Genomic DNA, 144,179 nt, shown 5'->3' on the forward strand with positions numbered 1-144,179 from the left:
TTGATAAATGATATGAGACAGAGTAAAGGGATAGTCTGTCTGCATAAGACGTGTCTTATTCTTTGTAGTTTTTGGTGAAAACTCTCTGGGGCTGTTCCGGTTTGTGTTAAGTGCCTGGTTAGGTGCATACAGAAGGGAACATTGTACTCCATTAGGTGCCAAGCACAATGTCTCTATGACTTCCTTTGGTCTTGATGCCATGCCTTTACTTATAAGTTGAGCCACACAGAAGGATTTCCTCACTATTATAGCTACCTGGTGGTCAAAGTTTAGGTTACTGTCTATCTGTGATGCTAGGTCCCTCACCACTGGGTGTACTTTTTAGGAGTGTGCTATCAATTTTATAATTTGCAGGGATATACGATTTACCAAAGGGTATGATTACACATTTTCTAGCATTTAGTCTCTGGCCTAAAAATGACAAATGACTGGTGCCAAAACCATGGTGTGTTTGTAGGTTGTCAGCATTGTTTGAGGATTCAGTGATTGCTCCAAGCTTACAGTTGTCAGAGAAACTGTGGTTCGTGTCCTGTCAGTGAGCCAATTTGCTATCCATCTGACATTGTAGAGGTTTATGCCTAACTCAGTAAAGTTTATCTATGATCCCTGAGTGGGGGATTGTGTCAAAAGCCTTGGCCAGGTCTAGATAAACAATGTGTACCTTCTTACCCTCATCCATGGCCCTGGTGACCATCTCAAAGAATTCCACCAGACTGAGCAGCAAAACCTTCCTTTGACAAAACCATATTGGGTCTAGTCCAGTGTTTGGAGAGTTCCTATGTCAGTATTGATCAAGTCCATGTTAATTCTCTTCATGGCCTTGCAGATAAGACTGGTCAAGCTTAAGGGTCTGTAGTTCCCTGAGTTAGATGATGCCCCCCTTGTGCAGTGGGTTGACTGTTGCAGTCCTCCATTCCTCTGGAACAAAGCCTGTCTGGAGGCTGTGGTTTAAAGAGGGTTTCTAGTAGCCCTGATAAATTCTGTTTTAAGCTATTTAAGAAGCATCCTGGAATGTTGTCCAGAGCAATGTAGGCCGTGTTTTTGGCATTAGCAAGCAGAGTAAGGAGCTATTCTCTCGTAATGACCAGTAAGGGGATGGTTGCAGATATTTCTTTGGGTATGGGAGGTGATGGGGGGGGGGGTTTGAACTGAACTTGCTGGCCAGCAGGTTTGCTGTAGTTTCAGACCGGGTGTAAGTGCTGCCATTCATAATTAAGTCAGTGTTTCGCCTGAGGTTAAGAGAATAATTAAAAAAAAGCCTTATGGTTATCTTTCACCTGGGAGTCTATATCTTCCTCATAGTTTACTTTGGCAGATTTGAACAGTCCTCTAATTTGTTTGTTTAGACAGGTGAGTGTATTTTTGCACTGTTTTGCCTGTTTCTTCTTGGCTGTGAGCAGGATTTTTTTTCCTTTGGTTAAATAGCCATTTTATTATAAGAGGCCACCAGGGTGGTTTATTATTATCAGTAATCATAAGTTTGACTCAGATTGGTACTGCCTCTTCTATGCAGCTATGAATGTGATTGTGCTGTGCTTTTGTGTAGAGCTCAGATTAGGCCTGAGTGTCATCTGGGTTCGGAGGGGCTTGGAAGTTTAATAAGCTGTCACTTTTCTAAGGCCAATTACCTCAAACTAAGTTTTTACCAGGTTTGGAGTTTGCTGAGCTTCTAGGTTAATTTTAATACTAAAGGAGATTATTTTGTGGTCAGATCTTGCCAGGGAAGAGTTAATGCATGAGAGGTAGAAGTACCCCCCCCCCCCCCCCCCATGTTCATCAGTACTAGGTCTAGTATATTTGTACCGCTAGTTTGGGAGGTAACTAGTTGCTCCAGGATGTTTGCGTTGACAAAGTCCAAAAACCTCTGAGCAAGTGAATTATGGGCCATACAAATCTCCCAGTTTATGGAGGGGTAGTTAGGGTTCCCCATAACTATGGTGTTAGGCTGAGTGTTGAGAGATTCCAGTAGATTTAGGTAGGAGGTGTGATTTTCCAGACCGTGTTAGTGGATCTGTATCTAGCAAGCATAGGATAGGGGGCCGCACCTGTGGTTAGTTGGACATGGAGCAGTTCAAGCGAGTCATTTTGTTAGACCAGTCTAGCAGTGTACTTGGCCTTTATGAATACTGAGACACCTTCACCCTTTGTTTTATCCTGAGCTGAAGGGGATCGAAATGAATGAAAGGCAGTGTATCCATTGATAGCCAGGGTGCTTTCCAAAGGGAATATCCTTTGTTTTGTTCAGAGACTCCTTTTTGTTTTATTATATCTGATATAAAATATCTCATATACTTGTGAAAGTATCATTGTGTAATTTGTCTCACAAGTACTTTCCAAGCCTCTATTGAGTCCCTAGTGTCCATTGTCTCTGCTTTTTATAATTGCAGTTGTTTACACTTGAGTAACCTGCCCTCCACTGATTAGAGAACTGCCCTCTATTGATTAGAGAATTCTTCACTATGCTGCTCTGTAATATTCTTTTAAATCGGGTGTCCCTTAACTCCCTTGGTGAGTTGGAAGCATTAATCTGTACCATTTTACTCTACTTTTTGTCCCTTACCAGGTAAATAATTCTTCTTTATTAAACTTTCTTTAAGGCTCTTCTTGTAGTTGATAACAGTAGGCCTGCCCCATATACAAGACTAAAGGTACTAAGAACACTTTAACTGCTTGTATTTTGCTAAGTCCAGCTATATAATCTTCCTTTTCCTTATTTTAGTTATCTTCCAATTAGCTATTTATTACCATGTTTCAGTTGCTGCTTTGTTAACCTTATGTTTTAACCCAACTCTCAAAGACAAAACCCGACAAACTAGATAAAAGACACTGTTGGAAACAGAGGCACTGAAAGTTCCGAAGGTACAGGGTGAATACGTAATGCTGCAAACATTTTGCTTTCTTTGTCTGAAGAAGTCTGGCTATGTAGCCAGAAAAAAAGCTTTACATTATTGTTTGGTTTTATTTGTTTTGTATTAAAGAGTTTTTCGATTTTGGTTCTAAAGTGTTCAGTGCCTCTGTTTCCAGCAGTGTCTTTTACCTTATGTTTTAACCAGATTCCCAAGTATTTTATCCTATCATGTCCTCATTTGTTTGGGAAAGCCTACACGACTTCCACTGTGGCTGTGTAGTGCATGGGTATAGCTTTTTATTTTATTTTTTCATTTTATTTATCTTCTAGCCCAGTTATCTGTTATGTCCTTGCAGTTTTTTACAGACATAGACTTTCCCAGGCCCTTTTCTGGGCCTCTAACATAAATATATGTCATCTGTATCCACAGTCGTAACGCATTACTTACAAGTCTTGAATATTTATTGCCAGTGGCTCCAAGTATATCACAAATAAAAGGGGCAAAAGTAGGCATCTCAGCCATGTTCCCCAAGACCCCCCCCCCCCCACAAACACATGCGTGCATACACACTCTTTATCCAAGCCGCTGTTCCATTCTAAATCCTGACTAACAATGTGATGCAATCTTGAGGGATATTAAGAGAGTTCCAGGAATTTTCAGACTGCCCCTTTCAGGTGCTTTTCTGCATCTATACCTAACTTGGCCAAAACAGGAAGGTGGAACCTGAGACCAATGCACCTACAGTGAGTCAGTCTGTTTTCAGAGTGTGCTTATTGAAAGAAACAAATATCTCCTGTTTCTATTTCTTTCAGCAGGGCAGATTCAACCTCTTATGTTCTTCGTCAACTTGGAATGTTAATGTTTTATTCATATTGCCAAATGTTTGTCTCTTTGCTACAAAACCTCATTTTTCAAGTTTTTAGGCAATATTTCTGCTAGTCTGTTTGCCATTATTGTCAAGAGCACCTTATAATCATGGTTTAAATTTGAAATAGGGCCTGTAGGAGCCTGGGTATGACTTGTCTTTCCCTTAATTGGTATAACTAAATTTCTTGCCTCATACCAAGTCTTTGTCATTTCTCCACCTCTCATAATCTCATCAAACATTTTACCCCATACCTCAATTAAATGACGTCTTGCCCCAGCATTTTCCCTGCTTTTTGGTGTCTAATCACTTGTTTAATCTCCTCACTTGAGATTTATTTCATAAGGGCCCATCCCTGTTCCAGCAGTAAGTCAGAAGTTCTTATGTTCTTAAGTAGGATTCCATACCCTGTGCGTTTGATTCTACTTCAGAATCATTACTGTATAATACAGTATAGTTATCTGCCACTATTTCTAGTACTTCATTAGGGTCATGTTCCAGTCTGCCTTTTCTCAATGCCCTTAGTTTAATTGTTAGTGTTTAAATGTAAATCATTGTTACAGGAGCCTAGGCTATATGGGTCCTACCCCCACTGGTATTGTCTGGCTTCACAAAGCCAAGTGCAACCTTTCATGCCCTGCAACATGTAGAGCTGCACAGAAGGACAGATGCAGCTACAAAAGCTTCAGAGGTTTTTTGCTGTCGAAGAAGGCGGTCCTTCAGTGGGCCCCATATAACTGTTGGTTGGCTAGTGAACTTCAAGAACTGGGCAGATAAGTCCCTGTTAAGGGTAAGCCTTGCACTGTATTTCTTTATGCAGAAACTTGTGTTTTTCTATCACAGTGATGAGTTTTAGCCAGGAAACCAAAATTATGGGTACTATCATTTGATTTATAAAGGACTTATTATGTTTATGATTGAGTGAACTGTTGTGAAGAAACATTTTTCTTCTGACAAAAATTTTAAGTAAATTTGCATATTTTCTGTTTTTGGAGCAGACTGCTGTGCATGTGTGTAACTGTCCATGGTTTACTTACTTCACAACCACTTGTTCTCTACCTTACACATTTGACAACTAGTCCAGGCTCTGTACCCCACTTTTGACATCTCTAACATGACTTACATGTTGTGCAACCTCTGGTCTCTGCAGTAGAACTTTCCCGGCATGCAAAAAAAAAAAAAAAAAAAAGAAGATTGTAAAGGTATTTTTGGGTGTCAGGCTGGCTGCTGTTTAGCCTCAGCCTCTGGTGGGTGACACTGATGTGGCCACTTGTTGTTCCTAAGACTGTCCACCTTCCTCCTCAGACTTTTTGATGTAGCTTTTTCAGCCACCAAAGATTAGGGAATAAACCACATCCTCTGCTGCTGCATGGATGCTCTTAATTGCAAGGGAGAGCCATTTTTTTTCGGTGTCAGAGGAAGGGGTAGGTGAATGGCCTTCACTTGGCCAAAACAGGAAGGTGGAACCTGAGACCAATGCGCTTACAATGAATCAGTCTGTTTTCAGAATGTGTGCTTAATGAAAAAAAAACAAATATCTCTTGTTTCTATTTCTTTCAGCAGGGCAGATTTACTGAAATTTTCTAAGGAATGTAGTAATACTTTTTCTTTGCTTTCTGAGTCTTTAGGCAAGAAGAGGAAAAAGTTCCTTCTCATTCAGAAGAGCAGACATTGCAGGGGGAAGGTTGTACTTCAGGAATGTCTTCTCAATTGCAGCATTCTGATTCTGAGTGAAGAATTTTCATCAGATGACCCTGCTGAAGAGATTTCTTTTTCTGACACTTTGTCTAAGACCAAAGAAGTTTATTCAGAAGAATCAGAATGAGGATCCTGTGACATAAAATGATTATGAACAGATGCCTAAAACTGCAGCTATCCCTCCTGTCTTGCATCTCTTAGAGAATGTGTTTTCACTTTTTCTGTTTTATGTGGTGGTTAGTCACTAGTTCCCAATAAGTCTGATAGAGTTATACAAGGAACCTCAGACAGACAGACAATCTAATCCTAAAGCAGTTATACTTCTATCCAAATCTGCTTCTGCTAACCCCATTCCTCCTGACGAGGGTGGGAAAGCAATGGATAAGTTGGGGAAGAAAATGAAATGGTTCTTCTAGCACTTTAACTTTCAGAGTTTTAAACTGTCAAGGTCACATGCTAAAGTTTTTGTTGTTATCCTTTGAGAACATGCAAAAATTAATGGTGACTATTCCTTCTTCTGAGGTAAAAAATTCACTTAATGCTCTTGCAACACCTGTTACTTGTGTGAATGTGCATATCTTAATGTGTGATTATGATGTTGCTGATTCTTCTTCCTGAGCTGCTGCTTTTGGATCAGTTCTGAAGAGATTTGCTTGATGTCATTCTCAAAATCTTTCTGATAGTGTTAAAGATCTAATATTTTAAATTCTTCTTTAACTAAAGAAATTCTGTTTGCCCCTTATACAGCTAAGGTGATTACAAGGTGTGATGAAAGACGAAAACCACTTTAAGGAGAGTCTCCAATTTTTCAGCCCTCATTTTTCAAAACAAATAGTAATTTCCCCTTCTTTTCAGTTCCCTTGTCCAGTAGCAAGGAGCCAGCAAACAGTGTTTTAAAAAGCAACAGAAAGGAGTCTCTAAAAAGAAAGGAAAAGCTTCTAAAAATCAAGGGCAGTCCTGTCAGTCAACATGACTGTTGGTTTGTTCTGGCTTTTACCCCTCCCATCATGGCGACCCTGCCATGTCTGACACTTCACCTTCCCTTCTGTTATCAGATTGTTTCAAATGGCTGGATCCTGAAGGTAATCCAGTAGGACTACACTTGGCCATTAGATTCCCTCTTGTCCAAAGAACCAGATCTCTCTATTTACTCCCATTCTGTAACACTTAAAATTACTGACATTTGATTACCAGAAAATTCCGACTGGGTAGGTGCCAATTTTCAGCGGAGGCCCAGGGAGAACAATAATTTTGCAGTCTTAAAAAAATAATATAAAAATATCTACAATTTAAATGATTATACCAAATTAGACATAATCTGAAAACATTAGTTAAGAATAAATATAACTTACTTGACAATGATTTAATATTTAAATTAATTAATTTTTAGGCAGTAGAGAAATTAAAGCTAAGTTAATGTAATACAAACGGGAATTGCAGTATGAAGTGAGAGAAGCATGGTTGTGGCATATTTAGAAAAGAGAGTCAGGGGAGAGAAATCTATTGAAGTAAGGATGTGAGGGAAGAAGGTAAAGTAAGGAGGTGTAAGGTGTGAATAGGTACTTGCTCATATTTAGGGATATAGTTTATCCTGGTGTTAATCAAGAACTGAGCCAGATTTTGGCTAGGAAGTCTTTTAGAGTGGTTTTACAGGACTAGAGGGAGGGTATTGACCTGATGATTAAGGTAAATAGTTCCAGGCCTTAGCAGCATGATATGAGTACAAACCATGCCCAGCAGACTTGATAGATTTGTGTACAGAGAGGGGTTTTTGGTCATTGGATTGTAATGACTGATTGGGAACAAAGTTGTGTCGAATAATCAGCATCCATCTGCTTGTCTAGCACTAATTTTTACAGATAGTAAGAACTTGATGTCTCTGGGAGTCATACAGCATGTGAACCCCCATCCTGCTATCTCCTATGAGATATTTATATTCAATAATTTTTCTAGTTTTCAAACCAGAGAGATCCTGGAGGCCTGTATTGAATCATTCTTTTAAAAATCTATTTGTCAAGATTCTGATGTTATCTTTTCAGTCTCTTATACTTCTGATATCCCCATAGCTTTCATGGTAAAGCTGGATCTAAAGGATGCCTATCATCATACCCCCATTGTAGAGCATTTCAGGCATTTCTTAAGGTTTGTTGTATCTGGCTTACATTATCAGTTCTCCATGTTACCCTTTGGATTCTCCAGTGCACCAAGGGTATTCACAGAATGCCTAGCTATGGCCATTGCTTACTGCAGATTTCAAGGCATTCACATTTTTTCCATATTTGGACGATTGTCTTATCTTTGTAGGCTGTCTTCTATAGTCAAAAGTCTTTACCAACTCTTCAGGAACCTCTACTCAATCTGGGTTTTCAAATAAAAGTTTAGATGTTTTCTCTCATTCCTTCTCACAGAATGATTTTCTTAGGATGTTTGTTAGACTCTGCCTTGGGAAAAGAGCCTTTCTTTATCCCAATAAAGTAGACGTATTTAAACATTTTTTTCCAGAGTTTAGCTAGTCAACACTATGTATCTGAAAGGAAGTTTCTGTGGTACATGGCACTGATGAGCCTCATTGCTTTCCCTGGCAAGAATGCACATGAGGAAAATGAAATAGTATCTCAGATCGTTGTCGACTCAGTATCTACACCTTTTTCCTTTCAAATCCCAGTTCTGGAAATTGTAAAGAGGTGATGGTGGGTGGACCAGATAGCTTTTAATTCAAGTCTTCCATTCTCCCTTTCATCTCCCCTCCCCCCAGCCAGTCACTGTAGATGCTTCAGACCTGGCAAAGCGATTTGTTTCAGAAGATGTAAAAGTACAAGCTCTGTCGGATCCTGTAGATAGATGCAAGCAGATAACAAAGAAATGTTGACAGTTATCAAGGTTGTGAAGACCTTGAATCGCCACTGTTCCTTATGACCTCTGCAGGTGTACACAGACAACTCCTCAGTCATGTGGTACATGAACAAACAGCAGGATAACATTTACCCTTTTTTGCAGACTTTCAGTGATAGCCTGGGAGGCAGCAACTCAGCTCAATTTGAAGTTTCAGGCTTCATACACTCCCTCAGAGCAAAACTTCATTACAGATGAGCAGGCCAGGACAGACTCCCACAAATGGAAAAGTCATTCTGAGATATTCCAAGAATTGATCCAAGTGTGGGGAACACCTCAAGTTGATCTGTTTACCTCCCTTCAGATCAGGCAGCTAAAGAAATTCTGCTCTAAGACTTACAAACAAGCCTGGAAGACATAACCTTTCTCATTTTCATGAAAAGAAAATTTCCTTTATGTTTTTCTACCCTTTCTATTGATATCCAGGGTTCTTCTAAAGACTCAGAAAGACTATAAAAATTGTGGTGTTGATTGCCATTTGGCCAAGGCAACACCTCTACCTTATTTTCGGTTTTGTCAAGGGCAATTACCACAAGCTTCCCCACATACTGGATTTAGTCACACAAGACAGGGGGAGTCTGACATACCCCAGTACAGAAACTCTTCGTCTACCTGCCTAGATAATAGAATTTTGATATCTTTTGGGTACCTTTTTACGATGAAGTGCAGCAAGTACTAAAGGAGGTGAGAAAACCTGCTTCTAGAAAATCATAAGTGCAAGTGGAAAAGATTTCTAGTTGGTTCCAGTCAAAGAACCAGGATTCTCTTCAGGCCTGGCTGCCTCTAGTTATTGATTAGTTCTGTGAGTTACTGTCTAGTGGCTTTTCTTTTTTTTCCTGTCAAAATACATTTATCTGCCCTTTTTGCTCATCTGCCTTAAATCCTCCTGCTTTCTAACCATCCCCAAATGAAGTGATTTTTGTAAGGAGTGTTGCATACTCGGCACCTAGGGAATAGGTGGCTCTGAACTTGGGGCTTAAGAACCGTACATTGTCTCTTATTTCAATTAGCTCATGAGGCTGAACTGAGGTTCTTAAGTATCTGAGTTACAAGCTCTTATGGTGAGTCAACCCTACCTTATCTTACATAGAGAAGGTTTTGTTTTTTTTTTTTTTTTTTTTTTTGAGAAGAGATCTTACCTTTATGCCTAAAGTGGAACTGGAGTTTACTTTAAGCCAAACTATTAATCTCCTAATTATTTTTCTGAACCTAAGAAATGGGGAGAAAGGACAACCAGTGTCAGAACAGTCCATTTCCAGATGGTTGTCTCATACTGTTGCATTTTGTTACACATGATTATAAGACACTTTCTGACAGGGTTACAGCCATTCCACAAGGGCTTTGGCTTCTTCTGTGGTTTTCCAAAAAGAGGCAGACCCCAAACGTATTCTAAAGGCAGCAACAAAGTCCTGTATATATACACTTTAATAAAGCACTACAAGCTGGATTCCTTTTCCAGGTCCAGAACTGGCTTTGCTAGGACCATTCTTAAGGTACCCCTGGAGTCTTAGTAACATTACAGTTGTGTAAGTAAAACTTTATATACTAGCAGATGTTCTTTTAGATCATTAGTAGCCAACCCTTCCTCCATCCTCGCTTTTTTCTTGCTTGTATTTTTTTGGTGTTGCAAGGGCATGGATTTGTCCTAGGCACACTGGAGCGATTTGGCTCTATGTTCATTTAAGCTGCTTCTGAATATACCTCTGCATTTCTTTTATTTGCTGGGAATATCTATTTGTGGTGTTCTCATCTGACAATATTGCATTTCTTTCAGCTTAGTTATTGCCTCCCTATTCTTTTCATCCCAAATATTTCTTTTTAGGCTAGCTTTGGTACATATCGTACTATGAAATCATCCTTTTTCTGGTCTCATACATTTCCTAGGGCAGTTTGCAGGGAAATTTATTTAACAATCTCTCTCTCACTCAGTTTTGGAACAGTTTGCGTCTGATGCAGGTGGGTGACTCTGCTGTGGCCATTTGTTGTACCTCATACCACTCATCTTTTACCCTGAATCCCTCTGGTGTAGCACCTACAGCCACTATGGACTAGCAGTTAGCCACATCCTCTGCAGCTGTTGGGGTCCCCTCAGTGGCAAGGTAGACCCAGTCTTGTTGGTCCTGGGATAGGGAACAGGGAGGGCTTTCTTTTTTTCTCAGAATGTTGTGCCCATCCCTAGGGAAACTGCTGCTTCCACTAATAAGACCTTTGACCTTATTTTTTCTGTCAAAAAGAAGTAGAAAACTAAGCATGTATCTACTCCTCAGTTGCTTATAAAGTAGTTTACTGGGTCTAGCTCAGGGTTTAATATAGGATTTAGACCATCCTTATAAGTTAGTTTGTGGTAAAAGAATGAGGGATACCTCCTTTCCTGAAGAGATTCAGGATTCTGAATCTGGACAATAGTATGAAGGGACAAGTACAGGGTTTTCTCCTCAGATTTCGGATTCATACTCAGAAGAGATCTCAGTTTCTGATTCTCCCTGTGGGGGTTTCTCTTCAGATGAGACTATTTCTAGAATGTGCCAGTGTTTTAAGTAAAAGGTTTCTCAGTCCCTCAGAAAATGAGTTATTGCAGAAGGAATTTCCAGAACCTGTACCCATTCCTCCAGTTCTGACAGCTTTGGAGGATGTGCATGTTTCTGCCTGCAATTTTACTGATGGTTAGATAGCTTCCCTAAAAAGGCAAATAGGATGTATAAAGTTACTCAGTTTTTAAAATTTTTATACTGTCTTCGAAACATAAGCTAGCAGCTATAGCTTTACTCAATTCCATGGGCACCAGAACCATAGAGCCAGGGGGAGGGGGAGCCCTCCCCATACTTTTACAGCTGCAAGACCTGTCGGGAAAAAATTAATGAAGTGGAGTTTTCACTTTACTGTGGATTCATGCACAGAAGTTAAACTAACTAAACAAGCTGTTCTTGTTCTCTTATTGCTCTGTGTTGCAGGAGATATGTTGCTGCTGTTCTGTTGGTGCTGCTGGAGCCACAGTCATGCGGTAAGGAGTGTTTTGTTCTTTTATTTGCAGGAGGTGTGTGTGTGTGTGTGTGTGTGTGTGTGTGTGTGTGTGTGTGTGTGTGTACGTTCCAGGCAGGTATACCTGGTGGTGAGTATTACACAGGCTCAAACAAGAGCCTGAATTCTCTACTCACACCACCACTTGTGATTCAGGGAGTTGTCATGGCTCTCAGCTGTCCAGAATCTCACAGAATATTTGGCTCATACCTTTGGACTGTTCCTCTTAATATTTGTGGTTTTCTGGCAAATCAGTAATAACTAATGATAGCTCTTTAAGGTTCTATCTTCCTATCTTTCAGGAACACTTTATTTCAGCAACTTTCTAAGATTGTACAAGCGATATTTAAAATGTGTCCATGGTTTTGAGACACCCCCCCCCCCCCCAAAATATATTTTGCAATTTTCCAGATTTCTTGTACTGCAAAGTTGAGAGATTTAGTTGAGTGTCAAGTGGATTTTACGAGGAATTGAGAGCTTCAGGGAAAAATATACGAGGACTAGCAGCGCAGGTTGATGTGCATGCTAATAAGGCATACGATACAGTGGCAAAGAAACAGAAGAATGGTTGTACTGTTTATCAAGAAGAAGGTGAAATTGTGGTACAAACACAGAAAGAAGATCCTATGACTGAGGTAGGAGAAACAACAATGCCTTCAATTTCTGATAAAATGACTGGAACAATCCCTAAAAAAGTATCAACACATGTACCCCTCATGCAACAACTTCCTTTTTTATTACAGACAAAAACATTCCGGAGCCCAAGATCGGCAAGCAGAGAGAGAGGAAAAAAAGTGAATTAGATAACCATAAAGTCTCACTCATTGTAAATATTTCTGGGTTACTGCTAAGTGAGGAGCAATTAAGTGTACTTGAGAAAGGTCTGAGTTTCATACCCTCTATATAATCAAGACTACATGAAATAGTAACAGACTTGAAGTGTTTTGGTCGAAATGTTACTTTGAAGCATATATTTGGTAGTAAAGATGGTGATGAAGATGTCAAGACAAGTATATATAAAACAATGAGTAGCTTTGTTCCTGCTATTCATCCTTAGTGGAAATGTTCATTCGACTTTGTGAACAAGAGATATATGAAAACAGGCAAGGGAATAACTCTAAGCAATATCGTAACTTGACCCAAAAGGAGTTCCAAGAGTTAAATGAACTGAGGCAGCGAACAGATTTTGTGATAAGACCAGCAGATAAAAGTGGAGCTATTGTGATGATGAGCTCCAATAACTACACAACTAAAATGGAAGATCTGCTCAGCAAAAAAGAAACATACTTAGTGCTAAGCAAAAAATATCTAAATGTATTGATAAATAATGTAAAAGATAGCCTATATGAGATGCTAATGAACAGGATGATAACTAAGGAGCTATATTACTTTTCTGAAGTTTCTCACCCAATTGTACCAGCAATTAGTGGACTGCCTAAAATACACAAAGACTGCCTTGAACCACTGATGCGTCCGATAGTAGCAGGAAGAGGCTGGGTCACAGAGCCACTATCTATCCTTCTGGAGAATGAAATAAAGAAGCTATTGAGCAGAGCAAACACTGTTATAAAAGACTCAGCAGACTTCTTGCAAAATCTACATGGAAGTATGGAAAATAGATGCTCGTCTGAAGACTTGCTTTTGGTAACTTTGGATGTAAATAATTTATTTAAGTGCATACCAAATGAGTTTGGCATAGAAGTCATTCGGAAATTTGCTAGTCCATTTCTATCTAATACCCCATTAATTTGCAGTTTACTAGAATTGGTACTGGAAAACAATGTGTTTACTTATTGCAATACTTATTACTGGCAAAAATGGGGGGGTAGCAGTGGGGACCCCCTGAGCTAATAGCTATGCCAATCTGGTACTTGCCCAATGGGAAAAGGAATGGTTGGATGACACCAGAAATACTTGGACCAACAAACTACTATTGTATAGTAGATTTGTGGATGATATCTTTATTGCATGAGAAGGAAGCAAAACTTCACTCAACAATTTAATTGAATTTTTGAGTATGACAACTACCTTCCTGAAATTCCAGGTTAAAAGCTCACGTCATGAAATAGAATTTCTGGATGTGAAATTGAGTTTAGATCCTGTAAAAGGTATTGAAACAATGATATACAGAAAACCTATGTGGCGTAATCATATACCACACTACTCAAGTATATATCCCAGACATATTTTCCACAATATAGTGGACAATCAAGCAGTACGAGTATCGAAACTTTGTACAAACTAAGACGTTTATTTGATGGAACTGTTGAATAACGTCATGGAAAGAGGGTATAAAGAAAAAAAGATTACTAAAGGCAAAGAGCAAATATTGGGAATACGTGAACATAAAGGTAGACCTCATTATTCTAAGAGGAGTGAACAAGAGATGAAGCAGAATAAAGAAAGCTGCTCCAAAGAACACAAAATAAGGTGCACTATCACATATAGCACAGACAATGCAGCTATATGTGGCACTATTAGAAAATATTGGCCAATTTTAACTTCAGATATTAGAATTAGAGTTGGTAGAAAAAAAACCCAGCTTTGCATTTAAGAACAAAAAGAATCTAAAGAGGCTTTTATGCCAAAAAGATGGAAAAGAGATGAGAAATGATATCACTCAGGCTGCCCCTACAAGGCCTAACAGAGGTATACGTAAATGTAGTTTCTGTAAAGCATGTGCTTTGATTAACACACAAGATACATTTATACATCCTGTAACAAGTAAGATATATACTTTCCAAGGGCTAGCGAATTGCAATAGCAGGAACCTAGTATATGTTGCAACCTGTAGTATCTGCACAGCTTATTATATAGGCAAAATGAACAGTAAATTCAAGGAACGTATTCTTCACCACATATGTGATATAAGAAATAATGTAGAAACTAATTCTCTCTACCAACATATCTCTAGATTTGAGAAGCACTCTTTTAGATTTATGGCTTTATCGAACATAAAAGAAAGTATACGAGGTGGTGACCTAATGAATAAAATGGAAGCTGAAGAAGCAAGGTGGATTATGGATCTGAGAGCAGATGATCCCCCAGGACTGAATGGGGTAGTACCCCTAAAACCTATATTAAAAGAGCGAGGCCTGAGAAATAAAACGTAAATACAATCTAAGCTTTCACTTTAAGGAATGATGTCTTCAGAATGGTAGTGGCAACTGCTGTGGATATAAAAAGGAAGTTTTTCTTATTTCTAACAGGATCTGAACAAGGTTAAGCATAACCGAAAACACTTATCCTGTATTTTACTGTTTGTTGTACTGTTTGTTTTATATAATAAAGAGTTTTAAACAGTCGAATTAGAACTGGGAAGCTCCTACTTAGATCGCTGTTTGTATCGAGTGCTTTAGCTGTTTTTAACAGTTCAACAGTTCCTGTAAGAGCTAGCAAGCTTCAACTTAAACTGCTGTTTATATTGAGTGCTTCAGCTGTTTCTTACCAGCCCAACAGTTCTTGTAAGAGCCAGCAAACTTCCACTCTAACTGCTATTTGTATGAAGAGTGTTTCAGCTGCTAACAGCTCAACAGTTTTAGCGAGCTTCAATTTAAACTGCTGTTTGTAACAGCTCAACAGTTCTTGTAAGAGCTACCAAGCTTCCGCCTAAACTGCTCTTTGTACTGAGAGTGTTTCAGTTATCTACATATTTGAGTGCAAGAGGTGGCATGTTCATTCTTTTTTCTTATACTCTTACTGTATCCTTTGGGACGTCATCTTCTCCAGGGAACTGCCAAATTGACAATGCCCACTGAGAACTGACCCAGTTGTTTGGCATTTGGAAACTTGTGTATGCAGTGACCTAACTTTTGACCAACATGTGCCCAGAGTCAGAAGAAAGTATTTCTATATTGCACAGCTTATAAACAAATTGATTGTGGCTAGATCTAGAGATGTCATTGTCCCCCTTTACAAACCCCTCATTAGGTCAATCATTTTGTATAATGCCCACTTTTGCATGTATCTGTCCAGACCCATGCAACAATTGGAATACCCACAGAGATAACTTAATAAAAGGATACAAGTCCTAAACAATAGATCTTGCATGGACCACCTCAAAGATTTATCACTATACTCAGTATCCTACAGAGTGCTTAGAGGTGATGTGTCTGGCAAGGCATCCTCCGACCTAATACAAATGGACCTACTGAACATCAGCAAGTCAAATGGCTTCAAAAATACAGTCCAGGTATCTAAGCTAAATGTTGTGGAGAGATGGATATATATCATAGAGGCTACCACTTTTCCCGAACAGACTATCCAATCAAGTTAAACAAAGCTCATCCCTATCCATATTCAAATGCAACTAGGATCTAAGGATGGGTAACAGAAAATGTACTCCAGGATTGTCCCTCATGCCACTAATGGATAGAGGCAGTTCCTAAATACTGCATCCCTTACATGGATCCCCTCAAATTATCTATAGTATGATCACATTTATCCTCACTAGGGCTAATATACAGTTACCAACAGTGAGATAGGTAAGACCAAACAGGAAATGTTAATTCAAGCACCAAAAGGGAAACTGGCTAAGCTTAAAATGTCCTCCAAGTGAACTTATGTTGTGGTTGTAAATAGTTTTAAAAATTGCCCTTTTTAGATCAGTAAGTGCCCCTCTCACCCTCTGCCCCCCCCCCCCCCAGTCCTCAACAGCTTCCAGCTCCTCTGCTCAATTCTTCAGCTAAACATTTAATTCCAGTTCTACTATTTCTGATAAGATAGGGAGGAATACTGATGTGTATGGAAAAAGTGTATGCTTCTGCAGCTGTGATTTTTAGATTTTTAAATAGGCTTATATATTAAGGCTTGTCCTCAATAATTGGGAACGTATGAGGAATGTTTTGTCTGCAGTTTCTTCTTGTTCAAGTTGCTACTCGTTGTTTACGGTATGGTGTGTGTATAACTCAGTTGATATCTTTTCTAGGGATATGGCCTCTGGTACTGCTTAGAGGAGGCTTGCATGGCTGTGTTCTCAGAATGATGTTAAGAAAGAGATTTTAAATTCTCCTTTGCATACAGATTTCATTTTTGGCCACTGTGCTGCAGAGGTGATCAAAAATGTAATGAAAGGAGTAAGCTGACAGTGGGTATCTCAATTTTTCAACCCCCTCCACATTTTCCAAGGGATTCTCTAATTCCGGATCTAATTTTGGTAAGAAACAAAATAAACCGTCTCAACAGAATGCAGGTAAACAGATGTTTAAGAAGCTATGTCAAGGGTTTCCAAGAAGAATTCTGGAAACTCACAAAACCAAGGACTGTCTAAAAAAGTCAGAATGACTTTTTTCTCTTTGGCAATATATAGTTTCAGACAAATGGTTTTCTGAAGATCATTCATCAAGGTTGCAGATGGCAATGGAAGGAAATTCATCCTTTCCAGGGGTAATTCCTCATCCTGCAGACCAGACTCATTTCCACCTGTCCATCACACACTGTCCCAGGGAGTGATAGAACCTGTTCCCCATTCCTAGGTGGGAAAGGGGTTTTATTCAAGGATGTTTTTTAGTGCCAAAGAAAGAAAACACTTGGAGACCAGTTTTGGATCTTTCTTTCCTAAAGCTGTTTGTGGTGGTGCCCAAACTCAAAATGTCACTTCACAACCTGTTACATCTTCCTCATTCAAGTTTCCTGGTAGCACAAGATTTAAAAGATGCTTGTTGTCACATTCAAATTCATCCAGATTTCAGGCATTTCCTAAGGTTTTGTGTGTGTTTGGCAAACAATATCAGTTCTCTGCCTTATCCTTTGGACTATACGTGCACCAAGAGTGTTTACAGAGTATCTAGCTCCAGTTACAGCTCATTGCAGGCTACAGAGTATCCAGATTTTCCATATTTAGAAGACTTGCTTAACTTTGCAGAGTATTTTTCAAAGTGTCAGTAATTTCTCTCTTGGGTAAGGGATCTCATACACAAGTTGAGATTTCAAGTAAACATTGAAAAGTCTTTTTTGACTCTATCTCCCAGGATTGTATTTCTGGGATGTCAACTAGATACCACAGTTCAAAAAGCATTTCTTCCACAGGAAAAAGTAGGTCTGTATTTAGATGTATTTCAAGTTTTTTTCACTCATATTTTGGTCACTGTGATGGAATACTTCAGGATTTTGGGTCTCATGGCTTCTATGATTCTCCTGATACCCCTGGCAAGTCCACACATGAGAAGGATACAGTGATATCTGAAGACTGTTTAATCCCAGCACCAACATCCTTTGTCTTTTTGAATCCCAGTGCTGGGGTTTGTCAGAAGAGAAATCACTTACTGGAGACAACAGATATCCATAAGCCAAGTCACCCCTTCTCCATCCCTGTTCCAAAGCAGTCATTCACCACAGACGTCTCAGATCTTGCTTGGGGAGCAGTTTCAAGAGGGATAAAAGTGCATCATGTCTGGGGCACCAAGGACAGATGCAAGCACATATGTATAAAAAAGAAGCGTTCTCTAAATCATCTTTGGTCCCCAGGACTTTTTCAAGTTGTTACAGATAATACCACAGTCATGTGGTACATAAAGCAAGGGGGAGCCAGGTTGTGCCCCCTTTGTAGGCTAGCAATAGTAGTATGGAATATAGCTTCACTGCAAAATCTCAATTTACAGGCATCCCATATTCCTTCAGAGCAAAACAGTGGCAGACAAGCTTAGCAGGACAAGGGCAGATCCTTATGAATGGAAACTAGATCAAGGGGTCTTGTAAGATTTGATCTATGTGTGGGAAGGTCTTCAAGTAGACCTATTTGCCTTCTCTCTGAACAATCAGCTGTTAAGATTGTGCTGCAGGACTCCATGCAAGAAGGCCTGGAAGACAAATGCCCTTTCTTTACATTGGACAAGAATATTCCTGCATGCTTTTCCATCCTTTCCACTAATATCCAGGGTATTTCTGATGATTCAGAAGGAATCCCCCACAGTCATTGTGCTGACTCTCTTCTGGCCCAGGCAACCTCTTTTGGAAATGGGTAGGGGCAATTATCACAAGCTTCCTCACAGACTGAATCTACTCACACAAGAACAGGGGTGTTTGATGCACCCCAACAGCAATAATCAACTCCAATTGACTTCCTGGATAATAGGGTCCTAATGTCTTCTGGGCACTTCTTTTCTGAGGATGTGCAGCAGGTACTAATGGAGGCTAGAAAGTGTGCTACTAGAAACTCATATATTACTAAATGGAAATTTTTTTTTTGGTTGGTGCCAGTGACATAGCCAGCACCCTTTCAGGGCCATTTGTTCTCTTGTTTTATGATATTTTTGTTCATACGTTCATAGGTTGGCACTAGGCTATCAGCCCTAGGGTCTATACAAGCCTAGCCATAACAATTCCCTGGATATTTCTTCCCACACTATTTACTTCCCTGGATCCCTGTCTAGCAGGGTGACTGACGTGATCCCTGGGGTGAATTTCCTTTCTCCCTTCCAATCATCAAGGTTCCTTTTGAAGAGGGCCAAAGAGGTGCTCTGCTTGACATGTATCGGCAGTCTATTCCAGAGTCTGGGGAGTCTCTGGGTCAAGAATCTATCCCTCCAGCATGTTTTGTTTATTGTGACGACAAGGTTTAGATCCCTGGAGCATGTGGCTCTGAGGGATTGGGATTTCTTTAAGTGTAGCATGTCCAACAGCTCTGAGTTTGACATGGTCTTGTATGTTAAGCAGAGATCACCTCGGAGTAGACAATATGCGACAGAGTATAGCTGGAGTTTTTTAAGGAGGTCAGCATAGGGCATCTGCTTTAGGCCTGTGATTTTTTTTAGTGAGGTATTTCTGTGGCCTTTCCAGTTGTTGCAGATGTCTTGAGAAGTACATACCAAATGGGACGTTTTATTCTATAATGGGTCTAATGGGGATGAGTACAGTGGGACAATGACCTCCTTTTTTCTGCATGAAAAGCCCTTAGTGATGAGGTGTGCCACATAGAAGGATTTCCTGACTGTTGTGGTGATGTGGTTTTTGAAGGTGAGACCACTGTCCACCTGTGTCCCTAAGTCTCTTATCACACTTTCGGTGTTTAGTGTACTGCCACCTATGTGGTAATTCACAGGTACATGTTTTTTCCCAAACGAGATAAATATACATTTCTTGGCATTGAGCTTGAGCCCATGGCTCTGGCACCAAGCATCTGTTTCTGTAAGGCCCTTTTGTAGAGTATCAACATCATTTGGGGATTCAATAATGGCTCCCAGTTTGTAGTCATCTGCGAACTTTGTTAGCCACAGTCCTTTAGTGTTGGCCTGTACTTCAGAGAAGTAGATGCCAAACAAGAGAGGTCCCAGGACTGAACCCTGAGGTACTCCACTTGTCTGGAGCTGGATTTGGAGTGAGCTACTTTTACAGTGTGGGTTTTGTCAGTAAGCCAGTTGGCAACACATTAAGTGACGTAGGGATTAATGCCCAGCTTAGTAAGTTTATCTGTGATTCCAGAGTGGGGGATGGTATCAAAAGCCTTGGCGAGGTCCAGATAGGCTGTGTGGACTGCCTTACCCTCGTCCACAGTTCTGGAAACTGATTTGAAGAAGTCAATCAGGTTCAGGAGACAAGATCGGCCCTTCACGAACCCAAACTGGGTGGGGTCCTGTGTTTTAAGGTTGCCAGTGTCTTTCTTTATAAGTTCCATGGCCTTGCAGATCAGGCTCGTCAGACTGATGGGACGGTAGTTCCCGGGATCCGAGGTGGATCCCCCCTTGTGGAGTGGGATAACTGTAGCTGTGTGCCACTCAGTGGGCATGAAGCCTGAGGTGAGGGTATGATTAAACATGACACTTAGGTGAGGTGCCAGTTCATTTTGTAGTTCATGTAGTACACAGCCCGGGATGTCATCTGGTCCCATGGATACTGTCTTTTTAACATTGGAGAGTGCGTTTTTTACCTGTGTGGCCATTATAACCGGAATTTGGCAATCTTCCGGTATTGAGATGGGCCCTTTAAGGGGTGAGAGGGGGTGAAGTTGGCACTGAATCAATCGGCCAGGATATTGGCAATATCCTTGGGATCAGTATATTTAATGCCATTCTGTTGTAGCTCAGAGCAGATCTGAGCATTGCCATTTAGATTCTTGACATAATTATAGAATGCCTTGTGGTTGTCTTTGGAATCTTTGGCAATTTTATTTTTGTAACTAGCTTTGGATGATTTTATGAGGGATCTCAGCTTCTTACTGTGGCTGGTAAGGGAGTTGTTTTGCATCCTGGGATTTTCCTCTTTTCTGCAACAGTTTCTTCCTTTAGTTGTAAAGTTTGTTTATGGCAGGGGGCCACCAGATTGGCTTCCTTTTTTTGGAGGAGAGCATCTTGGTTCTATTTGCGATGGCACGATTCATGCATGAGTGGATGTGCTCGTACAGTGCCTTAATGTAGGACTCAGCAGTCAAACTTTCAGTTCCCGTCTGCATGGGTGTCATGAAGTTTGTAACTTCTGACTTGAGTAGCATGAAGTTGGCTTTAGAGAAGTTTTTTATGGAGGTTTCCTTACTGGGGGGTGGGAGTGGGATGTGGATGTTGAGTGATTAGCTTATGGTCTGACCTGACCAACAAGGGGGTGACCATAGGTGTGGAGCATCGATTTCCCATGTTGGTAATGACCAGGTCTAGGATACTGGAGCCCCTGGTGGGACTATGGATTAGTTGATCCAGGGCATTGGAACTTATGAATTCCAAGAATCGTTAGGCAAAGGTGTTGGTACATGAGTAGTTTTCCCAGTTAATGGCAGAGTAGTTGAAATCACCCAGTATGAGGGTGTTTGGTTGTATATTAATAGTTTTCAGTATGTTTAGGAAGGTGTAGTGAGAATTTTGGGGCATGGTGGGCTACTATCCTGTGGCCTTTCTTACTCCTACCAAAGTTTATTTATTGGCCATTTCAGAACATTTGCCCATGGATTCTACTCTTTCAATGCAGTCTCATGTCAACATATTTTGAAAGGGGTTTTGCATATGAAGCATCCAAGAAAACCAGTGTCCCCTCTTTGGGATCCTAATTTTGTGTTAGAGAAGCTAGCTCTTGCTCCATTTGAACCCGCTAACCTGGCTGACTTGAGGTTCTTAATATGGAAAACACTTTTACATATTGATCTGACACCTGCAAGAGTATCTGAGTTGCAAGCTTATATGATGAATCAGCAGTACCTCATTTTCCACAGGGGCAAAAGTGGTATCTTTGTTTACTTTAAGCCAAACTATCCATATCCCTGTTATCTTTCCTGAACCCAAAAATGAAGGAGAAGGGATATTCTATACATACCATGCATTTCCACAGAGAACGTACAGTCATGTAAAATCTTACCTTAACAGTAGATGTCCTTCTCTTCACTGTTGCAGTATCCATTAAGGGATCTCCTGCCAAGGGCAGCCCAATGCTTGGCCAGTATACAAAAGCCTAATGATCTTGTAAGCAATGTGTGTCACCCCTATGCTCCCTGCACAGAATGTAGGGCATAAATGGGACATATGGATGCAACTACCCAAAACTGAATTTCCCAAGAAGAGAATGGTCTCCAAAGGACAAAGGAGTCCATGCACATCCAGGAGGAAAATTGCAGAAGAAAGAGGGGAAACCCTCAGCCAGAAGGGAATCTAAAACAAAAAAAAAAAAAAACAAACAAGAGGGGGTTGTACGGAGGGAGCAAGCACTGCAACAGTGAAGAGAAGCACATCTACTGTCATGGTAAAATTTTACACAACTGTACTGTGTCCTTCTGTATCACTGTTGCACTATCCGAAATAGAAGGGAGAGTGAAAAGCTTAAGAAACAGAATGGGAGCTGGAAGGCTCAGAAAAGCCCTAAGCAAACTCACATCAAATAGTTTCAGCAAAACCTGATCTGGCCCTAGAAATCATATCCAACTTATAATGCATATTAAAGGTATGCACTGAAGACCAAGTAGCAACTTCAAGGATGGAATGGTGTCCATATCCTTGAAGAAGGCACCAGAAGAGGCAACAACCCTAGTAGAATGAGCTCTAACAAATCTAGACAGAGAAGATATCCAGGTGGAGATGGTTTGCTTAGATACAGCCAAACCCAATGTCCTGGGATGAAAGGAAACAAAAAGCTGATCAGACTTATGAAATGGCCTTAGTTTTATTCAAACAGTACCTCAGCTGACTGTACAGATCCAATGTATACAGGACCTTCTCATTAGCAGACTGAGTGAAAGGGAAAAAGGAAGGGAGTTGTATCAACCAATTCAATGAAAACTCATTTACTACTTTGGGCATAAAAGAAGGATTAGTACAAAGGGACACCATGTTCCTGTGAGCAACCAAAAAAGGAGGAATGGCCATAAAGGCCTGGAGCTCAGAAACTCTCTGAGCAGAAGTAAGAGCCAGCAACAAACAGTCTTCCAGGTACAATGTTGCAAAGAAGCAGAATCTGCAGGCTCAAAAGGAGCTTGAGTCAATTTTTCCAAAACAAAGTTAAGGTCCTAAGGAGGAGGAGGAATAGAGTTCCTTGGAGGCCTAATATGCAGGACACATTTAAGAAATTGTTTTACCTTAAAACAAGAAGCCAAAGGAGGATTCAAGGGCAGACAAACAGAAATGGCTAACAAATGGCCCTTCACAGAAGAATAGGCCAAGTCAGACTGGAGCAACTCACAAATAAGAGAAGACCAGAGAGACCCCCGCTCAAAAAAGGTCCTGGTTATGAGCATGGCACTAGACAGAAAATCTTTGCCATTTGGACATGTAAAATTTCCTGGTTGAGGGTTTCCTTGCCTCCTGTAAAACCCTGAGCACATTCTCAGAAAAGAGGTGCCTGTAATGATCAAAACCCTATCACACACAGTGTCAGTTGAAGAGTGGACAAGTGAGGATGGATGAGAAATGCACTGTCCTGTGTGAGGAGGTCCAACCAGTGAAGTAACTTCCAGTGATTACCCTGGCCACATGCATTAAGAGGGGGAACCAGTGCTGTCTTGGCCAAAAGGGAGTCGCTAGCAAGATTTTTGGGGAGTGCAACTAAATCTTCTGCAGAACTGTTAGAAGAGGAAGAGGAGGAAAGCACAAAGAAACATCCCCTTCCAAGGAAAAGAAAGGGTGTCTATCTTCCACACCAGATAGCATGGCACACTGGAACAGAAGACAAAAAGCTGCCTGTGTAGAGAAGAGGCAAAAATATCTACGTGAGGAATACCCCACTGATGGGCAATGTCCAGAAACACATCTCTGTGAAGCATCCATTTGTGAGCCTGTGTCTTGGACCTGCTCAGACAGCCTGTACTAGATTGTGCTCTGAAGGGATGTATACAGCCTAAAGAGTTAACTGACAACTGAGAGCCACCTCCCAAGCCTAAGGAACCATCCTGCAGAGGAGGTAAGATTTTTGTGCCTCCCTGCTTGTTGACATACGATACCACTGTAGTGTTGTCTGTGTACACCTTCAAGGGGCCTGAAGAGAACATGGGGTGAAAAGCTTGAAGTGCCAGAATCAGAACCTTCATCTCTTGGATGTTGTTATGATCTGACTTCTGATGGGGAGGCCAGAGACCCTGAACTTTCAGGTGACCAAAAGAAGCCCCCCACCCCGTGTCTGAGGTATTGGTGAATAGTTCTTGAGAAAGGACTGGAGGCTGAGAGGGGTGGCTTGGGTTGAGAGCAAACTGTTGAATTCACCACTCAAATTTCTTTCTTAGACAAGGAAAGAGAGGTACACTGAAATCCAGAGGGTGACAGTGCTGCAGTCAAACTGACATGAGGTACCACTGAAGCTTCCGCATATGCAGTCTGGCAAGAGGAATCACTGGAATAGAAGAGGCCATGAATCCCAGGGCCCAAAGAAATTAATTGACTGGCATGGCAGTCAGAGGAAGAAGAGACTGAAAGAAGGTTGTCAGTGACAAAACTTTTGGAGGTGGAAGAGAGGCCAACATTGGCATTATTTGAATCCTATATCTCAGGTACACATGATCCTGAGAGGGACTCAGGATGGACTTTTAGAAGTTTATAGTGAACCCCAGACTTTGAAGAACAGAGACACTGAACTCCAGATCCTGTAACAAGTGGAAGAAAGTGCCTGAAGCAACATGTCATCTAGATAAGGAAAAATCTGAATACCTTGGAGCCTGCAGAAAGCAATCACAGGAGCTAGGCATTTTGTGAATACCCTTAGGACAGTAGAGAGGCCAAAGGGCAAAGCAGAGAACTAAACTGGCAGCAGAAAATTTCTCGGTAGCTGCATCCGTGTTTTCCTTTTATGCCCTACATTCTTTGTGGGGAGCATAGGGAGCATACAAGATCATTAGGCTTTTGTATACTGGCCAAGCATCAGGCTGCCCTGGGTAGGAAATATCTTCCATTTAGGATACTGCAACAGTGATACAGAAGGACATATTGGGTACTGTGATGACAGAACTAAATCTTTCAGATCTTCAGATCAGTTTTTCATTTCTTGTTAAGGTAAGAAGGGACAACCTGTGTCAAAACAGAATATTTTGAATTAATTGTATAAGGCTATTACCTTTTGTTGTACTTGGGTCTAAATCATATCATCAAAGGTTCAGCTCTGCAAACCTCTGTTTGTTGAACCAAAAACAATGAATGTTGACATCAGCAAATGTTTTAAACAGGGAATGGAATTAGTTGACCAACATTGTGGTCATCACATACACTGCAGTATGTCAAACAAACCCAGGTGGGGGGCTACACCCCCCACAACCCCTCCACCTATATATACCAACTCCGAGATCGCACTACAGTAGGGAAAAAGGCAAATTTCCTAAAGTTGCCCAACTAATTCCATTCCCTGTTTAAAACATTTGCTGATGTGAAAGTTCGCTGTTTTCAGTTCGATGAATGGAGGTTCACGGAGTTAAACCTTCAATGATATGATATAGACCTGTTGTACTCACCACAACAAAACTATTCCAGGCAAGGTCACATCCCACTCTACAAGGGCCTTGGCTTTCTCTATGGCTTTTTGGAAAGGGTGGAATTCTAGAAGTATTCTAGATGCAGAAATTTGGTCCTCCATGCATACTTTTACAAAGCACTATAAGCCTGATTCCTTCTCTAGGTCTAGAGCAGGCTGTGCAAGGACCATTCTTCAGGGGCTTCTGGAGTCTTCTTTTTTCACCTCCCAAATTTAGTAAGCTCTGGTAATCCATCCATATAGCTAAGGCTACTGCAGCAGTGATTAATATGAAGAGCATAGTGAAGTTGTGCAAGTAAACAACCATAGCAGCAGATGTTCGAATGATCACTGCTGCAGTAGCCACTACCTCCCCCCATCCCCCTTGTTTTTTGCTATAGTACTAATGCCAGCGTGTGATTATTTATTTTTGATGTTCCTAACATTGCCCACCTTTCACTGTTGGCAGGAAAACTCTGAAGGATTTGTCACCCAGACATGCTTTTAGTCAGATCATCTCAAGCTGACTGAAAATTTGGGCATGTGGAAGGAGCCCTGAAACTTTGGAAGGTGGCTGGCTACTATATCCATGGCAGGATATAACTCATGTAGTTTAAGTTACTGCAGCAGTGATCATTTGAACATCTGCGGTTATGGTAAGTTTACTTACATAGCTGTACTTTCTTGCCCCCCAACTCAACACAACTTTTGGTTACTTTTAAGTTCCAATCACCCTTGGTCATTGTTGGTCCCTGTCAGAAAGCTAGTATATCTGCCATTATTCTTATATCTTGAGTTGATGATCTGAAGGGCAAGTACACCGACTGAAATACCAGTTGTATTCAGTGCCACACTCCCTTGATGGCAATATCCCTCCTACTGCTCACCTTCATTTGTTCTTCAATTTTTAGCCCCTTTCCAGGTGATGTGAAGAAATACACACCCTCCTCCTTCTGTCTTTTAATTTTGCATGGTATCCCTCCCTCCTACTCATCTTAATAAATTCTTCTTGATTTTGTCATGTGAGATGGATCTCTTGTGGCAATAGAATTTGTGCTGTAGTTTTCTCAGTATCTCCAAGAATTTGCTCTTGTTTCTTATCATCTACCAAGATGTTTACATTCTGTGTCAATGAAGTCAACTCGGTCATGCTCCTCAAGTATTCTGGTGTTCTTATGTGATTGTTTATCCCTTGTATCATTTCTACATTGTATGTGCTTATACGTCTTGTACATCTGAAAGCATTTGTTAGGATCCTGTTTTTCTATTTTACTTTAATAGTGTTGCTGGTTCTTTATTTACAATTTTTGCACCCCCCCCCCCCATATATACCTATATTTCTATCTTTTTATGTGTGTGTGTGTGTGTGTGTGTGTGTGTGTGTGTGTGCACATTTTTATATATGTATATGTGTGTGTGTATATACATACATATATATATATATATATATATATATATATATATATATATATATATGTATGTGTGTGTGTGTGTGTGTGTGTACAAGATGGTCAGAATTAGCTCTGCAGTGTGGTACTACTGAAAACTTCATTATAGGTCCCTCCTTTCCCAGGAGAAATCTGAACATCTTCAGTTTTCTACACTTAAACCACCTACAGCTGGTCCCAAAAGTGATATCACTTTAGGCCTGTACAAACTTTTTCAGGCCTGTGTTTGTCAGTGGCCTTCCTCTGGGCTCCCCAGTACATGACAGTGTAAAAAGGTTCAACCTCTGATGAAGTATTTAGGGTTTTCTCTGCTGATTTACCCCCAGTCACCTATTATCAGGGCAATTTCCTTAAGCTTGCTCTACATTCTTCATTTGAATTTCTTTCTCCAAAACTGTAGCTCATTCCCTTTAAGTGTTCAGACTCATTTCTATTGTTTTTTTATTTGACACCAATTTCTTGTCCAAGTTTTCTCCTAACTCTAATTGTGTTCTCAGCCCATTTTACATTATGTATCAAGATCTAAGGCTTAAAACAAGCAGACCAAATTTTAAAAGTTTTTTTTTCTAGGACTAGCAGTTGAAGGGCTTGCATTGAATTTGTATAGTGTTTATCAGCTGTAAAAGGAGCCATGAGTCAGTCTCTCCAGTGAAATCAAGCTTCTTTGTTACAAGGGTGTATTCTCAAATATAGGTTCATAGGTTGGTACTAGGCTATCGGCCCTAGAGCCTATACAAGCCTAGCCATAACAATTCCCTGGATATTTCTTCCCACAATATTTACTTCCCTGGACCCCTGTCTAGCAGGGCGACTGACATGATCCCTGGGGTGAATTTCCTATCTCCCGTCCAATTGTCAAGGTTCCTTTTGAAGAAGGCCAAGGAGGCACTCTGCTTGACATGTATGGGCAGCTTATTCCAGAGTCTTGGGAGTCTATGGGTCAGGAGCCTATCCCTCCAGCATGTTTTGTTCATTGTGATGACAAGGTTTAGATCTCTGGAGCGTGTGGCTCTGAGGGATTGGGATTTCTTTAATTGGAGCATGTCCAACATCTCAGGGTTTGACATGGCCTTGTATGTTAAGTAGAGATCGCCTCTGAGTAGATGATAGGCTACAGTGTATAGCTGGAGTTTTTTAGACAGTCAGCATAGGGCATCTGCTTTAGGCCTGTGATCCTTTTAGTGAGGTATTTCTGTGGCTTTTCCATCTGTTGCAGATGTCTTGTTAGGTACATACCAAATGGGGCGTTGTACTCTATAATGGGTCTAATGAGGGATGAGTACAGTCGGACAATGACCTCCTTTTTTTCTAGATGAAAAGCCCTTAGTGATGAGGTGTGCCACATAGAAGGATTTCCTGACTGTTGTGGTGATGTGGTTATCGAAGGTGAGACCACTGTCCACCTGTGTCCCTAAGTCTGTCTTCACACTTTCGGTGTTTAGTGTACTGCCACCTATGTGGTAATTCATGGTTGCATGTTTTTTTCCCAAAGGGGATAACTGTACATTTCTTGGCATTAAGCTTGAGCCCTTGGCTCTAGCACCAAGCATCTGTTTCTGTAAGGCCCTTTTGTAGAATATCTACATCATTTGGGGATTCAATAATGGCTCCCAGTTTGCAGTTATCTGCGAACTTTGTTAGCCACAGTCCCTTAGTGTTGGCCTGTACTTCACAGAAGTAGATGTCAAACAAGAGCGGTCCCAGGACTGAACCCTGAGGTACTCTGCTTGTCACTTGTCTGGAGCTGGATTTGGAGTTGCTACTTTTACAGTCTGGGTTCTATCAGTAAGCCAGTTGGCAACCCATTGAGTGACATAGGGATTTATGCCCAACTTAGTATGTTTATCTATGATTCCAGAGTGGGGGGATGGTGTTGAAGGCATTGGCGAGGTCCAGATAGGCTGTGTGGACCACCTTACCCTTGTCCACAGCTCTGGAGACTAATTCGAAGAAGTCAATCAGGTTCAGGAGACAAGATCGTCCCTTCATGAACCCAAACTGGGTGGGGTCCAGTGTTCGAAGGTTGCCAATGTCTTTGTTTATAAGTTCCATGATAATGCGTTCCATGCCCTTGCAGATCAGGCTCATCAGACTGATGGGATGGTAGTTCCCGGGATCCAAGGTGGATCCCCCCTTGTGGAGTGGGATAACTGTAGCTCTGTGCCACTCAGTGGGCACAAAGCCTGAGGTGAGGCTAAGATTAAACATGACACTTAGGTGAGGTGCCAGTTCATTTTGTAGTTCATGTAATACACAGTCCGGGATGTCATCCGGTCCCATGGATGCTGTATTCTTAGCTTTGGAGAGTGCGGTTTCTACCTGTGTGGCCGAGATTACCAGAATTTGGCAAACTTTTGGTATTGAGATGGACCCTTTAGGGAGTGAGAGGGGGGTGAAGTTGGCACTAAATCGATCTGCCAGGATATTGGCAATATCCTTGGGATCAGTATATTTAATGCCATTCTGTTATAGCTCAGAGCATATCTAAGCATTGTATTTAGATTTTTGACATAACTATAGAATGCCTTGTGGTTGTCTGGAATCTTTGGCAATTTTATTTTCGTAACTAGCTTTGGAGGATTTTATGAGGGATCTCAGCTTCTTACTGAGGCTGGTGAGGGAGTTTTTTGCATCCTGGGATTTTCTTCTTTTCTGCAACAGTTTCTTTCTTCTGTTGTACAGTTTGTTTATGACAGGGGACCACCAGATTGGCTTTCTTTTTTTGGAGGAGAGCATCTTGGTTCTATTTGGGATGGCATGATTCATGCACGAGTGGATGTGCTCATACAGTGCCTTAGTGTAGGATTCAGCAGTCAAACTTTCAGCTCCCATCTGTATGGGTGTCATGAAGTTTGTTACTTCTGACTTGAGTAGCATGAAGTTGTCTTTGGATAAGTTTTTTATGGAGGTTTCCTTACGGGGGGTGGGAATGGGATGTGGATGTCAAGGTGATTTGCTTATGGTCAGACCTGTCCAGTGAGGGGGTGACCACTGATTTAGAGCATCTATCTCCCATGTTGGTAATGACCAGGTCTAGGATATTGGAGCCCCTGGTGGGACAATTGATAAGATGATCCAGGGCACTTGAATTCCAATAACTGTTGGGAAAAGGTGTTGGTACCCGAGTAGTTTTCCCAGTTAATGGCAGGGTAGTTGAAACAATCCAGTATTAGGGCATTTGGTTGTATCTTAATATTTTCCAGTATGTTTAGAAAGGTGTAGTGAGAATATTGGGGCATGGTGGGGGATGTGTAGCAAGCTACAGTTTGGATTGCAGTCTTACCTAGTGTTAGTTGCACCTGGAGAATTTCAGATGTATTGTGTTGGGCAACTAGCCTGGAGGTGTGAATATCCTTGGTGAATATGGACACTCCTCCACCTTTAGTGTTTTGGTCTTGGTTTGGTGGCCAAAAAGTGTGGTAAGAGTTGTATACTGGTATTGCAGAGGTGCTCTCTGGAGCCTTGAACCAGGTCTCAGTTACTGCACAGATATTGATGTTCTTGATTTTTAGGAGTGCCTCGAGAGAGTGCATTTTGAAGTTTAGGCTTCTAGCATTGAGAAGCATTACCTTCAGCTTTTGCATGCTTGTATATGTTACGGTGGTGGTTTTGACCTTTGAACCTTGCCTAAAAAAGGCACTATAGGGGTGGCAAGAGCTTTAGCCAGTAACCTGAATCCCAGGGGTGACAGGTGCAGACCATCTCTGGCAAAGCATCGTGGTTTGTCGATCATGTCGTCCAAGGCAGACAGATAATGGATCACCTTTGAATGACACCAGAAGCTTAGCCAATTGCTGAAGTCAATAATTTTGTCCTTATACTGTGGTATCATTCTGGGCGAAGGCAGAATGCTACTCAGGGCTAGGGCCGTACCTGCCTGGGCCAAATGATCAGAGAGCTCTTCCATGTCTCTTTCCATGTAGTCCAGGGAGGTACGTCTCAAGTCATTCACTCCAACATGGACAATGACAGAGTCATATTTGTACTTGTTGTGGAGTGACTTGAGTGCATGCATTATGTGGTGGATCCTGGCACCTGACAGGCAGCTGACTGTAATTTTTCCCTTGTTCAGCCTGGTGAGTGGGACATCAGTGTGCCTTACTATAGAGTCACCTATGAGTAAAGTGTTCCCCTGGCTCAAGCAGTCCTTCTGAAGAACCATAGTAAGGTATTAGTCTGGCCTTAACTTTGGATTTAGTTTTTCCAGTTGAAGTTAGTCACCCTCCAGCTCTTAATTTATTGCCACCATATCCTGCGATATCTTTGGTAAACTGCCTTATCTGTTTCTGTTTTTCCAACGTATTCTGTTGGAATATTAGAAATGATTTAATAGTGACTCTGATGACATGCCTGTCTTTCCTTGGTTCCCAGTCTGCTGCATGAGACTCTGCTTCCACTCTCCTCAAAGTGCCTTGTGCCATTTGGGTCTGCTGCTTGTCATCAAGGGCAGCTTCTGCTTTCCAGTAAGCCATTTTTCTCGGTGCAAAACAGGTTTTAAGGATTGGTGGGTATAGGAGCCAAAACTAGATCTTCATTTGCAATTTCTAATTTCTTGCAGAAAATCGATTTCTCCATAAGCACATAACTGCTGAATAGTCCTTTTCAACATGTACTACAGTTTGTCCTGTTTTTAGGTTAATTCCCACTTTCCATACTTAAGGCAAGACCAACTCATTTGAGTAATTCATTTACCTGCAGCCAGTCCATTTACTGATTGTGTGCACTACAAATTGTGTGCAGTTTTTGCTTTCTACTATTTTGGTACTACCATAAAATGCAAAGCCTCCCTTCTAGACCTATCCTCCATTTCAGTAAGGTTTACCTTTATTTCATCTTGTATAGTCTCTTAGTCTGCACTATTTTCATGAAGCTTGGAAGAAATCTTTTGGAGGCATGTCATTTAATTTGAGTGTCAACTGACAGCTTCCTCCATTTCTTCCATTTTCCTTTCATTAAGTTGTATATAGTCTTCCAGGGTATTGCTTATCTTAAACTTTTAAACATTAAGTTGATTTTTTTTTCTCTAATGGGGGCATGAGAGCTCCTTAAACCATGCCAGTCAACTGCTGTTGCTGGTGCCACTGCTGTAGTAAAGGCTGCGCCATGCAGTCTGGATGATCTGAGGTAGAAACCAGTTCCGTGCTCTTTTTGAGTCTTCCCTTTAGTTACCTTTAGGCCTTTTCTTCATTGATACTGACATGCAGCCTGCAATTACTTTTCCTATAATTTATAAATGATTTAGAATTCTCTGTTATTGTTTTTTTTTTCTCTCTGCGAGCAGGAAGACCAGTTCTAGGTTGCTAATTACTTTGTCATCATAGCAGAAGTGTGGCTTCCATGATTCCCCTAGAAAGACTTCACATGAGAAAAATTCAAAGGTTCTTCATGTCAGTCTGGATTCGGCACCGTCACCTTTTATCTTTTCAGTTCTGTATCTTGGGATTTCTAATTAGGGAGGTTCTGTGGTGGATAGACCAGTTCTCTCAGAATCCAGGTCTCCTATTCTCTTTTGTGCCTTCTGTTCACTGTATTACAAGAGCTGCTTCACACCCAGCTTAGAAAGTGGTTTCTAAAGGAGAGAAAATAGAAGGTATGTGGAACAAACAAGACAGAGAAAAACACACAACTGTCAGAGAGGTTGGCTTAATTAAATGCTTTGAAAGCCCCAAATAATTTCTGGTTTCCAGGGCTTTTACAAGTTTTCAGTTAGCACCACAGTGATGTGGTTCATAAACATGGGCTACCAGATCTTTCCCCCTTTCCAGACTTGCTGTGGTGCCCTGGAAGATAACAATTTAGCTCAGTTTGACTCTTTAGGCTACTTTCATTCCATCAGAGCAAAATACTGTAGCAGACAAGCTAAGCAGGAACAAGACATTCCCTCATGAATGGAAATTTCATACCGGGGTCTTCGAAGACTTGATCCAACTCTGGGGAACACCCGAAGAAGGTCTCCTCTCATAATAGGCTAAAGAAATTCTGCTCCAGGATTCTTGCAAGCTGGCCTGGAAGAGAGATGCCTTCTCATTTCCATGGATGGGAATGTTCCAGTATGCCTTTCCTCCCTTCCATCTGATATTCAAGGTTCTTCAGAAAATACAGAAAGATTACCCAAAGATTGTGGTGGTGACCCTCTTCTGGTTCAGGCAACAGTTAATGTCTATCATATTGATCACTGCTTCAGAAGCCTTAGCTATACGAGTTATAGCCTGCCGAGGATGTAACAGCTGGACAGCTTCTAGACATTTAGGGCACCAACACATGCTCAATCCATTAAGCAACTTGAGCTGAGCTACTTAAAAAGACAGGTTTGACTGCCAAGCCCTTCATAGCTTTCCTGCCACCGAAAACAGCTCTTCTCTGCAGGCTTTTGAGAATCAAAAGTCTGCTTGTATTGTTCTGTTGCTTGGCACATAACTTCCCTTTGGGGAAAACTTCTAAATGTAAAAGTTTATTGTTTGTGAACTTTATTGGTTAGGAAAATTATTTTTCTTTATGCGTTTGTGTTTTAAAGGACAGTTACAAGACTTAACTGTACTTTTAAATAGGAGCACACTTTTTAGCAGTTAGTTTAAAAGTGCTTAAAATAGATTAAAACCATTTTTTATTGGAAAATTGTGTTTATCTTACTTGTTGAGGCTAAGAAAGTGTATTAAAGTGCTTTATTGCTGTGTTTTTATTGTAAAAAGTGACTTTTTAGCACTTTTAAATGTTTACTGGCTTGTGTTTGTTTTCCCATTTTTGGCTTGACCATTGAACAAATCACTGGTACCACTGTAAGTCCTTCTCATTATCTTCTTTCAGCTGTTCCCGTTAGGGGTCGCCACAGCAGATCACCTGTTTCCATTTCTTCCTGTCCTCTGCATCTTGCTCTGTCACACCAACCACCTGCATGTCCTCTCTCACTACATCCATAAACCTTATCTTAGGCCTTTCTTTTTTCCTGTTACCTGGTAGCTTCATCCTTAGCATCTTTTTCCCAATATACTCCACATCCCTTCTCAGCACATGTCTAAACCAATGTAATCTTGCCTCTCTGGCTTTGTCTCCAAACCTTCCAACCTGGGCTGACCCTCTAATATACTTATTCCTAATCCTGTCCACCCTTGTCACACCCAATGCAAATCTTAACATCTTTAACTCTGCCACATCCAGCTCAAACTCTTGCCTTTTTGTCAATGCCACTGTCTCCAACCCATATAACATAGCTGGTCTCACTACCCTCTTGTAGACCTTCCCTTTCACTCTTACAGGTACTCGTCTGTCACAAATCACTCCTGACACTCTTCTCCACCCACTCCATCCTGCCTGTACTCTCTTCTTCACCTCTCTTCCACACTGACCGTTACTCTGAACTATTGACCCCAAGTATTTAAACTCATCCACCTTCACCGCCTATACTCCTTGCATCCTTACCATTCCTCTATCTTCCCTCTCATTCACACACATATATTCTGTCTTAGTCCTACTGACCTTCATTCCTCTTCTCTCTAGAGCATATCTCCATATCTCCAAGGTCTCCTCCACCTGTTCCCTACTCTCACTACAGATCACAATGTCATCTGCAAACATCATAGTCCATGGGGACTCCTATCTGATCTCGTCTGTCAACCTGTCCATCACCATTGCAAATAAGAAAGAGCTCAGAGCTGATCCTTGATGTAACCCCACCTCCACCTTAAACGCATCTGTCACTCCCACCGCAGACCTCACCGCTGTCACACTACCTTCGTACATATCCTGTACCACTCTTACATACTTCTCTGACACTCCTGACTTCCTCATACAATACCACAACTCCTCTCTAGGTGCCCTGTCATATGCTTTCTCCAAGTCTACAAAAACACAATGCAACTCCTTCTGACATTCTCTGTACTTCTCCATCAACACTCTCAGAGCAAACATCGCATCTGTAGTGCTCTTTCCCAGCATGAAACCATACTGCTGTTCACTAATCATCACATCCCTTCTTAACCTAGCTTCCACTACTCTTTCCCATAAATTCATGCTGTGACTGATCAATTTAATCCCTCTGTAGTTAGTACAGCTCTGCACATCACCTTTATTCTTAAAAATCTGTACCAAAACACTTTTTCTCCATTCCTCAGGCATCCTCTCACTTTCCAAGATTTCATTAAACAATCTGGTTAAAAACTCCACTGCCATTTCACCTAAACACCTCCATGCTTCCACAGGTATGTCATCTGGGCCAACAGCCTTTCCATTCTTCATTCTCTTCATAGCTATCCTTACTTCCTCCTTGCTAATTCATTGTACTTCATGATTCACTATCCCTACATCATCCAACCTTCTCTCCCTCTCATTTTCTTCATTCATCAACCCCCTCAAAGTACTCTTTCAGTCTCCCCAACACACTCTCCTCGCTTGTGAGTATGTTTCCCTCATTATCCTTTATCACCTTTACCTGCTGCACATCTTTCCTAGCTTGGTCCCTCTGTCTAGCCAATCGATACAGGTCCTTTTCTCCCTCCTTAGTGTTCAAACTTTCATACAACTCGTCATATGCCTTATCCTTAGCCTTCACCACCTCTCTCTTTGCCATGCACCTCATCTCCTTATACTCCTGTCTACTTTATTCCTCTCTCTGACAATCTCACTTCTTCTTTGCCAACCTCTTTGCCTGTATACTCTTCTGTACTTCCTCATTCCACCACCATGTCTCCTTGCCGTCCTTCCTCTGTCCAGATGTGATAACAAACACCTTTCTAGCCGTCTCCCTTACTAGCTCTGCTGTAGTTACCCAGCTATTTGGTAATTCTTCACTGCCATCCAGTGCCTGTCTTAACTCATCCCTGAACACAACCTCACAATTACCCTTTTTCAATTTCCACCATTTGATCCTTGGTGCTGCCCTCACACTCCTTCTCTTCTTCAATGTCGTCCTACAAACCACCATCCTATGCTGCCTAACTACACTTCCTCCGGCCACCACTTTACAGTCTCCAATCTCCTTCAAACTGGCGCTCCTACATAAGATATAATCCACCTGTGTGCATCTTCCTCCACTCTTGTATGTCACCCTATGCTCCTCCCTCTTGTTAAAATACGTATTCACCACAGCCATATCCATCCTTTTCGCAAAATCCACTTCCATCTGACCTTCTGCATTCCTTTGTTTAACACCATACCTACCCATAACGTCCTCATCCCCACTGTTCCCTTCATCAACATGCCCATTTAAATCTGCTCCAATTACCACTCTCTCACCCTTGGGTAAGTCATCACCACTTCATCCAATTCACTCCAAAATTTTTTTTTCTCATCCATTGCACACCCAACTTGTGGAGCATATGCACTAACAACATTAATCATTACACCATCAATTTCCAGCTTCATAAACATCACTCTATCAGACACCCTTTTCACCTCCAAAACACTCTTCGCATACTGTTCCTTCAGAATAACTCCTACGCCATTTCTCCTCCCATCCACACCATGATAAAACAATTTGAACCCACCTCCGATGCACCTAGCCTTATTCCCCTTCCATCTGGTCTCTTGCACACACACTATACCAACCTTCCTTCTGTCCATCATATCAGCTAGCTCTCTCCCTATACCAGTCATACTGCCAACATTCAAAGTTCCGACCCTCACTACCACAGTCATAGCCTTTCTCCTCTCTTCCTGCCTTCGGCCATGCCTTCCACCTCTTCTCCTCCTTTGGCCAACAGTAGCCCAATTTCCGCCAGCACCCTGTTGGCTAGCAGTACTGGTGGCGGTCATTGTTAACCCGGGCCTCGACCGATCCGGCCTTCTGCCAGTCACAAAACAAAGAAGTTAAACAGCCTTTGCCATGACTGCAGGCTAACATTTTGCCTCAGCCATGGGTGTGTGACTCTAATGTGGCCAAAGCTGGTTCCTCAGACCACTCATCTTTTACTCCAGATCCTTCTGTTGTAATATCTAGAGCTACTATGGACTGAGGGGTAGCCACATCCTCTGTGACTGTTGGGATCCCCTCAGAAGGCTAGGGAGAGACACTGTTGTTGGTCCTTAAAGATAGAGGAGGAAGTCTTCCCTGTTTAGTCAGAATGTTATGCGGATCCCCAGAGAAGTTACTGCTGCCATTAACAACCCTGTTGGCCCCATTTTTCATGTCAAAAAGAAACAGAAAACTAAACATGTATCTGCCCCTGCTGAAATTTCTCTGGAAAGTAGTTGGTTATTAAGAATGGGTTGAGGTCTAAATTAAGATGTTGATTCTTCTTATAAGGTGATTTCTGGTAGAAGAATAAGGGATGCCTCTTTTCCTAAAGAGATTCAAGTTTCTGAATCTGGACAGGAAGATCAGGGGACAGATGCAGTGTTTTCTCCCCAGATTTCTGATTTAGATTCAGAGAAGCGTGTGGTATCTGATTATCTCTGTAAAAATTTCTCTTTCTCTGAGACTGTTTCCAGAATGTGCCAGTTTTTTTTCATTGGGAGAACATTGAGGTTTCTCAGTTTCTCAGAAAATACTATGACTTATTACAAATGGAATTGTCAGATCCTTCCCCCAGCCCTCCTGTGCTATCAGCTTTGGTGTATGTGTGTGTTACTGCCCAAAATTCCCCTAATAGTCAGCCTGCTGCATCTAAAAAGGCAGATTATGTAAAGTGTGTCAGTCTTTTAAGTTTTTATGAACTCAACCCATATCTAACCCAGCAGCTATAGCTTTAGTTAATTCTGCAGGTGATAAACATTAATTCCAACACTTCACTTTCTGACAATGACGGTAAAATAATTGATAAGTATGGGAAAAGATATATGCGTCTGCAACAGTGATTTTCAAAATTTTGAATTGTCAGACTTTTATGTTAAAGTTTATTCTGACTAATAGCAAAATAGTGAGAAATGTTTTGTTTGCAGTTTCTTCTTGTGAAGAAAAATCTGCTTTAAATGGTGTAGTTCCTTCCATTTCACAAGTCACAACTCAGTTGTTTAAAGTGTGTGATATTTCTTCTAGGGCTATGGTTGTTAGTATTATTTTAAGGAGTTAGGCCTGGCTTTATCAGAACTTTCCAGAAAATGTTAAACATGAGGTTTTAAATTGTCCTTCGAACAGAAAGTTAGTTTTTGGACCCTCTGCTGCAGAGATTATCAAAAATGTGATGAGGGCGGTGAACTGATTCAGGAAATCTTTCAGATTTTTCAGCCATCCTTTTTCAAAGTTTATAAGGGATCGTCTACCCCCTTGTCCAGTTTTGGCAAGAAACAAAATAAACAGTCTCATCCGAATGCTGGTAAACATACGTTTAAAAAGCAATAACAGGGGGTTCCAAAAAGGCAGGAATCCTCCAAAACAAATGGCAGTCTAACAAATCAGAATGACTATTTAAGGGACCATATCCCCTCATTCCCACCATGGCAGTCCCTTTTCCCTTCCAGAAAGTCTGAATCTCCACTTCTCTCTTTAGCAACTGATAGTATCAGACATATGGGTTCTGAAGGTTATTCTTCAAGGTTACAGATGGCAGCGAAAGGAAATCCCTTCCTTTCAGGGCATAACTCCTCATCCACCAGACCAGACCCCTCTGTTTCCGACTGGATTTAACATGTGTGGTCTCAGGAAGTAATAGAGCCAGTTCTTTCTTCCCAGTGCAGGAAAGGAATTTTATTCAGTGATGACTTAATGCCAAAGAAAGAAAATGCCTGGAGACCAGTTCTGGACCTTTCTTTTGTAAACCAGTCTGTGATGGTGCCCAAGTTCAAAATGCATCACTTCACAAGCTATTAATATCTTCTTCCTCATTTAAGTTTCTTGGTAACACGAGATTTAAAAGATGTTTATCACATTCCTATTCATCGCGATTTCAGGCATTTCTTAAGGTTTCATGTGTATGGATCACATTATTGGTTTCCTGCCTCACTCTTTGGACTCTACACTGCACCATGAGTGTTTCCAAAGTATGTAGCTCCATTTATAGGTCATTGCAGGCTACAGGGTATCCACAGTTTTCCAGATTAGATGAGATATGCTTATATATGCAGAGTCTTTTTCAGAGTGCCAGGAGTCTGTTGGGTGGGAGATCTCTTACATGAGCTGGGATTTCTAGAGAACATTCAACATTCTTTTTTTGACTGCATCACACAGGATTGAGTTCCTGGGGTGTCTCCAAGACACCTCTGTTCATACAGCTTTTCTTCCATGGGAAAAAAAAACAGATGCATATCTTGATCTATTTCTAAGTTTTCTGCTCAGACTTCAGTCTCTGCAAGGGAATACCTCAAGATTTTGGGTCTTAGGGCATGCACAATTCTCATGATCCCCCTAACAAGGCTACACATGAGAAAGATACATTGGTATCTGAAATGATTTTGGTCCCAGCACCAACACCCCTTGTGTTTTCAAATTCCAGTGCTAGTGTTGATCAGAAGAAAAATCACTTGGAGGTAACAGCAAGTATCCCTAAATCCAGCTCTCCCCTGCTCCTCCTTGCTGCAAAGTAGTTAGTCAGCACAGACACTCCGGACTTTGCTTGGGGAGCAGTATCAGGAGTGATAAATGTAAGGTGTCTGGGACACCAAGGACAGATGTAAGCACATCATTGTAAAAGAAATGCCTGCTCTAATCAAGACACTCAACTCTCTGAATCATCTTTGGTCCTTTAGAACTCTTCAAGTGGTTACAGACAATACCATAGTCATATGGTACATCAACAACCAAGGGAAACCAGATTAGCCATGTTAGCTTGGGATATAAGTTTACAGCATTATCTCACTTTACAGGCATCTTTCATTCCATCAGAGCAAAACTCTGTATATCAGCCAAGTTGAGCAAGAAAAAGGCAGACCCTTATGAATGGGAACTAGATCTGGGGTCTTCCAAGATTTGATCCATCTGTGGGTAGTTCCTCAAGGAGACTTATTTTCCTACTCTTTCAACAATCAGCTGACAATATCTTGTTCCAGGACTCCATGCAAGAAGGCCTGGAAGACAGATGCCATTTCCTTTCCTTTGACAGGAATTTTTCTGCACACTTTTCCACCATTTCCACTGATATCCAGGGTGTTTCTGAGATTCAGAAGGAATCCCCCAAGATGTCCTTCATGGATGCATCTGCAGTCATAACAAGTGGGTTGTCCTGTCGTCAGGCAGCCCTGCAGTCGGACGGATTCCAAAGTCTGGGTCCGGCTTCGGCTGATGTCGCACTCCACCCGACGTCATCTCTGTTGGTCTTCGGGTATAAAAGCATCAGCCGACGCCATTTTCCTCAGTCTTTCTTGCGGCATACCAAGCAGAAGCTGTTCGCAAGTGCCGGTCGGTCGGATCCAGAGATTACTCTACCGAATACTACTTCGAAGACTTCTAAAGCTAAGTACCCCGTTGGGGACTCTTTCTTGCCTCAGCCGATGTCAGAAAAAGTTAACAATTGTTTAACCTGTGGGAAACAAATACCTCATAAAGATTTCCACTCTTACTGTCTGCCTTGTTTAGGCCCAGCCCACACGTAGCAGCCTGTTCGGCCTGTGCCTCTTTCAACCGATTTAACGCTTAGGCCGGGTCGGAGTTTGCAGAACAGTTTTTCGGTTCTGATTTTGCGTACATTATGCCGCCGGATCCTCCAACTACCCAATCTACCAAAAACGAAAGATAAAGACCGACACTCGGTCCACGGTTTCGCCGAAACCACGGTAAAGCAAATCATGAGTGTCTCGGTTTCGCCGAAACCGAGAAAACTGATCAAAGTACAGCTGAACCTATTCTTACAACTGAGGCCCTGCTACAACTCTTGAATCGACCTCAGAAATTTTACCCACTACGGTGGTTGACTTATCAGACACCATCCTTGGATGTCTCTACCCCAGCACGTGGTGCTGCTAGGCCTCCAGCAGCCATGTCCATTAAGGCCTTCGCCAGGGCTAAAGCAGCCAAGTCTGCTAAAACAGTGCCTGTTAAACCCCCACATCCAGGCCCTCTTCTAGTTCTCAAATGCTTTCTTTGGCAGAAGATTTAATTTCTTTAATTAGAGGATCTCAATCTCACCCAGACAGGACCTCTCAGCCCCAGAGAAGAGACCTAGGGCAGAGCCCCTGAGCCAGTGTCTTCTGATGATTCTGCTGATGAATCAGACATAACTGACCAGCCAGAGGCTCCTTCTCCAATTTTGAAGATTCTGATGCTGAAGAATCCATTCCAGCTGCTTCCCCACCAGAAGAATTCTCCTTTGGGGAAACCTTGCATGCCATGCGAGAACAGTTCCAATGGCAGCAACAGGATTTTTCAGACTCCAGAAAAAGACTTAGGACCTTTCTGCACCTCCCACAGCACAGGCCCTTAGCTATACCTCCTGTTCTCTCTGTGGTGGATGATGCTTTCAATGATGTTTGCTCCGCTCCAGATTCTTTACCCCCAGCCCCTGCCAAACCAGATAGATATTACAGGGTGCCAGATACTCATCACCACCTTTACAAGGCCCCACTTGCAGACCCAGAAACTATATCCCAGGGTCCCAAGGCAGTAGCCGCGACCACAGCTAAAAACCCTATTCCTTCTGAAAGGGAAGCAAGGTCATTAGACAGATGGGGTAAAAAGGTCTACACTTCAGCTACTCTCTCAGCTAGAGCTTTAAACTGTCAGTTTCACATGATACAATACCAAGAGTTTATGCTTGATCAGTTAACTAAAAAACTAACCACTGATGAATCTCTTGATAAGAAATATGTATTAGAGATGGTAAATAACATACAACAGGTTAGCAACCATTCTTTAAAATGTGGCTATGATGCACTGGAGGCTTCATTTAGATCAGCCATGACAGGCACAGTGATAAGAAGGCATGCATGGCTAAAGGAACAAGCTTTACCGGATCATGTTAAAGCTAAGTTGCTAGATGCTCCTATGGACAAGACAAGTTTGTTTGGTACACCTGCCCAGCAGGTTATGAAGAAAATGGAAGAAAAGGCAAAATCTGTTCAAACTGTTAAAGATTTCTTGCAGGTTCAACCCCAAGGTTTAGCAGGAACTGGCCTGCCAAAATTGGTCCTTTCCTGACTCCACAAAATTTCAAAGGGGCAGGAATAGACGTTCCAGAGGCAGAAACCAATCCAGAGGAGGTGCCTACAGAGGACGACAGTGGCAAGGTAACAACAGAGGCACAGACACAGCCACTGCCACTACATCAGCACAACCACAGTGACTTAATCCTAACCGCCTACCAGGGAACAAATAGCAGCTCCTCTAGGCGGAAAGTTAACCTTATTTTCAAAGAACTGGCACTACATAACAAAAGACAAGTGGATTTTACAAACCATAGATCAAGGTTACCGGTTTCACTTCCACACTTTACCAGTCAAAAGAGGAATCCCAAATCTACCTCCAAATCAAAAAACAGAGGCTCGACGCCAGATAATGGAGTTAGCAAACATGAGAGCTGTGGAAAGAGTGCCAACAGCAGAACAAGGAAAGGGGTTCTATTCCAGACTATTCCTAGTTCCAAGAAAGGAAAAAGTTGGAGACCAATTCTCGACCTGTCCACCTTAAATACATACATCATTGTCCCAAAATTCAAAATGCTGACCCTACAGCAACTTCTTCCCATGCTGGGCAAGGAGTCTTGGCTGGTAACTCTAGATCTCAAGGAGGCATACCTGCACGCCCCATTCGACCAATCTGCAGAAGATACCTCAGATTTCTTGCAGGATCAGAGCACTATCAATTCTCAGCATTGCCCTTTGGCTTATCTACTGCGCCCAGAGTATTCACAAAATGCCTGGCATCAGTAATCGCCCATTGCAGACTACAGGGAATTCAAATTTACCCATACCTGGACGACTGCCTGCTACAAGGGGACAACAAAAGCAAGCTGACAACAGATTTACAAAGGGTCATTTACTTGCTACAAGGACTGGGATACACAGTCAATTTACAAAAGTCAAGGCTGATACCATCCCAAACAAGGACATTCTTGGGCGCTGAATTGGACACAGTACAACAAATGGCATTCCTGACTACAGAAAACAAAAGAACTTCCTCTTTACTTCTTGGCACTAACAAAACTGAACAAGTTAACAGCAAGAAAAGTTCTGCAGGCCTTGGGCTTCATGGCATCATGCATAATCTTGGTCCCATTTGCCAGACTACATATGAGGAAACTACAGTGGTACCTAAAGAATTTATGGTCCCAACACAGACACAGTCTAGAAACAGAAATCCCACTAATTCCATGCTTAAAACAGGAGTTCCTATGGTGGGCTCAGGCATGCCAGTCAAACCCAGGCCTACCCTTTCGCAGATGTCAACCAAGCCAGACCATCACAACAGACGCTTCAGACCTAGGATGGGGGCCCACATGCTGGACAAATGCGTGCAAGGATTGTGGACACAGGATCAACTTCACCTGCACATCAATCTAAAAGAAATGCTGGCAGTAAAACTGGCAATCCAAAAGTTCAAACCATTTCTCAAAGAGGGCCAGTTGATGATAAGGACAGACAACACCACAGTCATGTGGTACATCAACAAACAGGGAGGCACTCATTCATACACCCTATGCAGAATGACCTTGGTGCTGTGGTCCCTGGCACTCAGCTACAACATTCAGTTACAGGCAATATTTGTACCGGGGAAAGACAATACTCTAGCAGACATATTAAGCAGAACCACTTCGGATGCCCACGAATGGAAGCTGCACCCGGACATCTTCAAGACCATCTCAAAGAAATGGGGAATGCCACAGATAGACCTATTCGCATCACCTCTCAATCACCAGCTCAAAAAATTCTGCACAAGGACATTCCACCCACTAGCATGGAAAGTGGACTCACTCTCCTTCGACTGGAAAGGCCTAACAGCATATGCATTCCCACCTCTTCCTTTGATACACAAGGTACTAGTAAAAATCAAGGAAGAACATCCAAGGATAATCCTGATAGCTCCAAACTGGCCAAGACAACACTGGTACCCACTACTGAAGAGCATGTCTCGAACAATATGTGGCCAATACCCTGATGCCTTTGATGTTAACTCAGAACAACTACAGCATCATACATCCAAACCTAAAAACGCTGCAACTGACTGCATGGAACATCACATAGCAGCAGCTAATCCAGAACTTTCCCAAAGAGTTAAAGACATTATTCTTGAAGCACGCAGACCTTCAACAAGAAGGAACTATGCTGGAAAATGGAAAAGGTTTGTCATTTGGAGTAATGGAAAGAGGAAAAGATGTGTCAAACATAGATATACCTAACATTCTGGAGTATCTGGCGAACTTCTTCATTCAGGCCTGTCCTACTCCTCCATCAAGATACATGCATCAGCTATTTCAGCAGAATACAGCTTTGATCCACCTGTTTTTTCGCACCCTTTGCTCAGGCAGTTCCTCAGAGGAATCAAGAATGTAAAACCTCCAAGGAAACCACCATTACCAGCTTGGGATTTAAACTTTGTGCTAGAAAAGTTGACACTCTCACCCTTTGAACCAGCAGCAACAGCAGACCTACAACACCTGTCATGGAAAACTGCTTTCCTACTGGCAATTACTTCAGCAAGGAGGGTTTCAGAACTACAGGCCTTAATGGCAGTGCAACCCTTCCTAATCTTCCACCAAGATAGAGTGTCCATGAGGACTAATCCTACATTTATGCCCAAGGTGGTATCCAGAGTGTCTTTAAACCAGGCAATCCACCTACCTACCTTCTTTCCCAACCCACAAAACAGAGGGAAAGAATACTGCATACCTTGGATGTACATAGACAGCTACGCTACTACTTGGACAGAACAAAAAACAGCAGAAAGACTGACCAACTTTTTGTAGCCTATGCAACAGGAAGGGAAGGAAAAGCTATTTCCAAACAGACAATCTCCAAATGGATAGGAAATTGCATACGATACTGTTACTCCTTCCATGGAAAACCAATTCCACAGAACATAAGACCTCATTCTACAAGGGCAACAGCCACTACCACAGCCTTCTTACGAGGAGTGGCAACCAAAGACATTATTGAGGCGGCTACTTGGACCTCCGTGCATACATTTGCCAACACCAAACTACTTGGAGTAACTATTGATCACAAGTTGAAATTTGATATACACATCACCAATTCCATTAAGACAGTGAACAAAAAACTTGGTTCCATGTATCGTATTAAGAATTTTCTCACCCCTCATGCCAAGCTAACCATTGCCCGCACTCATCTCCTCTCTACCCTCCTGTATGCTTCCCCTATCCTATCTTTCCTCAATAAGCGTGAACTAAACCTGCTCTCCGTTGCCTACAATCACATAGCCCGATTTATCACAGGTACACCTTACTGCACTCCACCACTGCCTTAACCTAAAGAAACTTGGCTGGTTGGAACTGCCTAATCTTCTCAAATTCACCCAACTCACGGAAGCATTCAAAATAATCAACCAACCTGATAGAACCACTCCCCTGAGCAAAATACTAACTCCCTACACTAACCTTAACTGCCTCCGATCAGCAAATAGCATTCAAATACAAACCATTAAATCCTAAGAATGGGCGATGCTCTATGCCAATTCCATAGGGAAACCCTGGAATTCCCTTCCAAATCACCTTAGACAAGTAACTTCACTTAACCAATTCAAAAACAATCTCAAAGAATTCCTAAAATCACACTGGTTATGTCCTTGTTCAAAACCAGACTAAACCCACCCAATCAACCGCAACCCTAGTCTCGTCACCCCCTTATAGACCTTGCTCCTCCTCACCAAGGCTTCTATACTTCAATCAACCTCCTTCTCATATGAATGATTACTTAGTTACATGAATTTGACTTCTGTACTTGTTTATGCATATGTTATTGTTAATTTTTTCTCTGTATGTTTATATACTGTTTGTCTTCTCACTATGTTTGGAGCTTTTCTCCCCGGGCCTCTACTGAAAAAGGACATGAATCCAGTTAGACCAGCCCGGTCAACAAATGTAAAATAAAATAATAAAATAATAATTTGCCTCTATATTCCAGATCCCGAGCAGGGTTTGCCACTGCTGTACTGCAAGGGATCCTAAACACACCATAATCTACCTTTATCCTCCTCCCCTAGTTGGCTATGGTATTCTACCCACTTGTTATGACTGCAGATGCATCCATGAAGGACATAGTACAGTTTTGTACCTACCATAAATGTAGATGTCCGAACTGGATAGCATCTGCAGTCAGGATTACCCTCCCTCCTTCCCCTCTGTGGTACTCCTAGGGTGTTTACCCTCCTAATAGCTAACTGTTGGGGGGGAGTCTTTTATGGTGTATTTGTTTGTATATATGTACATATATGCTTATTGTTGTGTTTACCTCTATCTATTTGGAAACATTGGCATCTATCCAAATTTTAGCCTGCAAGAGGGCTACTGGCATCTGGGGCAAGAAACACTGAGGAAAATGGCGCATTTGATGCTTTTATACCAAGACCAACAGAGATGACGTCGGGTGGAGTGCGACATCAGCCGGACCCAGACTTTGGAATCCGGCCGACTGCAGGGCTGCCTGACGACAGGACAACCCACTTGTTATGACTGCAGATGCTATCCAGTTCGGACATCTACATTTATGGTAGGTACAAAACTGTACTATCATTGTGGTGACTCCCTCCTTGCCCAGGCAACAGTGCTTTTTCCTTCTTTTGGAAATATCCAGGGGCAGTTACCACAAGTTTCCTCACACGAAGGATCTACTCACAGAAGATCAAGGGTGTTTGATACACCATGACCCCATTCAAATTCAGATGACTGCCTCGATGATACGGTCTTAATTCCTTTTTGGCAAATATTTACTGAGGATGTGCAGCAGGTACTAATGGAGGGAAGAACATCTGCTATTAGAAAATCATATATTAACAAATGGAAAAGGCTTTCTAGTTTGTGCCAAGAAGATAATCTGCACCCATTCAGGGCTAGTGTTTCTCTGGTTTTACAATATTTGTGTCAGTTTCTATCCTTTGGCATTTCTCAGTCCTCAACCAAGGTTCATTTGTCATCCATTGCAGCATGTCTGCTTATGGACTCCCCTCTTTCAATGCATTCTCATGTGAAAATATTTTTAAAAATGGGTTTACATGAGAGATGTCTTACAAAACTAATGGCTCCTCCTTGGGATCTTAATTTTGTGTTACAAGGTAACACTTGCTCAATTTCAACCAGCTCACCAGGCTGAATTGAGGTTCTTAACATGAAAGACCATTTTACTCATTGCTCTGACTTCAGCTATGAGAATATTTGAGTATCAAACTGTTATAGTAAGCCAACCATACCTTGTTTTCCACAAGGACAGGATTTCTTTGATAACTAGCCCCTTTTTATTCCTAAAGTGTATTCATTTTCCTGTCTTTTTTTCTTGATCCCAAAAATAAGGGTGAAAAATTCTTCCACCACTGGAAACTAGTATCACAAAGCATTAACGTCAACTAAAAAACAATCCAAATGATAATGTAGAGGTACAGATGTAAGTACAAATCCGACCCAGAATATGCTAAAATAAATTTTATTGTTAAAGGTAAATAAAATATCAAACATCCCTTGTACTCTTGATTCCCACATGCAGCTCAGATGCTAGCTGTACAAAACTCAGTCTTTCAAAAAAGTTAGTCAGTTTGTCTCCTGTGAACGAAAAAGGAAAGGATAACCAGTGTCAAAGCAGATTTCATGAGGGTTTCCTATAATACTATTTATTTTTATTATCTTCATCTTAATAAGCCACTTCTAGGCAGGGTTAGGGCCCATTCTGCCAAGGTTTTGGCTTCTTTATTGGCTTTCTGGAAAAGGGTAGATTCTAGAATTATTCTAGAGGCAACAACTTGGTCCTTTGTACGTACCTTTACGGAGTAGTTTAAACTGGATTACTTTTCTGTGTCCAGAATAATCTTTGCTAGGAACATTTTCATGAGCTCCTGAATTCTTAGTTTATTAATTTCTCTTCCTTTGTTACTTGTTAAGGTATGGTAATCCACCCAAATCTAATTTTGATAATAGTACAGTTGTGCAAGTAAACATACCATAATAGATGTTCTTAGAGTTCACTGTTGCATTAGCCATATCTTCCTTCCAATCCTATTTGTTGCTGCTTATTGCGTTGCCAATGTGTATATAGTTTCCCGTTATGGTTCTCTTTTCTAGAATTTTTCATTTCATGGCTATTGTCTCCCTTTTTGGAGGAAGAAAGCTCTCAGCGTTTTATGCTCTAGCTGTCTTTCACATGGTGCTGTTCTCAAACTCGTGACAGTACTTGGAGCGCACACCTTTTAGCTTTGCAAAACTGACCAATAGCAGGGGTTAGGACTCACAATGCTTAGGCTACTGCAGCAGTGACCTATTAGAACATCTTCTTTTATAATAACTTTACTTTCACAACTGCATTTTCCTTACTACAGTGTTCTGAGTGCTTAGAATTAATCCTTTCTTGAACTTTCACATCTTGTGTATGTCAAACTGATGTCATTCTACTGTGCCTTTCAGGTGAGGAGAGTGTCCAGAGCCAGCTGTCCAACTCCATGTGTCAGAGCAGCATTGATACCTGTTTTAATGATGAGTATGCAATGATCGGGTGTATAATCCGTACTTGTATTGCAAGTTAAGGTTCAGTGTTTTATTAGCTCTAGCTTTAAGACCTTTTCTTAGTGAATGTTGACAGAGAGAATGCATTTGCAAACTGTTACTCCATATCCTTTGGACACCTGGGACTCTTCAAATCTTGTCAGACAGTACTACAGTTAAGTGGTATATAAACAAGTAAGGTGGAAGAAGTCTGGCCACCTTTGCACATTTGAGACAATAGATCTGGTTATTGTTATTCACCTCATTCTTTTTCTCCAAGCTGTGTGCATCCCATCAGGACTAAATCCATTGGTAGACTACTTGAGATCCAACACAGACCCTCATAAATGGGCAATGAACATAAAGGTCCATCTTCAAATTGCCCGACACTGGGGAACTCCCCAAATCTGTGTCTGCTCTGAAGAGTTAGTTCAGACCTTTTCTGCATCAGAGAGAAAAGCCTGCAAAATGGTTGCTGCCTCCTTTCCATCTTATGTGCTTTTCCTCCCTGTCTTCTAATTTCAAAGGTACTTCTGAGGATTCACGAAGACAAACTGAAAATTTTATTGATGACCCCCTTTTGGCCAAGACAACACTAGTTCTTCCTTCTTTTTCACCTAGCTAAGGACAATGACCACAAGTATTACATGGATGTACTTGCTAACACAGCAAAAAAGCTGTGTAATTCTTCTAAACCTGGAGACACTGAATCTTACAGTCTGGATGATAGACTTCTGCAACAGTAACAACAAAAAAATAATATATTTCTAAATGGAAGATATTTTCTGAATGCTGCTGTAGCAGAGGACATGATGCTTAAAAAGCAGGGTTCCCTTTCTTTCTCAAATACATGTACAAGCTGCGCAGCTCAGGTCTAGCATACACCTATATTAAGGTGAACTTATCAGCCATTTCAGCTTGCCTACCAATTGATCATCCTTTTCTTCTTACGTGATCAAACTGTTTTTAAATGTCATCCTACATATCATCCCTCCCAGAAAATCCTTTCCTCCTTCTTGTGACCTGAATTATATTCATAAAAATCTGACACTACCGTCATTTGTACCTGCTGCTTCTACATCTTGGACAGCAGTCTTATAAGTGGATTTAACATCAGCCAAAACAGTTTGAGTTATAAGCTGTTATGTCTACTGCCCCTTTTCTGGTTTTTTTTTTTTCCCACAGAGATAAAGTGACCCTTAGGACTATCCTTTCCTTTCTGCCTATAGTCGTTACTGAAATGTCTCTTAACCAGTTTGTCTCTCTCCCTACATTTTCCCAATGCTGAAAATAGGGAGAAAGAATTCTTAATTTAATAGATGGATAAATAAAATAAATGTCTACAGACAACCAAGAGTCTGCTTCAGAAGGAGGAAAGACAATTCCTTTTGAAGAGATAAAAGGAAGGTCTTCCAGTCTTTAGTCATCATCAACCTACTTTTTCCAATTTTCTTCATGGGGTCAGGGTGTCATGTCAACTGTTACCATCTCTCTTGATTCAGTGCCACTCTCCTACTTTCTTCAACAATCATGCCCTACTTTTGTTTGTCTTTTCTCATACAATCCAATCATCTCTTTTCTGAATGACCTTGTTTCCTCTCATCTTTTTCCTGTTGTCCTAAATCATCTTCACCAGACTGTCTTCTGCCTTCCTGCAGGTGTTCATAAAAACCTTAATCTGTTCTCTTTGACCTTCTCTGCAGTTGGACCTGTTTGGGCTTCTCCTTCTCTGTCCCACATTGTGCATCCTACCACCCATCTGAAGCACTTTATCACCATCACCTCTACCTTCCTCAACCACTCTTCCTTCATTGCCCAGCTTTTTGTTCCATACAGTAGTACTAGCCATACCACTGTTATGTGCAACGTATTATGCAGCTTATTTGGCATTCTTCTGCCACATACTTCCCCTGACACTCTGGGCCAGTTGGCTGCAGCTCCTCTGATTCTAGCTTTGACCTCTTCTTTCAGACTTCCCCTCTCCTCAATCACCCCTCCCAGATACTTGAAGCTGTTAACCTGTTTCACGAGTTTGCCTTTTATCTCAGCTCCTTCTGTTTCCCCCATTTGCTGCCATTGCAACTGTATTATCTGCCCTCATCCCACGTGCCTTCAGTTTTGCATTTTATTCCCCTATCATTTGCTGAAGTTCTTGTCCAGATTCTGCCTGTAAAGCCATATTGTCTGCATACAGCAGCTTTGTTGCTCTCTCCACCTGTTTGCTAATGGTGTCCACCAGTGTGAACAACAGTGGGTTCAGAGCTGAATCCTGATGCACACTCAGTGTTTTTGCTTGTGTCATTGGTTCCATGTATATTGCCTATACTAATTCTACCAGTGTTTCCAGGACATTGAACCATAGCAGGACTGTCGAAATCAGCTTTCTTGGGACCTTGTCATATGCTTTCTCCAAGTCTAGGAATGCCATTTGGAATCATTCCTCATCTCAAGTTTCTTCTCAGTTTTCTGTCTCACTACAAACATCTGGCCAGTTGTGGTGCATCCTGATCTGAACCCAAAGTAGTCATCTCCCATCTTACTTCCTACTATTTGTTTTTATCTGTCATATCTGTCATGACCTAATCTGAGCCTACTGCTTTCCCAGACTTCATTTTCCTTAGTGCTGTTCTTACTTCTGCTAGGGAGGGCTCCTCCTTCTTTCATCGTAGACTGTGTCTGGGGCAGTACAGCTTCTGTGGGGTTTTCTTCATTTAGAAGCTGCTGGAAGTACTCCTATGTGCCTTTGATGTTCTGTGGACTGGTGAGCAGGTTGTTGCTGGCATCCCTTATGAAGGGATGACTTCTTTATCTTTCTGTTTTTGCCTTGCAACCTGATAGTTTCTTTGTGCCGTCTGCTGATTCACTTTCTAGAAGCTGATAGAGTGCCTCTGATGCCTTGTTCTTTACAATTACAACTGCTGTCTTAGCCTCTTGGTTAGCCAACCAGTTTTCTTTCATAGCCTTGTCTGTCTGTTCTTTTACCCACTTTTTCCTGCAATCATTCTTTTTGATGACTTTCTGGACTTCTGCATTTCACCACTATCTTTCATTGTGTAGCTTATGTCTATAGCTGGCTTGGCCAAATATCTCTTCTGTAGTCCTCACACATGCTGTTTTATGGCACTGCCTTTCTTTTTCAACTCCACCTATTTCCTCTTTTTCCTGAGGTACTAGAACCCTGAGTATTTCCTTGAACTGTTGTACTTTCCAGTTAATTTCCAGGTCTTCAACCTTAGTGTGTGTTGACCTTAAACAGCCTACTCTGACCACTGCTTGCAGCTTATTGTGGCAAAAAGTGGCTTATGCAGTGGGACAACTGTTTCACTGGGAGATGATTTCAACCACTGATTCTTGCAGAATGCCTATCCTTACTTGGATGAAGTCTAATGGAGTTGCATGTCAGCTATTATTGTATGTGATCTTGTGACTTTCTTTTGCTGAACAATGTGCTGGCAACCATCAAGTTATTTGCCAGAGAGGAGACTAGAATATCATGTCCTTCTGTAATCCTTTTGCCCCATCCATGTTGGACCTAGGAGGTCCTCATATCCTTTTCTGTCTGTCCTGATATGTGCATCCAGGTCCTTCATTATCAACATTAGTTCATGTTGTCCAGGTCTATCTAATAGGTCTTGCAGCTGCTGTCTAAATGTACTCTTTTCTTCAGTATCATAATATCACTGTGGGGCATAGGCTGACCTTATGTATACTGCCCTGTCCATACACTGGAGTCTGATTGCAATCAGTCTGTCACTAATTCTGATGACATCCTTTACTATCTTCTGAATCCTATCCTTCACCATGATTCCCTCACCATTTCTCATCTGTCCTACCCTTGAGTAGCAGACACTGGTTCCCAATCCAAGTGGCTTTGCTGAACTGCCCTTCCATCTTGTTTCATGGATGCAAATATCCAGCCCCCTTCTTATCATATCATCTACTTTCAAACTGCATCCTGTCAGTGAACCTGTACTGAGTGTAGCAATCCTTAGTTCATGTTTGGCAGATTGTTTGCTTTTATATCCAGGTTTCAAGCAACAGTGTTATTCCAGATAATCCAGCCTGACAACTGGACAACCATTATTGACCCAAAGCTTCTGAGCTTTATGTTGGGTACATGCACTCTGCCCAGAAGACCCCCCCCTTATGGTTAGCATGGATCCCCAGAATAGGTTGGAGTAGGCCAAGTTCTCAACTCACTTAGCTGCAGCAGCAGCAGCAGCAAATACCCAATGTCCATTTTTGGTGATGTGAGTATGACCAAATCACCTAGAGACAATTTTTACACCATTGGTTGCCACATCATTACTAGCTACTCAATCTATGATCTGTGCTCTCATCTGTCTAGAATATACCCAAAGCATTTGGTCTGCACAGCTCCTCCCCAGAGACACACCATCTGGAGTCAGTGCTGTTGCTCACAAATCCATTCTCTGGTGTGTTTGAAGTGGAAAGAGCATGTGTTTTTGGGAGGGGGACCCATGGAACACATAAAAATGTGCATTGGCTGGAGGTCAAGATAGATCCTTGTACTTTGTGCATGGAAGGCAAAGACATTAAACATAATGCAAATTGTGTCTTGCAGTTTCTAAACAAGATGGACTGCTCTGCATTTTGATGTACATATGCTCACCATAGTGCAGCCTTGCAGGGGTGTCTAATGCCATCATATGTTCTTATTGGCCCCTGACATGTAGACAGCACTCACAGTCAGTCAGTAGATGTGATGAAGTATTCCCCATTCACAATATGCTAGTACCCTTTTCAACATAAAACTGACTGCTTGTGTTGCATGAAATTTGTAAGGCTGCCACCCAGCACTGACAGCAGCTCCTTGTGGACATGAAGTCCAAGAATAATGCCATGGTTGATCTTTTAAGGTCTGTGGTGGCATACAGTGTTTACATTTCCACCCAGTGTGGAGGACTGCCAGTGTGACCATTACTGCTCAGACTGGTAGTGTTCTGTGATCAGGGTAGGGTACATACTGAGGGGGTCACTGCCTGCATCAGGTCATGTACAGCATTTTGCCACCCCTTCTTCATGAGAGCAACTTATACCCAGTCTTTAGTGGCATGACAGCTTGACAGTAGACTTCTGCCTGGTTATAGCCACATACCATCCATGCTACTGGGGACCCTGAATCCTTCTGCATCAAGCCAGCAGTGCCCACAGGTCACAGTCACCTGCTGCCACCCCAGCTTCAGCACGTAAAGATGTCCCTGATGCAGTGTACACTATGCCTCTGTGAGGCCCCTCTCATTGCCTCCTTTATGTTGCTCGTCACACTCATTGCATGTAGACAGCAGTGTGTTGTTGTGTCTGTTATCACTGTTGCACATGATGACTGTGACCCCTCCTCCATCCATCCATTTCTTGTGTGTGGAGGATGTATTGTTGTGTGATGCACAGTGTGACCGACCATGCACTGACCTGCATAGCCTGTTATTAATACTGCATACATCAACTTTCTTTTTCACAGTTTCATTGTGTGATCCCTGGACTAGATGCCACTGCTTCATCTATACTGCCATGTAGTGTGCCCATCACTGTCTGGCAGGGTGTTGTTCAGTAGCTGCTGCTATTCTTGTTCTATCTCACTGTTTTGAGAAGATGTTATTGCTTCACCTTCCCTGACAGATGTGTGTGCGTTATCCTACTTTATGCATACCAGAACTCAGACCTTCTTGTCTTAAGATAATACCATGTATCAGCATATACTAGAAACATTTAAAAGGCTGTGACAGCATTATATTGTATTACCCCAAGGTATATCAAGGCAGATAATGCCGGCTTTGAGTTGTCCAAACCCACTCTTGCTGATATTTGGGATCTTGAGTTGTGCCATGTTGTGCTCAAGTCCATCATTGCTGTATGGGTTCAGTGCTAGTGTCACTGGTGAGAGCTGTAGCAGGTATCTGGCATCTGCAGCATAGTGGTAGCATATGTTGGGAAGATGCTTTCTATAGCAATACTGACTTCACACAGTCACAGTGCCTGCATTTACTAAATAACTGGTCCTGTGGAATGTCAACTCACAGGAAGCAGTGATACAGCTGACGTATATGCCATATATGTGGATTGTGGGAATAACCTCAGACCATTTGGCAATCAAAAACACACACACACACACATATATATATATATATATATATATATATATATATATATATATATATTATATATATATATACACACACACACACACACATGTACACTTTGCATGTAAAAATCATATTCTACTTTCATAACCTGTTGTTAATAAAGATCGCTTTAGTCTTTCTAGACTTCTTCAGGTCTGTGTACAAGAACCCTAAAAACTATCTACAAAAGTACTATTAACAATAGTTTATGAAAATAGAATATGATTTTTGCAATGGATTTTTTACATGCAGAAAGTATATGTATATATTTTTATATATATGTCTTTCTTTTTTGATTGCCAAATGGTCTAAAGTTTATATATTTCCAGCCATGTAGTATATTGTCTTGGATAAAATCACAGGCTTAATAATCTACTTAATAATCTGGTTAAATATGAGTTACCACATCATTATTAACTTTATTTAAAGTACATAAGGGTTATATTATTATGACAGCTACTAAGTAGAGCAGGACCAGCTCGAATGTCACACTGATGGGGGAAGGGATGCGAATTTAACATTTATACCAATAACACTTTGATGTTATGTAGTCCTATCTCACCTACATTCTTACCCATGGGACTCGGCCAAACTTTTCTAGCTCGAAGTCTTCTATTCGCTGGGCAAAGCAGGTATCCCATGGTGCACTGCTCCATATCCCCAGATCTCGTTTGCTACTCGTGTAGCTCAGATGTGGTCTCGCTCTTGGCTGTGGCTAAGTACCTTTTTTCCTTGTCTTGAGAAAATTTATTGCTCTGAAACAAAAAGCTATTTTCATAGCTATTGTCCTTAGTGTTGTTTAGCATTTTGGTAGTGTTCATGGTATCCCTATAACTGTTTCCTCGAGCTAGGCCCGTTTCAGTTAGAGGACCTAGTCCTTTCCTTCTGTCTGTCAAACTGTTTAAATTAGAGGTTTGATTGTCAGTTTTCCAACCCTTGTAGTCATTAACCGTTTTAGTTAGAGGTTTTTGGCATAGTTGGTTTCAGTGTGTGTCTCTAGAGTGCGTGTACGTTTTCAACCTTGTCTGATTTCCACGTTTCTTTGTGGTGTTGAGTGTCTGTGAGTTTTCCTGTCAGATTTTCTCTTAGGTCATGTTGTTGGTTTTTGTCTGGTGATTGTCTAAAGACTCCAAAGAGCACAAACCTTCCGGTTTCAAAATATGCTCAAAATGTGGGTACAAAATGTCCTTCACCGATGGGCATTCTATTTGCATCTATTGCCTGGGAGCCATTCATCTGCAGGAATCCTGCAGTTTTTGCCATGCATTCATTCCCAGCGTGCTCCAAGAGAGAAAGAATAAGCTGATCCTAAAGGGACTTTTGAAACCCTCTTTCGAGGAGGTCTTAGAGTCTTCTCCCAACGCTAAATCTAAATCATCTATGTCTAAAAAGAGATCTCCGGCTCCATCAGTTTCATCGGAGCCTCCGGAGAAAGTCTCAAAAATTGCATCGAACTCCTCGGCTCCAATGTTTTCGGGGCCGCAGGAAGTGTCTGTGGTGATGGAACCGGCGTCTGCTCCGGATATATTGGAACCTCTTCGGAGCCGATCGCCCAGTCTCAGACCAGCTTCTCCTGAGAGGAGATCTCGATCTCCCTCCCTGTCCTCCAAATCCTCCAGAACCCTTTCAGATATGGATGTTGATAGGGTGGTCCAGATGCTCCTCCAGTCACCGGTTTTGGCAAAATTGTTTTCGGCTACGGCCCAGTCAGCTCCAGAGCCCATCCCGACCCCTACTTTGACCATTCCTCCTCCGAGCACATCTCTGTCATCGGAGCCAGAGTGTTCCGTGCCATGTGATGTTGCTAGTCCAGTTCCGATGGCCCCTCCAGCTCCATCGGTGCCGACATCGGCTCCGACCCTGTCGGCTCTGTCCTCGGGACTCGGGATTCTTCAGTTGGGACTGAGGGGGACATCTCTGGACATATTTCGGTTCTGAGCCTCCCTCTCGGTGCATCGGCTTGTGGAATTCTGACTCCTGTCGTGGTTTCGGAGGCTGGCCGGTCCTCGGACTTGGGGGACCAGCCTTTGAGGCCATACGAACTGTGCTGGCCAGATCATCAGCTACATCAAGTGGATCAGTCACTCTGTCCCCTACCACTCCGGTGAGAGCCTCTGACCATCACCTATCCAGGGACAGCAGAGTACCAAGGCCTATGGATACCCCCACGAGTGGTCCCCAACTTTCTGTGGGTCCTTCAGAGTTCATGCCTGAGGAGCCCCCTAGAAAGAAGATGTGCAAGAGAAAGCACATAGACTCCAAGGATGAGTCCCTCACTTCTGATACTGACCTCGAGGAATCGGAGGGGTCTCCCAAGTCATCCTCTGATGATGTTACCTTCTCCGACATCCTGGAGATACTGAAGCAAAGAGGTAACTGGCCATCCAAAACCCCTTCCGAGGAGGAGTCTGTCTTCCTTAAGGCCTTTGGTGCTCAGCCCTCCACCTCCTGGGTGTCCCCACCCTTCGATGAGCTCCTTGATTTAATTTGTCGAAGGGTGTGGGAAAACCCTGATTCTGTGGAGCCCATACCCAGGCACCCCAACAAGTTTCTTTCTGCTCCCCAGGGTAAGGAGTTCTTGTCCAAAGGAGTCCCTGTAGATGCCATGGTGGTGGCAGTGGCCACTCAGAAGGAAGTAGCAGAGACCTCTTCCTCTGTCCATCCTCCAAATAAGGAGTCTAGGACCATGGACCAGTACAGGAAGCGTACCCTCTCATCACCAACCTTTATCTTATGGTCGCTAAATTATCTGTCTCATTTCACTCGGCTCCAGAGAGATCTCCTCAAAGAGTTAGGAGATACTCTTGCGGGTAACGTCCCTGAGGCGGTGGCCCAGACGGTTAACGCCCAGGTGTCTACCCTCAACTCCATTGTCAACTCCTCCATGTGGCTCATTTCGTATGCAGCCAAGGGAGCAAGTAGGGCAGCAAGCTCAGGAGTCGCCCTTAGGAGACAAGCCTGGCTCCACCTGTGTCACTTTGCAGAGGCCTTCAAGTCTTCCTTCACTGACGCCCCCCTTGACGGTTCTTCCTTGTTCGGAACCAAAGTGAAAGACACCCTCACTAGGTGTGAGCAAGAGGGAAAGACCCTGTCTGCCATAGGGGTCCATTTTTCCCTTCCTTCTAGGCCTTACCCCAAGGCCCAGTGGGGTGGGAAGATGTGGTTCAAGAAATCACAGAAGTTTTTTCCTGCTACACAAGGTGAGTCCCCCTCTAGACGCAGAGGAGGGAGAGGTTATTCAGGGAGACACCACCCTAGAGGCAGAGGGGGCCCCCACAATTCTGGAGACCGCGATTCCTTTCGCGGCTCTCCCTACTCTCGTTCCTGAGGGAATGCCCAGCTGTGCTTATCTGGAGCCAGTCGGGGGTCGAATTTCAATATATCCGGAAGCCTGGAAAAGCGTCACCCAGGACCGATGGGTATTCCGAATAATTTCCGGAGGTTACCTCATTCCATTCATATCAGACCCCCCATCAATCAGAAATATCCCAGATGTTCCACCCAGTCAAAGGGATCAAGCAGCCTTAGAGGTTTCAAAGCTGCTAGGAAAAGGAACCATCCATTGACCTCAAGGATGCTTACTACCATGTAAAGATGGACAGGGCATCCAGGAGTCACCTACGCTTCTGGCTGGGAGCCAGTCATTTCCAATTTCGAGCACTGCCCTTTGGTCTCACCACAGCCCCCAGGGTGTTCACCAAGTGTATGGCAGTGGTGACGGCTCACTTGAGACGTCAAGGATTCCAGGTGTTTCCGTATCTGGATGACTGGCTCCTTACCGCCCCCACCAGGCATCAGCTAATCCAAACCAGGAACGCTACCATCACTCTTTGTCAACAGTTGGGCATAACACTAAATTGGGAAATATCTGCCTTGTTGCCCTTGCAGCGTGTCACCTTTATAGGCGCAGAGTTAGACACCATTCAAATGCGAGCATTTTTACCGCAGGAGAGGATCAGAATCTTACAACAACAAATACACACCCTGATGCCCATGAGGAAAGTAAAGGCGACATGGGTTCTCCAACTTCTGGGGACCATGGCAGCAACAATCATGTTGGTCCCTCTAGCAAGATTGCATATGAGACTTCTCCAATGGCTTCTCTTTGTTCAATGGTCTTTCCAAAAATGTCCACTTTCTCACCCCATTTTACTCATGGACAGATGCAAACAGAACTTCAGTTGGTGGCTTTGCACCAACAATTTGGACGGGGGAAGACCATTTGTCCCACCCATTCCGGTTGCCACAGTGACCACGAACGCCTCCCAGAGGGGGTGGGGGCCAGTATCTTGGCAGGACAGTCCAAGGCATGTGGCAAGATCACGAGATACATCCTGCATATCAACGTCCTAGAGATGAGAGCGGTGTTACTTGAGTTTCAGGCACTTCAGAGTTTTCTACCTCTAGGGACGATTGCAATACACTCAGACAACATGTCGGTAGTGTGGTATCTAAACAAGCAAGGGGGAACCAGGTCTTACCCCCTATGCAGAGAGGCCATGCGAGTGTGGCAGTGGGCGGTAACTTCCCAATGTTTTCTGGTGGCAACGCACATTCCGGGGAAGTCCAACATGATTGCGGACAGGCTAAGCAGAGCTATTCTGATGCCTTACGAGTGGTCCCTGAATCGTCTAGTTGCAGAACAAATCTTCAGCAAATGGGGTCAGCCTTGCTGCGACCTTTTTTCCAGCCCCCTCAATGTCAAATGCAGCAACTACTTCACGCTGATCCCCCCACAGGGGGAGTCACCCAGGGACGCTCTGGTCCACAATTGGCCCGGTCTGCTTTATGTTTTCCCTCCGTTTCCCTTGCTGTCAAGTGTAATTCAGAAAGTGCAATCCTTGGGAAGCAGAATAATTCTGATTGCTCCACACTGGCCTCGTCAAGTCTGGTTCCCTTTTCTTCAACCATACATTGTGGACATTCCTTGGATTCTGGACCCTCAACCAGATTTACTGACACACATGTTGGGAGAGTTCCCACCCCTCTCTGATGACTCTCCGGCTGACAGCTTGGCTGCACCTCTTCCGTCGGTAGTCAGGCTTCATGAATTTTCACCGGAAGTGGTGCACATCTTATCTTCCTCTCATAAGCCATCTACTAGGAAGATTTATTCCAGCAAATGGAAGAGGTTTTCTATTTCGGGGCATACCCAAGGCATTGATCTGTACACAGCTCCAATTGCTTCATCCCTGGAGTTTTTGTCTATGCTCTTCCATCAGGGTTCCGCATCAGCTACCATCAAAGTTCAATTGGCTGCGATCTCTAATTTTCATGTGGCTAATGAGCCTAGTCTTATGGCTCATAGACTCTGCAAGGCTTTCCTGAAGGGTACTCTGTTATTCTGTCCCCCAGTCTCCAAACCTGTCATGCCCTGGGATCTCAATTTTGTCCTACAAGTCCTTACTTCACCACCATTTGAGCCTGTATCTACCTGTGAATTGAAGTTCTTGACATGGAAAACAGCCTTCTTAATAGCAATCACCTCAGCAAGGCGAGTTTCGGAAATTCAAGCCCTCTCTATTAAACCCCCATACTTAATCTTCCATAAGGACAGGGTTTCTCTTAGACCAAACCCTTCCTTTCTTCCTAAAGTGGCTTCCATGTCTAATCTTAATCAGTTCACTGAGTTGCCTGTATTCTTTCCGCAATTTTCAAACAAGGCAGAATTTAAATTCCATCAATTGGATGTACATAGACAGTTACACTTCTGTCTGCACCGAACAAAAGATATCCGGAAGTCAGATCAACTATTTGTCTCCTTTGCGGACAACAAACTTGGGTCCCCGGTTTCCAAGGTCACCATATCCAGATGGATATCTAATTGCATCTCACTCGCCTACCAAGCGAGAGGAAAATCTCTGCCATTTCCAATCAAGGCTCACTCTACTTGGGCTGTTTCTACATCTACAGCCTATCAGGCCAGGTTGTCAATGGATGATATATGTGCTGCAGCTACTTGGGCTTCTCCTCATACATTTGTTTCTCATTACAAATTGGACGTGGTTTCTAGGGGCAGGTCTTCCTTCGGCTCCACAGTACTCAGGAGTATTTTCTGATGAGCCACCCAGGGTGTAGGTGCTAGGGATGCTGTCCCACGGGTAAGAATGTAGGTGAGATAGGACTACATAACATCAGGAAGTTATTTACTCACCATAACGTTCGATGTATGTAGTCCATCTCGCCTCACATTCTTACTTACCCTCCCGCCTTCCCCCTTCCTGGAGGATCTGGGGGTTAAGGGATGTTCTTCGTTTTCCATTGCTGCAGTCCTTACTATTGGGTATAGTCCGCGTCCAGTCGGCCCGAATACCAGAGTATAAGGCTGACGTCGGTCAGGGCGCATTAGACTGACGTCAGCGTCAGGGTACTAATGCGCATGACGGCGTCATATCCTCAGTCTTTGCCGCATGGTCGGAGGCAGAAGCAGTTTTGCGAGTGCAGGTTGGCGTTCTGAAATATTGCCGAAACCGGAGTTTCAGACGGAAACAGAGTTGGCTAAGTAGCCGTTAGGGAACATTTTGGTTTTTCTTGCCTCAGTATTTTACCGGATGTCAGAAAAAGTGAATAACTGTATTTCTTGTGGGAAACAGATACCTCATAGAGATTACCATACCTTGTGTATACCTTGTTTAGGGCCTGAGCACGACGTTGTTGGTTGCCGCTCTTGTGCTAGGTTTAACAAACGCACTATTAAGAGGAGGTTAGACTGTGCCAGGTTAGTGTTTGGGAAGCGTTGCAATTATATACAGTTCCCTTTACTTCAGCTTATTCTTTTTATCTGGATGGTGTGTATGCATGGGGTATGTATGAGTTTCACAGCAAACTAAATCTGGGGATATGGAGCAGTGCACCATGGGATACCTGCTTAGCCCAGCCAATAGAAGACTTCGAGCTCGAAAGGTTTGGCCGAGTCGGAGCCGATATTCGGCTCCGAACCCACGGGTAAGAATGTGAGGCAAGATGGACTACATACATCGAACGTTATGGTGAGTACATAACTTCCTGTTTTACAACACAATAAACCACTCCCTTGACGGATAAAAAGTATATATATATATATATATATATATATATATATATATATATATATATATATATATATATATATGGTTAGTAAGCTTATGAGGAAAGTGTTGCTCTGTTATTATTTTTGATTTACTTGGATCGCTTGTCTGTGTACTTAATAAAGGATTTTCAACTGGAAACTGACTGCCTACCCTGCTTGGATTACTTTCAAATACTTAGCAATTCTGTACAGTATTTCAAATTATATATTGTTTATTATTTTTTTTAATTAGGATGAGTTTAAGTTCGCTACTACTATTATCTGATCTGAATAATATACAGTTATTAACTAGATATTTATGGTTTGAAAATCTTCCACACAGAGAAGTTCATAGGTTGGTACTAGGCTATCAGCTCTAGGCCCTATACAAGCCTAACCATAACAATTCCCTGGCTATTTCTTCCCACACTATTTACTTCCCTGGACCCCTGTCTAGCAGGGCAAAAAATTAACCGTTTGGTGCATATTTAGGTTCATAGGTTAGTACTAAGCTAACTGCCCTTGCAAGCAATTTTAAGCATAGCCAATTATCTCTTTTGAGACTCAAACCCTGCACCTTATGTTTGTAAGGCAAACACCTTAACCATTAGGCCACCCTCCTAACTCTTCTTACATTGCTTTGTTTTTGTACCCACTATGCTTGCTTAGTGGGTTGTTTGAGACTTCATGGATACCACGGAGATTACTTGTAAATTATTTTGTACAAGACTTGTTGCTCCTACTATTGCTGGAACCGTTTTATCCTTCTTCTACATTGCCCTCATTTCTGCCTGCAAACCGTGGTATTTTATGACTTTGTGTTTCTCTTTCTGTACATAAGATGCTGTAGTTACTAGGTATAGCAGTTTCAATGATCAATGCTATTTTTGTCGTCTTTTCATGGACTACTATATCTGGTTTTCTGACAACTTAATTGGTGATCTCCCATGTGATATAAACGTCATCATTTTCAGTACTGCTTTGTGGCTCATGTTTCCAGTGTTTTTCATCTACTTCAGTATTATGTTTGCACAATCCCCAGTGCAACAGCCTTACCATGATGTCCTTCAAGGATGCATCTGCAGTCATAACATATGGGTTGTCCTGCCTCAGGCAGCCCTTTGGTTGGCCGGATTCCAAAGTCTGGGTCTGGCCTTGGCTGACGTCGCACTTTCCCCGACGTCATAGCTTCTGGGGTATAAAGGCATCAGCCGACGCCATTTTCCTCAGTCTTTCTTGCGCGCAGTGCCGAAGCAGAAGCTGTTAAGTGCCGGTCGGTCAGATCCAGAGATTTCAGCTACGAAGACTTGAAAAGCTAAGTACCCCGTTGGGGACTCTTTCTTGCCTCAGCCGATGTCAGACAAAGTAAATAATTGTTTAACTTGTGGGAAACAAATACCTCATAAGGATTTCCATTCTTGCTTAAACTCCTAGATGCTCCAATGGAGAAACAAAGTTTATTTGGCTCCCCTGCACAGGAGATTCTAAAGAAAGTGGAAGAAAAAGCAAAATTTGTGCAAACAGTAAAGGAATTTCTGCAGGTCCAACCACTGAGGTTCAGCAGAAACTGGCCTTCAAAGAATTGGTCCTTTCCAGACACCTCCAGAGCACAGAGGGGCAGGAATAGACGCCCTAGAGGCAGAGGTCAATCAAAGGGTGCCTACAGGGGCCGTCAGTGGCAGCCTGCCTACCAGAGGAGTACTGCCACAGCTGCAACTGCAACCACTACCACAGGACAGACACAATGACTTGACTCTGATTCCGCCTACCAGGGAACAACTGGAAGCTCCCTTGGGCGGAAAGCTGGCTTTATTCTCAAAAAACTGGCATTGCATTACAAAGGACATATGGACATTGCAAACAATAGACAAAGGATACAGGTTTCACTTCCACACTTTACCAAAAAGGAGCGGAATGCCAAACCTTCCACCAAACCAGAAGCCAGAGGCTTTAAGACAAATCAACAATTTACTTCAGATGAAAGCGATAGAAAGGGTACCATCTATGGAACAAGGCCAAGGATTTTACTCCAGACTATTCCTTGTACCAAGAAAAGAAAACCAATGGAGGCCTATTCTCGACAGTCAACATCCAAAAGTCAAGACTAGTGCCATCCCAAAGGATAACCTTTTTGGGTGCGGATCTGGACACAATAACTCAGATGGCTTTTCTCACAGAAGAAAAACAAAAACAACTTCCAGATTACTTCATGACCTTGACAAAACAAGCACAGCTTACTGCAAGGAAAGTCCTGCAGGCCCTGGGTTACATGGCATCCTGCATAATCTTGATCCCACATGCCAGAGTGCATATGAGAAAATTACAATGGTACCTAAGGAATGTATGGTTTCAACACAGGCACAGTCTAGAAACCATGATACCAATCATTCCATGCCTTCAAAAGGAATTCCTGTGGTGGGCTCAGGCCTGCCAGTCCAACAGAGGGTTGCCTTTCAACAAACCAAAACCAAGGCAGACCATCACCACGGACGCCTCAGACCTAGGATGGGGAGCACACATGGAGGACAAATGTATCCAAGGTCTATGGTCTCAAGGCCAGCTAAACTTACACATAAACCAAAAGGAGATGCTGGCAGTGAAGCATGCAATCGAGGCATTCAAACCATTCCTCCAGCAAGGACATCTGCTGATAAGGACAGACAACACTACGGTCATGTGGTACATAAACAAGCAGGGAGGCACGCATTCCTACCCTCTATGCCGAATGGCAATGGATCTGTGGAACCTAGGCCTGAATCTCAATATCCAGCTGCAGGCCAAATTCGTACCAGGAAAAGAGAATTCACTAGCAGACAGCTTAAGCAGAACTACCACGGATGCCCACGAATGGATGCTGCATCCAGACATCTTCAAACTCATAACAAAGAAATGGGGAATGCCAGAGATAGATCTGTTCGCCTCCCCACTCAACCACCAACTGAAGAAATTCTGCTCAAGGACATACCACCCACTAGCCTGGAGGGTGGACTCTCTCTCTTTCAGCTGGAATGCCCTAACAGTGTATGCATTTCCACCTCTCCCATTGATGTACAAGGTTCTACTGAAGATCAGGGAGGAGCAGCCAAAGGTGATACTAATAGCTCGGACTGGCCAAGACAGCACTGGTATCCGCTACTGAGAAGCATGTCTCAGGCGAACTCATGGCCTCTACCCTATGGGCCTCTTCTTCTAGCAGAACAATTTCAAGACCCTGCATCCAAACTTGAAAACACTGCAACTAACTGCCTGGAAAATTGCTTAAAACCAAACCAAACTGTCTTATCTCAGAGGGTCAAGGACATTATCCTGGAGGCTCGCAGACCCTCCACAAGGAAGACATACTCAGCTAAATGGAAGAGATTCCTCATTTGGAGCACATCAAAAGGCACAGATGTCACAGTGGCAAACCTAGCACACATCCTAGAATACTTAGCAGAATTGTTCCACAATGGCCTGTCCTACTCTTCCATTAAGATTCATGCTTCAGCAATTTCAGCAGAATACAATATGGATCCTCCTATCTTTTCTCACCCTCTTCTCAGACAATTTTTGAGAGGGATCAAAAATGTTAAACCTCCAAGAAGACCCCCTCTGCCTGCATGGGATCTCAATTTTGTGCTGGAAAAATTAACACTACCTCCTTTTGAACCAGCAGCATCAGCAGACTTACAGTTTTTATCTTGGAAAACTGCTTTCCTTCTGGCAATCACTTCAGCAAGAAGAGTATCCGAGTTACAGGCATTAATGGCAGTGCAGCCTTTCCTTATTTTTCACCAGGATAGAGTGTCTCTGAGAACCAATCCTACTTTCATGCCAAAGGTGGTATCCAGGGTATCCTTGAACCAAGCTATTCATTTGCCTACGTTCTTCCCTAACCCACAGAACAAAGGAGAAAAACTTTTGCACACCTTGGATATACACAGACAACTACACTACTATCTGGACAGAACTAAAACCAGCAGAAAAACTGACCAACTATTTGTAGCATATGCAACTGGGGTGCAAGGAAAAGCAATTTCCAAACAGACAATTTCAAAATGGATAGGAAATTGCATTCGCTTTGCTACTCTTTTCATGGAAAGACAGCTCCTGAAAATATCAGGCCTCATTCCACAAGGGCCACAGCCACCACTACAGCTTTCCTACGAGGGGTGGCTACCAAGGACATTTTAGAAGCTGCTACTTGGAGCTCCGTGCATACATTTGCCAAGCATTACAATCTACCTTTATACTCCAGATCCCGAGCAGGCTTTGCAACTGCAGTTTTACAGGGGATCTTAACTACACCATCCTTATCTTAGTACCTCCTCCCCCAGTTTGGCTATGGTATTCTACCCATATGTTATGACTGCAGATGCATCCTTGAAGGACATAGTACAGTTTTGTACCTACCATAAATGTAGATGTCCGATAGGTATGCATCTGCAGTCAGGATTACCACCCTTCCCCTCTGTGGTATTCCTAGGGTGCTTACCCCTCTTTCAGCTAGCTGGGGGAATCTATTATGGTGTATTTGTTTGTTTGTATATATGTATATATATATATATATATATATATGTATATATTTATATATATTTTGCTACTGTTTAGAACATTCAACATTTATCCAAATTTAGCCTTCCTAGAGGGCACCTGGCATCTGGGGCAAGAAACACTGAGGAAAATGGCGTCGGCTGATGCCTTTATACCCCAGAAGCTATGACGTTGGGGAAAGTGCGACATCAGCCGAGGCCAGACCCAGACTTTGGAATCCGGCCGACCGAAGGGCTGCCTGAGGCAGGACAACCCATATGTTATGACTGCAGATGCATACCTATCGGACATCTACATTTATGGTAGGTACAAAACTGTACTTTATTATGCGTTTCAGTATACAGTCCTTATGCCATTAGTATATCAAACCAACAACAAGATGTGTGACTGTTTCCAATTCTGTTTTACAAAACCTACATTTATCTGTTTCTCCCACATGTTCAATGGACTTTGTAAGCCAGTGTGTACATAGTCCACTATCTTGGGCCACCAATATTAACATTTTGTCTTTTGATTTAAATTCACCTCTCCTTAACCATTCTTGCATTCAGTCCTGATCAACATTACATTCGTTGTTCCAAGTGTTTTCTATATTTGCAACTATAATTATGCATTTTACACATTTCTTGCCTTCTGATCTGATTCATCATCTTATAGTCTTTCTTTTGCTTTTTTGGCACATTCAGTTGCTGCCTGACTTTTATCTACTTCTGTTTTGATTTCCATTCCTGCTTGACACTGATATGCTTCTACTAAAGTAAACAGGGAAGTTATCTTAGACTTATTCTCCTCATGTTTCAAACTTTCACTACATTTGGGTCTTGTGAGTTCTGCAGATATGTATGTATTCCTACGATTGTAGATCTGTACATGTAATCAGTTTCAAGGAGGCCCATACCTCTTTCAGAATGGGGAATATATAGTCTTGGTATACACCAATTTTTATAAATCATTTGATAAGCATGAAGCATCCTTCTTGTTTTCCTGTCCAACTGATCCAACACCTGTTGGGGCCAGGTAATCGTTCCAAGACAGTAAGAGCAAATCGGTTTATAGCTTGGACTTTGTTCCTAGGTGTCAGCCCTGTTTTCAGTATTAATTTTAGTCTTCTAAAACATTCCTTACTAAGTTATATTCACATTTGTTCATGTTTTATAGCTGATCCTTCATCGGTTCCCAAATATTTATACATTTCCTCTTGCTCAAGTTCTTTTATATCACATTCCTGTCCCAGGCTGATGTTTCCTTGGTGCTGCAGCTTTCCTGCTTTAAAGGTTGCTTTTGCACATTTATCAAGACCAAATGACATCCTTATATCATCTGAAAAAAATTTGACAACTTGCAGTTGCACTTTCAGTTCATCATCCGATGAACTATATAGTTTTAAATAATGTATAAAAAGAAGATAACTCTTTACACTTTGTGTTTTTTTGGGAGCCAAATTTTAGCTATGACCTAATCTGTTAAGTAGACAGCTTAATGGGTTAAGTGCAAGACAAAACAGCAGTATTGACAAAGATTCACCCTGAAATATCCCCTTTGAATTTTTATTCCTTATTTATTTATTTTATTTTTGTCCTTTATCATGGCTTAACTGCAAAGTGGTTTGCACTGTCTCATGATCACTGTAATGTAATCAGTCAGTGTAGGGTTTATCTTTTACATTTTTAAGGACTCTTTTATCCATGAATGTGGAATACTGTCAAAAGTTTTTTTGTAGTCTGTTAATTCCATACTTAGATTCTTCACCTTTAGACAGCTCTCCATTATGACTTTATTTAACAACAAACAGTCCTTTGTTCCATATGACTTTCTTTTGCTACCCTTTTGTTTTTTTGCCTTGATTCAGCTTTCTTCTAAATTACTATAAATTCTATCGGAATCAGTCTCAATGTATAGTCCATACATAGTCGGAAGGTAAGTTATTGGTCTCTAGTTGTTAGGACAGCTTGCAGGTTCACTCTTAAGTAGGAGTATTGTTTTTCCTGTTGTAAACCAGTATGGTGTCTTTTTGGGTTGCACATATGAATAGTTCATACTCATGGCTAAATTTTCATGTAAAGATGTTAATACTTTTAGCCAGAAGTTAGGTACTGCGTCTGGGCCTAGTGTTTTCCAGTTAAGAGCTTTCCTTAACTTTGTTTCAGTCCCTGTGGCCGTTACTTTATCCCATTTCATATCCTGCATATTTGGACTTCTTATTTTTTCTTTTACTTCTTCTATCCATTCAGCATCTTTGTTATGTTACACAGGATCTTCAAAATGTATTTGTTTCTTCTTTTTTGGTGGTGTTTCAATTCCTTTTGCCTTGTTTCCCAGTTCTGTATAAAACTTTTTTGGGCCATCAACAAATTGCTGATTTTGTACTTTTCCTTCATCTTTATCTGCATATTTGTACGTTTTTCTGCCTGTGCTGATATTTTTAGTTTATTATATGCAATTGTGCATGATCGATCCTGATTTGTTCTGATACTGCACATTGCTTTTATCACATCTGTCTTTCTGAGTAGTTTTGTTGATCTTTTCCCTCTCCTATACTCTTCTAATAGTGACACTTCTTGTCTTAATTGCATTATAGTTTTATCTATTTGATACTTCCATGATGGCATATGACTTTTCCCCTTCTTTTCCCTTACTGCCCTATATTTATGTGGTAAGACTTTCTCTGTTATCAATTTAGTTGCACAGTAATATCTCTTATTTACTTCTGTTATATCGCATGAATCTCTATGAACAGTCTAATTACTGTGTTTATATGTACTATTAGGCTTCTGATAGTACAAATTTAGCACAGTAATTAGACTGTTCACAGACATTCATGTGATATAACAGAAGTGAATAAGAAGCAGCAGTGGTACGGCGGTAGCGTTGTTACCTCACAGCAAGAGGTTCTCCCTTTTGATTCTCAGCGTGGCTTGGGAGTGCCTTCTGTGTGGAGTCTGCATGTCCTCTCTGTGGTTGGGTAGTGTTCGAAAGACATGCGTGCGTAAATGGGCGTGCCTTCGTTGAAAGTTGGGCGTCGAGCTGGCACCTCGGCGTTTCGTAAAAATCTACTGCCAATCATTAGCGGACTGGAGTTCCGCTGTGGCAATCCCTTACCGGGAAAAAGCTAAAAAGGCAAACATTTGTACTATTAGGCTTCTAATTTTGAGGGGTTTACTGACTTTCTGCAATCTATTTCTTTCATTGATCTTAATATCTCTGTCCATCTCTATTAAATCAAGCAACTCTTCTCATAGATAGTTAAACTTTTTTTGTTCTCCATTTCCTGCAGGCATTCTACAGAAAGTTCCAGAGCATCTTCCTGTGCCACATTCTCTTCAGTTTCATCCTGTCATCCATTGCTCTATCACATGGGAACTCACCAGCACATCACTCCACAACACTGACTACAGCAGAATTGACGCAGTTTTATGTTCCTTCTCGTGCTTTGCAACTCCAACTGAACTTTTGTACTGGCTTCCTATGGAAGGCTCCAAAGTATCTTCATATGAAAACTGGTCAGATATTTCCCACTCCACTGGTTTCTCTTTAATTTGTGGATCCATTGATGTATCTTGCTGTGCTATTATTCTTCACCTTTTTTTTAAATTTCTCGAAGTCTTTTGGGTTTCTAATACCATGACAGGAATGGACCCCATTCCTAAGTCAAGGTATAGTTAAAGTTCATGAAATTAGTATTGTTTCACTCTTTGATGCTGACCAGAAGTGCTCTTCACAGCACCCGCAGTGTGATCAGTAATGACACCTACTGCAATTCATATGGAGCTACGTGTATCAGTAACATATCTAAATACAATTGTAAATTCTTTTTTATAAGACTCATTCTCCTACTACTACTGGAACTGTCTGGGTATCTTTATTCCACATTGCCCTTGTTTCTGCCTACAAAATCCTGGTATTTTATAACTCTGTGTCTCTCTGTACATAGGACACTGTAGTCACCAGGTATAAAGATTTCAATAATCAATGCTACTTTTGTCTTCTTTTCATAGACTACTACATCTGGTTTTCTTGCATCTATTTTTTGAACTGTTGGTAATGAATAATCCCATGTGATATAAACTTCATAATTTTCTATGATGCTTTGTGACTGATGTTTCCAGTGTTTTTCAGCTATTTCAATATTATAATGTTTGCACAATCCCCAGTCCTTCTGCCATTAGTATATCACAACCAGCCACAAGATGTGCAACTGTTTCCAGTTGTGTTTTACAAAACCTACATTTGTCTATTTCTCCTACATCTTCAGTGGACTTTGTAAATCAACATGTACTTAGGCCACTATCTTGAGCCGCCAATATTAACCTTTCGTCTTTTGCTTTGAATTCACCTGTCCTTAAACTTTTACCCAAAGAGGACTGAATGATGTCCAGACAAATATCAGGTCAATCAAGCCACTTCACATGTTATGATCTTTAAATTCATCTGTTCTTTTGCATCTAAGAACTCTCCCATCCGAAAATGCATGAATACATGTTAGTCTAGTTTCTTCAAAAATTATTTTTCATCATATCATATAGGTCCAGTTATCCTCGCCTTATTCCAGGACTGGTTTACATAAGAATAAAAAATTCTTAGCAGAATTAGATGACAACACCCTCAGCTCATATTTCCTTTTTGCCAAGCCTATTGAGGCCTTCAGTCTTGTACATATCAAATGATATGTCCCTTTAGCATTGCCACTCATACATATTTTCCATATGCTGTATTTTTTCCTCTTCCTTCTCAAAAGCTTTGAATGATTTACATTCCAACAAGGAGATGTAAGTCTTTTGTAGTCCCTGGCTATATACCTCCTCCACTTGTCAAGATGCTCTCTAATAATACTCTAACAATTTTTCCATCTACTAGTAATCCCCTCTAAATCTGTCCTAGCATAATCTGTTGAATTTATTTGATGTAATGTATCCAAATCAAACATTAATGACTTATCATATTTAAACCTTAAATAAGATTTAATATGAACATTTAACTTAAGCAATAATTCAGAGATATTATGATCAGAGTTTCCAAGATGACACAACTGTTGAAAGTTAAATACCTTTTCAGGGATATTAGTAACTAATAAATGTCAATATGTTATTTAATCTGGTTGGAAAATCTATTAATGTATTGAGATTATTAATCGAACAGTACAGTACTTTCTGTTACTTTTGCATAGGGGAATAACTGATTAAGACCCTTGTCTTGATCTAAAAACAAATTTTAATTCGAAGCAAAAAATAATAAAACACTGAATATACTGAAAAAAATGTCCTTTAACAAGTAAATGTTCACATTGTAACATGAGAAGATTGTAGTGGAAGAAAACTATATATCTGGTTCTTATGTTTTGATAGAGACAAGCTGATAAAAGGACAATAAAACACTTAATACTTTTTTCTTTTAAGGCTAAAACATACAGTTTTCTGATCTGGGAGAGAAATAAAGATAAGACAAAAACAGCACTTAGAGTAAGCAGAAGCACAGGCTGTACCATCTATCTATGCATGAATAACCTTAATTGTAGATCAGTTAATGCCTGGGTGTAGCAGTCACTCTGGGACAATTGCTCCTGTTAGGAGAGTTAAATTTCTTTATTTGAAAATGTACAGTTTTGTGTGTTTGTATTATGTTATTATGGGTTATTCTAGAGGTATGGGTTTTTTGTTTGTTTGAGGATTTTCATTAAAACAAAAAATCTTGTAAGATGTGACATAGGTTTAATTGGAAATGACAAGAAACTACTGTATAAAAGATAAACCTACCAAACATTGGTGGATGTATGTAACACAAGAGCTGAAAATAGACATTAATTAAAAGCTTCATATGTAACAGGTGTTGAAAACTTCTTATCATAATGGTGACACTTTCTGTATTATCTTGGAACATGAGTGATCTCACAGGTGTATACAAAAAAGAGTAGTGAACTATATTAAGAAAAGCAGAGTGCAAATACCAATGCTACAGAAGACACATTTGACAAGAATGAAGCATGAGTATTTGATAAAGAAAAGTTTTCAGGATGGTTATTTAGAGGAACATCCAGGACAAAGGAAAAGTGGAGTACTTATACTAATTGCTAGAGGAGCTCCACTAGTGATATAAGAGGGAAAGAGATAATAATGGTAGAGTTGTGGTAGTAAAGGGCTACTGACAAGGGAGGAGGACTATACTGGCTGGTATTTATATTCCACTTAAAACTGCTACAGTGGAACTTAAGAAAATTCTGGGGGTAATAATCATATTTCAGCAGGGAATATTACTTATAGGTGGGGATTGGGATTTATTTGCAACAGTGAGGATGTTTCTGGGGGCCTACAGGGGAAAATATAACAAACGAGGGTAGAGCTTTGAACAAATTTATAAAAATATTTTGTATGGAAGATGTGAATTCAGTAGTAGGAACTAGGAGAGAATTTACATATTATTCTCCAAGGTGCCACAAGTGGGCTAGGTTAGACAGGAACAGATGCATTTAATTGAAAGCTTTGATTCACATTAATACATGCTTTAGACCATGCACCAATAATACAGAAGATAAAAAAATGCAGGGAAATTAAGTAAAAATGAGACACTGGTGCTTCCCTACCTACCTGTTAAATAGAGAGGAATTGAAGGAATGTGTAGTGGAAAATATTCAGAAGTTATTAGGGAAGATGGAAAATTTTATTCGAAGATATAGCTAGGGAGTAGGATAAAATAAAGTGAAGTTTAAAAACAGAGTAAAATAAAAGAAAAAGATGGTTAAGAAGTAACAACAATTATTTAGAGGTACTGACAAAGGTTAAAGTAATGCAGAATAAAGGGAATCTCACAGAACAAGAAATGCAAGTGCAGAGTGCTGAACAGAAAATAAGGGACTATCTGGATTATATGTTTCAGTTTAGAAAGACTGCTATTAAGCAACTGTTTTTGATAACATTTTCTGATAAGTTCTGATTGAACAGAGGACACAGACAGGGTTGTTCTACTTCCCCTTTGTTGTTTATATTCTTTTTAGAACAATGGCAAAGAAAATAAGGGACTCAGAAATCCAAAGATGTAGTTGGTGCGAAGTCTGCATGTCCTCCCTGTGGTCACGTGGGTTTCCTCTGGGTGCTCCGGTTTCCTCCCACATTCCAAAGACATGCTGTAGGTGGATTGGCCACTCTAAATTCCCCTAGGCTTGAGTGCATGTGTGTGTGCCTTCTGTGGAAGGTTGGGCACCAGGCTGGCAACTCAACACCGTAAAACTCCACTGCCAATCATCAGTGGACAGGTAATCCACTGTGGTGACCCCTAACTGGGAAAGAAGAAGAAGTTGGCATGGTAATCAAGAAAAGTTGTCTTTATTTGCAGATATTTTGTATCTGACAAAACCAGAAAAGAGAATCTCAGTGTTCTGGAACATTCTGAGATGGTTTCAAGTCTTCTTAGCATATACAATTAATGAAGATAAAACAAAGTCTATAGCTGTAAACTCTGTATCCACACATGAATTGGTTCAATAACCATATTTATGGGGACATGATAAAATGAAATACTTAGGAGTATGGGTTAAAAAGCTTCTGTTATGGCAGCTAAGGATATGTGAGAAGAGATTAAACAAAATATAGCACAAAAACTGAGAAACTGGAAGTTTTGTTTTATGCAGCCAGGGATCAGTATTTGGCCCGCTCCTGTTTGGTTTCTGTTTCTCTTTAATGGAAGCAAATACTGAAGGTTTATGGCTGACCACGTCTGCAGATGATTGCAAGCTGGCAGTTATCATCAACTCCCCTGCAGACACTAGCCTTCTTCAAGAAGCTCTGTCTCTGATTAATAAATGGTGCCAAAGCCATGGTCTTAAACTCAATGCTAAGAAATACATAATTGTACCCTTTGGGAAATCAAACATCCCAGTTAATTACCATGTTGACAATACACCCCTAAGAGTTGACCCATTGGTCAGGGATCTGGGTATGCACATAGACAGTAGCCTTAACTTCAACCACCACATGGCTACAGTAGTGAGGAAGTCCTTTTATGTTGCGCAACTTATAAGTATGTTGCTAACATCTAGGTTCAAAGAGGTCATTATCCCACTGTATTACACCCTTATCAGACTGATCATAGAGTACAATGCTCTCTTTGGTATGTACCTCACGAGGCATATGCAACAGCTGGAGTAACCTCAATGGTTCCTTACAAAAAGAATATAAGCATAACAAACCTGCCTTATGCAGTTCAGCTTAAAGCAGTTTCCCTCTACTCAGTCTCCTATAGATTGCTGAGGGATGATCTATGCATGGCTTACAAGGTATCCGCAAACCCCACACTTATGAATCTTCTACATGTTCATAAGTCAAAAAGTATCAGAAATACAAGGTCTAAAGGACATGAATTTTGTCTGTGACATAAACAGAACATCTGGATACACCTCGGAACCACCAATGAGCGACTCGAACCAAAATAAACACCGCAGTTTTTGATTTCAATAGTTTAATCCACAAAAACGTCAGCACAAATACTCGGAGATACTAGCAAACAAACAGGATATGATACGTATACAGCAGTAAACAGAACATCCTGGAAAGAGATAGATGTGTGTCCCAGAGACTGCCCCCTCCTATGGAACAGGCTTCCCATGCATGTAAAGCTGAGTTCATATATTACACAGTTTAAGCACAATCTAGACATGTTGATGGCAAATAGGAAATTGACGCCAGGCCTGGCAACCATGTCTGTTAGGGACAGAGATAGCTTATAAATCCCTAGCCCTCAATGTCCTACTTGTATGCAGGACATCATTATTCTTTCAGAAAAAACATGGCTAGGCTTAGAAAGGCCCCTTGGGTCATTAGCCTAGTAACAGTCTATGAATCTATGGATATGGATAGCAAGATACAAGCAGTTAAAATGTTTTTAGACCCTTTAGTTTTACATATACGTCAGGCATATTTTTTATCAACCAGAGAAGATGTTGTGGATAGCAATTAATGAAGAGTTAAAAGATTTTATCTGGAAGAGGGGGAGGGCAAGAGTCATGTGGGATGAGTGATCCTTCAGTAGAGCAAAGTGGTTTAGGATTACTTGATTTGAAGGGATATTTTTGAGCTACACAGTTAAAGCTCCTATACATAGCACAAGCAGAAAGCTATAATTCAAAGTGGAAAGGGATGATGATAAAACAAGGAATTAAAGAAGTAAGGAAAGAGTTATTTTTTGGATGCCGATCCTTAAGGAGAATAACAATAGCCATATAGAATGTATTATTATATTATAAATTAGTAGAAAGTATTCTAAGAATGAAGCCAACACAGGAATGGAGAAAGAAATTCTGCTAATAGGGATGACTGCAATTAGGGGTACAGACCCTAGGCAAGAGGGGGCTGGAACTTACTGGAGGAAACTGGTAAAGAGACCAAGGTATTGAGAGTAAATAATTAGAGAGGCAAAAGTAATAGCATGGGAAGAGGCCAGGAATACATTTGGACTGCAGGCTACAGATTGTCTTCCGTAACAAGGATTGATATCAGAGTATAGGCTAGGAAAAAAGGTTAGGGGAATCCTAAGTGAAAGACCGGCACTGGTACAGTTTTTAGTTGAATCTATAACTGAAGTTGTGTTTAAAAAGGGATAATTAGTGGGGCATATAAAATATTGCATGATAATTATAGGAATCAGTTGGAAGAGGTCAGGAAAAATTGGGAAGAGAGACTGAATAAGAAATTCACAAAGATAATAATAGGAGGACATGTGTATGGCTCCCAAATATGCAACAAAGTCTAGAAGATTTAAGATTTTTGCTTGGAAGTGTTTGCATAGACATTTTTTATACCTCAAGCAGACTCCAAATTTTTTTTTCCTCAGGTAGATTGCAAATGTTGGAGGTGTGATGAGGAAGAAAGAGGCATCTGGGAACATATTTTTTGGGAGAGTAATAAATTCCCTACAAACTACTTTGTCAGAAATACTAGGTGATCAAATTGGTAGAGCTAAGGAAATGGTTTTCTTTCTTCAGTTGTGATGCAGGATCTGAAATTCCTAGACATAGTAAGGCCTTGCTAAGTTCATTTATGGTGACTGCCAAAAGAGTAATTACTAGAAAATGGATATCAAAGTCTAAACCAATTGTATTTGAAGTAGTGAATATAGTAACAGACATAAAGAACTGGAAGTGGGAATTTTAGAAAAGGGTAGTAGCAGACTGCATAGAAAAAATGGGAACTCTGGGAAACATTGCTTGCAGAATAATGTAATGAAGCAGGAATGAGGTTTAGGGAAGGCAGAAAATGAATATGAATGATCTGTGTAATGTTGGATTGACAATAACTGCACAGATTGTATGTGATGTATAATATTTGTAACTGAGAATGTCAATATGATTTGTTTTCATTTATAGAAGTGTATGATATCCCTTGCCATAAATGATAATTCAGTAAAGTTGTTCCTTTTTTTGAAGACCAGCAACATTGAAATTAGTGAATAAATGGAAGACTATAAAGCATTAATCCCACTAGATATAGCAGTAGGTGTATGGAATATGGCTTATCAAGAAAAATGGCTCAGAAAGACTGGAATTTTGTCACTTTGTTAAACTTGTAGGTGAACTGTAAACCATATATACCATTTTCTCATTAATGGTTAGAAGAGCACTTAAAGGAATGAAATAATTGTAAGTAAAACAGATTTTGTTCTCTACAGCATTTCATGATGTAAATTGTTATACTGTAAAGGAGTTTTGCATACTGTTCAGTTGGGTATTTTAAATGTTAGGTGGGGGAATATTATCAGTGACTGCTGTGTATGTTATACATGTTAAAGCAAGCAGAGTCAGCTGGAATGTTATGACTAGGGCAATGGTAGCATTTGTATTCCCTGATGGAATAATATGGTTAATTAGGAAGGTATGTGATGGGTCAAAGGTAAGAATTAAGGCGGGAAGGTTATTTTCCAATAAGCTGTGCTTGAACAGAGAAACCAGGCAGATATGTCCTCTTTTCCATTTAATTTGCTTTATATTTAAAGCAATGGGCAAAGTAAATAATGAACTCACAAATTCAACTACATAACTGCTATGATAATCAAGAAATGTTAGCTTTATTTGCAGATACTATTTTATACTTGATACACCCAGAAAAGGACATTCTAGTGTTGTAGAACATTTTGAGACAGTTTGAAGTCTTTTTGAGGTATAAAATCAATGAAGATAAAACAAAGGTTATAGTGGTAAACTATATTCCCACACAAGCATTGGTTCAGCAGTACCCATATTTATGGAGACGTGAAGATTCTGTTATGGCAGTTAAGGATACATGAGAGGAGACTAAACAAAAGATAATACAAAAAATAAGAATCTGGAAGATCTTGATTGTGGACATTAAGATGTAAACAGTAAATTTTTTTTGATCCTTTCAGTTTTACATACAGGTCAGGTATATTTTATCAACTAGAGGAGAAGTTATAGACAGTAATTAATAAAGAGCTAACAGAATTTATTTGGGAGGGGATTGGGAAGAGTGCAAGAATTAAGTGAGATGTGTTGATCTTCCCTCTAGAATAAGGAGATTTAGGATTACCTGATTTGAAGTGATATTTTACAACTGTGCAGATTAAACCTCATATACATAATGCAAGTACAAACTTATAAATCAAAATGGAAAGGGATGATGCTGAAAGGGGTTTGAGAAATAAGGAGAGAGTAGGATGTTTGATACAAATCCTTAAGAAGACTAACACTAACAGTACAAAATACTATATTTCTAAAGTAGTAGAAAGTATTCTAAGTATTAAGCCAATATGGGACTACAGAAAAAATATTTTGCCAATAGGGATGACTGCAAGTTGGGGTATAATAAATAGGCAAGGGAAGTTAGAATTTACTGGAGAAAATTGACAAAGAATCCAAGGTACTAGGAGCAAATAACTACAGATAGAAAGGTAATAGAGTGGGATGAGGCCAAGAAGAAGTCTGAACTGTAAATCAGATATTGTTGTCCCTACCAAGGATTGTTATCAGACTACAAAGAGATAGGAGAATCCTAAGAGAAAGACCAGTACTGGTAGAATATTTTGTCAAGTGTAGAAAAGAACATGTTTTTTGTCAGTGCAGTGAGTTGGTAGATTTAAAAAATTCCCCACAGAGTACTCTGTCAGAAATATTGCAGAAGCAAGTGACTGTAACTAAGGAAATGATTCTTTGAAGCGTGAATTACCTGTAATTCCTTATGAAGTTAAATGCTATTGGTTGACAAAAAAAGCAATTACTTGAAAATGGATATCAAAAGCTAATCCACCTGTAATTAGAATACTGAATAATGTAAAGGTGATAAAAGAACTAGAGCTGGGATCTTTATAAAAAGGAAGGAGCAAATATAAGTGGAATTTGTGGGAATGATACAGGCAAAATAATGTTCAGGAAGATGAATGAGGTTTAGGGGAAGGCAGGAATTCTGTAGTTTAGGTAAGCTGGGAGTGAATAATTGTTAAAAAGAAAGGAAATATATATGTAATGAATAATACATGAATATAACAAATGTTAATATGGTTTGTTTTCTATTAATGTGTGTGACTATGACTTTATATAATTTAATAAAGACATTTAAAAATACAAGATGCTTATCTCCACATCAGTACTGCCAAAGGATCTCATTAGGTAAGATCCAGTCATATTACCAGTTCTCGTCTTTGTCCCAATATATTCAACAAATGTAAATAGTGGCATCCCATCTTAGACTGCAGGGATCTAATGTGTTCTCCTGTAGGCACATCTGCCTTTTTAATGACCTAATGGTAGGCATATTGCTTTCAGTAGAAGGACGTTCTTCTCATCCTTCTCTCATACTGTTCAAGTCTGGTTTTCATAGAGTTCTCCCTGGACACAGCAGTATGCTGTGCCTTCTTACCTTATAACAAGCAGCAAATGTCTGTAGTCTAGAACTCTATCTTTCTAGAAGTGTCTTGCTCCAGACTCTAGGCCAAATGACAGTTACTTTTTATGGTCCTTTGTGCCATGCTTCACATGACTTCAACTAGAAAGTCAAGGTTCAGTAGTCTGAAAAATTAGTTTTTATTCTGTATTCCATTCAGATGTCTTGCGTCTGTCATATATTAAGGTGACTAGGTCAAACAGGTGTTCCATAGGGGAGTATTTTTATTTTCAATCCCCCTGGAAATAGTTAATGCAGCATGTTCTGGTAGCATGGAGGGATTGAGCTCAAACTATATCCTAGGCAACTGTATGAAAAAAACTCGCCAAAAACTTTCTCACCAGTGCAACTGAAACTACACCTGAAACTACTTACATCCTCCTTCCCTCACTATTTTATAGCACTCCCACCATTGCTAACCTCCAGGCATCATAAAAAGAAAAACTTGAGCAATGCTATAACAAAATGGCTAAATTTGCAGCAAATACCCCTTTCAGAACCCACCACTATATGACACTAAAAAGCCTAAATTGGTTAGAACTACCCCAACAAGTAGCATATACATATCTTCTTACCACTTACCAAATTATCCAGCATCCATCCACTTGTCCAGCACTAAGTACTATTCTACGCAGCTGTGTTCCTAATTGGTCATTATGATCCAATGACCAAAACCTCCTCTCTGTCCACCTATCAAATCTGCTGGGCATTGTCTTGTACTTATACCATGTTAATAAGACCTGGAACTACCTACCCATATCCATCAGGTCAGTAACCTGTCTCCAGCACTTTAAAACCATTCTGAAAGACTTCCTAGCTGAAATTTCTCTCTTGTCCTGCTCAACCCCAAGATAAACTATATCCCTAAATATGAGCAAGTACTTAGTGGTGGTGCTGCAGTAGTGTTGTCGCCTCACAGTAAGATGTTGTCCTGTTCGATTCTCAGCTAAAGCATCTTCTGTGTGGAGACATGCGTGAATGGGCGTACCTTCGTTGAAGGTTGTGCATAAGGGCTGGCAACTCAGCATGTAAAAATCTACTGCCAATCATTAGCGGACTGGCGACCCCTAACCAGGAAAAGCCGAAAGACACAACAACTTATTCATACCTTATACCTCTTTACTCTCCATTCTTCACTTCTTTACTTCGATCAATTTCTCTGTCCCGAGTCTCTAAATATACAATAACCCTTTTTCTCTCACTTCATACTCTAATTCCTTTTTGAATTATACTAACTTACCTTTAATTTCTCTATGAAGTGGCTAAAATTTCTCTAAATATAAAATCATTGTCATACACGCTAGATCTATTCTTAACCAATGTTTTCATATTATGTCTAATTTGTTATAATTATTTAAACTGTAGATGTTTTTGGATTATTTTTGAATATTGTAAAATTATTCTTTGTGAAATGTTTCTGTAATACTTAGAAGCTTTTCTCCCCAGGACTCCTCTGAAAATAGTCACCTACCCAGTCAGACTTTACTAGTAGTCAAATGTCAAATAAATACAATAAATAGTAGAGACCAGGGAATCAACTACTTGATGTCACCTGTGGGTAGGGCAGTCTTGCTGATGTCAGCTCCTTGCAGTCGTGAGGGTCAATACAGCACTGATGCCTATTTTACATCCTTTATATGGGTTGTCACTGAGTGCAGCAGTGCAGGACGGATGTAAAAATCTGTAGCCACTTCTGATGGCTACCTACTTGATGGCCCCTCCTGGCTACTCCATGCCCTGGTTTTGATCAGTAGGAGGCTGATGATCAGCAGACAGTAGGGGCAAAGAGGGGGGAAAAGGGAAATAAAATTACTATGGCTGTATCTGTCCTGTGAACTTCAGTGGGCAGACTGCTGAAGGGATCTGGGCATCCCAGAAGAACTATCTACTTATCATTATCCCATAGTGAAGCTCAATGCTTTTGTCCCTTCTGACATTCCAGAACTTTCTTTCCAACAGAGAGAGAGAGAGAGAAAATGGCTCCATTGTAGTATGTTATCAAATAAGGTTGAATACTGTTTTAGCTGTTGTGTTGATAGGCTGAGTATCTGACACTGAGCTTAGCCAATCCTAGTATTTTCTGAGTCACAGTGCACATTATGGGTGAGGAAAGCTATCACATTGAAGAAAGCAAGCAGTTATGTCCAACTGGGTAGGTGTTACCAGCAAATAAAGGACTTACCAGAGGAGTTGCAAGACTGACACCACAGCTGGAAAGGCCTCCAAACTCCTGGAAGGTCCATTATTTTCCTGTAACACTCACCCCAGAAGGCATTAGAAAATATGCTATCTGTTAAATAGTTTTATGTTTATCTTATTAGTATATCCTTTGTTTATATTTTTGCTGTAGGATATGTAATTTGAAGATATATTTACATTCAAAATATATATGATATAAATAGTTAATACTGTTTTCATATACATGCAGACACAAGTACGCGCACACACCTATATACCTCCCACATACAGTGTGTTACACATATATACATATATATATATATATATATATATATATATATATATATATATGGGTCTACTACTAATTACCAACACGATGATTCCCCGACGGAAAACTCCCGGCCAGATGACCGACATCACACAAACCCGACAACGCAAAACACTGAACACCATTACACGAACACCATTACACCGACACACGGAACGTAAACAACACGCGACACTACATAGCATACACACTAGCCCTGACCCAAACCCTAACCCTAAGGTCCGACACTATCGCACACTTCACCTACCTGCACCCTAACCTAACTCACTTAACCCACCCCTAGCCCAAGCTCCGACACTAACGCACATCACCTACCTGCACCCTAACCTAACTCACTTAACCCACCTAGCCCAAGCTCCGACACTAACGCACACTTCACCTACCTGCACCCTAACCCTAACTCACTTAACCCACCCTAGCCCAAGCTCCGACACTAACGCACACATCACCTACCTGCACCCTAACCCTAACTCACTTAACCCACCCTAGCCCAAGCTCCGACACTAACGCACACTTCACCTACCTGCACCCTAACCCTAACTCACTTAACCCACCCCTAGCCCAAGCTCCGACACTAACGCACATCACCTACCTGCACCCTAACCCTAACTCACTTAACCCACCCCTAGCCCAAGCTCCGACACTAACGCACACATCACCTACCTGCACCCTAACCCTAACTCACTTAACCCGTCCCTAAACTACAGTCCCTCACTAGCACACACTTACCTTACCCGAACCATACCTCACCTTTCCCACAGCCTAACCCGACATCCCACAATCTCGAGCACTTACCTGACGCCCTAACTCCGTCACCATCGCACACTTACGGCGTCGCGTCGCACATTCCCTTGTCGGTCTTTCCGCTGTCGGCAAATCACCCTGTCGGTACACTTACCTGTCGGTCATCTGGCGTCGGTGAGTTTTCCGTCGGGGAATCGTCGTTTCGGGCATTAGTAGTAGACCCATATATATATATATATATATATATATATATGCAGACAAATTTATGTAGAAGCAGATTTTCTCTTACACATATACAGAAACTGTGAAGTGCATGCATTCACATGCACATGAACTCAGCAATCACACTTTGTTGACTTATACCTCACAGGTATCCAGGAACAAATTAATTAATAAATACATATAGTGCAAGTCATTGCAGCCCCCCCACTAAACACCTCATCCATGTCTGGTTTTACAGTGTGTCCATGATTTAGCCTAATATTTTTGCTCTTTGTGCCACAAAGAAATGTTTGATTGTTTTGGTAAAGCAGTGAGGATTACAGTCAACACCGTAAAACTCCACTGCCAGTCATGAGCGGACAGGTGATCCGCTGTGGCGACCCCTAACCGGGAAAAAGCCGAAAGAAGAAGTAAGGATTACAGTCAAGCAATAAAGCCTGACATCATAGTTTCATATTTTTTTGTTCAGAAAATGCACATTAATGGAAAATCTTTTGCTCTATTATCATTTTTAAACATCTTTATTAATATTTCATGCAATATGCAAATATAATTTCCATCTTTATTATTCAATGTAAAATTACATAAATTGCTCAAATCTTACCTTCTATGAAATATCCCTCCTGTCCCTGAACATTATCCTGTATGTCTTGTTATCATAGGTTCCATTTATTTCTGTCTTGTTTGAGACTTCCCTTTCTTTTAAAGACTCTACTTCCATTTCTTTTATCTGCTTTACAACATTCAGTAATTGTTACATTTGGTGTTGTTTTTGATTTCCATTTTCTAGTAATCTTTTTTGCGGCAGTTAACAGTATTAAATTTAGTAGGGCCTTACTGTGTGTCTAGGCAATTTAGTTCCCTAATTCTGAAAAATTGTTTCTTTAGTTAAAATAATTTGCTTCCCCAACATTTCTGACAATGTACCCTGTAGGGAATCTCTAAACTGTATCAGCTGTAAATAAGTAAATAAATAAACCCATTGCATCCCCCCAACACACACACACACACACACACACACACACACACACAAACAGGTAAAAATATGTTCCTGGGTACCCCTCTCCTGTTCTATTAACTTTTTAACTGAATCAAAGTTATATTTAAAAATTGCCCCTGATTTTGGGTATTTGTATCCCCATTGTTTTTGGGTTTGTAAAGAATTTTTAAGCAAAGACGTTGAGAGGTATGTACGTGATCAATGTCTTGCTGACAATACAGCAAACAGACACAAACATACAAATATACTCAGAATTGCAATTCTTTATTTTTCCCCTTTGCTCACTAAACTCATCTTTTTAAGCTACTACTAGTGAGGAGAAAGTAACAGCTGGTGAAAGATTATTTTGCTACATAAACTATTTCTTTTTTTTTTTATCTGAGACTAGTTAAGCAGATGTGTTTAGCAAGCATAAACGAGATGACATCTGTTTACTTTTTTCTCACTCTGTGCTTCATAGCAACTTAATGTGCTGTTGTGAAGTGACACTTTTTTCTTACCAGGCTTTACTTGTACATTAATATCCTGTTGGAGAAAATTCAGTCTCCATTAAGGTATCAGTTGTATGTTCAGTCCATTTTCTAATGTGTCTTTATGTCCCAAAAGTAGTCTATCAGGTGGTTGATATGAATGTCCTGTCTTTGGGACATCCTGATCTGTGACCTCACTGCCTCTCAAAGCACATGAAGTGTGTTAACTTTGTTTCACTGATATTACATTTAAGAGGTTAGGCAAACCATACTTTTCCCCATATTTGGCAAACTGATTTCCTTTATGCTTCCCCCATTTTCTGTTGTGATGAGTAGTACTGAAAAAAACAGGGAACAACAAGTAAAATAAATCTTTGTAGTTCCCCTTTGACCAGACAGACTTGGTTCTCTTTCCTTAAACTTTTTCTTCTACACAGACTCTGAGGCTCAGGCCTTCCAAAATGCTGATGTCTCACATATCAGATAAGCCTCACCTGAGTATGGCTGTTTCATTTACATTAATCATTAAAGAACCAAATTTCTCAGAAAGATTGGTCATGGTTATCTCTTTGGCCAACAACCTTCTACATAAAAGATACACCATGACAGAAGGACTCATTTTCATGTATGATAATTGCAACAGTCTTGGCCCCTTTTTTACCCGTTCCAAAAATTCTATTATCTCTAAAAAAAACATTTGAAGAAGCAGTAACTTAATCCAGCATTAAAGTCTACTTCATCATTTCCAACTATAACTTCATGAAGATTATGTCTTCCTAGTTTCTTTAAAGGTCTATAAATCAACAAGCTGGAGGGACAGGGTCATAACCCAGAGACTGCCCATGCTATGGAATAGACTTCCCATACATGTCAAACAGAGCACCTCACTGCTCCTCTTCAAGAGAAATCATGATAAGTGGATGAGAAATAGAAAATTCACTACGGGGATCACTCCAGTGGCTCTACTCGACAGAGGCACTAGGAACTAAAGTCAGGTGGCACAATGCCAGCGTAATCCTATGGGCTAGGTCTGTAAGGGCTCTGTCTTCCTAGTTTCTTTAAAGGTCTATAAATCCTTTCCTTGGAGGAATATCCCCCCCCCCCCCCACCAGGCACATATCAATGATGCAGATACCACATTGATGGTAGTCCACTGAACACAGGAGGAGTTATAAGTGATCTGGGAACACAGGTTGACAGCAACCTCTTTTTGACCACCACATTGTCACTGTGGTCAGAAAGTCCTTCTATGTGGCACACCTCATTACTAAGGGTTTTGCATCCAGGAAGAAAGAGGTCATTGTCTCCCTCTACTCTTCTCTCATTAGACCAATCATCGAGTACAGTGCCCCATTTGGCATGTACCTCACTAGACACCTGCAACAGCTGGAGATGCCGCAAAAGTACTTCACAAAGAAAATCCTAGGCCTTAAACATTTGTCCTATATGGACAGAATAAAAAAACTCCAACTATTCTCTGTCTCATATCACCTACTTAGAGGCGATCTCTGCTTGAATTACGAATCCATGTCTGACCCAGCTCTGTTAGAAATGCTACATCTAAAAAAATCCCAATCCCATTGCACCACATGCTCCAGAGACCTCAACTTCATTACTACAATCAACAGAACAAGCTGGAGGGACAGGTTCATATAACCCAGAGACTGCCCATGCTATGGAATAGACTTCCCATACATGTCAAACAGATCACCTCACTGCTCCTCTTCAAGAGAAATCTTGATAAGTGGATGAGAAATAGAAAATTCACCTCAGGGATCACTCCAGTGGCTCTACTCGACAGAGGCACTAAGAACTAAAGTCAGGTGGCACGATGCCAGGGTAATCCTATGGGCTAGGTCTGTAAGGGCTCCAGGGCCATTAGCCTAGTACACACCTATGAACCTATACATTGGGATATTCTGTTTGAGCCTGCTGACTTAAAATATTGTCTTTGAAGATTCACTTTCCAGTAGCCATTACTTCTGCTAAAACAGTTTTGGCACTCTGAAGACTTTCCACAAAAAACTCTTTGCTTTGTGTTCCATAAGGAAATCATGTCACTTAGAACCATAGAATGTAATCTAAATCAATCAGTCTTCCTATCTTTTCCTGGAGTACTCTAACCATGGAACGTATCATTTTCATAAATCGTGGGGAGTAACTTCCTCATTTTGTAGATATCCACAGATTGCTTAGATTTTATATGTAGAGAAATAAAGCATTTAGAAAAAAATAAACAACTCATTTTACTCAAATTAAACTTAGCAAATGAAACAAAGTTCTCAGGCTTACCCTTTGTGACCAATTCCATAGCCTTTTGTCAAATCAAGCATGACAGAGCAAAGGTTACTTGTATGAACTTTTCCTGTAATGCTACCTTGGATGGTATCTGTGCCTTGGCAATTTGGTTTTCTTTGAACATCTCCGTAAGACCCCTGCAAACGGCATTTGTTTTATTGGTCCTGGTTTTCTTTCTGAGCTAATGTTATCAACAGTGTGTTCCAAAATTTTACCGATAAGCATAGATAAGAATAAAATACCAAATAAGTTCCTTAAATATATTGCTAAAGAAAAGGAAGTGAATAACTTGGGAATAACCTAATTGATAATATTAAAGATGTAGTAAATTATAATTATACTAATTGTACAAATAAGATAAAGAATTTAATGGACAAATGGAATAAAATTGTCTTTACAATGGAAGAAAGACTCTCTAGCATCAAAATGATTATCTTGCCAAAAATCTTATATATTATTCAATCACTGACGTTACCTCCTATGAAAATCCGTATTAAGGAATTTAACACATTAATTTTGAAATTTCTTTGGTTCCCTATGTGACAACCCTCCACTGGACTAGTAATCAAGGAGCCTCAATCCTCACTACTGGCAAGAATGGGGAACATACACTGGGAGGATGACAAGGTACACACAGTATTTCCAGATGCAGCTCTCTGCATCAAGTGCAATTTCCCTTAAGAGCACAAAAAGACCATAGTCAGTTTGGGGCTGGTCTCTCCCTGCTTTCCAGATCCCCAGTAAGACTCCCCACTGGCACAACTGTAGAGTTAAGATTTCAGCTGAGTGGCCAAGCCAAGACCACCAGCACCCTCTCTGCCCAACCAGTGCTTTGTGTCCCTGCCCATGTAGCTGACACACACACTCTTTGAGGCTTTATTTATACATGCACACGCACATGCATACACACACACACACACACACACACACACACACACACACACACACACACACACACACACACATATCCCTGGAAAAGGCTGGCACAGGTTTACTAGTTATGCCCCCTTTTGCCCAGATAATAAGGTAGATATCACTGCCATCAGCCAACTCCTTACCAGCTACTTTAGAGCCGATAACAAAGGGTGCCCAATCTTACTGTGTAATGTTACTATTAATACAAATGGTACTTTGACCAAGAGCAAGGCTATTAGAAGTGGCCTACACAGTGTCACCAGATAAATATGCAAGTACTGTTGAAACGTAAATATCTCTACACAGATCAGCCACAATTAAAAGTTTAAATATATTTAATAATAAATAATAAAAGAACAAGACAATACTAAATGTATATTCACAGTGACATCAGAGCTCAAAACCACAGGAAATATTTAAAACAACATTGCAGGACAGTCTCAAATAAAAAAAAAGAAAAATATCTAAACTAAGTTTTGTTACATTTCTAACTGTATCTAAGAGAATTACTAACTCTAGTTAACCTACTTAAAAGCAAGGCAGATGTGGTGAATGGATCTTCTTTAGTTATTGTCAGGTCAAAGACATAATGCAGAATGCTGTGTCTCACGCAGAGACCTCTCAAATATTACTGCTGAGATAGTTTGCAGAATGACATAATTTCTTGTCATCTGACTCTATCCCAGGTGAAACCCCCACTGTTGGAAGCTAGCAGTATTTAGCATCTACATGTGAAAATATATAAACCTCAGATATTTTGCAGATGCTGAAAGTCATAAAACAATTACATTTTCTTCCACATTTCAAGACTAGTAATTATTTCACCTTAAAGGCAATACAGAGAACTCCCTAGTACAGACATTGTCTCCTGCTGCACTGAAACTGAAAGATACCATCTTTTTATGGCATATCCATAAAGTAATTTAATTTCAGTTATTTTTCTGAAGTTATCCTTCTGTATTCCAGTTTTCACTTTTAAAATATATACATTTAAACAGTTACAATACAGCGTGTACATTTCTGTTCTATTCTAGTAGGGCACTCTGTGCTTACATTTCAAGTGCAAGCACTCTACAAAATATCTCTTCAGCGCACATCTGTACAAACCATCTTATATGACATATAGTTCTGATACATTTGTAACACAAGCATCTAGATCATGTTGATATTCGCAAATGACATATAATTGTTTTCAAAATACCAGATAGCTGTGCTGGCAGTATTTCCCTTTGCCATACCCTGACAAACCAAGAATTGTGTTAAATCATCTTATAAGAGACTGGAAAGTAAGGGCAATAGGACTACTAGACAAAGAATTATATTCATTATCATCAGTTATGAAAACAGTATGTCTCGGGATCAACAACACATATACAGCTAGATGGAAAGAATTTTTAGGAAACCATTTTTATGTATTCAAACTGTAATAAATATACTAATAATTATCTTTTAATAAATAATAGTTTATTTTGGTTATTAAAGGATTACATTATAGGGAAAAGTCACCAAACAAGTGATTCTTACTTCATTTTGACTATATTAAAAACTTTTAGAAATTTTATATATAGAAATCTGGCTTATAAAGCGTGGATTTTCCTCATGTTTCCTGTAGCATATACTCAAAGTAATATTCCTACATCAAATTTAGAAACAATGGTTGCCTTTAAAGAGAAAAATCTGATGTACTGGTTTCAATTAATGAAAGATGAAAAGCTGCACTCAGTAGATTACATTAGGAATAAATATGATCTGGAGAAAGATGTCGGCTGTGTTGGTGCAGCTGTTAGCATAGTCGCCTCACAGCAAGCGGTTCTCTGGTTCAATTTTCAGAATCTGCATGTCATCCCTATGGTTGAGTGAGTTTTAAAGACATGCAGGTAGGTGAGTGTGTGCGTGTGCCTTCTGTGAAGGTTGGGCACTGGGTTGGCAACTTGACACCATAAAAACTCCACTGCCAGTCAGTCTACAGACCGATGATCTGCTGTGGTGACCCATAACTGGGAAAAGATGAAAGACAACATGATTTGGATAAAGATATGTGGTTAGATATTCAATCTTGTAGGGGAAATTAACTCAATGCAACCAATGTTAAGGGATCATGTCCCAAACTTTATTGAATGTATCATATTTTTATTGCAACAAAATTCCTTGGGACATGATCTCTTGTCCAAACTGTATAAAGTGGCAAAGAGGGAAACTAAAACAGGTAATGATCCATATTGGAACTATTTTACACAAATCAATAATAGACCACCAGGTAAAAAAGACAAAAAAAAATATTTCTGTTATCTAAACATACTATTTCATCTCTTGGATGGCATTTGTTTACATGAAAGTTTTTACATAGGTCCTTCTTCACCCTCATAAAATTGAATTGATGTACAAGAAAAAGCACCTTTGTTGGAGATGCAAAAAAGAACTTAACGCAGATTAGCAACACGCGTTCTTTGATTGTACTGTCTTGATTCCCTTTTTGAATAATATTCTTTTTTACAGGCATTTTTGGAGGCACATTTATTTTATTGAAATCATTAATTATTTTAATATCCCTATTCCCACTTGCGTTAAAAGAACAAAATATAAAATATTGTGGACTGCACTGACAATGTCCAGAAAAGTGATCACACAAAACTAGAAAAATGAATTTAATCCCACATTTAAAGAATTTATAAGTTTAGCAACCAGAGTAACTCATCTAGAAATTATTACAATCAGATTGAGAATGAACAGAATTACCTCTTGCCTCAGTGAAAAAATATAAAGAACTGCTTAACAAGCAAAAAAAAAAAAAAAAACATTCTGGAATAGAACAGACATGCAACAACAAGAATGACTAGAATGCTGATGGATACTCTTGTGAATATTTTCTTTGTTTCTGTATTTTTTTTCTTACTTTTAAATATGTATGTACATTTCTGATTACATATTTTGTAGTGATTACATTTTATGAAAATTTAATAAAGACATTTTCAAAAAAAGTGTGTTCCCAAGACACAAGCCACCCAGGTTTGTGGGTAAGGAATCTGCCTTCAAGATTACCAAAGATGGACTACTTAACAGATGCATATGTTTTGCACTTGCCCAAATGATAGCTCTGTAAGAAGGCCCATCGTCAGTAATGTGCCCTTCCTTCGTGTCCCACATTACATCTCATCTCCTTTCCTCTCCTCTACTTTCTGCTTACCTTTGTTATTCTGACTACTGGACTGAAAAGAGAAGAAAGTGTGGTGAGTAACAGTGAGGAGTGAGTTATAGCCTGGAAAGTTTTATTGGCTGTATAGTCATAATGCTTTTGGTATAAGCCACAGTGGTTACTGAAGATGGACCTTTTTCCTGTAGCTCAGTTGTCAAAGTAAGTATGTAATTTTCATTTTTCACACATGTACCAGTTAACCAAACTGCATGCTAAAAGAGATAACTAAAGCACAATCAGATTCCAACTTAGGCAATTTTATGAAACAGACTGCAGTGGGATTTATCACCAGTAATGGCAAGCAGGGGGCTCATTAACACTGCATTCTGCAAAAGTTTAAAAAATGTACTGCCTTTAATTAATATTTTCGCTGTCATGCCTACAGCAGTCAGTTAACAGTTAGAAATGATGACCTTAACATTTTGAAAGAAAAACAAGTCCAGTTGCTGCTAAGTTAATACAGGTCCAATGCCTTGTACTACAAAAATTAAGATTTACAGAGATGCTCAATTTTACATTTGCTTCAGAATGTTTGCATGCTTGTTTGACAGTTCATGGATGTATCACAAATATATTTCCCTTTCCTACCTCACAAGGATATGTTCACTGCACTATCACTCAGGATGCTTTTTTGACCCCACTACCAGTTCGAATTAAAATGATGATAGCAAATAGTTGCTACAGTCAGTTCTTGCTGATATATTAGGTATTAATATTTGGAGTGTAATAAGGAGAAATATGCATATCTGAATATTTGACATCCTCTTCCCTTTAAAAACAAAACAAAAAAAATTACAGTTGTAGGTAGGTGCAGTGTGATAAAGCACATGTATTTCCATTTACTACTATTTCAAACGTTGACCTACTGGAGAAGCTTATTTCTGTATAGTTGTGTAAATTGCTTGAAGAACTTGCTGAACATATTTCAAAAACTGACAACGTATTATCTCTATTCTTTGTAATTGTAATTACAACAGATTTTGACATTATTTTTTGAGTGTTCTGTTTTCATGCAACATCCAAACTACATCTCCATGATCTTGTTTGTATGTGTTTGTGCGGAAACACTTTATAACCTCGAATTACTGAAATGTCGAATTTCAGTATCTCGAGACTATAAAGCCAAATGTTAAAAATAGCGAAAGGTCATAATCGCAAAGTCGAATATATGTCGAATTCGCGGTTATGACCTTGCGCTGCGTAATGTCCGGGATTGTGTTTTGATGGTGCGCGGTGCCATGTGTGGATGTAGGTGTTATGTCAGGTAAGTGTTTTCTAAGGGTTTTGAGTGGGAGTTAGAGTGTGTGTGAGTGTGCTGATGTGTTTGATGTGTGTGTGAGGGATCGGAGAATGTGCGTGTGTGAGTTGGCTTTTGTTTTGTGTTTGTGCAATCTCAGAGTTAGTATATATATAAGTAGGGGGGGTGGGGGGTGCAGCCCCCCACATGGGGGGTGCAGGGGTGCTTGCCCCCCTGCTTATGTGTGTATGAGTTGTGTATGTGTGTAGTTTTGTTTGTTTATGTTGTGATGTGGGTGTTGTTGTGTATGTGTGGTATAGTGTGTGCGGTTTTTTCGGTGTTGTGAATTTCGCGTTTTTTTTGTGTTGGTGTTTTGTGGATTCGGTTTTATAGTCTCGAGATACTGAAATTCGATATTTCAGTATTTCGAGGTTATAAAGTGAATCCGTTTGTGCACCCGCACATATCCTGTGATGGGATTGTACCTCATTTTGAATGACCTTCAGTTTCTTGCACCCACTGAGTGCAGGGATGGAATCTATTCCCCCAATGACTGGATTACGGCTTGACCACAAAGCTAGGAAGGGAGGGGGGCAGCTGTCCTATATAAATCTGGCCTCCAGGTGACCATGAAAAAAAGTGAATGAATGGATAGGAATGCTTATTTACACACAAAAGTGTATCACTATCAAATCACTATCCCAGAGGCCAAACCTCTACTCCAAGTGGGCCAAATTTTCAAAACCAAGTAAACAACCCTTGCTTACCAAACAACTCATTTACAAAATATCACCAACTCAGTCAAACTAGATATATAACCCCAAAATCCAGGAAGTACCAGAACTTATTAAGTAAACTCCAAAAACTTATATTTAGGATACAACACAACCTCATAATAGATGTAGACATTCATCCAAACCCTGGACCAACCACTACCAATAACCCAATCCCTAACAGTACTATTCCATCTAACTTACAAACCCTAAATAGACCTCAAACTCACTCTTGATTGGCCACCTGAACATTAGAAGTATAAATAATAATGTTCCCCACCTGCATTCCTTCTTAGATGTTCACTCTTTAGATATATTATGTCTCACCGAAACATGGCTAAAACCAACAATACAAGACAATGAAGTAATACCACCCAGTTACAATATATTATGACTTGACCACAAAGCTAGGAAGGGAGGGGGGGTAGCTGTCCTATATAAATATGGCCTACAGGTGACCATGGAAACCTCTCAACCACCCCAAGTCAGTAATGCTGAAATACTTGTTACTAGGATACAAATCAATAAATGTAAATGCATATATATCATCTGTGTCTATATACCTCCAGGTAACAATGTTAACACCCTTGAGAACATCCTATATTGGTTGTCAACTAACTACCCCCAAGAAACCATAGTCTTTGGCAACTTTAACATCGATTGGAACAGCTGTTCCTCTGAATATCCTACTGTCCCTGTTAACCTACATTGGTTTACTCAGACCATTACCTCCCCACCAGGCTCAACAAACCCAACCACAAAGAAAGTACCTTAGACTGGATTCTCATTAACAGTCATCCCCAAAATATACAATGCGGGGACCCTCCCTGACATTATAAGTGACCACTTTCTTAACTTTATAATTAGGCATAAGGCTGACATTCTTAACCAACCCACCTGTAAGACAGTGAGGAACAATAAAAATTTCAACCCTAATAACTTCCAAAATGAATTAAGTTTGTGTGATTGTTCATTCCTAAACCACATGCCCCTGGAGGAAGCAGTAACACACTTTAATACTAATTTCCTAACCATCCTAAACTACCATGCGCCAACATGTTCAATTAGAGCTAAAACAAAAAATGTCCCATAGCTCATGAAAGAAACCAGAAAAAAAATCCTACTCAGAAATAAGGTATGTGCCAAGTGGCATACCACAAAAACCCTGCAGATCAAATTAAATATAGACAACTAAGGAATGACACAAAAAATCCATTCTGTCAGATAAGAAAAAAACTATTACTACCAACTACAGCAAACTCACCAAAACAAACCTCAAAAGTTCTGGGCGGGTATCAATAAACTACTGCACCCAGGGGAATCTACCACTCAGACCCCCTCAGGCACTAACCACTATAGTCCCAAAGAAGTTGCCAATACCTTTAACAATTTCTTTACTGAAACCATCCAATATCTAGCAAACCAGCTATCCCCTGATGGGTCAAGTGCTATTACTTTTACACCCAGCTCTCAACCCTCTTTTCACCTTCAACCTGTTCCCACATCCCTTGTTCGAACCCTAGTTAAGAAACTTAAACCAACCACCCTCTCTGCTGATCTCTTACCGGCAGAATATCTGCAAAAAGCTGCAGATGCTATAGCCTATCCCATCTCCATCCTGTTTAATAGAACTATAACCAAAGGATGTTCATCGTGCATACAGCTGCAGTCATAACAGATTGGTTATCCTGCCATCAGGCGGGTCCTCGGTCGGCTGAATTCCAAAGTCTAGGTCCGGCGTCGGTTGTCATCGCTTCCTCCCTGACGTCAGTGCGGCAGGGGTATAAAAGAGGCAGCCGACGCAATTTTCTCCAGTCTTTCTTGCCGCGCGGTGCCCAAAGCAGAAGCAGTTTGCAAGTGCCGGTCGGCCAGCTCCTGAGATTTACGAAAGTATTTCAGCCGAAGTCTTCTTGAAAGCTAAGTACCCCGTTGGGGAAACTTTTCTTGCCTCAGACCGATGTCAGACAAAGTTAATAATTGCATTTAATGTGGGAAGCAAATACCGCATAAGGATTTCCACTTTTACTGTATACCTTGCTTAGGCCCAGACCACGACGTCTCGGCCTGCCGTTTTTGTGGTAGATTCAACAAACGCACTATTAAGTGTCGGGCGGAGTTCGCCCTTCACTTTTTTGGCAAAAAATTTAATTATATTATGTCGTCGGATACTCCGACTCCACTTTTGAGCAAAAAACGCAAAGATAAGGACCGACATACGAGGTCCGCGCCATCTACTGATACCACGCTAAGGCTGATTACCGGTTCTCCGGTACTCAGCGAGGCACCTACGCAGCCCTTGAGTACCGATGACAATGCTTTACCGGTGTCTTCAGTACCCAAGGTCGCTGGCTCCTCGGCCCCCATTCCTACTACAGATACCGACGCCACTCCTGGCGGGGAAACTCAGAATTTAGACAGGCCTGCCATTTCTCAAGGGGTCTTCAGGCCTACCTCCTTCTCAATTAAAGCCTTCACTAAATCTAAAACAGCCATGAAAACCAAAAAACAGGTTCCTCAAACACCCTCTCAAGGCACCATGCCTAAAAAACAGATGCTTAAAATGGCTGAGGATTTGATTACTCTGATCAGGGGTTCTCAACCCCCCTCTGACAAAAGGCCTAGATTAGAGGAAGACTACCCTTCCTCAGATCAAGCTTCTTATTACCTCAGAACTATCTGAGGACCAGGATTGTGCCTATTCTCCATTCGAAGACTCTGATGCAGTGGAGTCTATTCCCTCGGTCTCCCCCCCTGAGGACTTCTCTTTTGGGGAAACCCTGCATACATTGAGGGAACACTTTCACTGGGAAGGCCAAGATTACACAGATTCCAAGAAAAGGCTCAGGGAATTTCTTCTGCTTCCCCAGCATAGGCCTCTGGCTATCCCTCCTGTTTTAGCTATATTGGATGATGTGTACACAGAAGCCAGCCTTAATCCTGATTCTTTGCCTCCAGCTCCTGTTAAACCAGACGGGTATTACCGGGTTCCTGATTCTCACCAGTTCCTATATAAAAGCCATACTGCTGACCCAGAAACTATTTCACAGGGTCCCAAGGGAATTAAGGCCTCTATTGCTAAAAACCCATTACCTTCAGAGAGAGATTCCAGATCTTTGGAAAGGTGGGGAAAAAAGGTGTACACCTCGGCCACTTTAACCATGAGGGCATTAAACTGTCAGTTTCATATGTTAAAGTATCAACAGTTTTTGATATCTCAGCTGAAAAGCAAGATGACACAACCAGAACAACCAGATTTAAAAGAGTTGCAGGATATGTTGCATGGTGCAGAGCAAGTGGGTAAACATACCTTGCAGTGTGGTTTTGATGCTTTAGAGGCCTCATGTAGAGCTGCTGTTACGGGGTCTGTTATACGTAGGCATGCATGGCTCAAAGAGCAAACCTTACCAGATCATATCAAAGCTAAATTATTAGATGCACCTCTTCAAAAAGATGTATTGTTTGGTGTTAAAGCAGAGGAGGTGCTAAAGAAAATGGAGGAAAAAGCGAAATCAATGCAAACAGTGAAAGATTTCCTGCAGGTACAGCCTCCACGTTTCAGCAGAAACTGGCCTTCAAAAAATTGGTCCTTTCCAGCCACGGACAGACCTCAAAGGGGCAGATACAGGCATCCAAGGGGTAGAGGCCAACCTCAAGGATCTTTCAGAGCCAGACAGTGGCAAGCACCAACCCCTAGAGGTGGAGAAGATAGATCACAGTCTTTTAGAAAACAGACACAACGACTTCCCCCTACACCTGCCAAGCAAAGCTTTAATGGCAGCACCTTTGGGCGGAAAACTGACATTATTCTCAAAAAATTGGCATATTGTTACAAAAGACAAATGGATTCTGGACATTATAGACAGAGGCTACAGGTTCCACTTTCACACCCTTCCAAAAATGAGAGGCATGCCAAACCTGCCACAAAATCAAAGGGCAGAGGCACGAATACAAATTTCAGCTCTCATGGACATGAAAGCTATTCAAGAGGTACCTGCAAAAGAACAAGGTCAAGGGTTTTATTCCAGACTATTCCTGGTACCAAGGAAAGACAAAGATTGGAGACCTATCTTAGACCTATCCATCCTAAACACATATCTACAGGTGCCAAAATTCAAGATGCTCACATTACAGCAGCTTCTTCCCATGCTGGGCAAGGAGTCTTGGCTGGTAACATTGGACCTCAAGGAGGCATTCCTGCATGTCCCTATCAGACAAGATTGCAGAAGATACCTCAGATTTCTTGCAGGTTCAACCCATTACCAATTCTCTGCATTGCCCTTTGGCTTATCTACTGCGCCCAGAGTATTTATGAAATGCCTGGCATCAGTAATCGCCTTCTGCAGACTACAAGGGATACAAATCTACCCATATCTGGACGACTGCCTGATCCAAGCAGACAGCAAGGACATACTACTGCAGCACCTGGCGTTTGTAATAAAACTATTGAACTTCCTGGGATACACAGACAACAAAAAGAAATCAAAACTAACACCCTCTCAACAAATAATTTTCCTGGGTGCCAGCTTGGATACAAGCACCCAGATGGCCTACCTCACGCCAGACAAGCAAGGGCAACTGTCTCAATACTTCAGAAAAATGGCAACTTACACCAGGCTAACTGCAAGGAAAGTCCTGCAGGCTCTGGGATTCATGGCATCTTGCATCCTACTAATCCCATGTGCAAAGCTGCATATGAGGAAACTTCAATGTTACCTAAAAAACTTATGGTCTCAACACAGCCACAGCTTGGAAGCAATTATACCACTCATTCCATGCCTTCAAAAGGAATTTATGTGGTGGGCTCAAGCTTGCCAAAGAAACACAGGTCTTCTTTTCTGTGTACCTCAAGCAACTCAAATCATCACAACAGATGCCTCAGACTACGCCTGGGGAGCACACATGACAGATCAGTGCATTCAGGGAAAATGGGCACGAAAAGAGAAGCTCCTTCACATCAACCAAAAGGAAATGCTAGCCGTGCAGAAGGCTATTATGACATTCAAAGACCTATTGCATCCAGGCCAGATATTGATAAGGACAGACAACACCACAGTGATGTGGTACATAAACAAACAGGGGGGAGCTCATTCATACTCCCTGTGCAGGCAAGCCATGACCCTATGGAACACAGTACTGGAATTGAAAATTCAACTACAGGCACAATTCCTGCCAGGGAAGGAAAACACACTGGCAGACAACCTAAGCAGAAATATGACAGATCCACACGAATGGAAGTTGCGTCCTCACATTTTCACAAAGATAACTCAGGCATGGGGACAGCCAGACATAGATCTCTTTGCTACCCACAGAAATTGCCAGTTGAAAAAATTTTGTTCAAGGACCTGTCATCCACAGGCCTGGAAAGTGGACGCACTTTCCTTCAACTGGACAACATTGACAGTCTATGCCTTCCCGCCTCTTCCTCTGCTGCCCAAAGTTCTATTAAAAGCCAGAGCAGAGGCCGAAAATGATTCTCATTGCTCCAGACTGGCCAAGACAACACTGGTATCCGCTCCTGAAGAGCCTGACACATTCCCCACCATGGATCCTACCTCTAGTCCCTCTTCTGTTGTCCCAGCACAACTACAAAACTCTTCACAGCCATCTCAAAACTCTAAATCTAGCTGCATGGAGAATTCCTTGATTTCCCAACAGTTTCTCCTCTCCAAGGAGGTGCAGGATGTCATCTTGGAGGCCAGAAGACCTTCTACTAGAAAGGCCTACTCCGCCAAATGGAAACGATTTTGTGCCTGGAATCAAAAGAAGGGACAGAATCCTTGGGTAATAAATATACCTCAAATTTTACAGTACCTAGCTGAGATGTTAAACAATGGACTTTTATTCTCCTCCATCAAGATCCACGCTTCAGCCATTTCTGCACAATACAACACAGATCCTCCTTTATTCTCTCATCCTCTCTTAAGGCAGTTCCTCAGAGGGGCAAAGAATATAAAACCCCCAAGGAAACTACCAGTCCCTGCTTGGGACCTCAACTTCGTACTGGAAAAGCTGACCCTTCCTCCCTTTGAGCCAGCTTCTTCATCAGAGTTACAGTACTTGTCATGGAAAACAGCCTTTCTTCTGGCTATCACCTCAGCTCGCAGGGTTTCGGAGCTACAGGCCCTCATGGCTGTGCAACCATTCATCATTTTCCATCAGGACAGAGTTTCCTTATGAACCAACCCTACCTTTATGCCAAAGGTAGTATCCAGTGTAGCTTTGAATCAGACTATCCACTTACCTACCTTTTACCCTAATCCACAGAACAAAGGGGAAAGACTACTACATTCCTTGGACATTCACAGACAACTTCGTTATTATTTGGACAGGACAAAGCCATTCAGGAAATCTGAGCAACTCTTTGTGTCCTATGCTGCAAGTGCTCAAGGAAAGGCTATTTCCAAATAGACAATTTCAAAATGGATAGCCCACTGCATACGCTTTTGTTACTCATTTCATGGAAAACTGTACCTGCATGCATCAGATCCCACTCCACCAGAGCCACAGCTACCTCTGCAGCCTTCCTCAGGGGGGGCCCCTACCAAGGATATTTTGGAAGCAGCCACCTGGAGTTCAGTGCACACTTTCTCCAAGCACTATCACCTCCCACTATAGTCTAAATCTAGAGCGGGCTTTGCCACAGCAGTCCTGCAGGACATCCTAGCCCCTCCTAGTTCAACTTAGTGCCTACCACCCTTACTTAGCTTTGGAATTCTACCCATCTGTTATGACTGCAGCTGTATGCACGATGAACATAGTACAGTTTTGTACCTACCATAAATGTAGATGTTCGAGTGCTCATACAGCTGCAGTCCAGGTTTCCCTCCCTCCAACCCCTCTTAGGACAGGCCTTATGACAAATCCTTTTCATATAACTGTTTGGGGTATTCTTTTATGGTGTATTTGCTTGTAACTACTGTTTTTGATTTACCAACATTGCATTTTTGCATAACATTGTTTGCCTTCCTTCTGGGGGCACCTGACATCTGGGGCAAGAAAAACTGAAGAAAATGGCGTTGGCTGCCTCTTTTATACCCCTGCCGTACTGACGTCAGGGAGGAAGCGACGACAACCGACGCCGGACCTAGACTTTGGAATTCGGCTGACCGAGGACCCGCCTGATGGCAGGATAACCCATCTGTTATGACTGCAGCTGTATGAGCACTCGAACATCTACATTTATGGTAGGTACAAAACTGTACTTTCCATCCCCTCTATCTGGAAGATATCTCATATTATCCCTCTGCTTAAAGGTGGTAACTCCAATGAATTATCAAATTATAGACCCATAGCCATATTATCACCCCTGGCTAAAATCATGGAGAAATGTATACATAGACAACTGCTGAGCTATCCTATCCAAAACAACTTACTCGCCAACTCTCGACATGGTTTTAGACCATTTCATAGCACCACCTCTACCCTCCTGTCTTTTTCTAATGCCATTAACAAAAATCGCAATAACATTCTTTCCTCAGCCCTCTTTATTGATCTCTCTAAAGCCTTTGACATGGTAAACCATCAACTACTCATAAACATACTTAGATCCTTTTCCCTAGATAATCTGGCTATACAGTGGTTCCAATCTTAGCTAAAAGGTAGACAACAGAATGTCCTTTGGCAAACCAAGATATCAAGCCATCTTCCCATTATCCTTGGTGTTCCACAAGGTTCCATATTATGACCTCTCCTATTTTCAGTCTTTATTAATGAGCTGCACTTAGTCATTCCCCATGCTACCTGCAGTCAATATGCAGATGATTCCACATTAATTTGCTTAGCTGCTTCTCCCTCTGATCTACAAACCCTAACCCAAAAAGTGTTCAATATAGTTGAAAACTGGCTCCTCAACCGTTGACTCATATTGAATCCTAAAAAAACAAAATTACTACTATTCTCTCCTACCTGTAGGTCCTCCCCGCTTACCTTTACTGTTAAGTCAAACAATGGCACAATCATATCTCCTGATCCCTCCACCGAACTATTAGGGGTACTGATTGATAACCTGAAATTTGATCTACATATTAACCACACTATAAAAACAGTCAATAAAAAACTTGGCTCACTATACAGGATTAAGCCCTTCCTTACACCTTTAGCTAGGACTGTTATTGCCTGTACCCACTTACTCTCTGCCCTCCTTTATGCCTCCCCCATATTTACAAACTTGAGTAAAAACGACCTTAACAAACTGGCAAGCTCCTATAATAACATTGCTAGATTTGCCACAAGAGCCGCATACAGAACTCGCCACTGTCATAACATGAGCCAATTAGGATGGTTCGAATTGCCCAACTAACTACAATACAATCAAATTATAATTGCACATAAAATACTCTACCAACCTGAAAACATTCCCATACTTAAGAATCTTATCACCCCATACAACAACCTTAAGACCCTATGCTCATCCAACAGGCTTCTAGTACAAATAGCTAAAACCGTACTTCAAAACAAGCTAGCTATGTCCCTGTACTTACCCTGACTAACTCTCTCCTATATCCCTAGGTTCAAGGATAGGTTCATAGGTAGGTATTAGGCTATTGGTCCTAGGGCCTGTATAAGCCTAGCCAAAAAGGGTACCCTGGCTTTCACTGCCCAAGAAAATTATTTTTCTATGCCACTGTCGAGCAGAGCCACAGAAGTGATCCCCGAGGTGAATTTCCTATTTCCCATACAATCATCAAGATTTTTCTTGAAGAGTGCTAATGAGGAGCTTTGTTTGATATAGATAGGTAGTTTGTTCTAGAGTATGGGAAGTCTCTGAGACAGGAATCTATCCCTCCAGCATGTTCTGTTTATTGTGGTGGCAAGGTTTAGGTCCCTAGAGCATGTAGCTCGGAGGGATTGGGATTTCTATATGTGGAGCATGTCCACCAGCTGTGGGTTTGACATAGCTTTGCATGTTAGGCAGAGATCACCTCTGAGTAGGCGATATGTGACAGAGTAAAGCTGGAGTTTTTTGAGACGGCCTGCGTAGGGCATCTGTTTGAGGTCAGTAATCCTCTTTGTGAGGTATTTCTGCGGCCTTTCCAGTTGTTGCAGATGTCTTGTGAGGTACATACCAAAAGGGGCATTGTACTCTATAATGGGTCTAATGAGTGACAAGTAGAGGGGAACAATGACTTCTTTTTCCCTGGATGAGAAACCTTTTGTGATGAGGTGTGCCACGTAGAAAATAAATAAATAAAATAAATGATTATGAATGGTTCTCACAATTTCTTTATAATTTATTTTTGCTTCTGTATTTGTTTCACACAGAGCAGTTTATACACAGAATAGTTTCTTGCTACCTTCAGAAATGCTGTGACACTTAAAAATAAGCACTAACACAAAATGTTTGGTCAGTAGTAGGAGATGTAAACATCGATTAACATCAGCTTTTGCACTAGGATGACAAAAACATTTTTGTATTGTCCATGAGACTCATGTTTCTGTATATTTTCTGTAGTGAATGTGTATCTACGAGGTTATTTACAAAATTGTGAAACACTTTCAGACTGTTTATACCTGGATTAATTGCACATAGCTGCAACAAGCATAAATACATTACAGCAGTAGATTTGCACTGAAATCTGTTTAAGTGGCAGGTTTGTACTTTGTAGTGTCAGATTAGCTGTTACTTTGTCGGGAAATTAAAAACAGTCTAAAGTAAAACCTGACATTACATTCTATGATATCACTTAGGGAGTCTGAAGAGAAATTTATCAGATGTTGAACCTGAACCACCAAAAACAAAAAAATACAAATCCGACTGTGTGATGAACAGTGATGATGCAATCCCAGGTAAGTGCAACCCTCGAACCGTGAACACAAAAGACATGTATGCTTTAAGCATTTACAGTACATGAGTAAAGTTACTTGACATCTGCATGCACTCCTGCTTACAGAATAACAGAAGCATAGTCATTAAAGGTAATAAATTATATATCGCTTAGTGGTTTGTACTATAGCCTGTTTGTAATTGCTTGTATTAAGCAGAGAAATGGCTTTATTGTTGTTGCACTTTTCTGAATAACCTTTGCCTCACTATCTTTTGCACTGTATATCCCTAAAGATTTAAATAAATTGTAATATATCATTTATATACTCGAACACAGAAATAAGATGTATTTGAGAAAACATAGTACCAGAATTAGTTTTTTTCCCCTCATACATGTGATAACCTCTCTGATATATCTGTATGTTTACATATTTAATCTTTAGGCACGTACACACTTTCTGACCTGGAGGACTACGCAGAAGCCATGCAGGACAGTCTTATAAAAATGCCAAAAGAAAAACGCATCAAAATTGAAGAGAAACTTAAAAACAGGAAACTAAAAGACAGGCTTGAATTGTCTTACAAAGATTTTCAAGCTCTTAACAAGGAAAAATTAAACAACAAAACATTTCCTTCTGATGTACTTATAAGCATGTTATTTACGGACGTAAAAGTAAAAGACTTCAGAAAGCCTCAGCAGAAAACCAGAAAGCAAGAAAGTGATGAGAAAATGAATTCAGAGACCAGTAGCCTTTCAGATGATAAATGCCTCATTAAAACTTCAACTACTGTGCACAAAGGAAGTGATGTAAGGCTATCCCAAGAAGTATTTGAACAAATAGGCACAGAGAAAAAAGAAGTACCAAATGGTGAAAGTAAAAGCCAGTTTCATGTAGAAGATTCATTAGAAAACCCAAATCAAATGAACAGAGACATTGAAGACATTAGTGAAGATACTTCATTGTCATTACATTTACCTAAAACTGCCCCAGAAGAACAGAAGAGAAAAGATAAAGGACATAGAAAACTACCTGCTGAAGAAAAAGGAAGCATACAGGATAGGGCAAAAGATGAATGGGTAGAGGACTGGGTAAAGAAAGAGTCTGTAATAATTTCTGAAATGCAGAAAGAAGAAGCAAAGTTAAAAACTGATTTAAAGTCCAGTATAAATTTTAGGAACAAGAAGCACCATAGAGAATACCATTGTTTTATAGCCAGTGAATACATATTTTTTAAAGACCCTTTGAATGGAAATGAATATATTTTAGATCTACAGCTGCCAACGGATGCTCAAGTTGCATTAAATGGTATACGCGTCCCTAAAAATGGTAATTGCTACCCTACAGCCCTAACACCAAAGAAAGGTGAATTCAAAGCAGATTTTAATGCAAGGCTGCAATATAATATGTGGATTCATGGCTCTTATTTTACTCATGTGTACTTCAGCTTTGCAGAAAGTGATCGCTTGATTATAAAAGAATATAATGAAGGACTTTTTAAGGACTTTGAAAAGACCTTTAAGAAAACTGTTTCAGAAACATTTCTCCCTATCCTTGCTGTTTATAAAAATCTGCAAAAGGACAGGTGTGCTTTTTAGGCTGAAAATAAGCATCATGGATTATGACAGATGTTGTGCAAATAAGCTAGCTTTTGAAGGGAATTTGTATGAAATGGTGACTAATACAGCAATTTACCAACCTCCATATGCAAGGCTGACTGGTCTGATATTGGTAGTTTCATATATTGCATCTATAGGACCAAGACTGGCAGGTACATAGCCAAGCTCATAAAACATTCTCTGGCCACCCTCACCCTTCCTTTTTTAACCACAGTGCACCATGCCTCTCAACTGTCCAAATTTTTGCCTCATATTTTTGGTGTGCTCCTCATAAAATCTGTAGTTTTGGCAAATTTCTGAGGACTGAAACAATAATGACATACATTTGAGTTTCATATTTCATATCCTTCAAAAAATGCATGCTAACAAAACTTGCTATTCTAGCAACTTTTATGAGAGCATTACTGAAAATCTGTCCCTATTTTTGGACCTTTGTCCTCCCATAATTTTAGGCTTTGTCCAGATTTCTTGAGCTAAGAGGTTGAGAGGATACCATGGACAGTACCTGATGATGCAACTCCAGACTACTCTAGCAGTGCAAGCAGTCAACAGCTGTGAAAAAAATGGCCCCAGACTATAAGTTCTAGTGGGTATTTTCCTTTCATATTTTGAACCTGAGTGTCATTCAGAGTTATTCTGTTCTTTTTCATTTTTGGAACACTTTTCCTGTCAGAGCAGATATTTGCTTAGTTGTCTTGCCATGTTAGCACAGTAGGTGGCACGTCAATCTCCTATTAAAGGTCATGAGTTTGATAATTACACATTGATATAATTATTGGTAGGTTCTGTAGTGTAGTGGTTATCACGTTTATTTCACAAGCAGAAGGTCCTAGATTTGATCCCCACTGAAACAGTTATGGTCTTTTATTCAAGACGCTGTGAAATGTGAAAGTTTGGAGTGTGAGAAACAAGTTTTTCCTTCAAAAAGTGAGGAAAAAACTTTAATTTCGGCTCTGGTTAAATATTTTCACTTGCACTTATATTGATCTATTTGATGATACTGTTTTAACTTTTCTTTATTTTTCCATGTGTTAGCCAAAAAGTTATCTGTTTGCATTTTTAATTTGTTCTGGGACCTTAGTCTTATAGATTTATTAGCAATTGTGGGAGAATTGTGAATTACTATAAGATATGAGCATTGCCTATACATTATACTGCATTTCTGTCTGTAAGTAGAATTACTTGTAAAGGTTAGCCATCTGTATTTTGAACCCTGTCTGTGACCTAGTTTCATTAGCATTTGTGGGAGAACTGTGGAGCTACTGCAAGACCTGAGCCTCATTTCATCATTTATTACTGTATTTTTCCATAGGCAGTGTTACTGGTAAATATCTGCCTAGTCTTAGACTATAGTTTGGACTGCAGTAGTAGCAGTATTGTAATTTTTGCTCGGAATTTGTGATTCTCTGCTTCTACAGCTGTTGACATTCCAGTTTTTTTTTTTTAGACTTGTATATTATGCTTATCATTTGCTTGCTTAAATTTGTATTCCATTGTCTTTGATTGTTACAGTGTTACTGTTTTTCCCATGTTATTGTATTTGCCCCAGCACCCACTGATATATTAAGTATTGCTGTCCTTGCTGTTCCCTATTATTTGTACACTAATTGTTTTTTTTTTCCTCTACTGTAAAAGCTAAAGTTTCTGAAATTCAAACGTACCTGGAATCATTGACCTGTAGCTCAGAATCTTAGTACAAAAAGAATTGTGACTTGCTACAGGTTCTGAAGTTACAGAACTCCACTACTGGCTTTATTTGATTGGATCCCTCTCTAACTAGTCTGCTATAACCAGCAACCAGGGCCTTTTATTTAAGACTCTGAGAAGTTTGGAAAGCCCTGAACTGTAAAAAAAACAAGCTTTTCATCAAAAAAGGAAGGAAAAAAAGTTGTGCTGAGCCTGTACTAAGTGCACTGCCACCTTTGGACTCTTTATACAGTAGGTTGTCTACACAAGAGTTTCTTCCCTACTATACACCTGCAAAATCTTTACAACTTCAAAAATCCCTCTCTGAGCACAAATAACTTTCAAGTACAAATAAACACACCTCAAACAGTGGTATATCCCTGACCAAATAACTAGGTATTTCCCCATGCCTTACTAATAACTCCACCCAACAGTATCCTAAAGAAGCTGAACTCAAAGCAGTTATAGGCACCCTTGCCCCCTTGAGTCATTCTTGTCAGAACTATGGACCACCAGTACCCCACAACTTCTGTAGCTAACCTGTTTGAGATAGGTAACTTGTGACAGTTTAAGAATTGTCATACTGTCTGACAATCATCTGTTACTCAAACAGCATAACACAGTGTGTGAGAGATGTATATATATATATATATATATATATATATATATATATATATATATATATATATATATATATAAAATGTCTGGAGGAAAAAATCTCACACAAAGTAAATTCTGCCACCAAAATCGTCAGCAGTACACCACATACTACATCTCACCAAGGCCATCACAATATACATAATCCATCACATGTTGAGGTTCTAAAGATTAACTTGCCTAAACCTTTAAAGACCTCCAAAACACAACACAGGCACAAAGCACACACAGCAAGTTAAACCTGCCAACTCACATAGCTCATGGAGTCCCAAATTCACAAATGACCCCATAAGGCAGGTATCTACCCAACCAAGCAATCCAGTTATAGGCGATTCCAATGGAAGACGTACAGATGTATGTCTTACCAGGCTGAGCAGAAAGAGTGACAGTTAGTTGCTTGTCTGATGCTAGAATCCATCTGATCACACATGCGCTCAAGTCTTTGATCAATAAGTATATGAGTCTGTCATGGCTCCCTATTGAAATGTCAGCTTTCAAAATGACGAGTACTGATGATCCAAAAAAAAAAAAAAGAAAACTCAGGAGAAACAGCAAATAATGGAAATTTCACTTCTCCTTTAAACTTCTTTTTTCAAGGGAGTAAGCCCCCCACGCCCCCTAAACATATATATTAACAACGCAGAAATCACCATTCCTCAGATAAAAGGAAATATTCCAAAAATGGTATCTCGGATTTAGTATATGCAAGTCCAATCTTTCAGCCATTGAGTCTCAGCATTTCGGGACTCAGTCTAGTGGTTCCCAGCATTTCAAATGATTACTCTGTCACAGTACTTGTGGTTGTCAACGACTTAAGATGTACCTCCCTTGACTTTATGAATAGAGACATGATGGAGGTATCAGATTGTGTGTCCCAGGCAGGTATGCGCCTGTTGTTGAGCAGCGATCTTCAATCTTCGAGGATGATTCCACAATATGAGCAAAAAAAAAACTGACTTCAATAGTTAGCTTAGTTTTTGGTTTCATTTGATGGGTATACAGTATTTTTCAGTCTGGGAATATATGACTGAAAGTCCATTCTGCTTCACCAGGGATGGCCTGCATCTATCCCCTCTAGGGTTTCATCTATTGAGAGACATTGTCCACCCCATAGTGCCCTTTTCAGGTCATACCAACCCGATAAACCTGCCAACTTAACAAAGCAAGCAAAGGAAAATATGTAGGAGTTAACTTTTCAGTGCGATGAGCCTAAGCAAGAAACTCCATTCCCTGAAAACCTTCCTCACTTTGGAGGACATAGACATATGTGTAGTTACTAACACATGGTTTAAAACTGCAAAGAACGCAGTGTATGTGCAGGGTTATAATGCTTTTCACATGTTTAGACCAGCTACTGTACAGGATGGGAAAAAAGATGGAGATGTCTTAACCTTCATCCAGAAGAGGCTCACATCAAGGCTGTTAAAGCAGTATGATCCCCTAGAGCTTCTTGACCAAATAATTATCAGAATTCTCCAGTGCCATATTAGCTATCTATGATATTTCTTCTATGACCCAAGCAAGCTATAACAACTAGCTAAAGGAATTGGAATCATTCACTATTAAGCCCAATACCATTGTCCTAGGTAATCCTAGGTAAGTATCCAACTATAGATTGGGAAACCCACACCACCATTAGTACACAAGCACAGAGATTCCTGGACTTTGTCAGTACAAATACCCTGGGACAGTTAGTGAAAGCAGCCACTAGGGGGAACAGCATCTTGGGTCATATCCTTACTAATATGGGGGCATCTTGCACTGCCCCTTATGTATCTTCATCACTTGTTAGGTCTGACCATAAGCTTTTTCCTTCTAAATAAATTTGAAACCAGATATCCCTTTCAATCTAAGCATTTTCATTCCTGCCATTCAGGACTACTATCAGAACTGAAGAGCATAAAAGGTAACATTATCATTATACAGAAATAGATAACACCCGTAATAGTCAGGTGATCAGCAGATAGTCACGATAAAAACATGGAAATAAATTTAAAGGCACAGTGTTATGTATTAACATATAAATATAAAAATGTATGAATGCTAAAAAACTATTATAATGGTAACATGTTAAAATTATAGTAAAGAAAATTGTCACAGTTTTTCTACTCTTAATTTTAATACAGCTGAAGTAGAGATATTGTCATTTAAGCTGGTGGCATTCTAAAGCAACTACCACAGAATTTTGGGTCTATATTATATGCACGAAAATACTAAACCGCGAGCACTCACATGAACGAAAATGCTGGTAATCGAACTTGCTATTGTTGGGGGCTGTGCTCCCACACCCCCCTCTAACTATATATTCTAACTCCGAGGTCATACTGCAGTGAGGAAAGGGCAAGTATCCCACTCTCACTGTAACATGACCCCACAATCACACTTTTGATTTCCGGCATTTTCGCTCGTGAGCCTTCGCGATTTAGTCTTTTTGTGCATATAATATAGACCCAGAAATTCCCAGTAGTCTAGTCGTACCTTTCAAGGCCCCCTCCTCCAATATTGACTACTTTTTCAACAGTAGAAAATTGTAATTTCTTTAACAAATGCATGTCTCAGCATGTTTGCTGAGGGCACCTTTTTGATCCTATTTTTTATGTCATATAAGTGCTTGTATATCCTAGACTGTAAGGTCTTTCTGTTTTGTCTACATAGCGCATTTACAGTTTTAGCACTAATGCTGTAATACATTATAATGCACACAAACCTAGAATGCTAATTTCTTTAAAGTTTCAAAAACAAGTTGTCATATTTTGGAAACTGTGCATCCTAAATGTATATTGTCAACTTACATTTGTTATGCAGACATCAGCTTTCACATGACAGCAAAAAGTTCCTCTGTGTGCATGCTTATTGTGATAGCTGCAGAAATATAAACAGTTATGTTTATATAATAAACATTATAAATAATCTTGAATGTCTCAAGATATGCAGATATAAAGGACATTTTTTTTGTCATCCAAAGTTCCACCTGATGCCATGCAACAGTTTGTAAGTTAGTAGGTTTTACAAATATTAAGTACATATGGAAATATTTCTTAAATTTATAATTACCAGCAGATAATGAGAGTGGATCTATGTTTACTACCACTCCCACATTTACATCCCTGTCACACACCAACCACATTCTGGCTTGCTGTCAGAGGTGAATTTTCTTGGCATCTGATCTTCATTCTGGGTTTGAGACTTTTTTTATTTTTAGCTGAATCCTTGACACTTAATGGTCTGCGTTGAGCTGTATGCTTTTTTTTTCTCTGGATGCTTTTCAGCTTGTGTTTTGCTCTTGGTTGTCCCACTAGCCCTCTTTGTCTGTGATGGCAGTTTGATCCGTTACACCTAGCATTGCATCTATCTTTTGGCATTATTGGGGATTCAGGCTCAACCCCTTCCTCAGGGCTGGTGTGTTCCTATATTATGCCCCTGTCACAAAATGCATTTTCTTTTGTCTCCTTACATCTTTGACAGATCTTCCTGTAACTTTTTCCCCTTTGGATTTGACAGGTCCTTTCAGGATTGATCTTTGCTGCATTAGGGTCAACATCCATACTGTTGGCTTCCACCTCTAATTCTTCTTCATTCAACCCCTGATACCTCCTCAGTATTTACAGGTTCCTTCAAGGGTCATTCTTGACCTCAACAGGATTGACACTAATGCTGTTGGCTTCAACATCACTTCTCCTGACCATGAGAATTAAGGTTGGACCTCAGCACCATCAACCTTTGCTTCTATCATTCCATTGAGATCTCCACATGACTGACAGTGTCATTGAAGTCTGCCTTTGCCTCAGTGGCTTTGATTTCTACTTTATCAATCCAAATATTCACTCACTCAGGGTTGACAGATTTCAGTAGAAGGATGACATCAGCAGCTACAGATTCAACTTCCATTCCATCTGTGTTCTTTGGTGTCAGTTGTGACCTCTACTCACTTGTTTTCCTTAATGTCCTTCTAGGCTAACTGGGATTTCCCCTTCCTCTCATTTGTTACTGTTCCTTCAGACCAGTGTGTTTGAGGTATTACAGAGATTCCTTTTCTCACCACAGATCTCCTTATCATAGCTAGTATTTCTCACAACTGGGCCTCCTGTCACCAGATATGCTTGTTCCCTCTCCTCCTTCCTTGTTTTAAGCTATTTTTGGAATCTTTGGTCAACAACTCTTGATCCTGGGGTGTCCTTTTGACTTTTGATGAAGAGATTTTGGTCTTAACTCCAAGTAATTTCCTTTCCAGGCCACAATGACAACTCCTTCCTCTGTCACTTAATTCTCTCCAGTAGGGTCATTACCTCAACAAGAAAATTCCTAAAGATTTTAGAGTTAAATGGCATCCTTGCTTCTCATGATATCACTGGCCCATCTGCACATGAGAAAAATTCAAATGTATGTCTGGAGTTGTTGGACTCTGGACCTACATTCCCTGGAAACTCAATTGCTGGTGCTGCCCTTCTTCAGATAACTGTTACTGTGGTGGAGTGCACAGTTGAGTATCAGTCCTTGGCTTCCCTTCTTACCTCCTATTCTGGCACAATCTGTTCAGACAGATTCATCCAACTTCACTTGGGGGACTGTGTCATTGGGACTGCGCATGCAGGCCACTTGGGAGCCCAAGAATGCGATGAAGCACATCAGTATCAAGGAAAATGTTGGTGGTGATCCCCTTCAGAACAGACAGATGGAGAAATTCTTTTCCAGACATCTTTGCTGCCGTGCTTGGAGGATAGACACATTCTCATTCCCTTGAACGGGAATGTTCCTGTATGTATTTCCACCTTTTCCAGTGATTCGCAAGGACTTCTGAAGGTTCAGAAAGAAATGTCAAAGATCATTGTGATCCCCTACTGGGGCAAGCAATCTTAGTTCTTCCTTCTAATAGCATTGACCAAGGGCAATTACCACAGATTTCCTCACATTCTGTATTTGCTCAAACTGTCTCATGGGCATCTGATGTACCCCAGTTCTGGAGCAATTACAGCCAACAACCTGAATCATTCCGTTTGGGTACTTGTTTCATGAGAATGTGCAGCAGGTGTTAATTCCAGAAAACCTGAAAATCTTGTTTACAGATGGATGAGGTTTTCTAAATGGTAGCTAAATGGAAACAGAGAGTCACGTGAAGTTAACATCTCTCTGGTCTTGAAATATTTGTGTGAGCTATTTCAGGATGGCTTATCATATGCTTCTGTTAAGGTGTATTTAGCAGCCATCTCTGCTTGTCTGCTAGTGCATCCCCTCTCTTTCTTCTGTTATGGTAAAACAGTTCATGAAAAGAGTATTGCATATGAGACCCCCTTGCACACAGATTCCTCCTTTGTGGGATCTTGACTATGTTCTGGAAACATTGACTTTACCACCTTTTGAATCAGCTGCTCAGGTTGATCTGAAGTTCTTAATGTGGAAAACAGTTTTGCTTATTGTTTTGTCACCAGCAAGGCAAGTCTCTGAGCCGCAAGCTCTCATGTTGGAACAGCCTTACCTGATTTTCCACAGGGCCTGGTTTGTGTTGTGCACTAACCCCTCTTTAACACAGAAAGTGGTTTCAGAATTCACTCTGAATCAGTCTATTAACCTCCCTCAGTTCTTCGCAAAATCCAAGTATAAGGGAGAGAGGATACTTCATATCTTGGATGTGCATCAGCAGCTCAGGTAGTATTTTGACAGAATGAAACCCTTCAGTAATGCTGAAAGGCTTTTTATTTCCTAGACAGGGGTGAAGAAGGGTCATCATGTCTCTAAGCAAACCATTGTTCATGGGTTGTCCTGTGGTATTGTGTTTTGTTACACCCACCATAGCAGAGTGGATCGAAGCAAGTTAAAGGCGCATTCCACCAGGGCCTTTTTCTTTTCAGTGGTATATTAGAAAGGAGTGGACTCTAGAAGTATTCCAGTGGCAGCAACTTGATTCTCTGTGCATGCCTTTCTGAAGCACTACAAGCTGGATGCTTTTTCTAAATTTAGAGCAAGCTTCTCCAGGGGCTCTTGGACCATAATGCTTTCTCCTGCCAGATTGGATAACTTTTGGCAAGCTACCCATATGCCATTAAGGCACTGTGTTGCTGAACATAGTACAGTTGCTCAACTCCTACTTAACTGGAACAGTAGATGTTCGTAATACACACTGCCTTACTTTCAGTACCCACTCATCATCCTTTGCATTTGTACATAGTTTGGTGTTGGAGTTGCCATTGAGTTACGCTTAGCGGCCTTTGTATTCAAGTGTACTCAGTCTGTCTCCCTGTTTTCTTTCCCAAACCCATAAATTAAGAAGAAAGAATACTTCGTACTTTGGATGTTCTCAGACAACTTGGGTACTGTCTTAACAGAACAAAATCTTTCAGAACTTCTGATCAGTTGTTTATTTCTTGTGCAGGTAAGAAGGGCCAATCTGTGTTAAACCAGACTTATTTCTAAATGGTTGCCTCAGGGTATTACCTTTTATTATTCCCACCAAAACAGGGGCAATGCTCACTCTACCGGGATCTTGGCTTCATCTATGGCTTTTGGAAAGGGTTGGATTCTAGAAGTATTCTAGAAGCAGCAACGTGGTCATCTGTGCATACTTTTACAAAGCACTATAAACTAGATTCCTTTTTAAGTCTAGGACGAGCTTTGCTAGGACCACTCTCCAGAGGCTCCTGGATCCTGCCTCCTCACAGTTATGTTAAGCTATAGTAATCTACCCATATAGGTTAGCTACTGTAACACTGATCAGTATGAATGAAGAAAGTGCAGTTATGCAAGTAAACATAACCATTAACCATGAATGTTTGAATGATCACTGCTGCAGTAGCTGCTCCTTTTCTTCTATCCCCCTTGTTTTTTGTGCATTTGTTATACCAGGGTGTGGACATGTATTTTTTTCCTTTCCTAGCAAAATCCACTTGGTGCATAGATTCCCTCTCTCAGCTGGAATGAAAGCTCTGAAGGGTTTGGTACCTAAACCTATCTTTTAGTAAACTCATCTCAAGTTGCCTAACTGTTTCAATTCATGGGTGGTGCTCTGAAAGCTTTGGAAGCTGTGAGGTTGTTATATCCTATGCAGGATATAACCCATATAGCTTAATCTACCACAGCAGTGATCATTCAGGCATCTCATCATCAAGAAACCCTTTCCTCCCCATTTTCTATATGGGGTCAGGGTGTCATGTCAGCTGTTGCAATCTCTCTTAGTTCATTGCCACTATCCTACCTTCTTCGATACTCATGCCTGACTGTTACAGGATTTCTCTCACACAGTCCATCCACCGCTTTGTTGGATGCCCTCATTTCCTCTTGCCTTCTTCTTGTCTGGCCAAAATCATCTCACCAGATTAATGTTCTTCGTGTTTCACTGTTGCGGTCATTACATTTGGGTAATCTGCTGGCAGGTTGCCCTCAGTCGGCCTGATTAATATAGTCTTGGGTCCTGCGTCAGTTGCTGTCCCTTCTTCCGTGACATCAGGTAGTCAGGGGTATAAAACATGCAGCCAATGCCATTACATCAGTCTTTCTTGCCGCGCGGTGCCCGAAGCAGAAGCAGTTCACAAGTGCCGGTCGGCCGACTCCTGAAATTTTTGTTTTCGAGTTTCAGAACCAAAGTCTTCAACTAAAAGCTAAGTACCCCATTGGGTAAACATTTTCTTGCTCCTTACCGATGTCAGTAAAAGTTAATAATTGCATTACTTGTGGGAAGCAAATACCTCATAAGGATTTTCATTTGTACTGTATTCCTTGCCTAGGCCCTGACCACAATGTGCCTTGCTGTCGGTTTTGTGCTAAATTTAATTAACGCACTATTAAACGTCGGTATAATTTTGCTTCTAAATATTTTGGCTCAAGATTTAACTATCCAGAAATGTCGTTGGTTAGCAATCCGACTACGGGAATACCTAAAGAATGCAAAGAAAAAGACAAAGACAGACTGTCAAGGTCCAAAACCAACGACAAAGCTTCTCCTAAGCCAGTCGCTGGTTCGCCGGTACTCAGTGAGGCACTTTCGCAGCCCCTGATACCTGCTACTTTTGATTCGCAGGCCTCTACTGAGACCCATTTGGAGTCCAGTATGCCGCAAAATACTTTAAGTATTGAACCCACAGATGTCTCTACCTTAGATGGGTCCGGAGCCGCTGAGAAGGCACCGGCTTCTGAGCTTGTTTTCAGGCCTAAAGATTTGTATATAATCTTCAAAACTAAGGCCAAAAACTACTATGTCTAAAAAACCGATGCTTGGGCCACATGTACAGGCCCCAATGCCTAAAAAACAAATGATCAAAATGGCTGAGGATTTAATTACCTTGATCCGGGGTACCCATCCCCCTCCTGCTAAGAGGCCTAGGCAAGGCACTGACTATGAATCTTCAGATCAGGTTTCTGTTTCTTCTGATTCCTCTTCTGATCAGGGATTATCTATTCCCACTTATGAGGACTCTGATGCAGAAGATTCCATCCCTTCTACTTCTCCTCCTGAGGATTTTTTTTTGGAGAAACTTTGCATACCTTAAGGGAACACTTTCACTGGGAGAGTCAGGATTTCTCAGAATCTAAAAAGAGACTTAGGGATTTTTTTCTTCTTTCTCAGCATAGGACTTTGGCTATACCTATTGTTCTAGACATTGTTGATGATGTTTTCTCAGAGTCCAGTATGGCTCCTGATTCCCTGTCTCTGGCTCGTAGTAAGCCAGATAGATACTACAGGGTTCCTGACTCCCACAAATTCCTCTTTAAAAACCCTACTACTGACCCTGAAACAATTTATCAGGGTCCCAAGGGCATTAAGGCTTCTACTGCTAAAAATACCCCTTCTGATAGAGATTCCAGGGCGCTGGATAGATGGGATAAGAAGGTTTACACGTCTGCAACCTTGGCAATCGGGGCTTTAAACTGTCAATTTCATATGCTTAAATATCAACAGCATGTCATGGGTTTACTTAAATAGAAAATTATGTTGATTTCTGACTGAGTTGTAAATAAAGAATTGCAGGATTTATTGCATTCAGCTGAACAAGTTGGAAAACATACTTTGCAATGTGGTTTTGATTCCTTGGAGGCCTCTTGCAGGGCTGCTGTAACTGGATCTGTGATAAGAAGGCATGCTTGGCTCAAGGAGCAAAATCTGCCTGACCATGTTAAAACAAAATTGTTGGATGCTCCTTTACAACAGGACAGTCTATTTGGTAATAAGGCTGAAGAAGTTTTGAAAAAGATGGAAGATAAAGCTAAATCTATGCAAACTGTGAAAGATTTCCTACAAGTGCAGCCACCTAGGTTCAGTAGGCACTGGCCTACTAAGAACTGGTCCTTTCCAGTACCCACTAGAGCCACTCAGGTCAAACCCAGATATTCCAAAGGCTCCAGGTTTCAGTCGTAAGGAACTTATAGAACAAAGCAATGGGGTGCCTCTACCTCCAAATCTGGAAGTACCAAGGCACCTTCCTATGGTAAACAGTCTCAATGACTTTCCGCTGCAATCGCCAAGCACGTATCTTTTGGATGCCCCTTTGGGGAGAAAACTGGCACTTCATGCACGAAACTGGCAACTGATTACCCAGGACAAAGGGGTTTTAAATATAGTATCCCAGGGATACAGATTTCATTTCCACATGTTGCCAATCTCAAACGGATGGCCAGCTCTGTCTCCAAATCAGTGGGCAGAGGCCCAGAAACAAGTTATGTCCCTCATGAATATAGGGGCTATTCAACCAGTACCAGAAAAGGAAAAGGGACAAGGTTTTTATTCAAGACTTTTCCTGGTATCCAGAAAAGACAAATCATGGAGTCCAATCCTGGACTTATCCATTCTAAATATATTTCTGGACATTCCAAAATTCAAGATGCTGACTCGCCAACAGTTACTGCCTATGCTAGGCAAGGATGCCTGGTTGGTCACTCTAGACTTAAAAGAGGCTTACCTGCATATCCCAATCAAGGAATCTTTCAGAAGATACCTCCGCTTCAAAGCAGGCTATTTGCATTACCAGTTCTCTGCACTGCCCTTTGGCTTAGCTACTGTGCCCAGGGTCTTCACAAAGTGCCTGGCACCAGTAATTGCATTTTGCAGGCAAAGAAATATTCAAATTTATCCATACCTGGACGATTGTCTAATTCAGGCAGAAAACAAGGACACTCTTCTAAAACATCTGGTGTTTGTAAAAAGGCTTCTACCTTGTCTAAGATACACCATAAATGAAAAGAAATCACAACTGGTAACCTCTCAAATAATTACATTCCTGGGTGCAAGCTTGAATACAACTGCCCAGATGACTTACCTTACACCAGAAAAACAAATTCAATTGATGACTTACTTCAAACAGGTGGCCACAAAATCCCAGCTATCTGCAAGACAAATTCTGCAGGCCTTGGGGTTCATGACCTCCTGCATTCTTCTAATTCCATATGCAAGACTGCATATGAGGAAACTTCAGTGGTACCTAAAAAGCTTATGGAGTCAACATTGTCACAGCCTGGAAACAATGATTCCTGTCATTCCTTGCCTGCAACTAGAGTTTCTATGGTGGGTAGAGGCCTGCCACCAAAACAAGGGGCTGTCATTCATTCCACCCCCTGCCACCCAAACACTGACTACAGACGCATCAGATTATGCTTGGGGGGCACATCTGGCAGGAAGATGCATTCAGGGCCAATGGAGCCCAAATCAAATGTACCTACACATCAATCAGAAAGAGATGTTAGCTGTACAGAATGCTCTGACAGCCTTCAAGGACTAGCTTCATCCAGGAACAACTACTGATAAAGACAGACAACACCCCAGTCATGTGGTACATAAACAAGCAGGGGGGTACCCATTCCTACCCCCTTTGCTGACTAGCCGTGGCATTGTGGAACACAGCCGTGACTTCTCAGATACATCTACAAGCTCAATTCCTGCCAGGAAAGCAAAATACTCTGGCAGACGAACTAAGCAGAAATCTTATGGACCCACATGAAAGGAAACTGGATCCACAAATCTTCAGCATGTTGACACACAAATGGGGGAGCCCAGACAGATCTTTTTGCCTCACCCCAAAACTATCAGTTGGACAAATTCTGCACAGGAATTCATCACAAAAAAAGCTTGGAAAGTGGATGCTCTATCCTTCAGCTGGAAAAACCTATCAGTCTATGCCTTTCCCCCTCTGCCTCTGCGCTCCAAGGTCTTATTAAAAGTCAGACAGGAAAAAACAAAAATTATTCTGATTGCTCCAGACTGGCCTCACCAACACTGGTACCCGCTTCTGCGCAATATGTCGCACCTTCCTCCGTGGTACCTGCCTCAGACACCTTACCTACTGTCTCAGCAGAACTATCAAATTCAGCACACTCCGCTCCAAACTCCGAATCTTGCAGCGTGGTTAATCAACTAATTTCATCAGTTACATCCCTCAGCAAACCTGTGTTGGATGTCATTTTGGAGGCTAGAAAGCCTAGTACTAGAAAATATTATGCTGACAAATGGAAAAGATTCTGTGCCTGGAACCAAGCACAAGGAATAAGCACAGCAATGCCCATTATTCCTCAGATTCTGCAATACTTAACTGAGATGCTTCACAAGGGCCTATCTTTTTCTTCCATAAAAATCCATGCATCTGCCATTTCAGCACATTACAACACAGAGCCGCCCCTCTTTTCTCATCCTCTGCTAAAGCAGCACCTCAGAGGGGCTAAAAATTTAAGACCTCCGAGGAGAGCACCAACTCCTACATGGCACCTCAATTTTGTTTTGGAAAAACTCACTCTACCTCTTTTTGAGTCAGCTGCTACTGCAGACCTCAATTTTCTCTCTTGGAAAACAGCTTTCCTTTTAGCAATCTCTTCAGCTAGAAGGATTTCAAAACTACAGGCTCTTATGGCAGTGGAGCCTTTCATTATTTTTTACCCGGACAGGGTAGCTCTCAGGACCAATCCATCCTTTATGCCTAAAGTGGTATCTAGTGTAGCCCTCAATCAGGCCATTCATCTGCCAACTTTCTTCCCAAATCCACAGAACAAGGGTGAGCAGATTCTGCATTCATTAGATGTACACAGACAACTAAGATTCTACTTAAACAGGACAAAATCTCTAAGAAAATCTGAACAATTTCTGGTGGCATTTGCTGCAGGGGCAGAGGGAAAGGCTATTTCAAAGCAGACTATTTCCGAATGGATAAGCCATTGTATTTGTTTCTGCTATATGCACCGTGGTAAACCTGTCCCCAAGGGGATCAAATCTCATTCAACCAGGGCTGCATCTACTTCTGCAGCCTTTCTCAGTGGGGTTCCTACCAGAGACATTCTAGAAGCTGCTACCTGGAGCTCATTTCATACATTCACCAAAGATTACCATTTACCTCTCTAAATCCAGAGCAGGCTTTGCCACTGCTGTCCTGCAGGGCCTTATAGCTGCTCCTAATGCTGTATAAATCCATCCTCCCAACCATAGCTTTGGGATTCTACCCAAATGTAATGACTGCAACAGTGAAACACGAAGAACATAGTACAGTTGTGTACACTTACCATAAATGTAGATGTTTGAGTGTATTCACTGTTGCAGCCCTGGTTACCCTCCCTCCAGCCCCCTGTTTTTTCTCTAACTATACCTCTCATTTCTGTTCCTATCTTTAAAAGCCTTTTTGGTGTATTTGCTTTTGTTTGGAGGTATATGTTTTGTGTTTTTTATTCTACATATGTACATATATATTTATATATATTTATATATTTTGCTCCCCATTTGGGGGGGCACCTGACATCTGGGGCAAGAAAAACTGATGTAATGGCATCGGCTGCATGTTTTATACCCCTGACGACCTGACGTCATGGAAGAAGGGACAGCAACCGACGCAGAACCCAAGACTTTGTTAATCAGGCCGACTGAGGGCAACCTGCCAGCAGATTATCCAAATGTAATGACTGCAACAATGAATACACTCAAACATCTACATTTATGGTAAGTGTACACAACTGTACTTCTGCTTTACTGCACAAGCCCAAACCACTGTAGCCTGTTCACTTTGACCTTTTCTGCAATTGGAGCAACTTTGGCTTCTGCTCTTATGTCCTCATTTCTTCATCTGCCCCACAGTGTGCATCCTACCACCTGTCTCAGGCACTTCTTTTCCATCACCTCTAGTTTCCTCAACTGCTCTGCCTTTACTGCCTAGGTTTCTGTACCACACAGTAGTACTGGTCACACCATTGGTATTCTTCTGTCACACACTACCCCAACGCTCTGGGCCGGCTGGCTGCAATCCCTCTAATTCTAGCTTTGACCTCCTCATTCTGACTTCACTTCTGCTCAACCTCCCATCCCAGCTTTTAACCTGTCCACTATTTTTCCTCTTGTCTCAGTTCTCAGATTCCTTTGATTTGCTGCCATTACAACTGTTTTATTTGTACTTTGTTTCATCCCATGTGCCTTCAGTTTTACATTCTTTTCCCCTATCCTTTGTTGAAATTCTTGCTCAGAGTTGGTCTGTAGTGCTACGTCATCTCCATATAGCAGCTTTGTTGACCTTTCCCCACTGACCTGTTTGATAATGTAGTCCATTAATAGTATGAAAATCAAGTCAGCTCAGAGCTTAATCCTGATGCACACCCACTCCACTTGGAGCCCCTCTGTGAGACCGACCATTGTCCGTACTTGAGCCACTGAGTCCTCGTACATAGTCTGCACTAATTCTGCTAATGTTTCTGGGACTTTGGACCACCGCAGGACTGCCCAAATCAGCTTTCATGAGACTTTGTCTTATGCATTCTTGAAGTCTAGGAATGCCCAGTTGACCTTATCTCTAGATTCTTTTCAACTATCTGTCTCACTACAATCATCGGGTCGGTTGTGCCGCATCCGGATCCAAATCCAAACTGATCATCTCTCATCTTATGTTCTACTATTGTTCTTATTTATCAGTCACCCTCTCCATAGATTCATAGGCTGTTACCAGGCTAATGACCCTGGGGCCTTTCTAAGCCTAGCCAAGTTTTCCCGAAAGAATAATGATGTCTTGTATGCAAACTGAACACTGAGGGCCAGGCAACTGTAAGCTATTTCTGTTCATAAGGGACATGAGTGCTAGCCCCAGTGTAAATGTCCTGTTCACCAGCTAGTGGTCTAGGTTGCATTTAAACAGGGTAATAGACATCTCAGCTTCACATGGATGGAAAGCCTGCTCCGTAGGAGGGACAGTCTCTGGGATGCATATCTGTCTCTCCAGCATGTTCTGTTTAAGTCACAGACAAAATTCAGGTCCCTACACCTTGTATTTCTGATACTCTCTGACTTACAGATATGCAGGAGATTCATAAGTGTGGTGTTTGCAGATGCCTTGTAAGCTAGGCATAGATCACCCCTCAGCAAAAACTTCAAAGGGACATAAATGATTTTTGCCATGGAAATATATGCTCGTGGCCAAAAGTACAACAGCAATATAAACTTAGTGCAAGTCAGCACTTGAGGAAGGGAGCCATTTATGAGCTAGACTCTGTTTCTATGGACATCACAACACCACCCAGTGAATTAAGTGACTTGACATCTTCCTCCAGTGGGATTGCTCAAGTAGAGGTACTGAAATAACCTCCCACTAACTCCATGTCATCAGACGGAAATACTGTATCTTATGCAACCACTTCCTCTGGCAGGAGCGAACCTCATCAGCCTGTACAGCCTGATAATTTGAAGGATAGAAGACAAACAAAGCCCTTCTGAGTGTTGTTTTTTAAAACAAGTAGGGCCAATACAACTAAATTTACCAGAAAAAGTGCAATTCAAAACTCAAATTATATTGAGGGACCACTCCATGCAACAAGAGAGGCAGGTGGGATCCAACAACTCCAGAAGAAAGTACAAAAGTTCATTACCATAGAAGAAAACCCCGTGCCACAAGTGACAATAGAAAGAGCTATTTTAAATTTATCTAACTGTAGGCTCCGTTGCTAAATAAGGGTTTGACATTTATCCCTAGTGGAACAGACAATGTCGTTCAAGCATTAACTAACTTAAAAATCTTTTCACAAACTCTTAATTTGAAATTATTTTTTAAAAAAATCTTTTGAGATTAACAGATATAACTGTAAGAAATCGAGTCTGTTTATTTCAACTAGTTATCAGATTGTTTTAGTTTTTTTATGATGCATGTGAGCGTGAGATATATGAGTTATATCAATCCAAATGTAAAAATAAATGTTACAACTTGAATTTAGGTGAATTTAATGCTCTGAGCGAACTGGAAGCAAATTTCGGTATCATTATTAAGGAAGCTGACAAGGTGGATGTTATTGTAGTGATGTCTAAAGATGTATATATGGGTTGGATGTTAGATTTTTTTATCTGACATAGATGCCTTTAAATCTATTTATTTTTTAGAAGTTAAGAAACACATTGTTAATGTAAACATGGCTGTTTATGAGATCCAATTCAATAATGACATATCTCTTGAACTTTTTGATTTCTTTACAGTTAAAGATCCTATCATACCTCAGCTCCATGGTCTTCCAAAAATTCATAAATCCGTCACCCATCCCTCTATGAGACCTATTGTTTCAGGCAGAGGATGGGTGACTGAACCAATTTCAGTTTATTTACAAAAAGTTTTGAGTAAATACCTTGCATATTGTGATAGTTTCGTTAAAGATACGGGTGATTTTCTGACTAAATTACATGACTGGTGTACTACCAAAGGTGACATTGAGTATCTATTGGTTACACTTGATATTAATTCTCACTGTTATACCTAACAAATATGGCATTAATGCCATAAGGAATTTTTTAGCGAAGAATTTAAATATGAAAGCAAGGGAGATTGAGACTGTCAGCTGTTAGAGATAGTACTCATGAAAAATATCTTTCTGTTTGATAATAAACCATATTTACAGACTGTGGGTGTGGCCATGGGTACGCCTGTGGCCAACACCTATGCAAACTTAGTATTAAATGAATGGGAAAATCAGTTTGTCTATGATAAAAACGCTATCTACAATGGGAATGTTCTTTGGTATAAACGCTTTGTGGATGGCTGTTTCCTAATTTGGAAAGGGACTGAGGATATGTTAAATGAGTATGTTAGTTATTTGAATAATACTGCATCTTTTTTGAAATTTAAAATGTCCTTTTCAAATACCCATATTGTATATGTGGAAGTTGCTATTAAAAACATGGACACATCCTGAACATGTCTTCATAGGAAAGATGTACAAGCAAATATATATGTTCATCAAATGAGCATACATGCCCCTCATACTTTTAAAGGAATTGTTCATAGTCAATTTCTTAGAGTAAGTAGGTTGAATACAGATGATAGGAGTTGCTCTGAACAGTTGCAGGAAATGACTGATGAATTTCAAGCAAGGGGGTATAAGACAGGGATGATGGACTCTATTATGAGTGATGGAAGCAGAGATGGTATAGCTGCACCATAATTGATGGGTCGGTTTAATACTCAAAATGAACATGTTGATGCATGTACTGATGTGATTAGGTATACTACAACTTTTAATAGAAGAACCCCTCAGGTGAAATATATTATAAATAAGAACTGGCAAATCTTGAAATGTTTGCCTGATTTACAACGTATACTGGGGGGTCAGCCAAGATTTGCCTATAGGAACTGTAAGAGTATAAAGAGAAGGTTATGTCATAAAGATTTTAATCTGGGTGATATGGCCAATAAACACACTCAAAAGTAGGAACCATACCAACTTACAATTGTAGCCGCTGCAAATACATTTTGACTGATGTTTTTGTACATTCTACTACTGAGAAAACATACACTTTTCACTGTTATGCTACATGTAACACTACACGTGTGGTATACCTTGCTACCTGCACTGCTTGTCCTTCATTCTACATTGGTAAATGTAGCCACAGGTTCAGGCAATGGATTGTTGAGCATAAATCAGAAATACAAAGAGCTATAACAACGAATGCATTAAGTAAACACATATTAGAGAGAAATAGTGGGCATGATTTTAAATTTAGGGTGATAGCAATTGTTTATAAATCAAACCGGGGAGGAAAGATAGATAATACACTGGAGATTGCTAAATATGGTTGAATCCAGTGGTGGCTCATCCTGTTGGACTGAAAACCAAAAATAAAAAAAATCCCAAATCCCAAAACTCACGCATGCCTGAAAAACACAAATCCGGACTGCTGCTTAACCAGTCCAGATTTGGAATAAAGCAGCAGTCTCACATATGCCCCAGAAGTCTATGCGATTACAGTCACATAGACTGGAAGGTCAACAGTCTGTGCTCGCACCCATGCATACTCGGCATTCCGGAACCTGATATGCTTGAGAAACTAGCTGAGCTGAGGCTTATTATTGAGAAATGGCTATGCCTTTATGGAAGAAATGGCAGCTATGCAACACTGCTGAAACAGAGCTTGGACTGCTGTGCTGAATGAGACCAGGTACTGCTTTATGGAAAAGGCAGGGTTATGCTGAAATGGAGCTTGGAGTGTGTGTGTGCATAAAATGCCCCAGTGATACCTGGTAGAAGCTACAGGAACTCAGGAAATATATCTGGTAGTGGCTAGGCTCAAACCCTGTACCTTGGGAGTAGGTAGCAGGAGCTTGAATTCCCTACCCACCACCACTTGTGAAAGTTTTGCTTCATATTGCTGTTCTGTTCCTCATAAAATCTGTGGTTTTCTGGAAAATAATGACAGGCATTTGAATTTCAGACCATATTCTTAATAATCTGTATGGTAACACAGAACCTTTTATTCTAGCAATTTTCTGTTTATAAGATCATTGTTGGCTTTGGCCAGTTTTTTTGTGCTGACAGGTTGAGAGCTATGCTGAAAACTGAATTCACTGAATATGTTTGCGGGGCTGTATTCCCCCATTGCTGGCTTTGTCTAGGTGTTTTGTGCTAAGAAGTTGAGAGCTATGGTGAGAACTGAATTCACTAAATGATAGCCATTTAAGTTTCAGTCTAGCTGCCTTTAAAGAAACAGCTCATTTGGCATAGTGGTGTGTTGCTCTGAATGTAGTGCACAGCATCCTGGTTTCAAGACTTGGGAGTGAAAAGCATTTCAGTAACGCAGCATTTTATTTTTGCTTCATATTGCTGTTCTGTTCCTCATTAAATCTGTGGTTTTCTGGAAAATAATGACAGGCATTTGAATTTCAGACCATATTCTTCAGAAAGTACATGGTAACACAAAACCTTTTATTCTAGCAATTTTCTGTTTATAAGATCATTGTTGGCTTTGTCCAGGATTTTTGTGCTAACAGGTTGAGAGCTGCAGTGAGAACTGAATTCACTGAATGTTTGGGGGGGGGGGGCTGTATTCCTGAATTTACTAAATGATGGCCATTTAAGTTTCAGTCTAGGTGTCTTTCAAGAAACAGCTGTGCATGGTGGTAGCACAGCATTTTATTTTAGCTTCATATTTCTATTCTGTTCCTCTTACGATCTGTGGTTTTCTGGAAAATAATGACAGGCATTTGAATTTCAGACTTCATATTCTTCAGAAAGTACATGTTAACACAAGACCTTTTATTCTAGCAATTTTCTGTTTATAAGATCGTTGTTGGCTTTGTCCAGGTTTTTGTGCTAACAGTTTGAGAGCTACGGTGAGAACTGAATTCACTGATTATGTTGGGGGGGGGGGCTGTATTCCCCCATTATTGGCTTTGTCTAGGTGTTTTTTGCTAAGAAGTTGAGAGCTATGATGAGAACTGAATTCACTAAATGATAGCCATTTAAGTTTCAGCCTAGCTGTCTGTCAAGAAACAGCTGACTTGGCATAGTGATATGTTGCTCTGACTGTAGTGCCAAGGGTCCTGGGTTCAAGACTTAGCAGTGAAACGCATGGCGGTAACACAGCATTTTATTCTAGGAACTTTCCAAGGTTATACAAGCAATGTTTAAAATATGTCCCTAGTTTTTGGGCTTTCATCCCCCCAATAAGTGTTGGCCTTTCCCAGATTTCTTGTGCTTCAAAGCTGAGAGCTAGAGTTGAGTGTTGAGTGGATTTTACAAGGAACTGAGAGCTTGAAGAGACATTTAGTGCTGCTTATGCTGAGTCTGCTTGAATTGTTAATAGCACAACAGGTAGTGTACTTGCTTTTGATGCAGAAGGCTTTGGGTTCTACTGCCACAGTGTATAGATGTATTGCTGATACTGTACTGTGTTGTACTTTTAAAGGGGATAGATGCTGCAGTCCTGAGACTGTCCTCTTTGGTGGAGATACCTAGTAACGATGAACCTGTTATCATTTTGCCATTCATCCCCTATTGCAATATTACCAGTTTATCATTTTTTTATGTAACATAGGAAGTTTATTCTTCAAGGGCAACAGTCACTTTATTTGTAGTTGAAACAATGAAATATAATGTTGTTTTCTAGCAGCAACCTCTTAATTAGTTACAGATCTCTTTAATGTGGAATTATTTAGATGACTTTTACTTCTGCAGACATTGTGCATATTTACTGATATTGGTGGATTGCAGAAGATTGAGTAGACTTTTATGATGGAAATGTTCTGAACTGGGCAGTTCTGTCATTATTGATGCATGCATTTTATTTCATTGTTTACTAGAAGAATGTTCCAAACAAATTTAAAATGCCTTCTAACAACTTTACTGTATTATATAAAGAATACAATTTAATACAATCAGGAAGGTGTATAAAAGAACACATGTATGTTTCCTGTGCAAGGGGCCTATGATTTGAAAACAGCCAAAAATTTATCTTTATCTGCCACTGGCCAGTTGTATTTTCTTTGAATGTGGGTTTCAAAGCTGTTTCAATGAATGTGAGTTTCAAGGGCAGCGAAGTTTTAATGCTAAGTCTATTTTTATTGTGAGACTGCATTGCTTTGTTTAGCAGATGTCTATTAGTGTTTGTACTGTAAAATATAAAATAAAACTTTTAAATGAAATCCAAATCATCGTAGAAATAAAGCAGTATGCACATTACAGTGTTTATGGTAAATGGGGCAAAATAGCCAAGTAATGGGACATTGGAATAGCAGCAGGGGGAAGGCCCCATTCGACCATGATTTTGTGAGGGGGAAAGGGCAGCAAACTCAGACAGCTCTGGCTGAACTATACCTCTCAACTGTCCAGATTTTTGCAGAATGAATAGATTTTTGCGTCTTATTTTTGGTTTGTTCCTCATAACATTTGTGGTTTTCTGACAAATCATTTAGGAATGGAGTCACTAAATAATGACAGACATTGAGTTTCAGACTTCATACCCTTCAGAAAAAATGAATGCAATACCTGTTATTCTGTCAACTGTCTAAGTTTATACAAGATCAATTTTTAGTACTGTTTGTATGTTCCCCCAATATATTTAGCCTTGTCCAAATTTCCTGCTTGAGGTACGCGCAACTAAATCACTTTATAGAATTAGGTATATCCAAACCTCTCAACTGTCCCCAATTTTGGCTCACAATGTTGCTCTCCCCTAATAATCCCTCTGCAAAATTGCAACTTTTGAAGAAAATGTGGAGGGTTTACAATTAATAAATAATTGTAATGATCAGTGTTATAGATTACTTTTAATTTCAGAAATGCATGTAGATTCTATTATTTTGTCAGCTGCTCAAGTTAACAGTACTAATATTAAAAAGTGTCCCTTCTTTCACAAATTCCCAACTGTATTGTGTGGTTATTTTATATTTTTGTATCACATTTTTGGTCTGCTTTTCATAAAATTGTGATTTTCTGGCAAATTAGTGGCAAATCATTAAAGACTGAAATTAGAAAATAATGATGGACATTTGTGTTTTAGATTTCATACCCTTCAGAAAATTCATACTAATGCAAGACCTAATCATCTTTCTAAGTTTATAAGAGCAATCTTTAAAAAGTGTCCTAATTTTTGGGCCTTTGTCCCACTTCTATTTATGGCTCTGTCCAGATTTCTTGCTCTGAGGTTTGAGAGGTATGACAAATGTGTCAGGGTCATCACCGTCAGCCAGAGACATTTCAAATTGTGACATACTTGTTGCATCCCACTCCCCCACGTAGTGACTCTGGATGTGTCCAAGCAAGGCAAAAAGAAATTATACAGTGTTAAGTGTGCAGAGTATCCCCCCATCCAAGGTTGACATAAGTACTACAGTGGCTTTTCATCTGTCCTTGATTTTGCAGAATGCTCTGGATTTCTGTCATATTTTATACTGTTGATTTACGCTTCTTATTCAGAAAATGCCTGTTGTTGCAGTGCCTGTTGCTCTATGTTTAAGTAGCAATGCTTTAATGACCGTCAGGTAAGCTTGTCTGAGACTGTAAGATGCAAGTAAGCTTTAATAAGCATACTGTTAAAGATTTACCAACATTGAAAGCCTTTTTGTTGTTGTCATGCAGAGAATATTTACATACCTAGATAGTGTATAAGCCTTGGGTATTGAAATGCATATGACAGTATTTGTAATATAGGATTACAGTATTTTCAGAAACTCATTACATTTGTTGGAGACTTGCAGTCATCTTTCCAGGCTTTACCCGTAAACTAAGTAAAAAAACACTGAAAATAAAATAAAATAGAACAACAAAAAACCACAAACCAGTGACCACCAAACACATTTATTCTCTCTCTGACGTATCGGCTAGAATGCCTTCAAGGAAGATAAACACCATAAAGCACACTACATATAGTGTAATCAATTAATCAATTAAAAACTCAAATCAGTATAATTAAACATTTAAAGTAAAATGTTCCAATTAGATTCCGCATTCATTCCTTTTGGTATCAAAGTATTAAATTTCAGTATATATAAAGCTTCTTTGTACAAAAAGTTTATTTTTCACACAAGAATCTGTAAAAGCCTTAACAATTTTCTCTAAAACCCGTAAACTATACAGAATACCACTCTATGGTGTGGTGCATAACCTGTGCAGTAATCCTTTAAGCAATTTATCTTGAGCTTGTTTCTTGTTTGCTGTTCATTTTTTACTTTGATCATGTTTTCCCCATGAAACAAGTAGATAGTTGTCAGGCAGCAGGTCTTTTTTGGATAAGAAACATTTTTACAAGTGGGGGTATCATACAGATTGCTGCTTTCAGCATGTTACTTGGTACTTTTATAAAGCTGAATATAAATTATAATTAGAACTGCAGTGCAAGGAGAAGTGGTTTGAGTTGAGTGCTGCTTGTTTTTTATACTTGATTTTGACTGTCATTCCAGTAATGTATTTAAAAAGTTTTTTTTTCATGCCTCACAACCTTTTTGTTTCCATCTAGATATTAAGTAAGCTGCCATGTAGCCAATGCATTGAAATATTTTTTTCTTCTACACTTCATTTTGTCTTGCTTGGACTCTCATAATGATGGTTTGGCACCCAGGGCAGCGTATTTAATTAAAGTCCCAGTTTTTGGGGTTTTTAGCATAGCCCCACCCCTTTCTAGTTGACCACACCCCTTCCCATTGTTCCCACCCATTCAGCTGTCTCTTGCAGCCCCCCTTTGATTTGAAGCCACCAGCCACCACTGGTTGGATCCTTAGACTGAAAGCAAACAATGACCTGGGTTTGAATAGTGTTGTAACTTTAAAACCCATTTTAATGAAGAAATAACTTTGTAGTTAATTAGTTAAATGTTTAATTATGTTATTACTGTTTTTATTGGTAGGTTGTGGTCAAATGATTTGTGTTCTTTCTGCATAAAAAGAGTTTTTAATATAACTGGATGTATTAGCACTGAAGAAGGGGTTATCCAGAAAGCTTTGCTTTTTGTTTTTTATTAAACTGTTTGACATTCGAAGTTGGAGTTTTTTTATTTGTATTGCATCCTCTAAAGGTCATTTACTACTGCTGAACATTTTTTTTAATTGAAATGAATATCTGTCTCTCCAGCATGTTGTTTAAGTCACAGACAAAATTCAGGTCCCTACACCTTGTATTTCTGGTACTCTTTCACTTACGAATATGCAGGAGATTCATAAGTGTGGAGTTTGCAGATCCTTGTAAGCCAGGCATAGATCACCCCTCAGCAGTCTATAGAAGACTGAGTAGAGGGAAAGGGCTTTAGGGTACTCTATATAGGACAGGTTTGTTACTCCATGTATTCTTTTTATAATATATCTCTGAGGTCGCTCTAGTTGCTGCATATGCTTGATCAGGTACATACCAAAGGGAGCATTGTACTGTATGATTATCTGATAATGGCAAAGTGCAGTGGGATAATGACCTCTATGGACCTAGATGCCATGCCCTTACTTCTAAGATGCACAACATAAAAGGATTTCCTCAGCATTGTGGCTGTGTGGTGGTCAAAGGTAAGGCTACTGTCTGTGTGCATACCTATATCCCTGACCACTGGGTCAACTCTTAGGTGCATATTGTCAACATAGTAATTAGCCAGGATGACTGACTTCTCAAAGTGTATAGTTATACATTTCATAGCATTGAGTTTAAGACCATGAACATTCATGCAGTGTAACAGGAGTTTCTCTATACTGCCCACAGTTGTGAATGTCCCCTTTGTACTTGAACACTGACACTAGTATGCTTATTCTCTAGTAATCTAGGATACGCCTTTCTGCACTGCTTTGAGTACCCTCAGGAGCCATTTCTCCCATATATCACCCAACATCTTTCTCATCTCTGCTATGACCCTAACTGAGCTTTTTGCTTTTATTTTCCTTATAGTTCTTGCTTCTTCTAGGGTGGGTTCCTCCTCTTCTCTTAACAAAGGCCATGTCTGGGGCAGTACAACTTCAGTGGGGTTTTCTTTGTTCAGAAGCTTTTGAAAGTATGAAAGTATGTATTTCCTATTCCTTTTATGTCCTGTGAACTGGTGAGCAGGTTGTTGCAGGCATACCTTATGAAAGGTGTCTGACTATCTTCTTTATCTTTATGCCTTTGCCTTGCAACCTGGTAAGAGTTTCTTTGTGCCATCTACTGAGTCACTTTCCAGTAGCTGATAAAGTGCCTGTAATGCCTAGGTCTTTGCTACTGCAACTCCTCTCTTAGACTCTTTGTTAACAAACCAGATTTTTTTCCTAACCTGGTCCATCTTTTCTAGCCCCCCAGCACTTCTTTTTTCTTTTGATGACTTCCTGGACTTCTGCATTAAACTACCAGTTTTCCTGATGTACTTTGCTTCCATACCTGGCTCACCCACATATCTGTTTCTATAGTTCTCACACATGCTGATTGGAGGTGCTACCATTGTTGTTCTTCAAATCTCCATATTTCTTCTTCTTCTTCCTGAGGTGCTAAAACCCTGAGTACTTTTTTGAACTCTTGTGCTTTCCCTCCAGTCAACTTCCAAGCCTTCGGCCTAGTCTGTGTCGATGTTATAGCCTTCTCTGACCTCTGTTTGCAGCTGATTATGGCAACTAATGGCTTATGCTGTAGGCTGACTGTTTCACTAAGGATGTCTTTGCACTTAGTGATTCTAGCCCATTGCCTTTTCCTTACTAGGAGGAAGTCTACTCGAGTTGCATGTTGGCCAGTCTTGTATGTGATCTTGTGACTGTCTTAATTGCTGAACTATGTGTTAACAACTTTCAAGCCATTTGCTAGACACAAGCCTAGAATGACCTCGCCTTCTTTATTCCTAGGCAGTCCTAGTTTCCTCTTGTGTCACCCACTATCAACACCATCTCATGTTGTCTTACTTTATCTAGTAAATTCTGCAACTGCTACCTGAATGTATTCTTTTCCTCACTGTCACAACCCTACTGTGGGTCAAAGCTGAGATTATGAATAATGCCCTGTCCTTTTAATGGACTTTGCCTTGAGCCTGTCACTAATTTTGATAACATTCCTCACTGTCTTTTGAAGCTGCTCCATCACTGCAATTCCCATACCATTTCCTCCTGAGTAGTAGACTTTGGATCCCAAGCCAAGTGGCTTTGTTGCACTGCTCTTCCATGTTGTTTCCTGGATACATAGGATGTCCAGCCTCTTCCTTACCATGATGTCATCCACTTCTAAGCTGCTTCCTGTCAGGGAACCTACACTGACTGTATCAATTCTTAGGTCATATTTGGCAAGTTGATTAGTTTTACGTCCAGCTTTCACATAACAGAACCATCCCAGATAACCTAAACTGGGCAACTGGACACCATCCAGCCATTAACGTATTGACACGGGGCCACTGAGCTCTGACAGGCGAGCACACACCCACTGTTAGTATGGGTCCCTGGTGTAGGTCAGAATAGGCCAGGTCCTTAACCCACTTATTGTTGGTAAATAGCCACTAATCAACATGTCCAAATCACCTAGAGCCAACTTTTATACCATTGAATGGCTAGCCCTGACAAGTTGTGCAGTCTGTGATCTCCTATCTTGAGGATACTTTGCACCACAGTTAATACCTAAAGTGTCTGGTCATACAACTCCCCCCACCCCCCTATTGTACCATCTACAGCCTATGCTGCTACCTATAGCTCCATCCTTGTGTAAGTTTGAGGTGGAAACACTCAGCATGTTTTTGAGAGGTGGTAAGAACACCACCGAGACCCAGGAAGAACATGCACGCTCCATACAGAGAACTGGTCGGGGGTGAAGATCTAACCTTGTACCTTGTGCATGGGAGGCGAAGACCATACCACTATGCCAACTGGTCTCCATCATTCAGATGTCTACTTTTATACTAAATTTACTTACTCAGCTGTACTTAAAGACATCTGTAAGACATATGTTTTATTACCTTGTTGTTTGTGCCTTATATACTGCCTCAGATGTCAAATGAGTTGTGGACTGCAGTTCTACTGTTGTGCAAATTATATGCAGGTGTACCTTTCCTCTGTCCCTAACAGTGTACATCCTATTGACCTAATCACAAACCAACTTTCCAGAATTGATAATTGGCTGACTGTGAGTCATAACCTTATGTAGAGCAAGGTAAAGGGGGGTGGCTGTCCTGAACATGAGCTGTTAGAGGCACATGCGCATGATCATCAGTGCTGAAGTGGACTACTTTCATTTCAGTCAGTGCTGTAGTTCAGCGCTGATATAATGCCTATTTATTCAAGCCATTTAAACACTCGAGTGTACGTGCAAGTATTTAAATGGCTTGACTGAGCTTTGGTTTTCTTCTTGCTCCTCAGCTTTGCATTGGAGCTTTCGGAGGACCTTGTTTCTTTTCTGTTTTCTCTCTCTTTTTTGTTCCTCAAATTTAGCTTGAGAAGCACCAATTAATCTAGTTGTGGCTTTCAGAGAGTGGCCTGAAGTTAAGGTCAGGTGAAACAGATGTCCAGCCAGGTAGCTTTATCTCTTTTTAGATTTGTACCTGGAGAGAAGAATATTCAGAGATAGATGAGCAATCAAAGCATCTTGAAGTGGTTCTTGTTAGGTGTCTTATCTTCTCCTAGACAGGTTTCTGAAGTAGTAAAATAGCTTTGTTTCCAGTCATGAACCCTTCAAATAAAGTATTTCCTTCCCTTTGCAGATGTACTGGTACTTGTTTACTGATACTGTATCTGCTAACTGGCAGAGAGCCTCTTTAAAAGGGAGAACCAGAATACAGTGTCAGAATTGTGAACAGATAGAAAATGTAGATGGATATAAAGCTTCAGAGTAGCAATATTAATAGTGAACATGTCAGTGCATGTTGAGATTTGAATATGTTAAACTTATAGTTAACAGGAATGTTTTCTGCTACACCCTCCCCAAAAAGTAGGTCTTGTAGAGGATACCAGTTCATAGATTTTTGAGAAGACAAAATTGGACTTCCCTGTGCCTCAGTAACTAACTGGAATGTATTACTTCCCTTGGTTGATCATATACCATTATGCAGTTTAAGCTAAGTAATTATTGTTGCAATCTGCATTACTAGAAGGAAATGTAAAGATACCATTATTAAATGAGTGCTCACTTCTTTCCAACCCATGCAAAACAGACGCCAATGGATTTTTATCTGATGTTATGTGACCATTATGCCAATTTTTGCCATCTAGTCACAAACCAAAGTTAAGCCCGCAAACATACATACACATATCTGTAACAAATAACACACACAGACTCTCAATAAACTCACAACAAGTGATGTAGTAGTTAATCATTTTTGTCTTTATGTATAAACACAGACTTCATCACAACTAAATGGACATTAAGCAATTTGGACATTGAATAATAACCCTAAATCACATAAAACAACAGCAAATCATAGCCTAAAAGAATTTAACGTCACTATTTTTTTTTGTTTTAAAGTGCTAGAAATAGACAAAACTGTATTAGTACCAGAAGGCTTATTAGCCTGAAAAAAACAGTTTGCCAATAACATTCCAGCACGAGCAAATAATTTTGCCAGTCACCTCCATTTTCAAAATGTTTGAATTTTTCCATAACAAAAATACATTGTGCATGTAATGCTGTGATCTGATGTCTCTTTTGTAAATTTCTCAATTGATGGGTCTGAATCCAACCTTTGATCTGACTTCATCCAATTCTAAAGACTTGGCTGCATAGGTCGAGCTACTCCTCTTATCCATAATCCTCCAGTTTAGCTAGAATTATCTCAGATCTCATTTGCTACCTCAGGGAATGGGCATGGTCTACTGTAACTTGAGGATTATTGGATAGGATCAGGTTTTTTTTGAGATATTTTAATAGCCTTCTAAGCTACTCTTTTTGTTCTTGCATCTCTTGTTTCTTATCCATTGTTTCATATATATATATATATATATATATATATATATATATATATATATATTATGATTAACTTCTTCTGTCTTCTCTACTCAGTTTACAGGCCTCATGTCTTTGCTGTATGATTCCACTTTTCTAGTACATCTACTTACCATTGGTGGTTGTATTCTCATCTTCTCCCCTTCCTGTTTCTTCTGACAGTACTTCTATTTTTCATTATGTCTGGCTTCAAAAATTGCATCACCTATGGGCATAAGATTCCTAATTTTGATGCCCACTGTGAGTGTTTTTTATTTTCTGGGATTGGCCCATCTAGTTGTTGAATGTGATATTTGTGTGGGGTTTAACCATCGGGCTCTGGTTGAGCACCATAACAATCTAGTACTTAAGGGTCTATTGTCTTCTACATCTTTTGCTTGAGCTCCCCCTCCTTCCAAAAAGCCTGGGAAGACTAAGGGGGATTCATAAACAAAAAGTAAAGAGGCTAGGAAACAATCCCCTGGTCATTCTCCTTCTATTTTGGGTTTGGTTCCACCCAAAAAGGTCTCCAAACCTTTGGATTCATCTTGCTGCTTGGATCCAACAAGGTCAAAATCAAAATCTCTGGTTCATCACTCCACCACTTTCACTCCAGAGCCGATATCCTCAAGGAGTCATTCACCTTTCCTGCAGGAGACCACTCAAAGGTGTTCCAGACCACCCTCTCCCTCATCATTTCTCATGTCATGTAGGAGCCTAACCAAAGCAGATATAGACAGGAAAATGAGGAAGGTTCTCTGAGGCCATATTCATTTGGGAGTTTTACTGTCTCCATCTGCCATTGGGCCCTTGAACCTGCCACCAGACCAAACCCAATGTTGACTCTTCCTCTAATCTGACCTTCAGTTTCAGAGCCTTCAGACCCAAAAGTTCTGAGTATGTCCGAGTCAGATCCAAAGATCTGACCTTCCTTGACTCTGACATCTCTGATTCAGTGGCACCAACTCTGTTGAAACTGGAGGGATCTCAAAGTCAGACCACCATATCCAGAGGGTTGGATTCGACTCTGATGCTTGTGGAGATGTCTCTTCCTCCTGGATCCTTGGCTCTGGACAGCTTGACCTGACCTCTGCTTTAAGGCAGCATCATGGCAATGCTCTTGGCCATCCTGGGCAGTTGTCTTCTGCTGTTACCTGGATGGGTCTTCCTTCTCCCTTCAAGGTAGTGAAGAGAGCTGTTTCAACCAGTGTGAACAAGGCATACGTGCCCCCCTTGGGTCCACCCCTTCCACAACTGCATGCTTTGGTCACCAAGTCTCTACACCTTGTCCCATCAGGGCAGCCAGACTGTACAAGCCTGATAACAGTCCTTATCCAGAGCTCTGCCCACACTTCTGAGTCTTCTCCAGAGCAGGTCTCCAGGGATCCCCCTTGGAGCCTACGTGCAGTAGGAGGCACTTAGATACCCCACAGAAATCCTTAACAGAAGACACTAACTTCAGTGAAGGGAAAGGGTCTCCCAGATCACCCCTTGAGGATGCCTCCTTTAGTTTAATACTTGAACTTTGAGACTGAAAGGTGGTTGTCTTCCAACCCATTTTCCAGGAGGAGTCTGTGTTTCTTAAGGCTTTTGGAGCCAGATCAGCTACATCCTGAGTATTCCCCCTAGTGAATAAGATTGTGGACCTCATGTCCCACCAGGCTTGGAAGGATACAGATGCCACTGAGCCAATCTCCAAAAGGTCTAATAAGTACCTGGTTGCGCCAAAGGATCAAGCCTGATGGTGCAAGGGTCCCTCAGTAGATGCTATGGTGGTAGCAGTAGCCACCAAGAAAGAACTTGCTGAACATAGTTCTACTGGCCATCCCTCAAACAGGGAGTTTAGGGTGATGGATAGGTTTTGGAAGAATATTTATGCACCAGCAACCTTTGCCCTCAGGTCACCAAACTGTTGGGCATATATCACACAATTTCAGAGGGACTTGATCAAGGAGTTTTCTAATTCCCCCCTCAGGGTCCATGTCTGTGGAGGATAAAAGACTGTTTCTTCACAACTGGCCACCCTACAGTCCCTGTTGAACACCTCTGTGGACTCATTTCCCATGCTTCAGAGGTGCTTCCAGAGCCATGGGTTCAGGAATTGCTGTAAGATGGCACACCTGGATGCGCCTCTGATTTTGCAGAACTTTCAAAGTCCTCATTTATCAGTGTTATTTTTGATGACTCTACCTTATTCAGCCCCAAGTTTAAAGAAACCCTAACTAGGAGTGAACAAGATGGGAAGACATTAATCTGCCATAGGGATACACTTTTCTACCCTTCAAAGGACCTTTTCCTGAAACCAGATAGGTGATAGGAAGATGTGGTTTTGTAAGTCGCAAAGCTCTTCCCAGGAGTCCTATGGGGCAAGTCTGCCTATGGCAGAGGGGGGAACTCCAATGGTAGACGATCCCTTGTGGCACAAAAGGCTCTTAAAATCAGGGCTTCAGAGGTCCTGTCTCTGTGAAGCCCTACTGGTGCTCCTGAAAGGTTGCCTGACTGCTGCACTGACTGTTGCACTCTTGAGGCAGTTGGGGGTGCTTATCCCTGTACCCATAAACCTGGACAGCCATCACCAAGGACACCTGGGTGCAGAGAAATTATATTCAGAGGTTATTGCATACTGTTTTCCCTACAGCCCCCCCCCCCCCATTCACTCTACAAAACTTCCCAACATTCCACCCAGTCAGAGGAAAGCAGCAGCTACAGAAATAGAAAAACTGCTGCCCAAAAGAGTCATCCAATTGACCCCCACCCCCAGACCAACAAGGATTCAGAACATACTCAAGGTTCTTTTTGGTGCCATAAATGGGGACTTGAGGTCTATTTTGGATTTCAGATATTTAAACCAGTATGTCAAATCCTCAAAGTTCTGAATCATCACAATTCAGTCCATTCTAACGCTATTGCAGAATAATGATTGGATGTGCTCAATACATCTCCAGGATGCGTAGTATCACATCAAATTAGTCAAGCAGCCCATGCAATTTCTTCACTTCTGGCTATGAGCCAGTCATTACCAATACAGAGCCCTGCCTTTTGGCCTCACCACAACCCCAAGAGTCTTCACCAAATGCACGACAGTGGTCACTTCACTTCCATATTTCAATGATTGGCTCCTCTATGCTACCACCAAGCTTCTACTGCTTCAAGTGAGGGTCTACTTGCTCCAACTGCATCTTCATCTGGGCTTTACAATGAACTATGCCAAGTCTCAACTCTCCATCACTCAAGTCCTGGAGTTTATTGGTGCTCATCTAGATTCAGTGGCACACATCACAAGCCTGATACAGACAAGAATAAACACTTTACAGCATCTAACATCTCACATCCTCTCTCTCCTTTCCCTGCCAGTGAGATTGGTAGTACAAGTTCTTGGATCTGTGCCAGTTTCCATAACTCTAGTGCACCTAGCAAGGTATTATATGAGGGTACTGCAATGGACGATAAGGCGACAGCCACAGTTCTCACCAATATGGATTACAAACATTTGCAGGGAACACACAGCCTGGTGGATTACCACATAAGTTGTTTCTCTAGGCCGCACTTTTATTCTTCCTCCAGCCACAGTCACAGGGAATACAGGTGCCTTCCAGCTAGGGTGGGGAAGCATTTCTTTGGAAGGATGGTTCAAGGCACTTGGTCACACTTAGAGGTCATTCTTCACATCAGTGTCCTGGAAATGAGAGCAGTCCTACTGGCATTATATGCATTTCAACATGCTCTCCCTCCAGAGATGATTGCCATCCAGACAATATGTCATTAGTTTGTTACACCAACAAGCAGGGGTGACCAAATCCTACCTCCTATGTTGAGAACATATGAAGGTTTGGCAGTGGGCCATCTCTTTTGGACTCTTTCTTTTGGCAATGCATATCCTTGGGAAGTCCAACATATTAGCAGACAAACTGAGCAGGTTCATCTTACTCTCTCATGAGTGTTTTCTAAACCCAGTTGTGGTGAAAATGATTTTCTGTCATTTGGGCCAGTCATGCTGTGATCTCTTCACTTCCCCTCTCAACTCAAAGTGCAGCAAAAACTTTGCTCTGATCTCCCCACAGAGGAGGAGTCACTGAGAGGCTCTAATTCATGATTGGCCTCCCTGGGCTCCTATATGCATTTCCTCCTACCCTTCTAATTCCCAAATTCCTGTAGAAAGCATCTCAATGAAAGTTTAAAGTAATCCTTATTGCTCCATTCTGGCCTCAACAAGTGTAGTTTCCCTTCCTGTGGTCTCATCTAGTCCACCCCCCTTTGTGTTGGATGCAACCCAGGATCTCATCTCTCATTCATCAGGGATGACTCACCCAGACATTTAGACCCTCAACTTGACTGCATGGTTTCTTTACTTCCATTAATAGCTAGACAGTCCAATCTTTCAAAACTGGTTTGATGCATAATCATATCCTCTCAGAAGGATTCTACTAGGAAGGTATACAAGAGCAATGGAAGCAATTCTCTTTTTGGGCTGTCCCAAGGCAATTAGACCCCTTTTTGGCACCAGCTCCAGCTGTCCTAGATTTTCTTCCTTCCATTTTTAACAGTGGTGCTAATTATTCTAGTATAAAGATCCAACTTGCAGCTTATCTCAAATTTTTATAGCAATGTCTTTCAGTGTCTCCCGTTAGGGGTTACCACAGCAGATCACTGGTCTACAGATTGATTGGCAGTGGGTTTTTTATGGTGTCAAGTTGCCAGCCCAGCTCCCAGCTTTCACAGAAGACACACACACACACACACACACACACACACACACACACACACACACGCACACACACGCACACACACACACACACGTGTGCACACACACACACGTGCACACACACACACACACACGCACACACGCACACACACACACACACACACACCTACTGCATGTCTTTAAAACTCACTCAATTACAGGGAGGATATGCAGACTCTGCCCAGAAAGCAATCCAGCTGAGAACCGAACCGAAGAACCTCTTGCTATGAGGTGACAATGCTAACCACTGCACAACCGCAGCCCACCACTTATCTCAAATTTTTATGAAGGACATAATCTGTGTGATGTCAGGAAGGAATGGTTATGCAAAGCCTTTTTCAAAGGTACCTTTTTACTCCAACCCTCTATTAAGAGGCCTACTCCTCTATGGGTTTTAATTATACTTATTCAGGTCCTGACTTGTTCCCCTTTTGAGCCAATTGCAAAGGTGGACGTAAAGTCTTTTGGCTTGGAAAACTGTTTTTCTGGTCATGATCACATTGTTCAAATGGGTATCAGAACTCCAGACTCTTCTAAGCCATCATACCTGATCTTTCACAAGGACAGGGTGTCTCTCCATATTAATCCTTCCTTTATACCTAAGGTAGCTTCAGAGATGGCTATAAATCAGTCCATCAATCTTTCTGTTTTCTTTCCAAATTATTCCAAAAATGAAAGATACATGCTGCACTTTTTGGATGTTCGCAAACAACTTAGGTTCTTTTTCCACAGAACAAAATATTTTAGGAAATCAGGACAGTTATTTCTTTCCTTTTCAAAAGTCAAGCCGTGAATCAGTTTCAAAGGTGATTTTTACCAAATGGATCACTGATTGCATTTATTTTGTCAACAAGATAGATGGATTGACTCTTCTTAAACCTTCTAAAGTTCATTCCACTAGATCTGTGGCACATCCTCTGCCTTCTGCTCTAGAGCTTCTATAGATGACATTTTCAGAGTTGCCACTTCATCAAACCCACACATCTACATTAGTGACTACAAACTGGGCATTCTTTCTAGAAAAAGAAAAGATGTGTTTGACTCCTCTGCACTCAGGAATATCCTTCCTTGTGGACCACCCTTGGGTTTCTTTAGCTGGGGACTCTTCCCCATCAGTTGAGGAATGGACAAAAAAGATAACATTAGATACAAAGTTAGGTACTCACCATAATGTATCTGTGGTGTCTGCCTTCATCCTTCCTCACCCTCCTGCCCTCTAACCCCCTTCTCACTTTGAAATTTTTTATTCCCTGGTCACCTAGTTCAACCCGACATGTGTCATATTGCCTGACTGTGTATGAGCTCCAGTCCTTTCTTCCTCCCATGCAGTCTAACTGGGATATTATTGGTAGTTAATGTGTATTACTCACCTTTGTGCCGTAGACAGTGATGTAGGATGAATGGAGGGCAAACTCGATCTAAGGTAATTTTAGCTAAATGGGATGATTGTGGGTAAAAAGAGGAGCTTGAGCTAAGGAGCCAAGTCTTTAGAAATGTCAGAGGTAGATATGAGATCAGATCAGAAACCCACTGATTGAGGAAGAACACAAACTGACAACAAGGATGCATCGTTATGGTGAGTACATGAGTGTTGTTTTTTGAAAGCATTAGCTATACCTTTTTATAGTAATAATAAATAAATCTTGCTAAATCCTTTCCTTAAGTTTTTTCCTCACTTTCCAATATAGAAGGTTGGGCAGCATAAATATGTTTCACATACCACTCCTGCAGAATTAAAAATAAAAGTGACCCTCACAGTGAAATGCACCACCCAAATTACCAAACATCCTTAATAATTTTTTTTTTTGTATCACCTGTTAAAAAGCAGCCTTTAATTTATACTACCAGCATAATTTAACTTAATACTTACCAGGAATGCATAATGTGTAAGTTTTTACTCTTATCAATAGTTGTTTTCTTGCCCACGCTAATTTTCTATCGGCGTTGTGCACATGGGCAAATCCACTAACAGGCGTTAATAACTAGTCAGATTACTAAAACACATTATACTCACATCATTTAGTCATTAGTTACAATCTCCGGTCCTTTAACTACGCTCTACTGTTAAAATTATGTAAAAAGGCTGCGAGTATATCCTATTCTTTTATTGCTTTAGCAGAAAGGAACACAGCTGGCATTACTGTTATTTTGGTGCTGTTTTCGCATTTAACTGCCAGCGTTTAGCCCATGGGACCTAACAATTTGTGCTATCCTTACAAGAATCTGCCTGATGTTCTATCACTGTATGTTTGCCACATACGTACACTATTGTTTTACATCAAGTTTGCATATAGTAAAATCACTATATAAATATTTTGCCTGTGTTGTATACTATTGTTTTTCCTGCTGGGTTTTAATGTACTATAATGTCTATATAAAGGTTTGTCTGTGTTGTCTAACTATTATATTGCTTCCCTCACTACCTGTTTCTCTCTCTCTCTATACATTGCAGCTCTGAGTTCCTAGTTCTAACCCTGACTGCTTGAAACTGCCCTGCCTTGATTCAAATGGAATCACTCTCAATGTAAAGTAGTTCACCTATCAGCTCCCTGAGAGTACACCCAGTAACACTGAAACAGAAAGTATGTTTGCTAGAGTTAACTAAAGACTGTATCCATAACAATACATAACTACTCTGCCAGGTTAGGTGAGTCTCCCGAGTTTGGTACGGCAGCAGCCAATCCCCCCCCCATAGCAGTCTGTCATATCCCCACTTCCAGCCTATCTCACACTCTATTTCCCATTATTTTATCCTGCCTGCCCAACTCTATATTGGTTCCTCTCATCTATCTCCTCATTCTCCTTCAGCCTGGAAATACCTCAGCTGTGGCATACTCCGTAATTCTGATGACTGCCCACTAGGTGGCACCTCTTTACTTGCTGTCTAACTTATATCCTTACACTCTCCCTTTATATCTTACTAGCTACACCTTCTGTTCTTAACTATAGCTCTTCTTGTACTAGGCCACCATTACTAGATTCCTAGCTAGTTAAACCCTGTGTCTTTATAGTTTTACTGTGCCCTAAGGGTCTAATATCTCTATCCACCCCTCTAAGCATCCTACATCTCCCACTGTTAAGCCTCTCACCTCCCTGTTACACTTTCCACCTATACACTCACCTGTTGCCTCTCTATTCTCACTGATTGTCCTCTTGGATACAGGACTCCTTGTCTCTTCCTGCTCCGTTCGCCCTGCGGGCTCACTTCACTCCCCTACCCTACCCCCAATTCCCACCCGCCCCCAGGGCCCCTTCACTTATTCCTCCTACACCACACCCCCTTTAATACTCCACCAATACCACTGCTCACATCATTATCACATCACACCTCCCTTAACACATTAGTATTAGTCACACCCACCCCCAGTTAACTCTGTTATTCACTTCCCACACTACATTCACCACTACACCAAGTTACCTATCACACCACACATTCAACTATCAACTATTTAACTCCACAATGCCAACATCTCCCACCCACCTCCTAACTCAACTACTTCTCATTCTCACACTACTTCCTTCTCTTTTTTACTATCTATCTCTTAACCTCGTACGAACAACCACTTTACTCCTCTACCCCCTTTCCCACAAAATATACTTCCACATTGCCACTTGCCATTACTCCAATCTCTCTAAATATTACATCCACACCCATCTACACACTTCCCAAATTTCACAGACTAGCACCCATTAAATATAATCATACCAATAACAAAAAAATACTTATCCATTCTTACAAACTACTTTACCATAAATACTTTACATACCTTCACTCCCTACTAGATGGAGACATTCACCCAAACCCTGGTCCTAATCATACCTCTACCACTGATAAATATACACTAATTAATAGTAGCGCCATAACCCCTTCCAAGCCAGCAAACTCTCTCCTCATAGCACATCTTAATATACGCAGCATTAATAATAAAATCCCACACCTCCATGCCCTACTAGATGTCCACCAATTTGATATCCTATGCCTGTCTGAAACTTGGCTTAAACCCACAATCAAAGATAATGAAGTTACCCCTCCTGGTTATAATATCATTAGAAATGACCGTACTACCAAAAAGGGAGGAGGGGTTGCAATCCTCTACAAAACCAAACTCCAAATTAGCACCATTGACCTTAACCCATGCTTAGACAACAAAGCTGAATTACTTATCACTAAACTTCAGGTCAACCCTAATAAAGCTATAAATGTCATCTGCCTATACCTACCACCAGGAAACAATATTAATACCCTTGAAAATATCCTGAACTGGCTTACTATCAACCTCCCTCAGGAAACTATAATTTTAGGTGACCTCAATATTGATTGGCAGTCCTGTAATAGTTCACACCCTTCTACCCACATTAACCTATATGGCTTTACTCAAACTATCAACTCCTCTACCAGAACTCACAAACCCAACAACAAAGAAACTATCTTGGACTGGATACTTACTAATAATCCTCTACATACCTACAAAGTAGGGACCCTCCCAGATGATCTAAGTGACCACTCCCTAACCTATTTTATTAGATCTAAAACCAACCTTACTCATCCCAACATTGCCAGAACTGTTCGCTCCAAAAAACAATTTAACCACGATCTATTCCTTACAGAACTTAAACAATGTAATTGGTCACCACTGAAATATCTTCCACTTGATGAAGCTGTTGCATATTTTAATTCCACATTCTTATCCATCCTGAACCACCATGCCCCATTACGTTCTATTAGATGTAAAGCTAAACCTGCACCTTGGCTCTCAAACACTTCAAGGCATAAAATCCATCTGAGAAACAAAGCCTGGGTGAAATGGTGTTCTACCAAAAACCCATTAGATCACTTAATTTTCAGACAACTAAGAAATGATACTAAAAAAGCCATAGTGCTAGATAAAAATAACTTTTACCTCCAAATACAGCAAGCCATCTTAATAAACCACAAATGTTCTGGAACAGCATTAACAAACTTCTTCATCCAGGACAATTAGTCATCCCCAACCCTCTAGGCTCCAACCCAGATAATCCCATTCACACTGCCAACTCCTTTAACTCCTTCTTTACCAATGCCATCCAATCTCTTGCTAGCCATCTTACACCAGACACCGCAAACCTGCCTAATTCTTCTGTAAATCCTCCTCCTTCCTTTCTATTGCAACCAGTGTCTACTTCTACTATTTGCTCTCTTCTAATAAAACTTAAACCTTCCACCCCCTCAGCTGACCAACTCCCAGCAGAATACCTTCAAATAGGAGCCAAATCTGTAGCCTACCCTATATCCATTCTTATCAACAGAATCATTAGTGAAGGACATATCCTGACCATCTGGAAAATTTCTTATATTATTCCTCTACACAAAGGTGGGAACTCAAATGATTTCTCTAATTTTCATCCCATAGCCGTGCTATCTCCCCTGGCAAAAATTATGGAAAAATGTATTCAGAAACAACTTCTAAACCACCTTCTCCAAAATAAGCTACTGGCTAACTGTCAACATGGCTTCAGACCTTACCATAGTACCACCACTGCCCTGCTATCTTTTACAGACTGTATTAACAATAATCTTAACAACGGCTTTCATTCCTCTGCAGTATTCATTGATTTATCCAAAGCCTTCGACATGGTTCATCACCAGCTGCTCTTGCATATCATGCAATCTCTGTCCCTTGACCCATTAACCATCAACTGGTTCAAATCTTACCTTAATAACAGAAAACAAGCAGTACTCTGGCACAATAATCTATCAAATATCCTACCTATCTCCCTTGGTGTCCCTCAGGGCTCCATATTAGGGCCGCTCCTATTTTCCATCTATATTAATGATCTTCACTCAGCAATTCCTCATTCTACCTGCATTCAGTATGCAGATGACTCCACTATTATCTGCTCAGCTACCTCTCAAATTGAAATGCAAACCATAACCCAGAACGCATTTAACACTGTGGAACAATGGTTTACAAACCGCTGTCTCCTCCTAAATCCTAAGAAAACAAAACTTCTACTCTTCTCCCCAACACGTAAGTCCACCCCCATAGAATTTACACTTACATCTAACAATGGCACTGTTATCTCTCCAGACCCAACTACCAAGCTCCTAGGAATAACTATTGACAATAACCTCAACTTTGACACACATAT

At 40.8% G+C, this 144,179-nt stretch overlaps 1 protein-coding gene across 1 annotated transcript; it reads left to right on the forward strand.

Annotated features, from left to right (window-relative positions):
- The first annotated feature begins 14,144 nt into the window (after positions 1–14,144).
- LOC122788652 lies at positions 14,145–103,423 on the forward strand. The gene is made up of 4 exons (XM_044055549.1): positions 14,145–14,431; positions 14,614–14,786; positions 101,751–101,849; positions 102,270–103,423. Exons 1-4 carry the CDS (start codon positions 14,145–14,147, stop codon positions 103,421–103,423), a joined length of 1,713 nt encoding a protein of 570 aa, XP_043911484.1.
- Positions 103,424–144,179: the final 40,756 nt, after the last annotated feature.

The sequence above is a fragment of the Protopterus annectens genome, chromosome 14.part0, assembly GCF_019279795.1.
Source record: "Protopterus annectens isolate FY-2018-M chromosome 14.part0, PAN1.0, whole genome shotgun sequence".
In the NCBI taxonomy this organism is placed as follows: domain Eukaryota; kingdom Metazoa; phylum Chordata; order Ceratodontiformes; family Protopteridae; genus Protopterus; species Protopterus annectens.

Excerpts from the sequence above, each read along its gene's own strand:
- LOC122788652 (XM_044055549.1), top strand. The coding sequence starts at position 14,145 with ATGAACAGTAAATTCAAGGAACGTATTCTTCACCACATATGTGATATA. Across the intron at positions 14,432-14,613 it reads CGAGGCCTGAGAAATAAAAC|AGTTTTAAACAGTCGAATTA; the intron begins GTAAATACAATC and ends TATATAATAAAG. Across the intron at positions 14,787-101,750 it reads TTACCAGCCCAACAGTTCTT|GGAGTCTGAAGAGAAATTTA; the intron begins GTAAGAGCCAGC and ends GATATCACTTAG.